Source organism: Hylobates moloch, unplaced genomic scaffold (genome assembly GCF_009828535.3).
Source record: "Hylobates moloch isolate HMO894 unplaced genomic scaffold, HMol_V3 SCAFFOLD_12, whole genome shotgun sequence".
In the NCBI taxonomy this organism is placed as follows: domain Eukaryota; kingdom Metazoa; phylum Chordata; class Mammalia; order Primates; family Hylobatidae; genus Hylobates; species Hylobates moloch.
This window is the reverse complement of record NW_026652287.1, coordinates 42,278,575-42,419,970: the sequence shown is the minus strand read 5'-3', so window position 1 is coordinate 42,419,970 and position 141,396 is coordinate 42,278,575. Positions and strand designations below refer to the sequence as shown.

The 141,396-nt window shown below is 42.2% G+C and overlaps 3 protein-coding genes and 1 pseudogene across 23 annotated transcripts; 2 read left to right on the top strand and 2 right to left on the bottom strand.

The window, feature by feature from the left end:
- Positions 1–9,767: 9,767 nt before the first annotated feature.
- ZNF266 (zinc finger protein 266) lies at positions 9,768–38,957 on the top strand. 3 transcript variants are annotated; one of them, XM_058426073.1, is made up of 9 exons: positions 9,800–9,830; positions 10,139–10,225; positions 10,454–10,517; positions 31,473–31,626; positions 32,372–32,454; positions 33,059–33,185; positions 33,774–33,854; positions 35,830–35,918; positions 36,837–38,957. In XM_058426073.1, exons 4-9 carry the CDS (start codon positions 31,602–31,604, stop codon positions 38,277–38,279), a joined length of 1,848 nt encoding a protein of 615 aa, XP_058282056.1. In that variant the 5' UTR covers positions 9,800–9,830; positions 10,139–10,225; positions 10,454–10,517; positions 31,473–31,601; the 3' UTR covers positions 38,280–38,957. The 3 variants fall into 3 exon arrangements, with proteins under 3 accessions (XP_032025469.1, XP_032025468.1, XP_058282056.1); XM_032169578.2 differs by lacking the exon at positions 10,454–10,517 and having other exon boundaries at positions 9,768–10,225; positions 32,382–32,454; XM_032169577.2 differs by lacking the exon at positions 10,454–10,517 and having other exon boundaries at positions 9,768–10,225.
- A 30,129-nt stretch (positions 38,958–69,086) lies between these two features.
- ZNF177 (zinc finger protein 177) lies at positions 69,087–88,796 on the bottom strand. 4 transcript variants are annotated; one of them, XM_032169574.2, is made up of 6 exons: positions 88,395–88,796; positions 73,437–73,522; positions 72,693–72,819; positions 72,162–72,254; positions 71,628–71,710; positions 69,087–71,121 (listed from the first exon to the last, which is right to left on the bottom strand). In XM_032169574.2, the coding sequence occupies exons 2-6, from the start codon at positions 73,467–73,469 to the stop codon at positions 70,012–70,014; spliced, it is 1,446 nt and encodes a 481-aa protein (XP_032025465.1). In that variant the 5' UTR covers positions 73,470–73,522; positions 88,395–88,796; the 3' UTR covers positions 69,087–70,011. The 4 variants fall into 4 exon arrangements, with proteins under 4 accessions (XP_032025465.1, XP_032025464.1, XP_032025463.1 ...); XM_032169573.2 differs by lacking the exon at positions 88,395–88,796 and adding an exon at positions 79,527–79,879; XM_032169572.2 differs by lacking the exon at positions 88,395–88,796 and adding an exon at positions 80,114–80,141 and having other exon boundaries at positions 69,088–71,121.
- ZNF559 (zinc finger protein 559) lies at positions 80,138–136,957 on the bottom strand. Of its 16 annotated transcripts, XR_009209181.1 has the most exons (12): positions 136,737–136,942; positions 136,579–136,641; positions 136,359–136,447; positions 126,609–126,712; positions 125,531–125,762; positions 124,043–124,141; positions 119,099–119,318; positions 118,530–118,618; positions 117,788–117,914; positions 115,924–116,006; positions 113,342–115,406; positions 98,563–102,669 (listed from the first exon to the last, which is right to left on the bottom strand). XR_009209181.1 is itself a non-coding variant. In XM_058426075.1 (10 exons), the coding sequence occupies exons 6-10, from the start codon at positions 119,124–119,126 to the stop codon at positions 80,181–80,183; spliced, it is 402 nt and encodes a 133-aa protein (XP_058282058.1). In that variant the 5' UTR covers positions 119,127–119,318; positions 124,043–124,141; positions 125,531–125,762; positions 136,359–136,447; positions 136,579–136,641; positions 136,737–136,942; the 3' UTR covers positions 80,138–80,180. The 16 variants fall into 16 exon arrangements, 3 of the variants coding, with proteins under 3 accessions (XP_058282058.1, XP_058282060.1, XP_058282057.1); XR_009209179.1 differs by lacking the exon at positions 126,609–126,712; XR_009209191.1 differs by lacking the exon at positions 126,609–126,712 and having other exon boundaries at positions 113,342–113,537.
- Positions 102,159–102,752, top strand: LOC116478408 (UBX domain-containing protein 2A-like; annotated as a pseudogene).
- Positions 136,958–141,396: the final 4,439 nt, after the last annotated feature.

The following is a 141,396-nucleotide window of genomic DNA, read 5'->3' as shown; positions in this document are numbered from 1 at the left end:
AAGGAGAATCGGTTGAACCGGGAGGCAGAGGTTGCAGTGAGCTGAGATCGCATCACTGCACTCCAGCCTGGCAACAGAGCTAGACTCCATCCAAAAAAAAAAAAAATCTACGTTCTCCATAGGACTTAAAGGCCCAGAGTGTTATAATATTCAAAGTGCCCTGAATATAAACCCAAACTATTCAGCATTACTAGTAGCAGTGCCTCACGGGGCTGTGTAACGTACAAAAGGCTAACATTCATGATATTAGAGTCCTAAAAGAAGAGGAAGATGTGTGATGCAATAAGTTTTTGAAAAGGTAACGATGAAAAACTTCTCAAATTTGATGAAAGACACGAATATTCAGATTCAAGAAATTTAATAAACCCAAAACATAACCCCAAAGAAATATAAGCCAAAACATACAATAATTAAAGTTGTGAAAGCTAAAGATAAGTAGAACATCTTGAAATTAGCCTGGGAAGTAATAACATGTTATTTATAAGAGAACGTTTCGTGGCTCATGCCTGTAAAATCCCAACAATACTTTGGGAGGCTAAGGCAGGCAGATCACTTGAACCCAGGAGTTCGAGACCAGTCTAGGCAACATGGAAAAATCCCATCCCTACAAAAAAATTAGCCGGGTGTGGTTGCGTGTGCCTGTAGTCCCAGCTATTTGGGAGGTTGAGATAAGAGAACTGCTTGAGCACAGGAGGTAGAGGCTGCAGTGAACTGTGAGCCTGCCACTGCACTCCAGCCTGGGTGATAGAGTGAGACCCTGCCTCGAAGTAAATAAATAAAAGAACAGTTCAGTTGACTGTGGATTTCTTTTTCCTTCCCTTCCTTCCTTTCCCTCCCTTCCTTCCCCTCCTTTCCTTTCCTCCTTTCCCTCTCTCTTCTCTTTTTTCCTTCCTTCCTTCCTTTCTCCCTTCTTCTCCTTCCTTCCTTTTTCTTTCTCTTTCCTTTCTTCCCTTCCTCCTTCTCTTTCTTTTTTCTTTCCTCTTTCTTTTCTCTTTCTTTCTCCCCCCCTTCTTTCTTTCTTTTTGAGATGGAGTCTCACACTCCAGGCTGGAGTGCAATGGCATGATCTCGGTTCACTGCAACCTCCACCTCCTGGATTCAAGTGATTCTCCTGCCTCAGCCCCCCGAGTAGCTGGGATTACAAGGCGCCTGCCACCGCACCTGTATAATTTTTTGTATTTTTAGTAGAAACGGTTTCACTATGTTCGCCAGGCTGGTCTCGAACTCCTGGCCTCTTGATCACTCCCCCTTGGCCTGGGATTACAGGCGTGAGCCACCGCACCCGGCCGACTGTGGATTTCTTATCAGAAACTATAAAGGGCTGGGCATGGTTACTCATGCTCTGTAATGCCAGCACTTTGGGAGGCCAAGGTGGATCACTTGAGCCCTGGAGTTCAAGGCCGCAGTGAGCTATGATTACATCACTGTGATCCAGCATGGGTGACAGCAAGACCCTGTCTCAAAACAACAAGCAAAACAAACCACCATAGGCCAGGTGCAGTGGCTCACATCTGTAATCCCAGCACTTCTGGAGGCTGAGGTGGGCAGATCACTTGAGGTCAGGAATTCAAGACCAGCCTGGCCAATACGGCAAAACCCTGTCTCTACTAAAAATACAAAAATTAGCTGGGCGTGGTGGCACACATCTATAATCCTAGCTACTGGGGAGGCTGGGCACGAGAATCACTTGAACCTGGGAGTTGGAGGTTACAGTGAGCCAAGATCGTGCCACTGCACTCCAGCCTGGGTGACAGAGTGAGCCTCTGTCTCAAACAAAAAACAAAAAACAAAACAAAAACAAAAAAGCACACCACCATAAAGGCAAAGAGCAAATTAAATGACATTTTTTAAGGGCTGAGAGAAAAGGAACCACCTTAAAGTTTCTTTGGATGGCTATGTGAAATGCTTTCTTAGACTTCTGCCCTCTTAGCTTGTTTGTTACCTGGGTGCAGCCAGCTGCTCAAGCTCCCAGTTCACACCATCTGCACACACAGGAACTGTGTGTGTGTGTGTGTGTGTGTTTCTGTGTGTGTGCATGGTGATTCAAAATGTGGAATGGCTCCCATGTATTCATGTAGCGGAATTGTGTGTAGGCCTGGATTCACATGCCTTTTTCATATCCTTGTGGTCTCCTTAAGGGACTTTTTTTTTTTTTTTGAGACGGAATCTCGCTCTGTCTCCTAGGCTAGAGTTCAGTGGCGCAATCTCGGCTCACTGCAAGCTCTGCCTCCCGGGTTCACACCATTCTCCTACCTCAGCCTCCCCAGTAGCTGGGACTATAGGCACCCAGCAACACGCCCAGCTAATTTTTTTTGTATTTTTAGTAGAGACGGGGTTTCACCATCTTAGCCAGGATGGTCTCGATCTCCTGAACCTGTGATCCGCCCACCTCAGCCTCCCAAAGTGCTGGGATTACAGGCGTGAGCCACTGCACCTGGCCTCCTTAAGGGACTTATATCTCCTTTTCTTTCTTTTTTTTTTTTTGAGAGACTCTCGCCCTATTGCCCAGGCTGGAGTGCAGTGGCACAATCTCAGCTCACTGCAGCCTCCACCTCCTGGGTTCATGCAATTCTCCTGCCTCAGCTTCCCAAGTAGCTGGGATTACAGGCATGCACCACCACGCCCGGCTAATTTTTTGTATTTTTAGTAGAGACGGGGTTTCACTGTGTTAGCCAAGATGGTCTCGATCTCCTGACCTCGTGATCCACCCGCCTTGGCCTCCCAAAGTGATGGGATTACAGGCATGAGCCACATACGTGGCTGGGACTTTTATCTTAATGAAGAGAAAACAAGAGAAAAGGATAGGGGTTGACGTACTGAAACATTAATTTTAGGTAAGGGGAGTTGGTCCTCCAAATATATACTAATTTCAGCCAGGTGGACATGAAATTAAATATCTCAGGCCAGGTATGGTGGCTCATGTCTATAATCCCAGCACATTGGGAGGCTGAGGCAAGCGGATCACTCTGAGTTCAGGAGTTTGAGACCAGCCTGAGCAACATGGTGAAACACTGTCTCCACTAAAAATACAAAAATTAGCCCTGCTTGGTGATGCACGCCTGTAATTCCAGTTACTTGGGAGGCTGAGGCACAATAATCACTTGAACCCAGGAGGCGGAGGCTGCATTGAGCTGAAATTGCACCACTCCAGCTTTGGTGATGGAGTAGACTCTGTCTCAAAAAAAAAGAAAACAAGAAATATCTCAGAGTATTTCACAGAGGTCAACATATTTGAAAATGTGAGGAAACTTTTAAAGCTGTACTGGTCATAGAGCAAAGTGAAGTATAGAATAGAGTCAGACTGCTAGAGTACATGTCTTGCCTCTGCCTCTTGCTGGCTATGTAATTTTGTAGAAGTTGAATGGCCTCTCTTGCCTCAGTCTGATCTTCTGTAAACTGTGGATGAATTTTGTAATAAGCTGCCTGATTTGGTATTGTAAGAATCAAATAAGTGAATGCATCCACTCAAATATGATAAGATTTAGTGGTACTTAGTAAGATTAAATTAGTCCTAGGTAATGATATTTTAAAGAAAACTCATTTATATGCAAATCTTCTAAATACACTTTCTAGCAAAATTCATCCAGTTATGAGAAAAAATAGCACCCTATGACCGGTTTTACTTTAGGATTGCAAGAATGGCTTATTATCAGGAATGTTTTCAACACAACTAATTACTACATTTGAGAGAGAGGAAAGTATTGTGAGGGAAGATGAAAAATTCCACATCCATTTGGAATTTAAAAAGTAAGTGAACAAGGAAAGGAAAATGAATCCAGAATGGAATGGAGAAGTTTATCCACTGATGTGATTTTTTATGTAGGAAATCCTAAGGAATCCACTAAACTATTAAAACTGATAAACAAGTTCAACAAGGTTACAGGTAACAAGATCAACATAGAAAACTCAGTTGTATTTATGTATACTATCATGGCACAAGCCAAAAATGAAATTAAGAAAACAATTCTGGCTGGGCGTGGTGGCTCATGCCTGTAATCCCAGCACTTTGGGAGGCCAAAGCGGGTGGATTGCCTGAGGTCAGGAGCTCAAGACCAGCCTGGCCAACATAGTGAAACCCCGTCTCTACTAAAAATACAAAAAAAAAATTAGCTGGGCATGGTGGCGCATGCCTGTAGTCCCAGCTACTCAGGAGGCTAAGGCAGAAGAATTGCTTGAACCCAGGAGGCGGAGGTTGCAGTGAGCTGAGATGGCACCATTGCACTCCAGCCTGGGCAATAAGAGCGAAACTTCATCTCCAAAAGAAAAAAAAAAGAAAAGAAAACAATTCCATTTATTATAGTATTAAAATAATAAAATACTTGGGAATAAATTTGATAAAGGATGTGTGAGACTTGCATACTGAATACTACAAAATGTTGATAAAGAAGACTAAAAGTAATGGAAAGTCACTCCATGTTCATGGATTAGAATACTTATTATTATTTTTGAGATGGAGTCTTGCTCTGTTGCCCAAGCTGGAATGCACTGGTGCAATCTCGGCTCATTGCAACCTCTGCCTCTGGGTTCAAGCAATTCTCCTGCCTCAGTCTCCTGAGTAGCTGGGATTACTGGCATGTGCCACCATGCCCAACTAATTTTTGTGTTTTTAGTAGATACGGGGTTTTACCATGTTGGCCAGGCTGGTCTTGAACTCCTGACCTCAAGTGATCTGCCCATCTTGGCCTCTCAAAGTGCTGGGATTATAGGCGTGAGCCACCACACCTGACCAAGAATACTTAATATTATTTTTAAGATGGCAGTACTCTCCAAGTTGGTCTATAGATTAAACATAATCCCTATCGAAATTCCAGATGGTGACAGAGTCTTTGCTTTACTCAACTATAGTCAAGCTCCTTAAACTTTTCTTAGGCCCATGTGTACACTTTTGTAAACTGAGTTTTAGCAAGAACCCTGCTAAGCCAGTACAACAAGAACCTACTACCCTCAGTATCAGATCACCCTTGATAGCTGATCAGGTTCCTGAATCTCTACTATCTACCAATTATAGGCTAAAGTGATCAGACATCATGTTAGGTCAGTTTATCCACCGTCCTCCATACCCCTGATATTCCTCTTAGCAATTTTCCATTCACTGACCTTTACTCTTTAACTTGGCTATAAATTCCCATTTGCTCATGCTATAATATTCAGAGTTAGCCTACTCTGTCACCTCCACTGCAAAATCCTATTGCAGTGGTCCCTATACCTAACGTGATGGTACTGAATAAAGTCTGCCTTACTATGCTTTAGCAAGTTCCATTGATTTTTTTTTTAATTTAGCACTGGCTTCATAGCAGAAATTGACAGGCTTATCATAAACTTTATATAGAAATGGAAAGAACAAATAGCCAAACAGCCCTGAAAAAAAGGAACACAGTTGAAGGAGTAATGCTTTTGGATTTCAAAAAGTGCTACAAAATTGTAGTAATCAAAACAACGTGGCACTGGCTTAAGGATAAACATGTAGATTAATGGAATGGAATTGAGAGTCCAGAAGTAAGCCCTCACATATATGGTCAACAGATCTACAAGGCTGCCAGGGTAATTCAATGAAGAATGAAAAGAATGTTTTCAACAAATAGTTCTGGGAGAAATTGATACCATACTGCAAAAGAATGCATTTGGGCTTTTACTACTATACCACATACAAAAGTTAACGGATACCACATTGAGGATTAAGTTAAAAAATTAAAATATTAAAAAACCCCACAAAAGTTAGCTGACAATGGATCAAAGACCTAAACATGTAAGATCTACAATAATTCCCAGAAGTATAGGGAGAAAGTTTCATGATACTGGATTTAGTACTGTTTTCTTAGGTGCAAAAACATTGCAAACAAAAAATTTCATATCAAAAACATTGCAAACAAAAAATTATCAACATTAAACTCGTACTTCAGAGGACACTTATCAATATTATATACTTTAGTATTCTAAAATATTCCATCAAGAAAGGGAAGGAAAATCCATTGAGATAAAATATTTGTAAATCATATATATGGTAAGGACCTCTCTTCAGAATATATAAAGAACTCTTGCAACCCAATGAAATTTTTTTTTTTTTTTTAAGATAGAGAGTTTCACTCTTGTTGCCCAGGCTGGATTGCAATGGCGCCATCTCAGCTCACCACAACCTCCACCTCCTGGGTTCAAGCGATTCTCCTGCCAAGGCCTCCTGAATAGCTGAAATTACAGGCATGTGCCACCATGCCTGGCTACTTTTTGTATTTTTAGTAGAGACAGGGTTTCTCCATGTTGGTCAGGCTGGTCTTGAACTCCCAACCTCAGGTGATCTGCCTGCCTCGGCCTCCCAAAGTGCTGGGATTACAGGCGTGAGCCACTGCACCCAGACTTTTTTTTTTTTTCTTCCCGAAACAGAGTCTGGCTCTGTCACCCAGGCTGGAGTGCAGTGGCATAATCTTGGCTGACTGCAACCTCTTCCTCCTGGGTTCAAGCGATTCTCCTGCCTCAGCCTCCCAAGTAGCTGGGATTACAGGTGTGTGCCACCACACCTGGCTGATTTTTGTATCTTTTACGATGTTGGCCAGGCTGGTCTTGAACTCCTGGCCTCAAGTGATCTGTCTGCCTCGGCCTCCCAAATTGCTGGGATTACAAGCCACCGCGCCCGGCCAGAAACCAAATTTTAAAAGAGGCAAAGGATTTGAACAGAAATTTCTCCAAAGCAGCATACAAATGGCTAACAAAGCACATTAAAGGATGCTCAACATCACTAGTCTTAGGGAAATACAAGTCAAAATCATGAGATATCACCTCACACCACTAACACGGTTAACATGAAAAAGACTAAAGTGTTAGCAGGGACATAGAGAAGTTGGAGCCCTCATACATTTCTGGTGGGAATGTAAAACAGTACAGCCCCTTTCAAAGACAGTGTGGTAGTTCTTCAAATTCTTAAATAGATAGTTACTGTATGGCTCAGCAATTCCATTCCCAGATATATACTCTAGAGAAATAAAAACCAGCTGGGCGTGGTGGCTTATGCCTTGGTGGAGGCCGAGGCTGGCAGGTTGCTTGAGCTTAGGAGTTTGAGACCAGCCTGGGCAAAACCTTGTCTTTACAAAAAATACAAAAATTAGCTGGGTGTGGTGGCTTATGCCTGTGGTCTCAGGTACTCAGGAGGCTGAGGTGGGAGGATTGCTTGAGCCTAGGAGGTAAAGGCTGCAGTGAGCTGTGATTTCTCAAAACAAAAAATAAAAGCCAATACGCACAAAAAGATATATGTGAATTTTCATAGCAGCATTAATCACAATACCCCCACGTGGAAACAAACCAAATGTCCATCAACTGAAGACAAATCATATATGGTATATACATAGAATGGAATATCATTCAGCAATAAAATAGAATGATCTAGGCTATAATACAGATGAACCTTGAAAAACAGGCTAAGTGAAAAAAGTTATTCACAAAAGATTGTATGATTTTAGACCGGGCATGGTGGCTCACGCCTATAATCCCAGCACTTTTGGAGGCCGAGGCAGGACTGCTTGAGCCCAGGAGTTCGAAGTCAGCCTGTGCAACATAGTGAGACCCTGTCTATACAAAAATAAAAATAAAAAAATTGTATGATTATATCCATATGAAATGTCTACAAAAGAAAAATCTGTAGTGATAAAGTAGGTTTGTGGTTCCCTGGAGCTTAAAGAGGAGGTAAATGGGTTTTCCCATTCAAAGATTTCTTTTAGTGTGATGAAAATGTTCCAAAATTATGTTTGAACAACACTGTGAATGTACTAATATTGAATTATATAGCTTTAAGTGGGTGAACTGTGTTTGTTATATGTGAATTGTATCTCAATAAAGCTGGTCTAAAAACCAAAACGGAAAAATCATGATAATAGCTACATCATTGGGAGCATAAAAATTTAATGTCTATTAAGCATTTAGGGTAGTAAGATATGAAAACAGCTACCGCCAGGTGCAGTGGCTCCCGCCAGCACTTTCGGAGGCCGAGGTGGGCAGATCACCTGAGGTCAGGAGTTTGAGACCAGCCTGGCCAACATGGTGAAACCCCATCTCTACTGAAAGAAAAAAAAAATATATATAAAAATTAGCTGAGCGTGGTGGCACGTGCCTGTAATCCCAGCTACTCGGGAGGCTGAGAAAGGAGAATCCCTAGAACCCAGGAGGCAGAGGTTGCAGTGAGCCGAGATCTTATCACTGTATTCCAGCCTGGGTGACAGAGCAAGACTGTCTCAAAAACAAACAAACAAAAAAGCTACCATTATTATTATTATTTTTTTACCACGGAATATTATTAGTTGATATAAAACCACTGGAATGAAAAGATTATGATCTTGATATTGGCATAAGTAAATGTATTACTGGCATAGAGTCTAGAATCAGATACAGGTATACATAGGAATTTATAGTTTAATAAACATGGAATTTGAAATCAGTAAATCAAGGACAGTTTATCAATATGTGGTACTACAATAACTGGCCATGTTTCTGGAGGAAAAAGATATTGTATCCACTATCCCACACCACATGCTGAAACACATTCCCATGAGCATGAAAGATTTCAATGTTTTTAAAGTAATAATTTGCAGAAGAAAATTAGGAAATCTATATGTAATGTAGAGTTTATGGAGACTTCTTAAAGCAAGAGAGAAAACTTAAAAAAGAAAATCCTTTTTTAGATGAAATATTAACTGCAAAGTAGTTATCAATTCAATAGGTTCATAAAATATTTGATAATGTATGTATATGAACAGTTCTTCATGTTAGTAAAACAGTGTTCAAAACAACTTCATTAACTCCACAAAGGCCACCCACTACAAACCACAGCAAAAACGATTTCTGAAGAAACTAGAATCACTCCTGCAGAAGTGAATGCCTGATTATCAGTGCTATTTTACAACGCAGTACGGGAGGCCCTGGAACTCACGGTAAGATCTCAGAAAATAATGTATTATTCAAAGAAGAAAAATCAACATTTACAAAAAGTATCAGCATATGGAAAACACAAAGGAATCAACTATTAGAATTTAGCATGGCGTCCAGATAAATGAAATAAGGGGAAATATTGGCCTGAAGTTGAACTGGGCCCGGCGCCGTGGTGCACGCCTTTTGGGAGGCCGAGGCGGGATGATTGCTTGAGCCCAGGAGTTTGAGATCAGCCTGGGTAACATACCTCATTTCTGGGGAAAAAAAAAAATTAGCCGGGCGTGGTGCCCTGCGCCTGTAGACCCAGCTACTCGAGAGACTGAGGCGGGATGATCGCGTGAGCCCAGGAGTTTCGCCCCACAGCACGCCAGCCTGGACTACACAGTGAGACCCTGTCTCAAAAAAACAAAAAACAAACTAAAACTAGATTGAATGAATGGAGGAGATAGGCCATATCATGGACTGGCGGGTTTATCAACGGAAGAATCATTTTGAGGGTGCTAGGAACGTGGGAGGAAGTGAGAATAAAAGCTTTTTGTGAGCATTGTGCGCATCCTGTGGGGGAGCCCCCACCTTTAACTTTGACACCACCACCGACCCCACCCTGGGTTAGCCCCGTCCGCAGGCCTGGTTCTGACCTCAACCTTGTGCTCTGGGCCCCTTTTGGCTTGCATCCCTCAAGCTGAGCCGACTCCAAGGCCTCCAAGGCGGTTCCGTAGCCACTGGGGAGTAAACCATAATCTCTCTGCCTGAAGATGTTCAGCTTGGCTGAGGTTGTAGTCCCCGAGCGCTCCTCTCGATTAGAGGCTGGAGGCGGAAGTGACGTCAGTGGAGCGCTGCTGTGTTTTCCGGCGTTTTCTCCGCGCAGCCAAACCCGTTTTTTTCCTGGTGGTGTTAGGGGTTAATACAGCTTTAGCGAGGTCGAATAACGGGCGAGAGCCAGCGGTGGAAGGGGTGGTGAAAGTACCAGTTTGCCCCAGGCCGCCGAGGGGCCTCCTTAGAGAGGCCTTGCCGGCTCCGCTCGCGTCCGCCGGGGCAGCGCGGGTCCTTCTGGCGCCGCCAGTTCCAAAAAGCCACTCGAGCTGTCACTGCAACGGCCCTGGGCCAGGAGCCGTTTCGGGATCTGTGTTAAGGGCGCTTCTTCACGATTTCTGCAAACACGGTGATTGCCGCTTCAAACTCCTCCACAGCGATTCTTTGTGACTTTTTTTTTTTTTTTTTTCCCCAGAAACAACGAGTTTTCGTCGTTCGAGTCAGGTTAACTGTGGTCCTTCGTCCCCTCATCTCCTGGACCTGGCGAGTCCAGCTCGTCCGGGTGAGTACTGGGGTGAAAGTTGGTTTCGGGGGCTTCTTCCTCCTGTTTTATCTGAGAATTTGTTTTTCTCTTTGCGCGTCCTGTATTTACTTTTGACACACTACATTCAGGTAGAAACATAAAGCTGTACTTATTTCTCTATGTGAATATAAACGTTTGTAGACCACGAGTCTTTCTACTGAAGAAAAGCAAGAATATTCAGCTATTCTTTTTATCTGAACTTCCTAGGCCTGTACCTCCCCACAGAGCTTCAAAACGGGGGCTTTTAGGAAGGAGGAATGGAGGCTTTGAAGTAAGTTGAACATTGCAGGCGTGACACTTAAGGTTTAAATGCGGTAATACGTGTCCTATAGATAAAGACATGTCCTTTTAAAACTATAATACTATGAACCAAGAAAATTTAAAATGTTGTTAATATGTACCCCGTGTAAAAAGGTACAATTCTCCACTTTTTTCCAATATATGCTTTTGATTGTTTTGGGATCTAATATGTATCCAAGGTCCATGTCTTTTAGTCTCTTTAAAACTAGCAGACACTGTCCGTTATATTGTCTTTTTGCGGAGTCACTCGTTCTTTCAGAAAGTTAAACATTTTGGTAGTTCTGATTGTATTCTGTGCCGTGTTTAAATGTATCCTTCATTTCTTGGTGTATCCTGTAAATGGATGAGTGTCTGAATGGTTAATTAAGGCATAGTAAAAAAATTCATCATAGGGCTGTTCTTAGGGAGGTTGTAAACTAGTGGAGAAGGCTGCCACGTAACCAAGCAAATAAGTGTATTACAAATTGATGAGGGTCTGTAAGTAAAGTAGAGGACAGAATTATTTTCTCTATTTTTCTTTGGAATAGGCAATGCTAAGAAAAGAGTGATATTCAAGCTGAGACCAAAAATATGGTATGATTTAGCCATGTTGAAGGGGAAGGAAATAAGAGCTGGGCAAAGCATTCTGTGAATTGGCTGACTCCATTTCTATGGTGAGACAGAGGAGTGCATCAAAGTTTACTCCCAGGTTTGACAGAGTCAGTATTCTTTCTTTGATTGGGGAAACAATGTGATAGGATAATTTAATCTTAAATGTATGACAGGAAAAAGTAAGTCATATCTTTTTTTGGAGACAGAGTTTCGCTGTTGCCCAGGCTCCAGTGCAGTGGCAGGATCTCGGCTCACTGTAACACTGTAACCTCCACCTCTTGGGTTTTCAAGCCACCCTTCTGCCTCAGCCACCCTAGTAGCTGGGATTACAAGTGTGCACCACCATGCCTGTCTAATTTTTGTATATATATATATTTTTTGGTAGAGATGGTTTCACCATGTTGGCCAGTCTGGTCTCAGACTCCTGACCTCAAGTGATCCTCCCACCTCGGCCTCCCAAAATGCTGGGATTACAGGTGTAAGCCACTGTGCCTGGCCAAAGTAAGTGATATCTGACAAATGATGTAAGTCAAGGGAAAATAGGAGAAGCATGAATGTGTTTTAATTACATGAATAAGAAATTAATTCAAGGGATTAATGAGAACCAGTGCTTGAGCATTGAAAAATAAGCTCTCCATGAAAATTCACTGATGTTAATTATTAGTCTCAGGAAATATGTATATTCATAAACAGACAAAACCTCTTTCAATGTTGTTTTTTTCAATTCACTTTTGGGTTCCTTCTCCTACCTAAATTAGTCCTTCGTTTCCCTGAAGGAATGTCCAGAGTAAGCATCTGTGTGACTCCTTATAGACACTCATACACCTAGGGGGTTGGCTTGATACACTCCATGTAAGTGAATGACCAGAAAACTCACCTGCCAATGTGGGCTGCCAAAAAGCTGTGAAGGGGCCACATGGCCTGGAAATACAACAGATCTTAGAATAATGTCTGTTAATTATAACATCAATGAGGGAAAAAAAATGGAATTCCTGTAGGGCCACTCTGTAGATTCTGCATGTTCTTCCCATGTCTGCGTGGATTTTCTCTGGGTACTCTGGTTTCTTCCCACATCCCAGAGATGCACATGTTAGCTTAATTGGTATGTCTAAATTATTCCACTATGAATGTGTGTGTGTATGTGCCCTGAGCTGTTAGGATGGGCTCTGGCCATTTTCATCCTGGAACTGAAATAGGTGGATTGGAGAATGAATGAATGAATACAAACTATTGTAAAGTAAAAATTCCTAAAACATTTGATAATGATACAAATGTACAACGGTAAATGGTACCACTTAGCAAGCTGGCCCCATTTGTTATTGTTTTTGAGCTTCTTGGTGGCAGGAGGTGGTCCTTACAGTTTTTGCTTTGGAAACATTTATTTGTTGATTTAACCCACCACTGTTAACTGCCATCAAACACCAATTCATCAAAAATTGGATAAATAGCCTATTTTTATTAGTCTTTCTTAAATGTATATATAGCTCACATTTATTTCAATATTTAATATTAGAAGCGTTTGGGGTCTTTATTTAGAAGTTTAGTGACGTTTTTGTGACCAGAAATATGCTATAGGAGCTTAACTCGCTTATATCAATTAGCATGTGAAAAATTCGCTTTGTTGTATGTCATTTCGCTTAAAGTCTCAGTTTCCAAGAACCCGTTGATGACTTTAAGTGAAGACTTAAATTCTATATATTTTCTCTGTTTGGCACTTAGGGGTTCCAGTGAGCTAGCCGCATGTAGTGAAATCATTGATGAGGGTTCTGATATAAAGTTGCTGAGGATGTGCATATACTGCTTTTTGGAGAGTGTATTGGCAAACCAATTTCAAAAACTGTTGGCAGTATATACTAGTTTTATGCACATACATGCCCTACAGCAACAGTAATGTGTACAATATGTGTATCAAGATAAAAGTAGGCCAGGTGCAGTGGCTCAACGCCTGTAGTCCCAACACTTTGGGAGGCCGAGGTGGGTGGATCACTTCGGGTCAGGAGTTCAAGACCAGCCTGGCCAACATGGTGAAACCCCGACTCTACTAAAAAAATACGAAAATTAGCCGGGCATGGTGGTGGGTGCCTGTAATCCCAGCTACTTGGGAGACTGAGGCCGGAAAATTGCTTGAACCAGGGAGGTGAAGGCTGCAGTGAGCCAAGATTGCGCTACTGCACTCCAACCTGGGCAACCAGAGTGAGACCCTGTCTAAAAACAAAACAAAACAAAACCCAACTGACTTGAGACCTCAATTACATCTGCAGTCTCTTCATTTTTGCTTATTCTTCTGTTAGAAACAGTCAGAGGTCGTGCATACACTCAACAGAAGGGTGTTATCCAGGGTATGAATGCCAGCAGGTGGGATCTCTGGGATCATATTAGAGTATTTGGCCACAGTGTGGCTGTAGCCCACTGGATGGTGAAATTTGCTGGGTTACTCAGGCTGGAGTTGGTCATAGTCCTTAGGCAAGGTTGAAGCAGTGTTTGAAGGCAAAGGCCAGCTGCAATGGGTGGGTCAGCCTGTAGGGGGAGTCAGGACACCACTGTAGCTATGAGGCTTGGACTGCTTCATGTCTGCCCTGGAAGTGCTGTGACAAACACACCTCTGGGGCACACTCACACTGATGGTGATGGGCAGCTATGCAGGGGAAATTTGCATGCCACTTTGTTTGCAAGGCCTGGGACTTCAGTGTTCACGTTTGGAGGCCTTTGGGAACAAACCTCTGGGGCACAGGTCATGCAGCAGCATGCATCCTGGCATGCACATTGTCTGTGTCATGAGGGACACAAGCCATCAAGCCAGTCGGCATATGTGCAGAGGGTGCCTCTGCTAGTGGGAGTCCTTTGAGCATGTGGCGTCCGTGTTAGGAGGGCCACAGGGTGGTAGTGACTGGGCCAGGGTTTTGTGGTATCCTGAGGACTGTGTTCTGGGCACATGGTATGGACAGAGCACCCTCCAATACCCTCACACCCACACTGCTGACCACCATGCCGCAACTGTATCCAGCAGGCGACGCTCCCTTGTGCAGTGTCCATCCCATGTCCCCTTTTAGTATGTTCCTCTAATTAGGTCCTGAGGCCTCTGTCTCTGGAGAGTGGCTGTAAATTCTAGCCCTGTCCCGACCAAGAGGAGAGATGTTCTGGCGTGTTGGGCAGGTTAGATACAGAAAAGGCAACACAACAAAACACATCAAGTAGCAGAAGCATTTTATTCCTCACAGATCTGTGAAAAGAGGGTTGTCCTTGAGGTCCTGACGGGAAGTCAGGAGACAGTCGGGTGCCAACCAGTGGGTGGGGAATGAGACAGAGAGGACCTGTGGGACTGTGCCTTTGTTACGGTCCATGGGCCTTATCCCTCAGGCTTTCCCAGCATGGTTGTGGATTGGGTAGCCTGAACAGTGAAGAGAACTGATTTACGTGACTGGTGTTGGCCAATAGGTTTCATTATGGTCAGCAGCTGTGGGGTGTGTTGGGTTTGGGGTCAGTGAGGTGAGGAACAAGTAGGCTATGTCACAAACAGCACACAGGGAGGGGAAGTTTTAAGTAAGCCAAAGGTGATGGGGTCCGACTGGGTTCCAAATAACTTACGTCAGGCCTAAAAATGGATGTAGGGCAGTTATGTTGGAGGGTATGAGCTGATGATTTAGTAAAGCATATGTAAAGGTTAGTGGTATTGTGTGTGACCAAGGGGCAGGAGTGGTTGTGGTTGGAGAGGCAAGGCTGGAGGTCGAGGTAGAAAGTGGGAAGGGTAGTAGTGTTGCGGGACAATCAAAGATAGGAGAGACCGAACAGAGTGAGTTCAGGAAAGGTCTTTATTAAAAGGTGATCACCTGGCTCAGTAGGACTAGCGTCCAGGAAATTCTGAGCCCTGGACAAAGAAAGCAGCCACCTTTTAAGCAGTCAGTGGCTGGGAGCTACTGGTGCAGGAAGCATACTTACAGAAGCGAGAACAAAGGCAGTTGAGCAGTCTTTTACATTTATCTATACTACATGTTCCGCATCCCTGGGAAACCATGTTTCTCTATTAACCTTGTAACTTTGCAGCTGCACTAGGGAGGTGAAACAGGAACTCACTGAGTCTCAAGGAATGTGAAATTAGCAAGTACAGATAAGGCTGGCTGAGCACAGAAGGAAAAACAGGCAGTTAGTATTCTCTTAGACTACGGGGTGGGGGGGGGTAGGAGGAAGGGCTATGCTAAGCTTAGCTTTTGAAGGAAAAAGTAAAAATTTTTGGTTGTCTTTGATTATACTTGTAAAATTCATGAATTCCTTCTTCAGTAGAAGGCATCAGGGAGTAGGTGGTCCCCTCCCTGGGGTTAAGCAGTTTACTGCCATGAGGCAGGTGCCTCTTGGGGAAAACAGTAATCTCCATTAATTTTAGTAACTGCTACCAGATTTTCCTTCAGGCATGGGTATGTGGGTGTGCACATATGAGCAGAAAGCAAGCACTCTACGAGGATCGTGGGCTAAGCAGACAGTTCAGGAAGAAAAAAGTCTTCTGTGTCCATTTGTGTTTTAGGAGAGGCAGTCCACGGGCATCACTGTGTGGAGGTTTTAGTGTAGTGGTGGAGTCATCTCCACCATCAGTCTTGGGTCAGGGCTGTGTTGCTGGAGGCAATGTTGTTTCCAGCAGTGATATTTTGGGCTAGGATAAAGTTATCTAGGATGTCACTAGGGTATCCTTTTAAAGTGAATACCCACTGAAGTAGATGTGGCCCTCCAGGTTGTAAACCAACAAAGCACCTAGTAAGATGAACCGTTAACAGAATGATATGTAGCTGTACCTGACAACGTGTTTTTGTTTCTGTCTTTTGGTGAAAGTTTAGGTTCAGGTGGGTCCCCTATCAGATGAGCAGCTGCTGGGCCTTTGGGACAATCTAATGTTAGTAAGTCCCAGGAGACTATGCACCCTCTATTCGGCCTTCAGCCCTTGTGGGATGGGGACAAGATTGAAAATAAGTTAAGCCCTAGAGCATGATAGAGAATTTCAGGAGTTTGTTTTTTGGACTGGAATTTGAAAAGTAGTTATCTGAGGGCATTTTTCTGTCTTTCAGTGAAACCAGTTATCTGAGACCTATTAGGGAAATGAAAGTTCTATTGAATATATTTTTCGAGGCGCTAGCATTATGTATTTTAAGAAATGAAACATGGGCTGGGCACAGTGGCTCATCCCTGTAATCCCAGCAGTTTGGGAGGCCGAAGTGGGAGGATTGCTTGAGCCCAGGAGTTTGAGACCAGCCTGGGCAACGTAGCAAGACCCTGCCTCTTAAAAAAAATTAAATTGACAAAAAAGAAGTAAAACATATATCTAGGTTACTAATAATGTCTGTAACTCCGAAGGGAATAAGTAGTGTCCTGGCAAGGCCTCGTATTGTGGCCTTTAGTGTATGGAGAGATGTGGGAGTTTGCTTTATATTTTGGGTATCTGTCAGACAAGAGATTCCCAGGGTTTTTTTTTTTCTCCCACCTTGAAAGGGACAATTTTTAGGTAATGACCCAATAGTTTATCGTAACCATGAAGAAGGTGGGACGGTTTGTTGACCCGGGCATCCGGTGCTAAGACAGCTGCCCGAAGTTTGGCCAGGCATGTTGTTTCTTGGGTCCTGTCCTTTATTAGGGACATCCTGGCTAAGGGATGGAAGGCAGCAGCATTCCGCTGAGCCCCATCACTTACGATGGTCAGCAGTGGCCTTTGCACAGTCTATGAACTCCCATTACTGTTCACTTAGTTAATCCCAGGGGCTTTCCAGGTAGTCAGGGGACCTGGGGGAGGGAGGAGTGACCTCCTTCAGCACCCTGGCATCAGGCAAGGGACTGAGGACAGGGGAAGCCACTGCCGCCTGCGGGTAGATTAGACCCGAGAGCCTGAGATTGGCTTCATCGTGGCCTAAGGAACCCTCAGTGGCCAGGCAGAGCTTGTGGAGGGTTGTTTCCCTGACCCAGAGCACAGTGGGCAGCTGCATAGGAGGATCACAGGCTCAGGTCTGTGAGATCATCTGTTTCCAGGAGAGCCCAGTAGATGGCCAGTCACTTGTTTTACTGGTGAATAACAGGAAGTCAGGAGGGGCAGTGTCTCTCCTAGAGGGCCTGGGGCAGCTAATGACCATCATAAGTGATCCAGAGACTCCAGCAGGCATTTAAAAAGTTGCCAGTCTCTCTAGCATGAAGGAGGTCCTTTTAGAAAGTTGATTTTTTTCCCCCGTTTTCTTTTTTTTTTCCTTCGAGGCATTAATAGGAGTGCTTGTTGATTTTAATTTAAATTATAATTTGTAAATCAGGAATATGTTGCAACCAGAACCCAAAAATTACTAAAAGGTACTGGAATTACTTCCCATTAGTGACCATGTCAAGAGTTTCCTTGGGGAAGGCTATTATTGGTGCAGTGCATACCTATGTTCCTGGAGAAGGTGGATGTTGTAAAGATCTTGTTTGCAAAGATCCTACGTGATGACAGATCTGTTGAGTAGCCTGGAAAAGGTGTGTTGTGTCCCATTGGAGGGAGAGGCAAGCTGCAGCTGAGAGGCTGTTGAAATAGGCACTGAACAGGGCGTGTTGTCCAGGCCGGGTGTGGTGGCTCACGCCTGTAATCCCAGCACTTTGGGAGGCCGAGGCGGGCAGATCACTTGAGATCAGGAGTTCAAGACCAGCCTGGCCAACATGCTGAAACCCTGTCTGTACTTAAAAAAAAAAAAAAAAAAATTAGCCGGGCATGGTGGCGTGCACCTGTAATCCCAGCTACTCGGGAGGCTGAGGCAATAGAATCACTTGAACCCTGGGAGGCAGAGGTTGCAGTGAGCCGAGATTGCGCCACTGCACTCTAGCCTGGGCGACAGAGCAAGACTCAATCTCAGAAAAAAAAAAAAAAAAAACAAAACATGGCCAAATTTATAATTAAAAGCACAATAGTTATTGGTTGTTTATTGAATAGAATCAGGAGTTTTAATAATATTGGGTGTGGGTGCCTTGATGGATGGAACCACAATATGAAGGCTGTAGTAATCCAGCATGAGGTGCCCTTTATTTTCATCTTCAGATTCAAGAGCAGGCACAATTGGGCTGTCAAATGGAGAAGCAGTAGGGATAATCACCCCTTCATTAATTAGGTTTTATAGAAGTTTTAATCCTTGAGGCCCTGTTGTAACTTACATTGGGCCATGTGAAATATTTTAACTGATTATCCATGGGGTCCCATTTTATCAAGCCAATTTGTAAGTGTCAAAGTCTCACTTTAATTTTAATTTGCTATTTATTAGCATATATATTTTTCTTTTTTTATTATACTTTAAGTTCTACGGTACATGTGCACAACGTGCAGGTTTGTTACATGTGTATACATGTGCCATGTTGGTGTGCTGCACCCATTAACTCGTCATATAAATTGGGTATATCTCCTAATGCTATCCCTACCCCCTCCTACCACCCCACAACAGTCTCCGGTGTGTGATGTTCCCCTTCCTGTGTCCAGGTGTTCTCATTGTTCAATTCCCACCTATGAGTGAGAACATGCGGTGTTTGGTTTTTTGTCCTTGCGATAGTGTGCTGAGAATGATGGTTTCCAGCTTCATCCATGTCCCTACAAAGGACACGGACTCATCATTTTTTATGGCTGCATAGTATTCCATGGTGTATATGTGCCATATTTTCTTAATCCAGTCTATCATTGTTGGACATTTGGGTTGGTTCCCAGTGTTTGCTATTGTGAATAGTGCCACAATAAACATACGTGTGCATGTGTCTTTATAGCAGCATGATTTATAATCCTTTGGGTATATACCCAGTAATGGGATGGCTGGGTCAAATGGTATTTCTAGTTCTAGATCCCTGAGGAATCACCACACCGACTTCCACAATGGTTGAACTAGTTTACAGTCCCACAAACAGTGTAAAAGTGTTCCTATTTCTCCACATCCTCTCCAGCACCTGTTGTTTCCTTTTTAATGATTGCCATTCTAACTGGTGTGAGGTGATCTCATTGTGGTTTTGATTTGCATTTCTCTGATGGCCAGTGATGATGAGCATTTTTGCATGTGTTTTTTGGCTGCATAAATGTCTTCTTTTGAGAAGTGTCTGTTCATGTCCTTCACCCACTTTTTGATGGGGTTGTTTTTTTCTTGTAAATTTGTTTGAGTTCTTTGTAGATTCTGGATATTAGCCCTTTGTCAGATAAGTAGGTTGCAAAAATGTTCTCCCATTCTGTAGGTTGCCTGTTCACTCTGATGGTAGTTTCTTTTGCTGTGCAGAAGCTCTTTAGTTTAGTTAGATCCCATTTGTCAATTTCGGCTTTTGTTGCCATTGCTTTTTGTGTTTTAGACATGAAGTCCTTGCCCATGCCTGTGTCCTGAATGGTATTGCCTAGGTTTTCTTCTAGGGTTTTTATGGTTTCAGGTCTAACATGTAAGTCTTTAATCCATCTTGAATTAATTTTTGTATAAGGTGTAAGGAAGAGATCCAGTTTCAGCTTTCTACATATGGCTAGCCAGTTTTCCCAGCACCATTTGTTAAATAGGGAATCCTTTCCCCATTTCTTCTTTTTGTCAGGTTTGTCAAGGATCAGATAGTTGTAGATGTGTGGCATTATTTCTGAGGGCTCTGTTCTGTTCCATTGGTCTATATCTCTGTTTTGGTACCAGTACCATGCTGTTTTGGTTACTGTAGCCTTATAGTATAGTTTGAAGTCAGGTAGCATGATGCCTCCAGCTTTGTTCCTTTGGCTTAGAATTGACATGGCAATGTGGACTCTTTTTTGGTTCCATATGAACTTTAAAGTAGTTTTTTCCAATTCTGTGAAGAAAGTCATTGGTAGCTTGTTGGGGATGGCATTGAGTCTGTAAATTACCTTGGGCAGTATGGCCATTTTCACAATATTGATTCTTCCTATCCATGAGCATGGAATGTTCTTCCATTTGTTTGTATCCTCTTTTATTTCATTGAGCAATGGTTTGTAGTTCTCCTTGAAGAGGTCCTTCACATCCCTTGTAAGTTGGATTCCTAGGTATTTTACTGTCTTTGAAGCAATTGTGAATGGGAGTTCACTCATGATTTGGCTCTCTGTTTGTCTGTTATTGGTGTATAAGAATGCTTGTGATTTTTGCACATTGATTTTGTATCCTGAGACTTTGCTAAAGCTGCTTATCAGCTTAAGGAGATTTGGGGCTGAGATGATGGGGTTTTCTAGATATACAGTCATGTCATCTGCAAACAGGGACAATTTGACTTTCTCTTTTCCTAACTGAATACCCTTTATTTCTTTCTCCTGCCTGATTGCCCTGGCCAGAACTTCCAACACTGTGTTGAATAGGAGTGGTGAGAGAGGGCATCCCTGTCTTGTGCCAGTTTTGAAAGGGAATGCTTCCAGTTTTTGCCCATTCAGTATGATATTGGCTGTGGGTTTGTCATAAATAGCTCTTATGATTTTGAGATATGTCCCATCAATACCTAATTTATTGAGAGTTTTTAGCATGAAGGGCTGTTGAATTTTGTCAAAGGCCTTTTCTGCATCTATTGAGATAATCATGTGGTTTTTGCCATTGGTTCTGTTTATATGCTGGATTACGTTTATTGATTCGTGTATGTTGAACCGGCCTTGCATCCCAGGGATGAAGCCCACTTGATCATGGTGGATAAGCTTTTTGATGTGTTGCTGGATTCGGTTTGCCAGTATTTTGTTGAGGATTTTTGCATTGATGTTCATCAGGGATATTTTTATTGTGTCTCTGCCAGGCTTTGGTATCAGGATGATGCTGGCCTCATAAAATGAGTTAGGGAGGATTCCCTCTTTTTCTGTTTGTTGGAATAGTTTCAGAAGGAATGGTACCAGCTCCTCCTTGTACCTCTGATAGAATTCGGCTGTGAGTCCGTCTGGTCCTGGACTTTTTTTGGTTGGTAAGCTATTAATTATTACCTCAATTTCAGAGCCTGTTATTGGTCTATTCAGAGATTCAACTTCTTCCTCCTTTAGTCTTGGGAGGGTGTATGTATCAAGGAATTTATCCATTTCTTCTAGATTTTCTTGTTTATTTGCATAGTGGTGTTTATAGTATTCTCTGATGGTAGTTTGTATTTCTGTGGGATTGGTGGTGATATCCCCTTTATCAGTTTTTATTGCGTCTATTTGATTCTTCTCTCTTTTCTTCTTTATTAGTCCTGCTAGCAGTCTATCAATTTTGTTGATCTTTTCAAAAAACCAGCTCCTGGATTCATTGATTTTTTGAAGGGTTTTTTGTGTCTCTATCTCCTTCAGTTCTGCTCTGATCTTAGTTATTTCTTGCCTTCTGTTAGCTTTTGAATGTGTTTGCTCTTCTCTAGTTCTTTTAATTGTGATGTTAGGGTGTCAATTTTAGACCTTTCCTCCTTTCTCTTGTGGGCATTTAGTGCTATAAATTTCCCTCTACACACTGCTTTGAATGTGTCCGAGAGATTCTGGTATGTTGTGTCTTTGTTCTCGTTGGTTTCAAAAAACATCTTTATTTCTGCCTTCATTTCGTTATGTACCCAGTAGTCATTCAGGAGCAGGTTGTTCAGTTTCCATGTAGTTGAGCGGTTTTGAGTGAGTTTCTTAATCCTGAGTTCTAGTTTGATTGCACTGTGGTCTGAGAGACAGTTTGTTACAATTTCTGTTCTTTTACATTTGCTGAGGAGTGCTTTACTTCCAACTATGTGGTCAATTTTGGAATACGTGCTGTGTGGTGCCGAGAAGAATGTATATTCTGTTGATTTGGGGTGAAGAGTTCTGTAGATGTCTATTAGGTCCGCTTGGTGCAGAGCTGAGTTCAATTCCTGGATATCCTTGTTAACTTTCTGTCTCATTCATCTGTCTAATGTTGACAGTGGGGTGTTAAAGTCTCCCATTATTATTGTGTGGGAGTCTAATTCTCTTTGTAGGTCTCTAAGGACTTGCTTTATGAATCTGGGTGCTCCTGTATTGGGTGCATATATATTTAGGATAGTTAGCTCTTCTCGTTGAATTGATCCCTTTACCATTATGTAATGGCCTTCTTTGTCTCTTTTGATCTTTGTTGGTTTAAAGTCTGTTTTATCAGAGACTAGGATTGCAACCCCTGCCTTTTTTTGTTTTTCATTTGCTTGGTAGATCTTCCTCCACCCCTTTATTTTGAGCCTATGTGTATCTCTGCATGTGAGGTGGGTTTCCTGAATATAACACACTGATGGGTCTTGACTCTTTATCCAATTTGTCAGTCTGTGTCTTTTAATTGGAGCATTAACCCTTTTACATTTAAGGTTAATATTGTTATGTGTGAATTTGATCCTGTCATTATGATGTTAGCTGGTTATTTTGCTCGTTAGTTGATGCAGTTTCTTCTTAGCCTGGATGGTCTTTACAATTTGGCATATGTTTGCAGTGGCTGGTACCGATTGTTCCTTTCCATGTTTAGTGCTTGCTTCAGGAGCTCTTGTAGAGCAGGCCAGGTGGTGACAAAATCTCTCAGCATTTGCTTGTCTGTAAAGTATTTTATTTCTCCTTCAGTTATGAAGCTTAGTTTGGCTGGATATGAAATTCTGGATTGAAAATTCTTTTCTTTAAGAATGTTGAATATTGGCCCCCACTTTCTTCTGGCTTGTAGAGTTTCTGCCGAGAGATCAGCTGTTAGTCTAATGGGCTTCCCTTTGTGGGTAACCCGACCTTTCTCTCTGGCTGCCCTTAACATTTTTTCCTTCATTTCAACGTTGGTGAATCTGACAATTATGTGTCTTGGAGTTGCTCTTCTCGAGGAGTATCTTTGTGGCATTCTCTGTATTTCCTGAATTTGAATGTTGGCCTGCTTTGCTAGATTGGGGAAGTTCTCCTGGATAATATCCTGTAGAGTGTTTTCCAACTTGGTTCCATTGTCCCCGTCACTTTCAGGTACACCAATCAGACGTAGATTTGGTCTTTGCACATAGTCCCATATTTCTTGGAGGCTTTGTTTCTTTTTATTGTTTTTTCTGTAAACTTCTCTTCTTGCTTCATTTCATTCATTTGATCTTCCATCACTGATACCTTTTCTTCCAGTTGATCGAATCGGTTACTGAAGCTTGTGCATTTGTCACGTAGTTCTCGTGCCATGGTTTTCAGCTCCATCAGGTCCTTTAAGGACTTCTCTGCATTGGTTATTCTAGTAGCCATTTGTCTAATCTTTTTTCAAGGTTTTTAACTTCTTTGCCATGGGTTCAAACTTCCTGCTTTAGTTCGGAGAAGTTTGATCGTCTGAAGCCTTCTTCTCTCAATTCGTCAAAGTCATTCTCCATCCAGCTTTGTTCCATTGCTGGTGAGGAGCTGCGTTCCTTTGGAGGAGGAGAGGCACTCTGATTTTTAGAATTTTCAGTTTTAATGCTCTGTTTTTTCCCCATCTTTGTGGTTTTATCTACCTTTGGTCTTTGATGGTGATGTACAGATGGGGTTTTGGTGTGGATGTCCTTTCTGTTTGTTAGTTTTCCTTCTAACAGTCAGGACCCTCAGCTGCAAGTCAGTTGGAGTTTGCTGGAGGTCCACTCCAGACCCTGTTTGCCTGGGTATCAGCAGCAGAGGCTGCAGAACAGCGAATATTGGTGAACAGCAAATGTCACTGCCTGATCGTTCCTCTGGAAGTTTCGTCTCAGGGTACCCAGTCATGTGAGGTGTCAGTCTGCCCCTACTGGGGGTTGCCTCCCAGTTAGGCTACTCGGGGGTCAGGGACCCACTTGAGGAGGCAGTCTGTCCGTTCTCAGATCTCCAGCTGTGTACTGGGAGAACCACTACTGTCTTCCAAGCTGTCAGAGGTTTCTGCTGCCTTTTGATTGGCTCATGCGCTGCCCCTAGAGGTGGAGTCTACAGAGGCAGGCAGGCCTCCTTGAGCTGTGGTGGGCTCCACCCAGTTCGAGCTTCCTGGCTGCTTTGTTTACCTACTCAAGCCTCAGCAATGGCAGGCGCCCCTCCCCCAGCCTTGCTGCCACCTTGCAGTTTAATCTCAGACTGCTGTGCTAGCAATAAGTGAGGCTCTGTGGGCGTAGGACCCTCTGAGCCAGGCATGGGATATAATCTCCTGGTGTGCCGTTTGCTAAGACCGTCAGAAAAGCGCAGTATTAGGGTGGGAGTGATCCGATTTTCCAGGTGCTGTCTGTCACCCCTTTCCTTGGCTAGGAAAGGGAATTCCCTGACCCCTTGTGCTTCCCGGGTGAGGCGATGCTTCGCCCTGCTTTGGCTCACGCTCGGTGTGCTGCACCCACTGTCCTGCACCCACTGTCCGACAAACCCCAGTGAGATGAACCCGGTACCTCAGTTGGAAATGCAGAAATCATCCATCTTCTGCGTTGTTCACACTGGGAGCTGTAGACTGCAGCTGTTCCTATTCGGCCATCTTGTATGTTAGCATATTTATACCTAATATGGAATATTTTAGGGCGATGGGTACTATGACTATGGGAAATTTAAGCAAGGCTACAGTTAAAGCAAGGCATACCTATTTTTTTCTCCTGTATTTAGTTACCCTTTTAAGATTTTAGGGAGCACAATGTTTAAATTTAGTGGGATCCCCAGGTATAAGTGTAATTTGAGTCCCAGATTGAGTAGGCCTATGCAGTTTTGTTAATTGGTACATTTTACCAAATGTTAAAGTCTAATTACCTTTTATTTTTTCCCCATGTCTCATGGTCTGTGTTTAAATCATTAAGTAATCTAGGGTCAGCGGGATTATGTTTGTTAGACCTGGCATTTGCTTAGTACTTAAAGTTCAAAAAGTTCCTCTTTTTTTTTTTGTTCTTGAACTTGTAACCTCCTAAATCTCAAGGCTTTTTTTCCTTTTTTTTTCTTTTTTTTGGTCTTAGGCTTTTAACTGCCTGAAGGGTTCTGAATTTCTGTCTCTGGTTGATAAGAGGAAAAGAAGGAGGAGTAATGCTAGCCCAGTGCTTCTAGGCAATAGAGGACTGGGAACTCCAGACCTCAAGACAATCAGTCTCTTTCCTTCTCTTTTTTTCTTCTAAGTAAAATCTTCAGAATGGCTTGTATCTCCAGGTGGCTAAAATATTTTTTCCTTTGTTTACCTGACAAGCTCCCGGTGGTCCTGAGTGGCCCCTGGTCCTCTGGCGTCCATTTGTGCTTCCCATCTGACCCCTTTGTAGGCAGCTGCCTTTCTCTCTAGGGTGCCCAGTTGACCTCATCAGGGTGGGGGCGTAGAGCAACAGATGCAAGGGAAGGCAGTGTCCTGGGGATAGCAGACCCCGGCAGCAGCCTTGCCAGCGAGGTGCCGTCATCTCCCCAGTGAAGGGGTTGCTACTGTTGTCAGGGTGGGAAGTCTGGTGGCCTTGTCCGTACTGCTTCTCCATTCAGTGGGCAGTCAGAATGCCGGTCTTCCTCTTGCACTCCGCTAACCCTTTGATTGGCCCAGCACCTGCTTTACCCCTTCTGCCTCTCAGTATCAAGCCCGTCATGCCAGAGTGGGGCCTTGGGAATACAGTTAGCTTCTTTCCAGCCCAGCAGTTCCTATTTGGGGAAGTGACAGCAGCCTTGGATAGTGACTGTTGTGCCCTTCTTGCCCTCTTAAGGCTAGCAGTTGGTGAGTCCTAGGGAGCACTTAGACTATGGAGGACCCACCCAATTTAGGGATGGGAGTATTGGCAGTGCTCCACAGAGACAACAGGCAGCAATGCACAGCAGCAGAGAGGTACCCCAGCAGGCTGTGGAGCCCTCCCATATGGCATCACCCTTGTGAGTGGGCCAGGTAGTAAGCCGGCCAAGAGCAATCTGAAGGCCTGGTCTTGTGTCCCTCGGGTTGTGACCACACACCCTGTTCACCACACTGAATATATTTTCCTCTGTTTTGGTCTAGGGGGTCTCTCTCTCTCTGAAGAGTGGCTGCAAATTCTAGCCCTACCCACACGGGGAAGAGAGTTACATTCCAGTGTGTTGGGTGGGCAAGATGTAGAGGAGGCAGCACAACAAAACACATGAAATGTCAGAAGCATCCTCCTACTCACAGATCCCCGGGATGGGAGGCTGCTCTCAGGGGCTGATGGAAGTCCAGAGACAGCCGGGTGCTCAACCTGCGGGATAGGAATGAGAGAGAGGACCTGTTGGGCCTTGCTTTATTAAGGTGCATGGACGTTATCCCTCAGGACTTCCTTTGGGGGTTGTGGACTGGTTGTGCAAAGGAAAGGTCTTATTTATATGACTCTGGTGTTGGCCACTAAGTTTCACTGTATTCAGCAGCTGTGAGATGTGTTGGATTTGGGGCCAGTGAGGTGAGGAACAAGCAGGCCCTATAAACAAACAGCTACACAGACAGGGGAAGTTTTAACTAAGACAAAGGCGATGGGGGTATTGGAGCTGAGATAAATAAACAGCTAACTGGCATATTTCACTCTTTGGTTCTTTACCATTGATATGCACTCTCCTACACACATAGGAATTTCTTTGGAATAATTAAACAAGTCTGTATTCCTACCTAAGAAGATATGAGGGAAGAAGTTCTCACCCACCCCCAAAGTGAGAAGATGCACAGTTCAAACAGTCCTTTGTATTCCCACAGCACGCCATGTCAATTACTCCTCAAATTTAGTCCCATTCTAACTATTCTGTTTCTTAAAGACAAAATTATAAATGTAACCTCTAATAATGTGTATATAAAATAAAAGTGGGAAAAAGATAGAAGTAAATGGTTCATTTAAATAAATAAACACATGGATATAAACACACATACGTATAACAAGCAGAGAGAAAACGTGCAAAACTACATTTCTTGTTTTTGTCACTGGTCTTGAGGTTGTAGTTGATGTCCACGGTTTACTTCTTCAGTGACTAATTCCATATTTTCCCTGCCCTCCACCTGAACCTCAGCTGCTCCGGGTTTTGTACCAGGGAGGAGCGATCCAAATCTTCGTTCACCCAGAGTCCAAGTCCTCTGTTGTCCTGCTTTCGTTCAGTTGTGGTTTTCTGCTAACCTCTTCTATGGAGTATAGAAGTACTCGGAGGTTCTACACTTCATCACTTCATCCTCCTTGCCTCAATTGTCTAGCAGTGCCACAGTTTTCCTTTGATAATTGGGATTAACCACTCCAGCCAGTAGATTAACTTTTCTTTTTCTTTTTCCTTTTTTTTTTTTTTTTTCCTCTTGGTTTAGCGGTATATGAAGCCCAAAAGGGCCAAGTGGCTATCTCCTGTTCCATTGCATTAGAACCATAACCATGCCCCCTGGGGGAGGCATTTTCCACTAGGGTCTGAGAAGGTCTCCGGACTAGCAGTGCTCTGAGTTGCTGGGAATAAAAGCAAACTTCTGTCAGTGGAGTTAATTCCACCTTCACCCATCAATTCTATTTTTTTGTTTTGTTTTGAGATGGAGTCTTGCTCTGTCGCCCAGCCTGGAGTGCAGTGGCACAATCTCGGCTCACTGCAACCTCCGCCTCCCAGGTTCAAGCCATTCTCTTGCCTCAGCTTTCCAAGTAGCTAGGATTACAGGCATGTGTCACCATGCCCAGATAATTTTTTGTGTTTTTAGTAGAGACGGGGTTTCACCATGTTGGCCAGGCTGGTCACAAACTCCTGACCTCAAACGATCCACCTGCCTCGGCCTCCCAAAGTGCTGGGATTCCAGGCATGAGCCACCGCGCCCGGCCTACTCATCAATTCTTGGACCCATGTATTCAGGCTCTAGGGAGACAGTACCATAGAAGGCTCTATGACTCAAAGCGTACACCTTGACCTATGAGTCAGAATGCCTTTCTAAGGGTTGTCCCCCATTTGGCCCTATAACTGAGTTTTCATTATGCGATTCCACTTTTCATGTAGATCCACTGCTTCTGAGTGATGGGATGTGTGATGGGACCAGTTGATTGCAAGGACATGCTTCCATTGTTGCACTTCCTCTGCAGTGAAATGCTTTGCTTGTTTAGAAACTCTGTTGTGTGGAGGCCATGACTACTGATAAAGCATGTTGTGAGTCCGTGGGTGGTGGTGCTAGCAGAAGCCTAACTAGTCGAAAGGCAGATCCACACCAGAACATGAGTCTGTTCTGGTGAGGATGAGTCTTTGACAATTTCCTGATAGAAGAGGGCCCATTACAGCATGGCTGGCTGGTCTCCTCTAAGGAATGGTGCCGTATTGTATGCTCAGTGTTGATTTCTGCTTTCAGGAGATTAGGCCCAGCAGTAATGTTAGCTGGGTCAGACTTGGTAAGGGGAAGTCTTTATTGCTGAGCCCACGCATAGCCTTTATCCCTGCTGTCATGAACATTTTTTAATGGGCCCACTGAGCAAGCACTGAGGTAGCTAGGAAAAGTAACAGGTATCTTTAGAGCACGTGATTTTTTCTGCTGTATTTCTAGTGGATCATGGTAGGCATTCACGTGGGACACAATCTCTCCTTTCAGAGAGGTCCATCCATATACCTTTTCCCAGGTTTCCTTGTTACCACTCTGGTTCCTCCCACATTTTTGACCATCCAGCCAAGCCATCGGCAACTTTTGATGAATCTGTGTATGTGTATGCATGCATCTTGTCAACTCTTACTGCAGACCCAGAAGCAGGCCAATACACTGCCTGGAGTTCTGCCACTGGGAAGATTTTCCTTTAGTACTGCCCCCTTCAGGGTCAGCCTTTAGCGGGGCTGTAGTGCTTCTGCTTTGCACTTTTAGTGGGTACTAGAGCTAGTCATCGGACTCAGGGAAAGCAGGAAGCAGCCCTCTGGAATGCAGGCAACCCTGGCTATTGTGCTCATGAGCAGAGGAAGTTGCGGTGCCAGTAAGGATACAAGACTGAGAGCACTAAATATCCACATCAGGTGGCCAGGGGAAACCAGTCTTTGGTATGCAGACAGGCCATGGGTGGTGGCTAAGTGCATAGAAGGAGACAGTAGTCCTGTCACCCTTGCATTCTTTGAGTAGTTCAATACATTTCCTCAGAACTCCGATGCGTATTGCGTTATGAATTGTGATGGGGCTGTAGTCTGGGTGTACTTTATTTTTATTTATTAGTATTATTTTTTTTGAGACGGAGTCTTTCTCTTTCGCCCAGGCTGGAGTGCAGTGGCGCAATCTCGGCTCACTGCAAGCTCCGCCTCCCGGGTTCAGGCCATTCTCCTGCCTCAGCCTCTCTGAGTAGCTGGGACTACAGGCGCCCGCCACCACGCCCGGCTAATTTTTTGTATTTTTTTTAGTAGAGACGGGGTTTCACCCTGGTCTCGATCTCCTGACCTTGTGATCCGCCCGCCTCGGCCTCCCAAAGTCTGGGTGTACTTTAACAGTGTTGAGAAGGATCTCAGTTGTCTGTCCAGCCATCACTGGGTGCCTTTAGGCTCCACGCCAGGTCAAGGGGAACATTGGCACCCAAAGATACCTAAGGCTGCCCATGAGATACAGAGACTCCACAAAGAAAAGCAGGTTGTAGTGTCACCCAGCATCATCCAAGAACATTCCTAGAGACACGCAGAGTTCCTTATGATAAAAGGTTTTGTTGTGGCCAGGCGCAGTGGCTCACGCCTGTAATCCCAGCACTTTGGGAGGCCAGGGTGGGTGGATCACAAAGTCAGGAGATCGAGACCATCCTGGCTAACAGGGTGAAACCCCATCTCTACTAAAAATACAAAAAAATTAGCTGGGCATGGTGTCGGGCACCTGTAGTCCCAGCTACTCGGGAGGCTGAGGCAGGAGAATGGCGTGAACCTGGAGGCGGAGCTTGCAGTGAGCCGAGATTGTGCCACTGCACTCCAGCCTGGATGACAGAGCGAGACTCCATCTCAAAAAAAAAAAAAAAAAAGGTTTTGTTGCTCCAAAAATATGAAAGTTCAATGTGTGTATCTATCTACCCAGTAATGTTGTTACAGGATGTATAAAGGAGTATACATTACAGATACACAAGAAGAAATAGACAAGTCCACGGTTGCAGTGGGAGATTTTAGAATTTTTATCTCATGTTATTTAAATAGTAGAGAATAATGAAGATAGGATGTACATTTGCGAGAGATGAGCACACTGCCTAATTTACCTGTCCAGTGTCGTGTCTGCTAAATGAAGGAAATCACAGAGTGCTTATCTGGAGTTGAGAGTGAAAGGATAGACTGGAAGGGGCAAGAAGGTTTTCAGGGGGAGACGAACATGTTTTACATCTTGTTTAGGCTTTTGATTATGCAAGTGTATGCAATTGTCAAAATTCATCCACTGAATACCTAAGATCTGCACTTTTAATTGTACATTAATTATATTTCAAGTTTAAAATAACATAATTGGTTTAGATTTCACCAAATTAAACACATTTGTGGCCCTCTTCAGCCTACGGATCCCCAGTTTGAAACCCATGGTAGTGGGTACAATCTACACCAGGAGTCTAGACATGGGGTTTCTGTAACCCAGTGTGACTTCAGAGTTTTAGCCTCCTCATTCGTAGAATAAAGGCTGTAGCGTCCTTGTGGGGGTGTATCCGGTTCATGGATAATGAACTGTTCAGTTTTCAGTGATTTTCATCATTCAGATTCCATTCTGTCATTCAGCATTTGCACTGTTGTTCTGTGTTTGATTTATTAAAGATTGTGATTAATTTTTATTAAATTTTAATTGTATAAATTTTATTAAATTAAAATACATTTTATTCTTCGGTCATGCTAGGTTTATATGGAGTGGGTGTTCAATAACACATGTGGATAGTGATCGTGGTGTTGTACTGTGCGGGTTTAGACTAACGCTGGTCATGTGGGAAAGTAAGAGCCACAGACTGGGTGTCAGGGACAAAATTGCCTGTGTTCAAGTCCTGGTTCATAACTTCCAAACTGGATGATTCTGGACCAAATCCAAGTGTTGTCTGGATGTAGGTTTTCTTCTTTTTCTTTTTCTTTTCTTTTTCCTTTTGAGACAGAGTCTCACTCTGTTGCCAGGCTGGAGTGCAGTGGTACGATCTCGGCTCACTGCAACCTCTGTCTCTCAAGTTCAAGCGATTCTCCTGCCTCAGCCTCCTCAGTAGCTGGGATTATAGGCGTGCACTACCATGCCCAGCTATTTTTTGTATTTTCAGTAGAGATGGGGTTTCACCACGTTGGCCAGGCTGGTCTTGAACTCCTGACCTCAACTGACACACCCACCTCGGCTTCCCAAAGTGCTGGGATTACAGGCGTGAGCCACCGCGCCCGGCCTGGTTTTTTCTTCATCAAATAGGGGTCATTGATATCTACTGTAAAGGGTGGTTATGATAATTAAGTGAGTATATAAAGCTGCTAGTGTGACTTCTGACACACACTGTTCCTCAGTAGTGGAAATTGGTATTCCTAATATTTGTAGTGTACACCATTTTCAGTGGCTTTCACCTATATGCTCTGCAGAGAGAGTGCTAATGATATCTGATGACTGATAAGTGATGCTTGTTGATTAATGATTTATACAAACAGGACACCATTAACCCTGGATAAAGAGAATGGAGGTTACCTCTGTCCGCGTAGATTCCTAAACTGTCCTGGAGTGATCCTTGGAGTAAAGGAAAGGTGCTTTGAAGCACATTTAGCCGTCAGCCCTGTGGGATGGCAGCCACTGATTTGTCCTATGGTAAGTCCTGTTTCTGTTCATTTTCAGATACCCTGCTTTAGGTGTCCCCCCACACAGTATGGAGTCCAGTGGCCTGTGCCTGATCATTCACACTGCAGCTTCATTTCTGAGGTGCTGATGTGGGCTAGGGAATGCTTTGTTCTTTTTTTTTGAGACAGTCTTGCTCTGTTGCTCAGTCTGGAGTGCAGTGGCATGATCTCAGCTCATTGCAACCTCTGCCTCCCGGGTTCAAGCGATTTTCCTGCCTCAGCCTCCCGAGTAGCTGGGATTACAGGCGTGTGCCACCACACCCGGCTAATTTTTTGTATTTTTAGTAGACGTGGGGTTTCACCATGTTGGCCAGGCTGGTCTCGAACTCCTAACCTCAAGTGATCTGCCCGCCTTGGCCTCCCAAAGTGCTAGGATTACAGGTGTGAGCCATCACGCCCAGCCAGAATGCTTCATCAGCCCCCTGCTGTGTGTGCTTTGGGAAGAGGTGCTGTGTATTTCCACGGTTAAGTTTCCTTATCTGTAAAATAAGACTGTTACCCTTTTCCCAGCGGGCAGCATGGCTGACCATCCTTTTTTTTGCCTTTAGGTGAGGCAGGACTGCCCTGGAATTGATAGCGGTAGTGTGTATGTGTGTGTTTTCTTGAGCGTACAGGAGTATATGGGAATCTCACAGTAGGATGGAATGACTTTGGGGTATGTGAATGGGGGAATTATGGTCAGCCCTGGGTTCTCATGCCTTGTTCTTTTCCATGAGGTCTTTACAGGGACCCAGTCTGCCTTCAAGAAAAGACAGAAGTAGAAATGGTGGTGGCTGACTGTCTGACAAATTGTTATCAGGTATGCAGGAAGTGTATCCTTCTCCAAAATATCATACTTGCGTCACCAGGTAGACACATTTCCTTCTACACAGAATTATCTCCAGAGCTTCTTAAAGCAAATAAAGCCTCCTTCAAGGACCGAGTCCCTAGTTTAATTCCCTGAAGGAGTGGAGCCTGTCATATTGGTGAGGGTTTGCCTTGAATGTCATCCCAGTATTTCAATGTTGATTAGTTAGTGTTTCCTCATGGTCCCAACTGCATAGTTTTTATTTTGTTGAGTGTTCTCATACATGGTAAGAGACATGAAAGTATCCTTTGTTGAGATAATTTATCCATTCATCAGCGTTTATCTAGCATCTGCTCAAGAGTGTGCTGCAGTGGAGGGAAATCAGATGACCTCCCTGTCTGGTTGTGTTAGATACGATCATGTGTAAGAAGTGCCATTCAAGCCATGTCACTGGAGGGGACTGACAGTGAGTGAGTGTGGATAGAGAGGACCTCCTGGGACCAGTGAACTCTGGGGTGGGCAATGTGAGCCCTCAGACTCTGTAGGTATTGCATTTTGCAGTGAACGCTGGTAGACATGTTTTGTGGCTCAAGCCAGCATGTGTGTGATGGTTTAGGATTCAGTGACTTTTGATGATCTGGCTGTGGACTTCACCCCAGAAGAATGGACTTTACTGGACCCAACTCAGAGAAACCTCTACAGAGATGTGATGCTAGAGAACTACAGGAATTTGGCCACAGTAGGTAAGACTACTCATCCCTTGTAGCCTGCTGTGGAACAGATTATGTTACGTACTTACTGTATTGCACATCAGTGATAGCAACTCTGAACACAATGGGAAATAACAGACATAGTCCCTGCCCTAGTAGGGTTTCATCTACTTGGTGGTTCTTAAAATGTGGTGTCAGATCAAGAGCATCACCAGCACTGTTGGAGACGTACGTTCTCAGTCTCCAGCTTTGACATACTCAGTGAGAAACTCTGCAACAGGGGCCCTGTCATCTGTGTTTTAACAAACTCGCATGAATCTGATGTGCTATAATGTTGAAGAATGAGACGTATAGTTGTTTCCCATGAGAATGAAGATCTCTTTGTTTCACTTCCTATTTGGATAAAAGTCTTCGTGCTTTGTAAGTATGTACATCAGCCTGGATTTCGGCGTCAGGGATCAGAGATCACCAATATTTTGGGGGCACAGACAGATATTTGCATTTTTAGCCCTTTTAAAATAATTTCACTGCTTCCATTGGAACTGTAGCTCCTGAGTTTTGGAAAGATTTATCATCTCTTGCATGAGCCTCTTCTGGTAATGTATCTTTCTCTGTGCACAGGATGTCAGCTCTTCAAACCCAGCCTGATCTCTTGGCTGGAACAAGAAGAGTCTAGGACAGTGCAGAGAGGTGATTTCCAAGGTGAGTGTTCACGAAGGACTGCGCTGGTCAATAAGTTCAGTATGTTTATAATGAGGAAACTTTTTTTTTTTTTTTTGAGATGGAGTCTCACTCTGTCACCCAGACTGGAGTGCAGTGGCACGATCTCGGCTCACAGCAACCTCCGCCTCCCAGGTGCAAGTGATTCTCCTGCCTCAGCCTCCTGATCTCCTGCCTCAGCCTCCTGAGTAGCTGGGATTACAGGCTCATGCCACCATGCCTGGCTAATTTTGCGCTCAGCCATAATGAGGAAACTTTTTAAGATGTGCTTCATCTCACAATGTTGAGGCCATATTTTTTTTATTTTTACTTTTTCTGAGACACAGTTTCACTGTCACCCAGGCTGTAGTGCAGTGATGCGATCTTGGCTTACTGCAACTTCAGCCTCCCGGGTTCAAGTGATTCTCCTGCCTCATCCTCCCGAGTAGCCAGGACTACAGGTGTGTGCCACGCCCGGCTAATTTTTTGTACTATTAGTAGAGACAGGGTTTCACCACGTTGGCCAGGCTGGTCCCAAACTCCTGACTTCAAGTGTTCCACCTGCCTTGGCCTCCCAAAGTGCTGGGATTACAGGAATGAGCCACCATGCCCAGGTAGGCCATTTCTTTCTCAGAAGTTAAGAAATCTTCAACTTCTCATACTCTTACGCTTTGTCTACTCATTCTTTTCTGTGATAGGACCCGTTGGTTTCTTCTTTAAAAGTTCCTGTTTTGGGTCAAGTGTGGTGGCTCACACCTGTAATCTCAGCACTTTGGGAGGCTGAGGCAGGCAGATCACATGAGGTCATGAGTTCAAGACCAGCCTGGCCAACATGGTGAAACCCCATCACTACAAAAATACAACTATTAGCTGGGCGTGGTGGCGCAATCCTGTAGTCCCAGCTACTAGGGAGGCTGAAGCAGAAGAATTGCTTGAACCCAGGGGCCGAAGGTTGCAATGAGCCAAGATCATGCCACTGAACTCCAGCCGGGATGAGAGAGCAAGACTCTGTCTCAAAAAAGAAAAAAAAAAAAAAAAAAGGCCTGGCACAGTGGCTCACCGGTGGCTCATGTCTATAATCCCAAAACTTTGGGAGACCAAGGTGGGAGGATCACCTGATGTCAGGAGGTCGAGACCAGCCTGGCCAACATGCTGAAACCCTGTCTCTACTAAAAATGGAAAAATTAGCTGGGCGTGGTGGCAGGTGCCTGTAATCCCAGCTACTTGGGAGGCTGAGGCAGGAGAATTGCTTGAACTCGGGAGGCAGAGGTTGCAGTGAGCCAAGATCATTCTATTGTACTCTAGTCTGAGTGACAAGAGTGAAACTCTCTCTCAAAAAAAAAAAAAAAAAACAAGCTCCTTGTTTTGATGTGTGCTTATTGTCCTATTCCTCGACTTTCCTTCCATGGTAATATTCTTTGTGTTCACCATCAGTTTATAATTTTCATAGAATCAGTCTGTAGTAAACTATGTAAAAATTTGATGCTATATCCTTATTATTGCCAAATTTTCCATATACAATCTTCAAATCTGTCTTTGTGTTTGTTTGTTACCATGTTTAATTTGAAAACAAATACAGGGGCCGGGCGCAGTGGCTCAACACCTGTAATCCCAGCACTTTGAGGGGCTGAGGCGGGTGGAACACAAGGTCAGGAGTTTGAGACCAGCTTGGCCAACGTGGTGAAAACCCCGCCTCTACTAAAAATACAAAAATTAGCTGGGTGTTTTGGCACGTGCCTGTAGTCCCAGCTACTCAGGAGGCTGAGGCAGGAGAATCACTTGCACCTGGGAGGCAGAGGTTGCAGTGAGCTGAGACCATGTAATTGCACTCCAACCTGGGCAACAGAGTGAGACACCGTCTCAAAAAAAAAAAAAAGAAAAGAAAAAAAGAAAACAAATACAAACGACCCCTCTCATTTTCAGCTCCATCTGTCTACCCTGTATGTCTCCAAACCCTTACATTTCTTTTTCTCTTTAGCTTTAGAATGGAAAATGCAACTTAAAACCAAAGAGTCAGCCCTTCAGCAGGATGTTTTGGGGGAGCCAACCTCCAGTGGGATTCAAATGGTAAGATTAACAAGGATACGTCTTAGTTTTCACATTTAGAGATGATTGGGGATTCCATTATAGAAAATCAGAAAAAGCTGGGAATGGTGGCTCACACCTGTAATCCCAGCACTTTGGGAGGCTGAAGTGGGAGGATCACTTGAGGCCAGGAGTTCTAGACCAGCCTGGTCAACATAGCAAGATCTTGGCTCTAAAAACTAAATTAATTTAATTACATTAAAAGAAAAAAAAAATTAGCAGAATGAGAGCTCTTTGAGATAAGTAGCATTCCCAAGAGGGATAATGACTCTGGAGAGAGACTCAGAATACGATGACTTGGGGATGCTTGAAACCTAGCTTGACGCTTACTGTTGTTTTTTTCTTAGACGGAGTCTTGCTCTGTCACCCAGGCTGGAATGCAGTGGCATGATCTTGGCTCACTGCAACCTCCACCTCCTGGGTTCAAGGGATTCTTGTGCTTCACCCTCCTGAGTAGCTGGGAGTACAGGCATGTCCCACCATGCCCGGCTAGTTTTTGTATTTTTAGTAGAGACAAGGTTTCACCATGTTGGCCAGGCTGGTCTTGAACTCTTGACCTGAGGTGATCCGCCCACCTTGGCCTCCCAATGCACTGGGATTACAGGCGTGAGCCACCGTGCCCAGCCAACATTTAAGTGTTTTAGAGTTCCCCTTAGATAGTGAGTTTCTAAAACAATTTCGTAAAACTCTACAGACATTTGAGATTAGAGTAGATGGCACAGCCTGGCAGGAGCTTTTCATCATTCCACTGGAAATCAATCAAAAGGGCAATACTTATATGTGTGTAATGAAAATGGTAAACATGAAAATAATCATCATAGTGTTCCTCTCTTCAGATGAGTGGAATCTGTTAGTGAATCTGAACGATCCTTTAATCATAATTCATTCCTTTATCAACAGATAGGAAGCCACAACGGAGGGGAGGTCAATGATGTTAAGCAATGTGGAGATGTCTCCAGTGAACACTCATGCCTTAAGACACATGTGAGAACTGAAAACAGTGAGAACACATTTGAGTGTCATCTGTATGGAGTAGACTTCTTTACTCTGCACAAGAAAACCCCTACTGGAGAGCAACGTTCTGTGTTTAGTCAGTGTGGAAAAGCCTTCAGCCTGACCCCAGATGTTTACCAGAGAACGTGCACAGGAGAGAAAGCTTTTGATTGCGGTGACTCTGGAAAATCCTTCATTAATCATTCACACCTTCAGGGGCATTTAAGAACTCACAATGGAGAAAGTCTCCATGAATGGAAGGAATGTGGGAGAGGCTTTATTCACTCCACAGACCTTGCTGTGCATATACAAACTCACAGTTCAGAAAAACCCTACAAATGTAAGGAATGTGGAAAAGGCTTTAGATATTCTGCATACCTTAATATTCACATGGGAACCCACACTGGAGACAATCCCTATGAGTGTAAGGAGTGTGGGAAAGCCTTCACTAGGTCTTGTCAACTTACTCAGCACAGAAAAACTCACACTGGAGAGAAACCTTATAAATGTAAGGATTGTGGGAAAGCCTTCACTGTTTCCTCTTGCTTAAGTCAACATATGAAAATTCATGTGGGTGAGAAGCCTTATGAATGCAAGGAATGTGGGATAGCCTTCACTAGATCTTCTCAGCTTACTGAACATTTAAAAACTCACACTGCAAAGGATCCCTTTGAATGTAAGATATGTGGAAAATCCTTTAGAAATTCCTCATGCCTCAGTGATCACTTTCGAATTCACACTGGAATAAAACCCTATAAATGTAAGGATTGTGGGAAAGCCTTCACTCAGAACTCAGACCTTACTAAGCATGCACGAACTCACAGTGGAGAGAGGCCCTATGAATGTAAGGAATGTGGGAAGGCCTTCGCCAGATCCTCTCGCCTTAGTGAACATACAAGAACTCACACTGGAGAGAAGCCTTTTGAATGTGTCAAATGTGGGAAAGCCTTTGCTATTTCTTCAAATCTTAGTGGACATTTGAGAATTCACACTGGAGAGAAGCCCTTTGAGTGCCTGGAATGTGGGAAAGCATTTACACATTCCTCCAGTCTTAATAATCACATGCGGACCCACAGTGCCAAAAAACCATTCACATGTATGGAATGTGGCAAAGCCTTTAAGTTTCCCACGTGTGTTAACCTTCACATGCGGATCCACACTGGAGAAAAACCCTACAAATGTAAACAGTGTGGGAAATCCTTCAGTTACTCCAATTCGTTTCAGTTACATGAACGAACTCACACTGGAGAGAAACCCTATGAATGTAAGGAGTGTGGGAAAGCCTTCAGTTCTTCCAGTTCCTTTCGAAATCATGAAAGAAAGCATGCAGATGAGAGACTGTCAGTGTAAGGAATGTGGGAAAACCTAAAGGTGTCCCTGTTCTGTCTGAAGACATGAAAACTCACTGGGGAGAAACCCTATGAATGTAAAAATGTGGAAGCAACTTTGTATCTCAGGTGTTAATGAACGCACATGAATTCACAGTGGAGAAGACCCTGCGTCAGGGAATGTGGAAATGACTTCACTGAATTCTCAAGCCTTACCAAACACATCAGAAATCTCACTGGAGAGAAACCGTATGAATGTAGAGAATCTGGGAATACATTTCTGAATCCCACAAACCTTAATGTGCATATGTGAACTCACATTGGAGAGAAACCCTGCAATTTAAATGGTATGGTCTGGATGATGCTGCACTCCATATTTGTAAGCTCTAAGTCCTAGTTCCTTACACTATAACTATTTGGACATAAGGTTTTCAAACAGGTGAGTAACTTCAAATGAGGCTGTTAGGTTCGATCCCTAATGTGACATCACTGGTGTCCCTATAAGGGAAAGTGAAGGAAGGATACACATGGAGAAGACTGTGTGGATCCACCAGAAGATGGCCATCTACAAGCCAAGGACAGAGACCTGGAACAGATGCTTTCATTATGGCCTCCAGAGGAAACCAACCCTGTCTCCACCTTGATATTGCACTTCCAGGCTCCAGAACTGTGAGGCAATAAATTTCTCTTGGTTAAATCATTCAGTCTGTTATTTTGTACAGCAACCCTAGGAAACTAATACTGTGAGGTACTTGGGAAAAGCTTTAGATCAAGTTTTTCCAACCCACAGGCCAGGATGGCTTTGATTGCAGACCAATACAAATTTTTAAGCTTTCTTCAAACATAATGAAATTTTTTTGTGATTATTTTTTCCACTCATTAGCTATCATTAGTGTTAGTGTAAACACAAAAGCAATCACAGGAGAGATGTTCTATGAATGTAGGACATGTGAAGAAGTCTGTAAGTGCTCATCAGATCTTAATACTCACTTCCAACTCTTCTGGTGATAGGCCCTGTGAAAATCAAAAACCGTCAGTAAAGTTTCTTTTACTATGAAAGTCATAAATGTGATCTCACCCAACATTTAGTGACTCAGAGTGGACTGAGGCTCCGTTATTAGGAATGTGGAGAGATTTCATTAAATGTTTATACCCTACATGAGGAATAAAAGTTCACAGTGTAGAGAACACTTCTGCTGTAAGGCACGTGGGGAAGCTTTTACTAATTCCATGAGGCTTATTTTACACATCTAAAATTAGACTGCAAGTGAGCCAAGACCCCTACACTCCAGCCTGGGCGACAAAGCAAGACTCCGTCTCAAAAAAATAAATAAAAATAAAATTAGACTGCAAATGTCCTGGGAATGTAGGGGAATGTATGGCAACCTTTAAATATCTCACATGCCATAATGTTAACATGAAATCTCACATTGGAGGAAGAACCTATGTATCCCAGGGATATGGTGTCACCTTATTTCATTGCTCAAGCCTTAATATCTTTGTGAGAATTCACACTGGGGTAAAACCCTGTGATTATAAAAAGGACGCAGGAAGTACTTCATTTGCTTCTCATATCTTACTATATCACAGTTCATAGCCATGTGAATGTAAGGAATATGGGAAAACTGTCAGAATCTCTTCACAACCCAGCATGAAATAACTTGCAATGAGACCACACAGTCTATGAAACATGGAAAGCCCTTTGCTGTTATCTCAGGGATTGCTTAAGTAAGGTTTTGCAGTAGAGGGAAATCCTATTCATGTAAGAGGTGTTGGAGAGTGGTAGTTCAGCTAAATAATGTTCACTTCTCAGACTGGAAAACTCTGACCAATTGAAAATGTTTTGTTAGCTCTTTTAAAAAATCCATGTTCAGCTGGTGCAGTAGCTCACGGCTGTAATCTCAGCACTTTGAGAGGCTGAGGTGAATGGATTGCTTGAACTCAGGAGTTCAAGACTAGCCTGGGTAACATGGTGAAACCCTGCCTCTACAAAAAAGACAAAACTTAGCTGGGCATGATGGCTTACGCCTATAGTCCCAGCTACCCAGGAGGCTGAGGCAGGAGAATCATTTTAGCCCAGGAGAAGGAGGTTGCAGTGAGCTGAGATTGTGCCACTGCACTCTAGCCTGGGTGACAGAATCAGGCACTGTCTCAAAACAAACAAAAAATCTATGTTCCAGAGCAGTTTTAGGTTCACAGCAAAATAGTGTGGAAGGTTCAAAGACATCCTATATTCCTGCTGCCACTACACATGCATAGCTTCCACCATCATCAACATACTCCACCAGAGTAATACATTTGTTAGAACTCATGAACCTACATTGCCACTTCATTATCACCCGAAGTCCACAGATCATCGGTCCTCCCACTATTCCTCCCTCCCTCTCCCCAGCCTGACAACCACTAATCTTTTTACTGTCTCCATAATTTTGCCTTTTTCAGAATGTCATAGAGTTGGAATTGTGCAGTATGTAACTTTTCAGATTGGCCCAAAGTGATAACTTCACATCCTTCTTTTCCAGTTCAAATGTTGCCTTTTTCAAAACCACTCATGGCCTGCCCCTCCCTCATCCTGTGCCCATAAAAACCGCAGGCTCCACTGGCAGAGTAGAAGAGGGTGAGGGCTTTAGTTCTGTCTCTAGAGCAAAGCCCACAGTTATTGGTTAATGAATGCGTTAAGGCACCCACACCTTCCACCAATGTTGAGCTGTGTTCACCCCATAGTGACTTTTGGGGCAGAGGATTGCAGGGTGGGTCTGGAGTGCCATGTGACCACTCTGCAGGACTTGGAGACATTGGTGAAATTTCTGCACAGGTGGCTCCTGGAGCTCCTGGACAAGGCGCACCTTTCCTCAAGAGCCATTGGTGCACAGTGAGATCTGTCTACAGGTCTCCCTGTTTGGCCTGCCCACTAGTGTCTGCCTAGTAACTGGCCATTTTGGTTTCTGATTGGCTGTGGCAGCAGATGCTTTGAGTCCAGTGACTCCTTGGTGCTTGGAATCTGGATGAGGAGAGGATGAGGACAGTTAAAAATGCTGTTTAGTGTTAGGTTTTTAACTCATTGTTTAATTATCTGAAACAGCAGGTGAGGTTGTTTTTTTTTTCTTGAGATGGAATTTTGCTCTCGTTGCGCAGGCTGGAGTGCAGTGGAGAGATCTTGGCTCACTGCAACCTCTGCTTCCCATGTTCAAGTGATTCTCCTGCCTCAGCCTCCTGAGTAGCTGGGTTACAGGCACATGCCATCACGCCTGGCTAATTTTTGTATTTTTAGTAGAGATAGGGTTTTGCCATGTTGGCCAGGCTGGTCTCGAGCTCCTGACCTCAGATGATCTGCCCCTCTTGGCCTCCCAAAGTGCGGGGATTACAAGCACGAGCCACTGCACCCGGCACTGAGCAATTTTTAAAACCAATATATTCTTTGGTGCAGCATCTAATTTAATACTTATTTTAAAACCTAATCCTTTAAAAATCTTTTATTTGCCAGTTGATAGAGAATGTCTTTTAAACACAGGTTTCTAATGTATAAATCTAATGTTAGCAATAAAATTCCAAACCCTTTACTTATCAGTGGGTATTTTATTTAGCAGAGACTGTGTAAAATGCACGCTAGCCAAACTGCTTTTGAATTTCTTTTGCCTCAGATCTCTGTTTTTGGAGGCTTCATTAAATAAAACTAATAATAATCCTCTATTCACTTTTTAAAAATTGTGGTAAAGTATATTACATAAAGTTTACATCTTAACCATTTTAAGTGTCCACTTCGCTGGCATTAAGTATACTCACACTGTTGGGCAGCTGTCACCATCATCCCACTAAAAAATGTTTATCTTCCCAAACTGAACCCAATAAACACTAACTCCTTATTGGTCCCTTCCCAATCTCTGGCAAACACCATTCAGTTCTCTGTGTTGGAAACAAGTGCTCGGCGTAGCCAAAAGAAACCCCCTAGAAAATTCTCAGCAGGGCACCTTTACTTCTGCAGAAGGGTGCTGCTTGTGCCCATTACAATCGCAAGAGCACAACGAACAAAGGAGGGAAGGAGTTTTTAATCTAACGCAGTTCCTGTTTCTGTGTCCTTCCCCAATTGGCTGGGATTGGACTGCACAATCTAAGCTGATCCCAATTGGCTAAGACTTAAACTTTTCCAAATAGGGTAAATGTGCGATTTGTGGAAACAGAAGAGAAGAAGGGGAGTAGGATTGATGTACAACTTTTACAACTTATGATCAGAAAGTTGAGTCTTTGAAGAGGAACTTAGTTGTTCCAACATGTGTCTGTGTTAACCCCACTACTGTAGGTACCTCATAAAAATGAAGTCACAGTATTTGACTTTTTGTGACTAGTTTATTTCATTTAGCATAACATGTTCAAGGTTCATGTTGTAGCACATCTCAGAATTTCCTTTGTTAAGGCTGGATAATATTCTATTGTATGGCTAGACCACATTTTGATTTGCTTTCACCTTTTCAATATTGTGAATAAGGCTGCCTTGAACATGGGTGTACAAATAGCTCTTCCAATACCTGTTTTCAACTTTTTGATTAATACACCCAGAAGTGGAATTGCTGGATCATATGTTGGTATCATTTTTTAGTATTAATGTTTATTTTCCAACTTGGTCTTGAGGTTTCTCTCTTGAGAAAGGCCAAAAGCCAATATAGCCACACTTTTTTTTTTTCAAGAGTCTTGCTCTGTCATCCAGGCTGGAGTGCAGTGGCACAATCTCAGCTCACTGCAACCTCTGCCTCCTAGGTTCAAGTGATTCTCATGCCTCAGCCTCCCGAGCAGCTGGGATTACAGGCATGTCCCACCATGCCCAGCTAATTTTTATATTTTTTGTAGAGACGGGGTTTCACCATGTTGGCCACACTGGTCTTGAACTCCTGACCTCAGGTGATCCGCTCACCTTGGCCTCCCAAAGTGCTGGGATTACAGGCCTGAGCCAACATGTCCAGCCCAAGATAGCCACTCTCTAGGAGGGCTGGTGGAGGATGTTAAGTTCAAGTGTGTCAAGTGAGACACAATGAGAAAGTGAAACCAAAATTAATGAAAGAAAAAAGTTTATTATAGATTCCAGAGAAGTTAGGGGTGCTGAATAATGGCCCACAGGAAGTCCAGAGACAGTATGGTGCTCAACCTGTGGGTAGGTTACTGGAGAGATGAGACAGAGAGAGAGGGCCTGTGGGACTGTGTCTTTTTTTAAGGACCATGGGTTTGTCCTTCACTCTTTCTTCACGTGATTGTCGATTGGCTAGGGAAAAAAATGAAGGGGGGAATTTATTTATATGACTGTGGTGTTGGTCATTAGGTTTTATAGGGGTCAGCAGCTGTGAGATGAGGAACACGTGGGTTATATCAGGAAACAACCACACAGGGAGAGGAAGTTTGTCAGACCTAAAAGCGACACCAATGTAGCAGCTTTATATTAAACAAATTATGACCTATGGCAATTCTACGTTTATCCTCTATCACTTTTTTATTTTTTTAAGAGACAGGGGTCTGCCCAGGCTGGTTTCTAACTCCTGGGCTCAAGCAATCCTCCCATCTAGGTCTCCCAAAGTGCTGGGATTGCAGACGTAAATAAAACACCCGCCCCAAATCACTTTTAAATCCTACCACGTCTTGGCAGGTGTTTTATTCACACGGATATTTAGAAAATGCCAAAAAGGGTGTGTGTGTGTGTGTGTGTGTGTGTTATAAAGTTTCTGGTTTGGTTGTCAAAAATATAGGAAGAACTACAGTATACAGGGCTTTAAATTGCAAAGTTTTTCTTTGCTTGTAGACTGATATTTATCATAGTCCCTGGAGGAGGGTGTAAGGCCTCCAGCGATCCAAGATCCAGTTTCAGAGACTTCTTCAATAGGTTAGTGAATGTGGCCAAGTTACACGGCCCGTCCATGCTTCTGTTTTCCATCCACAAAGCGAGTAACATAAAAACGCTCTTGAGCGAGAAGGGGAACCCCTCCCATGGCTCCAGGAGACCCCTGTGCAGATTTCACCTGGGGTCTGCACGGCCTGAAGGGTGGCTCTCCCACTGGCAACCCCGCCTACGAGGGCATCGCCCCGCCCCCATTGTCTCCGCCTTGGTATCGCCCCGGCCCCTCTGCCTTTCCGGGGGACGCTGGGATCTCTCTACTAGCTTTGGAAGGTCGCGGCTGTAGCGCCCTCGTAACGTCACCACGCGGCTCTCGTGGCTCCTGTTTCTCAGCCCATTCCGGGGCCCCGCCCGTTGCCCTCTTGCCTGGAAACGGAAGTGCGTTCCCGGAAACGGAAGTGAATGCCGTACTTCGCGTGCATCCCCGCCTCCTTCCACATCAACCAATCTAAGGTTGTTCCCACCAGACTAGGAGGACTGGAGTAGGGATGGGGTCAAAGGGTAGCCTCCTGCAGGTCGCCTCCTCCTCTGGCTTTCCCGGACTTCGCGCCTGGGACCTCCTGCCTACACCGCACTTCTTCCCAGACTCCCACCTGCGCCGCTGGGGCCTTGGGTCCAGGTAAAAGGCAGGTAGGGAGTGCGGGCAGGGAGCTTCGGTGGGGCCTTTTCGTCCGCGCGCTCCCCTTTCCCAAGCCTCTTCATCAGCCTTTGCAGACTTTCTGCAGAAGGAAGAAAATCTCTTGCTGGAGTCGTGGTTATTTCGTCCCCAGCAGCTTCACCGACCAGGGGATTCCAGCCAGTTTGGGTGAACACTGGGTGAATTTGTTCTTTTGGGGGATGTTCTTTATATTTGGTAAATTATGTACAGGTGGAGAAATTAGAAACTCGTTAGGGAGTACGGGCATCTGACACAATTAAATGCATGGGTAAATGAATGCATGTAAATGCAAATTTTACTGTCACGGAAAAGCAAAAATCAGCTCGGTATTCAGCTCAGAACCCTGTAAATCTCTGAGCTTCAAAATACAAGCATCTCCAGAAAAAAAAAAGAGAACATGCAGGCTTGTTTTTGTATCACAAATTGGAATTGAGTTGACCATAAACAGCAAGAGCCTTTTCCAAGTGGATTTTCCTTACCTTGTTAATTTGGAAATTTTCAAACTGAAGAAAATGTCAAAGTCTAGTACAACAAACCACCATTACCCTAGATTCACTAAGTATTAATCTCTTGTCATTTCCTTTTTTTTTTTTTTTTTTTTTTTTTGAGACAGTCTCACTCTATTGCCCAGGCTGGAGTGCAACAGTGCGATCTCCGCTCACTGCAACCTCCACCTCCCAGGTTCAAGTGATTCTCTTGCCACAGCCTCCTGAGTAGCTGGGATGACAGGTGCACACCACCACACCCAGCTAATTTTTGTATTTTTAGTAGAGATGGGGTTTCAGCATGTTGGCCAGGCTGAACTCCTGACCTCGTGATCTGCCCGCCTCGGCCTCCCAAAGTGCTGGAATTACAGGCATGAGCCACCGCGCCTGGCACATATGAAGGTTTATAAGCTAAAAGTAAGTTGACGGTGAGGTAGGAGGCGGGACTAGACTCTGGAGTCAGGGCTTGGACACCCCACCAAATTGAAGACTAGCTAAAACAGGTCTGCGCCACACGAATATTTATTTTTGGTGTCTCCACTATTGAGTAGGTTCTCAGGTGGTCAGGGCCTCTGAGGTCTCCCTTTGGGTAATGCTGTTTACCCCCCTTCCTTTCCTCCCTTCCACAGTTACCATTTGTTTAGCTCCTCTCTGCGCAGCCCTCTGGAATTTAGGTTCAACATCCAACTGCCCATTTTTAGCTCCTAATCCACTTTTATAACACCCTATTTATATTTACACCTTTCTGGAAGGTGGGAATTTAAAAGGGAAAATTAACTAGACATTTGCTAAACTTAGGCTGAAACCCCCTGTAGAGATCCTTAGTCGACCTGGGGACAACAGCAAGCATCCCAGAGGACTTGGCACTCGAGTGTCTTTTAGGCTATTGGAGCAAGTTCAAATTCGTCTTAAGAAGAGACTCATTTTCTGTTGCAGCACTCTTTGGGTTCAATACAGATTAGAAAACTAACAGATTTGGCCTACATATGGTTCTATACATTATAATGATATTTTACAATTAGACTTATTTTGTAAAAAGGAAAATGGGAAGAGGTCCCTTATGTACAGGCTTTTATGGCCCTTTACAGGCTCATGTTAATTCCAGGGACCAGAATGCCATGCCTAAGGGATCCCCTCCTAGCTGCTCCCTTTAAAAGGCTTACGTTTTCCCCAGGGTCTCTTCAGTCCCCCAATTCTGAGAGGTTTTCTACCAGTTCTTCAATGAAGGATCCCACCCCAAGGTCATCACTCACGCCTCCCCCTTATGCAAACTAGCCCCAGCCTATCCCTCCCACTCCCCAAGAGAGTAAGCCCAACCAGTATCACCAGGAGTGGGGCCCCATCCCTAAAGTGAAACCTGTGTGCATTGTGGGAGGTAGCTAATGGAAGTAAGGAAACGTGCCATTTTCTGTGTCTAATTTGGCTTCATGCAAGGAAAAAATTGGACAGTTTTTAGAGAATCAAGAGTTTATAGAGAAGTTTGTTAACCATGTTGTTTCATTTAACTTGTTATGACTTACAAATATTGTCATCCGCTTGTTGTGGGAAAAAAAGTGGAGAAAAAAAGGTGTGGCATATACCTATATATATCCTATTGATCCTATTTCTCTGGAAAACTCTCACTAATACAGGGTTGGGTTTTTTTATTGTTTGTTTTGTTTTTTTTAGAGTTGCAGTTTTTCCATGTTGCTCAGGCTGGTCTCAAACTCCTAGACTCAAGTGATCCGCCCACCTTGGCTTCTCAAAGTGCTGGGAGTACAGGCATGAACCACCATGCTTGACCTTGTTGAGACTTTTTGCATCTGTATTTGTGAGCCATGGTGTTGGCCCGTAGTTCTCTGTTCTTTAATGTCTTTTGTTTTGGTATTAGGGTGATACTGGCCTCACAGAATGTTAGAAAGTATTCCCTCTGCTTCTTTTGGAAGAGATTGTAGAAAACTGGCATTCTTTCTTACTTGTTTGGTAAAATTCACTAGTGAACACATCTGGACTTGGTGCTTTTTGTTTTGGAATGTTATTCTTTTTCTTTATAGATACAGACCTATTTAGATTGTTTCTTCTTCTGTGAGTTTTGGCAGTGATATGGTTTGGCTGTGTCCCCACCCAAATCTCATCTTGAATTCCCACATGTTGTGGGAGGCACCTGGTGGGAGGTAACTGAATCATGGGGGCAAGTCTTTCCCATCCTGTTACTGTGACAGTGAATAAGTCTCACAAGTTTTGACTGTCTTAAAAATGGGAGTTTTTCTGCACAAGCTCTCTCTTTGCCTACCACCATCCACATAAGATGTGACTTACTCCTCCTTGCCTTCCACCATGATTGTGAGGCCGCCCAAGCCACGTGGAACTGTGAATCCAATTAAACCTTTTTTTTGTAAATTGCCCACTTTCGGGTATGTCTTTATAAGCAGCATGAAAACGGACTAATACAGGCATATTGTTTCTTTCACATCATTGATGTATTTCATCTAGGTTTTCAAATTTGTGGATGTAGAGTTGTTCATGAGATTGCTTTATTATCTATTTCATATTTGTTATTTTTATTTTTTATTATACTTTAAGTTTTAGGGTACATGTGCACAACATACAGGTTAGTTACCTATGTATACATGTGCCATGTTGGTGTGCTGCACCCATTAACTCATCATTTAACATTAGGTATATCTCCTAATGCTATCCCTCCCACCCCACAACAGGCCCCAGTATGTGATGTGCCGCTTCCTGTGTCCATGTGTTCTCATTGTTCAATTCCCACCTATGAGTGAGAACATGCTGTGTTTGGTTTTTTGTCCTTGTGATAGTTTGCTGAGAATGATGGTTTCCAGCTTCATCCATGTCCCTCCAAAGGACATGAACTCATCACTTTTTATGGCTGCATAGTATTCCATGGTATATATATGTGCCACATTTTGTTAATCCAGTCTATCATTGATAGACATTTGGGTTGGTTCCAAGTCTTTGCTATTGTGAATAGTGCCGCAATAAACATACGTGTGCATGTGTCTTTATAGCAGCATGATTTATAATCCTTTGGGTATATACCCAGTAATGGGATTGCTGGGTTAAATTTCTTGTTCTAGATCCGTGAGGAATCACCACACTGACTTCCACAATGGTTGAACTAGTTTACAGTTCCACCAACAGTGTAAAAGTGTTCCTACTTCTCCACATTCTCTCCAGCACCTGTTTCCTGACTTTTTAATGATCGCCATTCTAACTGGTGTGAGATGGTATCTCATTGTGGTTTTGATTTGCATTTCTCTAATGGCCAGTGATAATGAGCATTTTTTCATGTGTCTTTTGGCTGCATAAATGTCTTCTTTTGAGAAGTGTCTGTTCATGTCCTTCACCCACTTTTTGATGGGGTTGCTTTTTTCTTGTAAATTTGTTTGAGTTCTTTGTAGATTCTGGATATTAGCCCTTTGACAGATGAGTAGATTGCAAAAATGTTCTCCCATTCTGTAGGTTGCCTGTTCACTCTGGTGGTAGTTTCTTTTGCTCTGCAGAAGCTCTTTAGTTTAATTAGATCCCATTTGTCAATTTTGGCTTTTGTTGCCATTGCTTTTGGTGTTTTAGACATGAAGTCTTTTCCCATGCCTGTGTCCTGAATGGTATTGCCTAGGTTTTCTTCTAGGGTTTTTATGCTTTTAGTTCTAACATTTAAGTCTTTAATCCATCTTGAATTAATTTTTGTATAAGGTGTAAGGAAGAGATCCAGTTTCAGCTTTCTACATATGGCTAGCCAGTTTTCCCAGCACTACTCATTAAATAGGGTATCCTTTCCCTATTTCTTGTTTTTGTCAGGTTTGTCAAAGATCAGATGGTTGTAGATACGCAGCATTACTTCTGAGGGCTCTGTCCTGTTCCATTGGTCTATATCTCTGTTTTGGTACCAGTACCATGCTGTTTTGGTTACTGTAGCCCTATAGTATAGTTTGAAGTCAGGTAGCATGATGCCTCCAGCTTTGTTCTTTTGGCTTAGGATTGACTTGGCAATGCGGGCTCTTTTTTGGTTCCATATGAACTTTAGTTTTTTCCAATTCTGTGAAGAAAGTCATTGGTAGCTTGGTGGGGATGGCATTGAGTCTATAAATTTCTTTGGGCAGTATGGCCATTTTCACAATATTGATTCTTCCTATCCATGAGCATGGAATGTTCTTCCATTTGTTTGTATCCTCTTTTATTTCATTGAGCAGTGGTTTGTAGTTCTCCTTGAAGAGGTCCTTCACATCCCTTGTAAGTTGGATTCCTAGGTATTTTACTGTCTTTGAAGCAATTGTGAATGGGGGTTCACTCATGATTTGGCTCTCTGTTTGTCTGTTATTGGTGTATAAGAATGCTTGTGATTTTTGCACATGATTTTGTATCCTGAGACTTTGCTGAAGTTGCCTATCAGCTTAAGGAGATTTTGGGCTGAGACGATGTGGTTTTCTAGATAAACAATCATGTCCTCTGCAAACAGGGACAATTTACTTTCTCTTTTCCTAACTGAATACCCTTTATTTCCTTCTCCTGCCTGATTTCCCTGGCCAGAACTTCCAACACTGTGTTGAATAGGAGTGGTGAGAGAGGGCATCCCTGTTTTGTGCCAGTTTTGAAAGGGAATGCTTCCAGTTTTTGCCCATTCAGTATGATATTGGCTGTGGGTTTGTCATAGATAGCTCTTATTATTTTGAGATAGGTCCCATCAATACCTAATTTATTGAGAGTTTTTAGCATGAAGGGCTGTTGAATTTTGTCAAAGGCCTTTTCTGCATCTATTGAGATAATCATATGGTTTTTGTCATTGGTTCTGTTTATATGCTGGATTACGTTTACTGATTTGCATATGTTGAACCAGCCTTGCATGCCAGGGATGAAGCCCACTTGATCATGGTGGATAAGCTTTTTGATGTGCTGCTGGATTCAGTTTGCCAGTATTTTATTGAGGATTTTTGCATCGATGTTCATCAGGGATATTGGTCTAAAATTCTCTTTTTTTGTTGTGTCTCTGCCAGGCTTTGGTATCAGGATGATGCTGGCCTCATAAAATGAGTTAGGGAGGATTCCCTCTTTTTCTATTTGTTGGAATAGTTTCAGAAGGAATGGTACCAGCTCCTCCTTGTACCTCTGGTAGAATTCGGCTGTGAATCCATCTGGTCCTGGACTTTTTTTGGTTGGTAAGCTATTAGTTATTGCCTCAATTTCAGAGCCTGTTATTGGTCTATTAAGGGATTCAACTTCTTCCTCCTTTAGTCTTGGGAGGGTGTATGTGTCGAGGAATTTATCCATTTCTTCTAGATTTTCTAGTTTATTTGCATAGAGGTGTTTATAGTATTCTCTGATGGTAGTTTGTATTTCTGTGGGATTGGTGGTGATATCCCCTTTATCAGTTTTTGTTGTGTCTATTTGATTCTTCTCTCTTTTCTTCTTTATTAGTCCTGCTAGCGGTCTATCAATTTTGTTGATCTTTTCAAAAAACCAGCTCCTGGATTCATTGATTTTTTGAAGGGTTTTTTGTGTCTCTATCTCCTTCAGTTCTGCCCTGATCTTAGTTATTTCTCGTCTTCTGTTAGCTTTTGAATGTGTTTGCTCTTGCTTCTCTAGTTCTTTTAATTGTGATGTTAGGGTGTCAATTTTAGATCTTTCCTGCTTTCTCTTGTGGGCATTTAGTGCTATAAATTTCCCTCTACATACTGCTTTGAATGTGTCCCAGAGATTCTGGTATGTTGTGTCTTTGTCCTCGTTGGTTTCAAAAAACATCTTTATTTCTGCCTTCATTTCGTTATGTACCCAGTAGTCATTCAGGAGCAGGTTGTTCAGTTTCCATTAGTTGAGCGGTTTTGAGTGAGTTTCTTAATCCTGAGTTCTAGTTTGATTGCACTGTGGTCTGAGAGACAGTTTGTTATAATTTCTGTTCTTTTACATTTGCTGAGGAGTGCTTTACTTCCAACTATGTGGTCAATTTTGGAGTAAGTGTGGTGTGGTGCTTAGAAGAATGCATATTCTGTTGATTTGGGGTGAAGAGTTCTGTAGGTGTCTATGAGGTCCACTTGTTGCAGAGCTGAGTTCAACTCCTGGATATCCTTGTTAATTTTCTGTCTCGTCGATCTGTCTGATGTTGACAGTGGGGTGTTAAAGTCTCTCATTATTATTGTGTGGGAGTCTAAGTCTCTTTCTAGGTCTCTAAGGACTTGCTTTATGAATCTGGGTGCTCTTGTATTGGGTGCACATATATTTAGGATAGTTAGCTCTTGTTGTTGAATTGATCCCTTTACCATTATGTAATGGCCTTCTTTGTCTCTTTTGATCTTTGTTGGTTTAAAGTCTGTTTTATCAGAGACTAGGATTGCAACCCCTGCCTTTTTTGTTTTCCATTTGCTTGGTAGATCTTCCTCCACCCCTTTATTTTGAGCCTATGTGTGTCTCTGCATGTGAGATGGGTTTCCTGAATACAGCACACTGATGGGTCTTGACACTTTATCCAGTTTGCCAGTCTGTGTCTTTTAATTGGAGCATTTAGCCCATTTACATTTAAGGTTAATATTGCTATGTGTGAATTTGATCCTGTCAGTATGATGTTAGCTGGTTAGTTTGCTCATTAATTGATGCAGTTTCTTCCTAGCCTCAATGGTCTTTACAATTTGGCATGTTTTTGCAGTGGCTGGTACTGGTTGTTCCTTTCCATGTTTAGTGCTTCCTTCAGGAGCTCTTGTAGGGCAGGCCAGGTGGTGACAAAATCTGTCAGCATTTGCTTGTCTATAAAGGATTTTATTTTTCCTTCACTTATGAAGCTTAGTTTGGCTGGATATGAAATTCTGGGTTGAAAATTCTTTTCTTTAAGAATGTTGAATATTGGCCCCCACTCTCTTCTGGCTTGTAGAGTTTCTGCTGAGAGATCAGCTGTTAGTCTGATGGGCTTCCCTTTGTGGGTAACCCAACCTTTCTCTCTGGCTGCCTTAACATTTTTTCCTTCATTTCAACGTTGGTGAATCTGACAATTATGTGTCTTGGAGTTGCTCTTCTCGAGGAGTATCTTTGTGGCGTTCTCTGTATTTCCTGAATTTGAATGTTGGCCTGCCTTGCTAGATTGAGGAAGTTCTCCTGGATAATATCCTGCAGAGTGTTTTCCAACTTGGTTCCATTCTCGCCATCACTTTCAGGTACACCAATCAGATGTAGATTTGGTCTTTTCACATAGTCCCATATTTCTTGGAGGCTTTGTTTTTTTCTTTTTATTGTTTCTCTAAACTTCTCTTCTCGCTTTATTTCATTCATTTGATCTTCCATCACTGATACCCTTTCTTCCACTTGATCGATTCGGCTACTGAGGCTTGTGCATTTGTCACGTAGGTCTTGTGCCTTGGTTTTCAGCTCCATCAGGTCCTTTAAGGACTTCTCTGCATTGGCTATTCTAGTTAGCCATTTGTCTAATTTTTTTTCAAGGTTTGTAACTTCTTTGCCATGGGTTCGAACTTCCTTCTTTAGCTTGGAGTAGCTTGATCATCTGAAGCCTTCTTCTCTCAACTCGTCAAAGTCATTCTCCATCCAGCTTTGTTCCATTGCTGATGAGGAGCTGTGTTCCTTTGGAGGAGGAGAGGTACTCTGATTTTTAGAGTTTCCAGTTTTTCTGCTCTGTTTTTTCCCCATCTTTGTAGTTTTATCTACCTTTGGTCTTTGATAATGGTGACGTACAGATGGGGTTTTGGTGTGGATGTCCTTTCTGTTTGTTAGTTTTCCTTCTAACAATCAGGACCCTCAGCGGCAGGTCTGTTGGAGTTTGCTGGAGGTCCACTCCAGACCCTGTTTGCCTGGGTATGAGCAGCGGAGGCTGCAGAACAGCAGATATTGGTGAACAGCAAATGTTGCTGCCTGATCGTTCCTCTGGAAGTTTTGTGTCAGAGGAGTACCCGGCTGTGTGAGGTGTCAGTCTGCCCCTACTGGGGGGTGCCTTCCACTTAATCTACTCGGGGGTCAGGGACTCACTTGAGGAGGCAGTCTGTCCATTCTCAGATCTCCAGCTGCATGCTGGGAGAACCACTGTTCTCTTCAAATGTGTGAGACAGGGACATTTAAGTCTGCAGAGGATTCTGCTGCCTTTTGTTTGTCTGTGCCCTGCTCCCAGAGGTGGAGTGTACAGAGGCAGGCAGGCATCCTTGAGCTGCAGTGGGCTCCACCCAGTTTGAGCTTCCCGGCAGTTTTGTTTACCTACTCAAGCCTTGGCAATGGCGGGCACCCCTCCCGCAGCCTCACTGCCACCTTGCAGTTTGATCTCAGACTGTTGTGCCTGCAATGAGCGAGGCTCCGTGGGCATAGGACCCTCTGAGCCAGGCGCGGGATATAATCTCCTAGTGTGCTGTTGCTAAGACCGTTGGAAAAGTGCAGTATTGTGGTGGTAGTGACCCAATTTTCCAGGTGCGGTCTGTCACCCCTTTCTTTGACTAAGGGTGACAGACGATGTCTGACCTCTTGCGCTTCCCAGGTGAGGTGATGCCTCACCCTGCTTCGGATCATGCTCGGTGCGCTGCACCCACTGTCCTGCACCCACTTTCTGACACTCCCCAGTGAGATGAACCCGGTACCTCAGTTGGAAATGCAGAAATCACCCATCTTCTGCTTCACTCACGCTGGGAGCTGTAGACTGGAGCTATTCCTATTTGGCCATCTTGGCTGCACCCCCCATTTCATATTTATGAGATCTGTAGTGATGTCCCTTCTTAATTTCTGCTATTAGTAATTTGTATCTTCTCTGTTTTTGCTTTGTTAGCCTGATGAGAGGTTTATTTATTCATCCTTTCAAAGAACCAGCTTTTGGTATTGTTGATTTTACTCTATTTTCTGTTTTCAATTTCATTGACTTTTACTTGAGGTTTTTTGTTTGAGACAATGTCTTGCTTTGTTGTCCAGGCAGGAGTGCAGTGGCATGATCATGGCTCCCTGCAGCCTCAAACTCCTGGACTCAAGGGATGCTCCCACCTCAGTCGCCCAAGTAGAGGGGAGTACAGGCATGTGCCACCATGCCTGGCTACTTTTAAAATTTTTGTAGAGATGGAATCTAGCTATGTTGCCCAGGCTGGTCTCAAAACTCCTGGCCTCAAGTGATCCTCCCACATTGGCCTCCCAAAGTGCTGAGATTACAGGCATAAGCCACCATGTCTGGCCTTGAATTTTTATTCTTTCTTTTCTTCTGCTTGCTTTGGATTTAATTTGCTTTTTTTTTTTTTTTTTTAAGTTTCCTAAGGTGGAAGCTTAGATGATTGACACAGATCTTTTTTCTGTTCTAACTAACCATTCCATGCTATAAATTTCCCCCTAAGAACTGCTTTTGTTGCACCCCACAAATCTTGTTAAGTTGTATCTGCTGTCAGTGCAAATTTTTAAAACTTTTTTTGAGATTTCTTGTTTGACCTATTTGTTATTTAGAAGTGTGTGGTTTGATCTTCCAGTATTTTGAGATTTTTTTTTTAGCTGTCTTTGATTAGTTTCCAGTTTAATTCTGTTGTGAGCTGAGAGCATACATTGTATGATTTCAGTTCTTTTGTATTTGTTAAGAGGTGTTTCATGGCCCACAGTGTGGTCTGTCTTGATGAATATTCTATGTGAGCTTGAGAAGAATGTATAATCTGCTGGTTTTGGATGAAGTAATCTATATATGTTAATTATATCTAGTTGATTGATGGTGCTGTTGAGTTTTACTACATTCTTACTGGTTTTCTCCCTGCTGGATCTGTCCATTTCTGATAGAGGGGTATTTATTTTTAATTAATTTATTTTTCCATTCATTTATTTATTTTTTTTTTGAGATGGAGTCTCGCACTGTCACCCAGGCTGGAGTGCCGTGGCATGATCTCAGCTCACTGCACCCTCTGCCTCCTGGGTTCAAGCGATTCTCCTGCCTCGGCCTCCCAAGTAGCTGGGACTATAGGTGTGCACCACCACACCTGGCTAATTTTTATATATTTAGTAGAGACAGGGTTTCACCATATTGACCCAGCTGGTGTCGAACTCCTGACCTCATGATCTAACCGCCTCGGCCTCCCAAAGTGCACCACTGTGCCTGGTGATAAAGGGGTATTTAAATCTCCAGCTATAATAGTGGTTTTATCTATTTCTCCTTGCAGTTCTGTTAGCTTTTACCTCATTTTGATGCTCTGTCACGTGTACACACATTAAGGATTGTTATGACTTCTTGGAATATTGATCTCCTTAAGTTATGCCCCTCTTTATCCCAGATAACTTTCCTTGATATGACATGTGCTCTGGTCCAGGCACAGGGTCTCATATCTGTAATGCAGAACTTTGGGAGGCTGAGGTGGAGGATCGCTTAAGGCTAGGAGTTTGAGACCAGCCTGGGCAATGTAGCAAGACCCCATCTCTGTAATTTAAAAAAGTTGAAGTCTGCTCTGTCTGAAATTAATATAGCTACTCTTGCTTGCTTTTGTCATTAGCATGGTATATCTTTCTTCATTCATCTTTTAATCTATATGTGTCTGTATGAAGTGGGTTTCTTGTAGACAATGAATAGCATACCTCATAGCCCTCCTCACCTATTGACCACTGGCATATTACACACCCACACCCCGTCACCAATCCTCAACCCCCATCACTGACCTTAACTAATGTACCTTCCATCCCTGGTAAATATTCCATGGGTGCCACAGTACTTACCTCTAAATTCCCAATGAGCAATCCCACAGACCTTCCATCAGTGACTCCAGTTCCCCAGCATCACTGACCATCTGAATCTCCACCAAGCCCCCTTGGGATCACATCACTAACCCCCACATAGCCACACCATTGATTTCAGACTGCACATCCCTGACCCCGCTTCATATATATCACCGACCCCACAGAGCTGCAACATAGCACCAGAGATTCCTCCATTGATCTCTGTATAATCCCTATTACCGCTCCTAAGGAATCTCTATCAATAACCCCACAGTGTACATGTTACTGACCCCAGAGACTCCTAATCACTGTCCCTACAGACCTTCCTCACTAACCTCACAAATCCTCACTGTATTGATCTGTTTTCACGCCGCTAATAAAGACATACCTGAGACTGGGTAACATACAAAAGAAAGAGGTTTAATTGACTCACAGTTCCACATGGCTGAGGAGGCCTTACAATCATGGCAGAAGGCGATTGAGGAGCAAAGTCCTGGTGTTAGGCAAGAGATCTTGTAGAGGGGGACTCCCCTTTATAAGTCCATCATATCTTGAGAGACCTATTCACTACCGCAAGAACAGTATGGAGGAAACCGCCGACATGATTCAGTTATCTCCACCTGGCCCCACCCTTGACATGTGGGGATTATTACCATTCAAGGTGAGATTTGGGTGGGGACACAGCCAAACCATATCACTCACTAACCCCACTGACCCCTGTAATCTCACAGTAAAGATGAATAGACCTCATCACTGATCATAAAGACCCCTAACACAAACCACCAAAGACTCCCCATTATTTCTTTCTTTTCTTTTTGTTTTTAGACAGAGTCTTGCTCTGTCACCCAGGCTGGAGGGCAGTGGTGCGTGTTCTCGGCTCACTGCAACCTCTGCTTCCTGGGTTCAAGCGATTCTGTTGCCTCAGCCTCTCAAGTTGCTGGGATTACAGGCACACACCACCACACCCAGCTAGTTTTTGTATTTTTGTAGAGACAGGGTTTCACCATGTTGGCCAGGCTGGTCTTGAACTCCTGACCTCAAGTAATCCGCCCTCCTCGGCCTCCCAAAGTGCTAGGATTACAGGCGTGAGCCACTCCACCTGGCCACTCCCCATTATTTCTAATAGTGGTGTAAGCTGTTATCTCTTGGTTAAGATGGTGTCTGGCAAGTTTCTCCACTGTGCATTAATTTTTTTAATTTTTTGTTTTTCTTTAGACTGAAAAGTTGCAAAACTGCCTTAGTTAAAAGTAGGTTATACTTAAATGCTTTGAGGGGGCAATGTGTTAAGACTATGTAAATATCTTTTTCCTCCTCTTAGAAATTCATCCAGCAGTAATGATTCTTGTCTGGATTAATTATTATTATAATAGTTGCCAAATAGTTTTTTTTTTTTTTTTTTTGAGACAGAGTTTCGCTCTTGTTGCCCAGGCTGGAGTGCAGTGGCGTGATCTCAGCTCACTGCAACCTCCAGCTCCTGGGTTCAAGCAATTTTCCTGCCTCAGCTGGGATTACAGGCATGAGCCATTATGCCTGGCTAATTTTTTATTTTTTAGCAGAGATGAGGTTTCTCCATTTTGGTCAGGCTGGTCTCCAACTCCCGACCTCAGATGACCTGCCCACCTCAGCCTCCTAAATTGTTAGGATTGCAGACGTGAGCCACCACACCCGGCAGGTTTTTTTTTTTTTTCTTTCCAACTGTCTGTGCCTTCTAGATTTCCTGTTTGTCATACTGCTCTAGGTTAGAGATTTTTCTCCTCCCTATTTCTTTCTTCATTTATTTATATCAGTGTGAATTCATGGGTTCCCATGTACTCACTACTTATTTTGCTCTAGTTGTCCCAGCTTTGGCCAGTGGAAGCCCCCTTGGCTGGCTCATGTATCCCCTTGACATGACCCATCATTCCATGAGAACTTTCCAACCTTAAGATGTTCTAGGCTCATCTCGTATTTTTCCTTCTCCAGCGCTGGAGTCAGCCTTTTCTCCAAAGAGCTCTAATTCCTTTAAGAGGATAATGGTATTTAGAAACCAATTCTGGGCACTAAGTGTGATCATTGCTACCTTGGATTCATTGCTTTCAGGGCCTCTCAGCAAACAGGAGTAGAGAATGTTTTTCTACCTACACACATTCATGGATATAAGTATACACATTTGCATCCTGTATTATATCTTAACAGGGCTTTACACTAATATTTCCAATTAATCAGGACAGGCATTATTCTCACCTTCCTCCTTTCCTGTTTGTAACTCTTTTCTCAGTGAGAAGTCTAGCTTCCATTATCCTCAGAGCATTTCCTCATTGGCTTATAAACCCTCACTTGCAACCGTGTTACCCAAAAGCTTGACCAGGAACATGCTGGCCCCTGCAGTCTCCCACACCTCAGGGGTACCTTCCCAAAGGACACTCTGCTGAAAGGGAAGAGAAAGGGGAAAGGAGGAAAGGCCAAAGATTGGTTTTATTGTGAAACCTTTCCACATTCATTGTAGAAACATTGGTAAAATACCTGAGAGCAAAGAGGATATTAAATTGGATACATTTCAATCTCCAGAAAACTTTTCTTCTTAAAAAAAATTTTCTTATATACAAATGGAGTATTACTATGTTACTGAGGCTGGTCTTGAACTCTTGGGCTCAAGCAATCCTCTTGCCTTGGCCTTTTAAAGTGCTGGGACTGCAGGTGTGAGCCAGCATGCCTGGCCTCCAGAAAACTTTTCAGATGAAATAACTGTAAATTTAAAGCAATGAATCTAATTGTTAACATAATGTATAATGGCCAAAAAGTCTGAAATCTCAGGGTAGTAGTGTATTTATTATACTTTTTTTAGATTAATAATTGGACCCACTGATGCTAATTTGGAGGTGCTTCACCTATAAAGATAGGTCATAGTTGAAAAAAAACCACATTGAACATATACTTTGAAAATATATGTGTGTGTGTATGTATATATATTTACTTTTTAGACAGAGTCTCTCTGTTTCCCAGACTGGAGTGCAGTAGTGCAACTTGGCCCACTTCAACCTCTGCCTCCTGGGTTCAAGCGATTCTCATGCCTCAGCCTCCTGAGTAGCTGGGACTACAGGTGCACACCACCATGCCCAGCTAATTTTTGTATTTTTAGTAGAGACGGGATTTCACCATGTTGGCCAGGCTGGCCTCGAACACTTGACCTCAAGTGATCCGCCTGCCTCAGCCTCCCAAAATGTTGGGATTACAGGCGTGAGCCACCACACCCTGCCAGAAAAAGTAATTAACATATATTTATAGAAACTATAGTTCCCTGACTTTTCATACACTTCTTGTTTTTTTTAAGAGACAGAGTCTCACTCTCACCCAGGCTGGAGTGCAATGGCATGATCACGGCTCAGTATAGCCTTGAACTCCTGGGCTCAAGCCATCCTCCCACCTCAGCCTCCCGAATAACTGGGACTACAGGCACACACCACCATGCTGGCCAATGTTTACATTTTTGTAGAGACAGGGTCTCCCTATGTTGCCTAGGACAGTCTTGAGCCCCTGGGCTCCAGTCATCCTCCTGCCTCTACCTCCCAAAGTGCTGGGATTACGGGTGTGAGGCACTGTACCTGGCCAATCTGTTTGTGAATGAGATAGCTCTATGGTTTTGTCATATTATCTGGTGCATAGTATGGTTATGCCAGCCTCATAAGGGTAGTCAGGGGAAGATTTCCTCTTGTATTTCCTAGTATTTTTTGGCAACGGGAGATCAGGTTTAGGTTTATTTTTTCATATGACCTAAATGTGTGGTTCATGAATTAGATAACGAATACTCTTGTAACCACAACCCAGTTCAAGACGTAGAGCTTTGCCTCAAATACCGTGTCCCAGTCACAACTGCCTCTTTCTTCCCTCAAAGTAACCACTCTCATGACTTTTATAGTAATCATTTATTACCTTTCACCCAAATGTGGAACCCCAAACATTATTTAATTTTTGCTCATTTTTGGATGTCATTTTTTAGTTTTTCCCCTTTTCTCTTATTTTTTGAAGCACCTGGGTTAAGATCTAGAGTTATGTGTAGTGTGGATTTTGCTAATTGCATTCTCATAGGGTTGTCAGAGTATTTCCTTTTATATCATAGTTGGATCTAGAGATAAGATTCAGTTTCATTTTTGGGGAGGTGGTGGCACATGTGATCTTTGCTCAGAAGGTACTAATGTCCAATGGTGTCTCTTTTGTGAGTATTAGAAGTTATTGGTGCTCAGTGCCTAGACCCAATTTTTTTTTCTTTCTTTTTGAGGCAGAGTCTTGGTCTGTCGCCCAGGCTGGAGTGCAGCAGCACGATCTTAGCTCACCGTAACCTCCGCCTCCTGGGTTCAAGCGAGTCTCCTGCCTCAGCCTCCTGAGTAGCTGGGGTTACAGGTGTGTGCCACTGTGCCTGGCTAATTTTGTAATTTTTTTTTTTTTTTAGTAGAGATGGTGTTTTGCCATGTTGGCTAGGCTGGTCTTGAACTCCTGGCCTCAGGTGATCCACCCGCCTTGGCTTCCCAAAGTGCTGGGATTACAGGCGTGAGCCACTGCGCCTGGCCGAGGTTTTTTTGTTTTGTTTTGTTTTGTTTTAGAGACATGGTTTCATTCTGTTACCCAGGCTGTAGTGGAGGGGCACCATCATACCTCACTGCAGCCTCGACTTCTGGGTTCAAGCAATACTTTCACCTCAGCCTCCTGAGTAGCTGGGGCCACACCTTTACCACCATGCCCAGCAAATCTTTTCAATTTTTTTATAGAGATAAGGCTTTGCTTTGTTGCCCAGGCTGGTCTCAAACTCCTGGGCTGAAGTGATCCCCTCATCTCAGCCTCCCAATGTGTTGGGATTACAGGTGTGAGCCACCATGCCTGGCCTAGATCCATTAATTTTAAATAAACTGCTGAATTTGTTAGCTGGAATATGTTCCAGTTACCATTGGGTTAACTGGTGGTAGAGTTCATGGAATTCTGGAAAATCGGTACCTAGAAGTAGGGTGTTACTGACAATGAGAAATACCTGAACATGTGGAAGCAGCTTTCAAACTGGGTGTAATGGGGCAGAGGGTGGAATAATTTGGAGGAGCAGACTAGAAAAAGCCTAGATTCTGATGAAGGCTTAGAAAACAAGAAAGCTAGGAAAAGATTTGGAAAGCCTTAGAGATTTGTTAAGTGGCTGTGACTAGAATTTTGATAGAAATATGGACAGTAAAGGCCATTCTGATGTAGTTTCAGGTGGAATTGAGAAAGAAGGCACTGGAAACTGCAGTAAAGGCTGTCCTTGTTATAAACTGGCAAAAAACTTGGCTGAACTCTATCCATGCCTGAGGACTTTGTGCAAGTCCTAATTTGAGAGTGATGAACTAGGGTATGTAGCAGTAGAAATTTCTAAGCAAAACATAGGAGTTGCATGGTTACTTTTGGCTATTTGTGCTGAGATTCAGAAGCAATGGAACAATTAAAAAGAACAATTTAAAAGACAGAATTTATGTTAAAAGGGAAGCACCGTGGAAAGATCTGGAAAACTCTTAGCCTGGCCACATAGAGTGAAAAAGTGTGTTCAGGTGGGGAAACTAAGGTTGTACCCTAGTGATCCTTTGCTAAAGAGATTAGCACAGATAGAAGGGAGCCGGCTGCTTTTACTCAAAACAATGGAATAAAGACCCTGAAGGCATTTTGGAGATTTTCAAGGTTGCCCCTCACATTACAGGCCTAAAGGCCTATGAGGGCACAGTGGCTTCAGGGGACAGACCAGTCACTCTCCATAGTTTGCTGCTGAGTTGCCTTGGAACTCTGCTCCCTGCACCTCAGCACAGTGCTCTGTGGCTGCCCAGCTATGGCTTAAGTGACCCAGGTGCAGCTCATGCCCTTCAGAAGGTACAAGTCACAAACTTCGGTGGCATCCATGTGCAGCTAATTCTGCAGACTTGCAGAATGGAGGTTTGGCAGCTTCCACCCAGATTTCAAAGGATGTCATCAAAAGCCTGGAGGCCCAAGCATAGATGTGTTATAAGGACAGAGCAACTGCAGAGTCCCAACCAGAGCCATGGTCACATGCAGAAATGTGACATTGGGGCTGCTGCAGAATCCCCACCAGGGCAATACCTAGTGGAGCTATGGGAGTAAGAGTGCCATCAGGACCCCAAAACTGTGGAGTAACCCAGCAGCATGCAACACCCACCTAGGAAGTCTTCAGGCATGAGACCTCAAACCGTATAAGCCACCATTTGGGATGCACCCAGCAAAGCCAGAGGGGTTGGGCTGCCTGAGGCCTTGGGGGTCAAACTGTGACCTCAGTGTGTCCAGGAGGCAGCAAGCGGAATCAAGAGATGATTCTCCAGCTTGCAGATTTGTGGTCTGCCCTGATGGGCTTCAGACTTGATTGGGGCCTGTTACTTCTTTTTGCTCATTCTCCCCTTTTGGAATGTGAATGTCTGTCTTCTGCCTGTACCACTATCTCTTGAGGGTAGGTAACTTGTTTTGATTTCACAGGCTCCCAGACGATACTCTGGACTTTGAACTTTTGAGTTGGTGATGGAATGACTTGAGACATTGAGGCTATAGAGAGGGAATGAACGTACTCGTATGTGAGAGGAGCAAGAGTTTTTGAGGGCCAGGGGTGGAATGCTATAGTTTGAATATTTGTCCCCTCCAAAAACTCATGTTGAAATTTAATCTCCCATGTGGTAGTATTCAGAAGTGGGGCCTTTAAGAGACGACTGGTCTTGAGGGCTCTACCCTCTTGAATGGATTAATTCATTAATGGATTGAGGGATTAATGGGTTAACAGATTAATAGGTTATCATGTGAGTGGGACTGGTGGCTTTTTTTGTTGTTGTTGTTTTGTTATAGTCAGGGTCTTGTGCTTGGTCACCCAGGCTGGAGTGCAGTGGCACAGTCATGGCTCACTGTAGCCTCAACCTCCGGGCCTCAAGCAGTCCTCCCACCTCAGCCTCCCAAGTAGCTAGGACTACAAGTGCACACCATGCCCAGCTTATTTTTAAAAACATGTTTTTGTAGAGACAGTCTTGCTTTGTTTCCCAAACTGCTCTCAAACCTTTGAGGCCTCAAGGAGTATTCCTACTTTGGCCTCCCAAAGCACTGGTATTACAGGCATGAGCTCCTGTACCCTGCAGGACTTGTGGCTTTAGAAAAAGAGGAGAGCCAGGTGCAGTGCCTCACACTTAATCTCAGTGCTTTGGAAGCCCAAAACAGGATCACTGGAGCCCTAGGTGAGATCACTTCAGTCCAGGAGTTTGAGACCAGCCTGTGCAACTCAGTGAGACCCCATCTTTACAAAAAATACAAAAATTTGCCAGGTGTGGTGGCATGTGTCTGTAGTCCCAGCTATTTGGCAGGCTGAGGTGGGAGGATTGCTTAAGCCTGGGAGGTTGAGGCTGCAGGGAGCCATGATCATGCCACTGCACTCCAGCCTGAGTGACAGAATGAGACCCTGTCTGGGGGTAAAAAAAAAAAAAAAAAAAAAAAACAAAGCTGAAGGCATCACTCTATCTGACTTCAAACTATACTACAAGGCTGCAGTAAGCCAAACAGCATGGTACTGGTATAAAAGCAGATATATAGACCCTGGAACATATTACTGAGTTCACACTAAGTTATTGTTGCTTTAATCTATCAATAGTCTTTAAATTAAAAAAAAGCATTTTATATTTGTCCACCTGTTTGCCCTTCCATACTCTTTAATTTCATCCCATCAATCTGCATGCACCTCAGCCTGGGATTATTTCTCTTCAGTATGAAACACTTCCCGTAGTATTTCCCATAGCACAAGTTTGACAATTTATTTTGTCAGCTTTTGTCTCAAAATGGAATTTTGTATTTTTGAAGAATTTTTTTTGCAAAGCATATAATTAGGTTTTTCTCTTTCAGCACTTTAAAGATACAATTACATTTTTCTTCTCCCTGTTATGTTGCTGAGAAGTCAGCCACATTTTTTAAAATTCTGAACATACTATTTTTTTCTTGCTTTTTTAAGATTTTTTTTTTTAACAGATTGATGGTGAACTGATTGTGGTTTTCTTTACATTTATCCTGCTTGGGTTTGCTAAGCTTGAATCTGCTGGTTTGATGTTTTTAATCAGTTTTAGAAAACACTCATTGTTTTCCCGTGTCCATAAGTTTGGCACATTTCTGTTAATCTATCTTTGAGTTCACTGATTGCCCTCTCCCCCACCTTTATTTGCTGTGTTTAGTTTGCTTTTAGGCCCACTTACAGAATTTCTTTTAAATTTCAGAAATTGTAATTTTTACCTCTAGATTGTCTGTTTCTACTTTAGAGATTCCACTTAGATACTGCAATTTTATGTATTTTTCTTTTTTTTTTTTTTTTTTTTTTGAGACAGAGTCTTGCTCTGTCACCCAACCCTGGAGTGCAATGGTGCAATCTCGGCTCACTGCAACCTCTGCTTCCCAAGTTGAAGTGATTCTCCTACCTCAGCCTCCCGAGTAGCTGGGATTACAGGCATGTGCCACCACACCTGGCTGATTTTTCTATTTTTAGTAGAGATGGAATTTCACCATGTTGTCCAGGATAGTCTCAAACCCCTGACTTCGTGATCCACCTGCCTTGGCCTCCCAAAGTGCTGGGATTACAGGTGTGAGCCACCATGCCTGGCCTGCAATTCTATATATTTTCATCCATTTGAAATTTTTTGTTTTATTTAACGTATCTGTCATAATTTATAGGGGCAATTCTGAAACTGCCCCTATAAACTTTATAAAATTAATCAGGAAAGAAGGGAGGGGGATAAATGAAAAACTAAGCTTATAGCACATTCAACATTAATCAAGCTTAATCTCTGACCTGATTCTTCATAGTTCACTGGTACCTATTGTCCTACAATCATGTAGACCCTGTGTATTAGTCTGTTCTCATGCTGCTAATAAGGACATACCTGAGACTAGGTAACTAATAAAGGAAAGAGGTATAATGGACTCACAGACCCTCATGGCTGGGGAGGCCTCACAATCATGGCCCAAGACAAAGAGCAAAGGGATATCTTACATGGTGACAAGCAAGACAGCATGTGCAGGGGAACTGCCCTTTTATAAAATCATACGTTCTCATGAGACTTATTCACTACCATGAGAACAGCACGGGAAAAACCCACCCTCATGATTCAATTACCTCCCACTGGGTCCTTCCCATGACAGGTGGGGATTATTATGATTCAAGGTGAGATTTGGGTAGGGACACAGAGGCAAACCATATCACCCTGTTACAAGATTATACTTCCCCTTAACTGCTCTATTGATAACTTGGCCATTATAAAACATTAAGTTTTTCCTTTGAGATATTCTTTCACACTTTTTACATGCTGATAAACCTACCATGTCAGCTGGTCTGAAGGACCCCATTGACTCAGCTGGTCTGAGGGGCACCACGAGCTGACTTACCAAAAAATCTAGTTTCCACATCCTGATGACTTAATCCTGCTTGCTCTGACCATCAACAACCCTAATTCTCCAGTCCTTCACCCTTCCTGATCCCCTTTAAAACTCCAGCCTGGAACTTCCTGGGGATATAGATGTTTCCTCCTATCTCCTTACTTGGTGCCCTGTGGTAATTAAACTCTCTGCTTAATCCCTGTCTGTGTAACTGGTCTGCTACTACACAGCAGACATATGAAACTGTTGGTTCTATAACAATTCTAAAGTCCTTGTCTGCTAATTCCAACTTCTCATATCATCTATGGGTATATCTCTGTTGGACCTTTTTCTCCTGATTGGTAACATTGCCCTGCTGCTCTGCACATCATGTGTTTTAAGTTGTATGTGGATATTATGCTTAAAATAACAGCAGAAATTAAAAAATATTATTTTCACCTGGAAGTCACTCCCTTTCCTCTGTCAAGCAGTTTAGGTAAGAATCTCCTCAATTTTGATCCAATCAGAGGTTGGGATGTAAAAATTAGTTTTGGTTAACTTCTGGTTTCAAACATCTTGAGTAAGATCTTTCCTATGACTATTTATTTCAGACCACTCACTCTAGCAGGACTGTGGAATCTAAGCACTACAAGATAATACGGATATCCATTTTTTCCTGGTTAGTGCCCAGCACCAGCTGTTGCTACACACTCGGCAAATCATCATAGGGATACACAGCACTGGTAAAGAGAGTCCATTTTATGTTATAGTGTCACACTAGCCTTGTGACCATTAATGCCCCCCGGTCTCTCCATATTCCAGTTTAAAGTTCCTCTGCTTGTGGCAGGCCTAGCTCTCCACCAATCTGCTCCTAGACCAGGAAAATGCCTTCAGGGAAGAAACCAGGCACTGATTTCTGCTCTTGTAAGAGGAGCTCATCCTCTGGCATTTAATTCTTTCATTCCTTTTTTTGTTCACAGATTTCCAGGGTCTTTGAAGATGTCAGTTCACTGTTTATTCATGTGGGTTCCTGTTAATGTCTACAGCCAATCTGGAAGTGGAGCTGTATTTGGAACTTTTTGAATCTAAATCAGTTTGGGAGAATTGAGTCTTTCCAGAATTTGACTTTTCAATGAATGTCTCAAATTTGTTTACGTCATCTTTAATGTTTTCAATACTGTCTTCAAAACAATTTTGGTAAGTTTAAAATTTATTATTCCATATGTTATACCATTGTTGCTCTTATAAATGGTATCGACTTTTAAATTTTATTATTTCTATTCCTGAGCATAAGTTGCAAGTTTATCTTTATTAAGATACTAAACATTTTCATTAATTCTAATAATTTATATATCCTTGAAATTTTCCATTTAGGTAATCATATTATAAATAATGAGATTTACTTCTACTTTTCTCGTCCTTAGGTTTTTAAATATCTTTTCCTAGCCTGCCTCACTTAAGAGTCCAGTAAAATACTAAGTAGTGGATACCATTGTCATCTTCCTGATTTTAAACTCATACTCTATTTTCCACCATTCATTTATTGTTTACTTTTGCATTTTTTATACAATGTTTATCATATTTTGAAATATTTTTCTCAGTAATACCTCTTTATGGCTTTTTCTATATCTACTGAGATTATACTATTTTTTCAATAATGCATTAAATGCTTTGAACACTGCCTCATTCATTCTAGGTGCCTAGTAATTATTAGTATGAGTGAATGAGTAATAAGCCTATTTTAAAAGTGAATTGTATTTATTGATTTTTCTAATGTAAAACTAACTTTGCATTTCTGGATAAATTTATATGTAACATGATGGTTTCTTTTAAAAAAATACCCAGTTTCGGCCAGGCATGGTGGCTCACAGCTGTAATCCCAGCACTTTGGGAGGCTGAGGTGGGCAGATCACGAGGTCAAGAGATCGAGACCATCCTGGCCAACATGTGAAACCCCATCTCTAACTAGCTGGGTGTGGTGGCACATGCCTGTATTCCCAGCTACTCCGGAGGCTGAGGCAGAAGAATCACTTGAACCCAGGAGAGGCGGAGGTTGCAATGAGCTGAGATCATGCCACTGCACTCCAGCCTGGCAACAGAGCAAGACTCCATCTCAAAAAAAAACAAAAGAAGAAACCAGTTTCCTTCTATTTTGTAAATTATTTTTCAAGGTTTTCAGGCTTCATTGTGTCCTTGTTTGAGTTGGTTATCCTGCCCTCATATATTGCCAGAATGTGTGTTTTTTTTTTTTTGAAATGGAGTTTCACTCTTGTTGCCCAGGCAAGGGTGCAAGGGTGCGATCTCAGCTCACTGCAACCTCTGCCTCCCAGGTTCAAGCAATTCTCCTGCCTCAGCCTCCCAAGTAGCTGGGGTTACAGGCATGCGCCACCACGCCCAGCTAATTTTGTATTTTTGGTAGAGATGGGATTTCTCTGTGTTAGCCAGGCTGGTCTCGAACTCCCAACCTCAGGTGATCCACCCACCTTGGCCTCCCAAAGTGCTGGGATTACAGGCGTGAGCCACCGCACCCGGCCAAGAATGTGTTACTTTTCTAAATTCTCAAAGTGTTATCATATTGCTTCTTTTCTGTAGGATAAAAACTTCACTAATATAGTCATCTGCAGATGGGTCATATGTGTCAATATAGTGCCTCCAGAAACCAAAAAAGCCGACCAAGCATTGTGCTGTTTGTGGTTAGTAGTACAAATTGCAGCAATTTTCCTTTCACCTTAGAGGGAATATCTTGGCAAGCTCCAGACAATTGAACCCCTAGAAACTTCAGGTGGTTAGCCTGAATGTTTGAGTCTATTCCCCAACAAACATCTTATTCACCTATGTCTTATGAAAGAACTCATAAAGGCATCAATAGAGAGGACAAGTTGTGGGATGTAAAGATGACCATACCTGGTGGATGTTATTGCAAGCAACAGTATAACTGATGTAATGCTGAGAAAAAGTAAGTTGCTCCTGGTTGTCCTTACAGGTTGAGAAAATGATATTTCTAGGTCAGTAGCTCATATTTATATCAAGTAAATTAATGAACATTGGTTATTAGGGGAAAAGTATGGGCACTAGTAGGACAACTTGCCAGAAATATAAAATGAGTAAACTTATATATACCCAATTATAGTGCCCCCAAAAAAATGAGTTTTTTTTTTTTTTTTTTTCCTGAGACATGGTCTCCCTGTGGCCCAGGCAGGAATGCAGTGGCATGACCTCGGCTCACTGCTACCTCTGTCTGCCTCCTGGGCTCAGGTGATCCTCTCACCTCAGCCTACTGAGTAGCTGGGACTACAGGTGCACAATACCATACCTGGCTAATTTTTTTTTTGTTGTTGTATTTTTTGTAGAGATGGAGTTTCGGCTCATTGGTTGGGCTTGGTCTTGAACTGGTAAGCTCAAGTGATCTGCCCACCTTGGGCTCCCAAAATGCTGGGATTCCAGACATGCATCACTGCACCTGGCCTAGAGAGATAGATTTTTAGAGAAAACAATTTGGCTGGGGGCAGTGACTCACACTTGTAATCCTAGCACTCTGGGAGGCCAAGGCAGGCAGATCACTTGAGATCAGGAGTTCGAAACCAGCCTGGCCAACATGGTGAAACCCCACCTCTACTAAAAATACAAAAAAGTAGCCAGGCGTGGTGGCATGTGCCTGTAATCCCAGCTACTTGGGAGGATGAGATGCAAAAATCACTTGAACTCGGAAGGCAGAGGTTGCAGTGAGCTGAGATCACACCACTGCACTCCAGCCTGGGCAACACAGTGAGACCTAATTATTCTTTTTTTGGTAGAGATGGGGTCTCACTGTGTTGCCTCGACTGATTTCAAGCTCCTAGGCTTAAGTGATCCTTCTGCCTCAGAAAACATAATTTTTCAACCATACTTGAACGATTCCTAAAACTTGACCATATATTAGATGTTAACAGTTGGGACTGAAATCAGCTGAAAGAGGAACTTCCCACAAGAGTAGTTTAAACCACGTGGCAGTTCATTTTTCTCATGTAACATGAAATCCAGAGATAAGCAGCACAGGATTAGTGCAACCAGATAATATTGTATCTCCCCTGTTGTTTCATTTAGTATCCTTTCTCTGTCCTCCTCTTGGTGTATATATTTTCTAGGAAATAAGGGATAAGACAAAGGGCAAATAGTTAAGAAAAACACACCAGATGAGATATTCCCATTTCCATCAGCTTCCTTAGAAGCTGTATCCAGTGACTTCTGCCTGCTTTGCATGGGCTAGGGATGTGAACACATTTGGCCACTCACAGCTGTGAGGTAAGCTGGGTGAAAACTGTCCACATTGCCAGCTTGAACTAAATGGTAAATTTTATTACTTTAAGAAAGAAGGGAGGAATGGATATTGAGACAGCAACTAGTTCTGTCTGCCACAGTACATCAGTCAGTGCCCAGCAATTATGTTCAAATCTATGTCACACAGAATCTATATATTGAAGACCATGTATTCTGTTCACAATGCAATTAAACTGAAAAGATAACTAAAATATTCATAGGATCCAGTTCTGACACACAGAATGAAATACTCACTGATAAAAACAATCAGAGCTATAACATTTATAAGGTTTGTCCCAGTATTACAGACATCCAGAGCTGGGCCAGAAGGCTGTTTCCACGTGACCATAACAGGGTTTCTCTCCAGTGTATGTTCTAAGCTGAGAAAGGAGGCATGAGGGGCAACAAACACTTTCCTATAGTCATTTCATTCATGGAGTTTCTGGCCATTGTGGATTCGCTTGTGCATTATAAGGTTAGTGCTTGTGCTAAAGGCTTTTTCACACTGAATACATTTATAAGGCTTCTCTCCAGTGTGAGTTCTCACATGTACCCTCAGGCAAGAGGAATTCCTAAAGGCCTTCCCACATTCTTTACACTCATAGGTTTTCTCACCAGTGTGAGTTCTCTTGTGCACAATAAGGTAAGAGCCTGTGCTGAAGGATTTTCCACACTGGTTACACTCATAAGGCTTCTCTCCAGTGTGAGAGCGTGTGTGTTTCTTAAGGGATGACTGATCAATGAAGGCTTTTCCACAGTCACTGCATTCATAGGGTTTCTCTCCAGTGTGGGTTCTCACATGTTTCTGAAGGGATGAAGGAACAGTGAAAGCCTTCCCACATTCCTTACAGTCATAGGGTTTCTCTCCAGTGTGAGTTCTTTTGTGCACATTCAGATGAGAGCTCTGGCTAAAGGATTTTCCACAGTGATCACACTCATAAGGCTTCTCTCCAGTATGAGATCTCATGTGTTTCTTAAGGGAAGACTGAAAAATGAAGGCTTTCCCACAGTCACTGCATTCATAGGGCATCTCTCCAGAGTGAGTTCTGACACAGTTCTGAAGGGACAAAGGGTCAGTGAAAGTTTTCTCATGTTCATTACATTCCAAACCCTCCTCCATACTACCAGTTTTTGTGTGGACACTAAGGGGAGATATTTTGCCATAGTCACTGCATTCATCACCTTTCTCTCCAGTAGGTATTTGCTCACGTACTGAGCAGGAAGAGTGTAGGTTGAAGGACATATCACATTGATCATACACCTGAAACTTCTGTCCTGTGGGCGTTCTTAAGTGTTTCCTGAGGGATGACTCTTGATTGAAAGCTTTTCCACAATCAGTAAATTCAAGAGTTTTCTCTCCAATTTGAATGCTCACATGACTCCTAAGAGTTGAGGGATGGTTGAAGACTTTGCTATACTCTGTATATTTATAGCATTTCTCTCCCTTGCAATATCTTGTACAAATAAAGCAAGTGTTCTTTCTGAATTTCCCACAATGGTTACACTCCAGGGAGTGCTCACCAGGTTGATTTTCTGCCTGTTGAAAAGGGAGTAAGTGGTGACTAAAGGCTTTTTCACTTTCACCTTATTCACAGGAATTCTCTTCCATGAGGATTCTGCTATATATAGGAGGCACATGATCATGACTGACATGTACCATTTTCAGTATGACTTTTGCCCTATTAGCTTTTTCAAGTTGAATGAACTCACTCCTCTGTCCTAGGCTCTATTCCTTCCCAGCAAAGGGCTTCTTTAATACAGTTTTTCTAATACTGAGTGAAGAATGAATGATGTACTAGATACTTAACTCTAAAATCATATTTACGTAAATGTTTACTTGTGGTTATTCTCTGTGAGCCAGCAAGTGTTAACCGAGGTTTAGAGATTTCTCCAATTGCATGAAAATCAAACTCTCTTGAGACAGCTTTCTGGTGAAAGCTTGGTGCCTGAACTCTTACCCTTGCTTTGGATGCTGATGTTTTAACTCATTCAGATTCCCTGACTTGACTACAAAGACCAGGAATAATTCCTAGTAAGTCTTACCATGTTTATGCCATTGGATGTTTTTTCCCCAGGAATGTTCTGCATAGCAATTATATCTTTTGATTTAAATTGAGTTTCCCAGTCTGAAATAGCACAGGAAAATTTTTATAATTATTGGGAGAAAAGGTTGGGATGAAAGAAAAAGGGAGGGAGACCCTATGGATTTGTTTTCAAATAGTATCTTCTAAGCAGAGAAATGTAAAAGAGAAGACACAGCCAGTGATTCATCAGTGATAGGAACAAGCAGTAGAAATGGGAGGTATTTTAGTTAGAAAGGATTGTGGAGGTTGGGAAGACAGTATTATCTGGAAAATAGGGAGAACTAAACAAAGCATTCATGGAAACATTACATTTAAAGAGGAATTAAAACTTCTTTCTTGGAGACCAAATGAACCTATGAATGACTGGACAGATGGTGAAACAGGAAGGAAGCTCATGTAATGGCCTCAGATTTCTTTTCCTTCATTGAGTGACATTCCCAAATGTACCAACCCTCACTGGCCAAGGCTGCTGTCTGTTCTGCCCAAGGCTCACCTGCACAGTCACCTTGTAGAATTCCTCTTTCATCTGTCTTCAGCTGTTCTTGATCCACCTTGGAGATCAGACTGTGTCTGCAGAGCTGATACCCTGCTCACGCAGAAAGAGAGGATGTGGGAGAAATGTGTGAGAATTAAATATTCCACAAAACTGATTGCCATACTATGGCTTTAACTAAAGGATTATTAAAATAGTCAAGTGCAGCTTTAGGAACAATGAAACTATCAGAGCCGAGCTCTTTCTTTCACAAGAACCAAAAAGCATAGTCCATGCCCTATATGGAAGTGATCCTTGAAACCTATACACAAGATCAGACACAGATTGCAAATTACCTAAAGCTATTAGTGATAGAGAAAAGGAAATCAGTGCATTTTCATGGGAAGCCACTGGACTGCCCCCTCAAGGGCAGGGACCATTCATTTTGCGGTTAACCACTGTATTGCCATTCTTTTCACAGATTCTGGAACATAGTATGTGCTTAAGAATTATTTGCTACATAAACAAATAAAGGAATGAGGCCAGCCTTACCCACTGAGGCCAGGTTCCTAAAGTTCTCCAGCATCACATCTTTGTATAGATTTTTTTGAGCAGGGTCCAGCAATGCCCACTCCTCCTGGGAAAAGTCCACTGCCACTTCCTGGAAGGTCACTGAGTTCTGAAACATCACATACATATTCTGGCTCGGCCGATGACCATCTTTGACAATGTACCAGGAGAATGGTGGGTGAGGCTGAAAGGACTGGAGAGGAGACTCAGGGCACTGGAAGCTCAGACATGCATCAGAGGCCTTCTATTAATTTGCCTTAAAGCTGAGTTCTCAGAACTCTCTTTAAATCCTACTCCCTGGGCCATCTCATTCAGGGTCATGGTCAAAACATCTTTCTTAAAATATGGTTGGCTTGATCTTTGCACAATTAGGTTGTGAGGACTCTTTTAGTCTTATTCAGATCCACTATAGGTAGGGCATACTGTAGGAATGTGAGAAATACTTGACAAATCATAAACAATTTTCCTAGTAAAAGTCTTTCTTTACAGCACTCACTAAAGTATGGAATTCATACTCAAAAATATGGAAGAATATCTGGAGAAAGTTAACAAATGTGGGAACAGAAGCCTTTCCCAGGGATTCCCTCTTCCACATGAAGCAGCCTGGTAACTGCTGAAGATGAAGCCAGCTCAGATTGGGGTGTGAAGCTTCAGGTCAGGGGCAAGAGAGGTGTTCTTTTCAGGAATGGCAGTGTGCTTTTGGAAATACAGAAATTTCTTGTGTACCTGTGACCAGGTTGTCAGCCACCCTGCAGCCATTCTTCCTCCTGTAGGTTTCCTTCCTGGCTGGGCAGAGTCCTAAGCAGGCAGAGCTAGAGGAGAAGACAGAAGCCATTAGAGTCTAGGCCTGCTAGATATTCAACACTAGCAGGCTGGGAAGCTTCTTCATACTAAAGGGTACCAACACACACATAGAGTACAGTTACAATTTGTCTCCTTATCCAAGAACACAGTATATCCTCAAATTAGAAATATAGTATGCATTTTTCATTTTTTCTTGTTGGACTTTTTTCTAGCCTGAACCACTAAAAAGGCTTATGACTGCTAACAGCTCAGGAGGAATGAGCCTCTAAAGTGCAAAACTGTCTCTGAATATCATTTACCCCTGACAGAAACCAGGACTCACTGGGGAAATAGCTGACTCTAGCATAGATTAAGACATCTTCAAGATGAGTTTGAAATGTATCACACCCTCACGTTCCTCATTGTTAGAATTGGACCGACTTCATAGGGTTGGGCTGACTGAGTTAATATCCCTAAATTACTTAGAACAATAAGGAGTAACTCATAAGGACCATAAAGGTGAGCATATTTGCATTTCATAATAAAAGGATGACATTCCAGAACAACATTTAGTACACTTAGCTGTATATGTGAAGTCATCAAAATCTAGTGCTGCAAATCTTACAGCAGAGCTAGGACTCTGTCTTCTTAACTCAGTAGCCTACCTTCAAGGCCCTGTTTGCCTGCCCCTGATTTTACTTTTTAAACTTTTTTGTTGTAAACGAAGACACATACGCATTAATCTAGGCCTACATAGGGTTAGGATCTTGAGTATCACTGTTTCACACCTTCTATTGTGTGCCACTTAGGTATTCACGGGCAATAACATGCATGGAGCTGACATCTGTGGTGACAATGCCTTTTAGAATCTCTTCTGAAGCATCTGCTTGAGGCTGTTTTTGAGTTAACTTTTCTTTTTTAGTAAGTAGAAGGAATACACTCTAAAATAACAATAAATAGTATAAAAATATATAAACCAGTAATGTGGTCACTTATTACTATTCATTATTATGTACTGTATATAATCTACTGTACATAATCATATTTACTACTGTTAGATGACTGGCAGTGCAGCAGGTTTAAACCACAGACATATGAGTAATGTGCTTTACAATGTTACATTGGCTATGTCACTAGGTGATTGGAATTTTTTAGCACCATTATAATGTTATGAGACCACTGTCACATATGTGGTCCATCACTGACCAAAATGTCTTTACGCAGTGCATGACTGTACTGCAAACCAAGAATGTTTTACTTGCCAAAAATGGCCTTCAGAAATGAAGGAGAGATAAAAACTTCCTTGGACAAACAAAAGATGAGGGGCTTCATCAGTAATGGAGCTGATTTATAGGAAATAGTAAATTCTTCAGCTTAAAAGAAAGGACACTTAGTAACATGAAAACATAAGAAATTATAAAACCCACTGGGGTAAAGGTAATTATATACTCAATCCAGATTACCCTAATACTGTAACAGTGGTATCTAAATAACTTAAACTCTAATTTAAAAGAAAAATATTAAAAGTAGTTATAATAATTTGTTAATACACAATATAGAAAGATGTAAATTGTGACATCAAAAACATAAAATGTGGGAAATGGAAGTAAGAGTATAAATTGTTTGTATGCAATCAAAGCTAAGCTGTTAACAGCCTAAAACAGACTATTAAAACTACAGGATGTTTTAAGCTTCATAGTAGCCACAAAGCAAGAACCTATATTATGGAGAAAAGAGAAAGGAATCAAAGCATATCACTACAGAAAGTCATCAAATCACACAGGAAGGGAAGAAGAAAGGAACAAAACGTCTGTACAACAGCCACAAAGGAATGAACAAAATGGCAACAGTAAGTACTTACCTATCAATAATTACTTTAAATATAAATGTACTCAGGAGGCTAAGGTGGGAGAATCACTTGCGAGCAGGAGTTTGAGACCAGCCTAGGCAACATAGCAAGACCGCATCTCTATAGAAAATAATTTTAAAAATTTATCTGGGTACGGTGGCATCTGCCTGTAGTCCCAGCTACTTGGTGGGCTAGGGTGGGAGGATTGCTTGAACCTGGGAGTAGTGGGAGTATGATCATGCCACTGCACTCCAGCCTGGGTGACAGAGACCCTATCTCCTTAATAAAAGAGTAAATGGATTAAGTTCCCTAGTCAAAACACATAGTGGCTGAGTGGATTAAAAAAGAAAGACCTAAGGTATATGCTGCCTACAAGAAGCTCACTATACCTTTAAGAATGCATGTAGCCTGAAAGTAAAAAGGTGGGAAAAGACATTCCACGTGAATGGAAACCAAAGAGCAAGGGTGAGTAGGAAAGATCTTATATCAGCTTAATGTTACACCTCAAGTTACTAGAAAAAGCAGCAGCTAGGCCCAAAGTCAGTAGAAGGAAAAAGAAACTAAGCCCAAAGTCAGTAGAAGGAAGGAATAATAAAGATTGTAGCAGAAATAAATGAGAGACTAGGCCGGGCACGGTGGCTCAAACCTGTAATCCTAGCACTTTGGGAGGCCGAGGTGGGTGGATCACGAGGTCAGGAGATCTAGACCATCCTGGCTAACATGGCGAAACCCCATCTCTACTAAAAATACAAAAAATTAGCCAGGCGAGGTGGCGGGTGCCTGTAGTCCCAGCTATGCGGGAGGCTGAGGCAGGAGAATGGCATGAACCCCGGGGGGTGGAGCCTGCAGTGAGCTGATATCACACCACTGCACTCCAGCCTGGGTGAAAGAGCGAGACTCCTCAAAAAAAACCAATATCCCTACTGAAAATAGATGCAAAACTCAATAAAATGCTAGCAAACCAAATTCAACAGTACATTAAAAGGACCATACACCACGATCAAGTGGGATTTATCCCAGAAATTCAAGGATAGTTCAAGATACGCAAAATCAATGTGATACACCACATTGACAGAATGAAGGATAAAAACTATATGATCATTAGAATAGATGCAAAAAAAGCACTTGGTAAAATTCAGCATTCTTCTGTGATAAAAACCCTCAATGAATTAGTTATAGAAGGAAAGTACTTCAACACCAGTAAAGGCCATAGGTGACAAAGCCACAGCTGATAGTCAATTATAAAAAATTGAAAGCTTTTCCTCTAAGACTGGCAACAAGACAAAGATGCCCATCCTCATCACTTCTATTCAACATATGGCTGAAGTTCTAGCCAGAACAATTATGCAAGAAAACAAAAGGCGTCTATGTTGGAAAAGAAGTAAAATTATCTGTTTGTAGATGAGATGATATTGTATCTAGAAAACCCTAAAGACACCATGAAAAAATGTTAAAACTAACAAGTAAATTCAGTAATGCAGGGTAAAAAAAATCAACATACAAAAATTAAATGTATTTCTAACAAACTATCTGAAAAAAACTATGAAAATAATTTCACTCATAATAGTATCAAAAAGAGTAAAATACTGAGAATAAGTTTAACCAAGGAGATGATCTGAACACTGAAAATTCTAAAACACTGGTGAAAGAAGTAGAAGACACAAACAAATGGGAAGACACCCAGTGTTCATGGATTGGAAGAATCAATATTGTCAAATGTCATACTATGTAAGGTCATCTACAAATTGATGCAATTCCTATGAAATTCCAACGCTATTTTTTACAGAAATAGAAAAAACAATCCTAAAATTCATATGGAAACACAAAAACCCCAAATAGCTAAAGCAATCTTGAACAATACTGGAGGCACCACACTTCCTGATTTCAAATGTATTACAAAGGTACCGTAATGAAAACAGTATGGTACTAGCATAAAAACAGAGACAAACGTAACAGAATAGGAAGCCCAGAAATAAATCCAGGCATGTATCGTCAACTAATCTTGGACAAAGATGCCAAGAATAAGCAATGGGGAGAGGACAGTCTCTTCAGTAAATGGTGTAAGGAAAACTAGATATCCACATGTGAAAAAGTGAAATTGGATCCTTAAACTACAAACAAGCCGGGCGCGGTGGCTCACGCTTGTAATCCCAGCACTTTGGGAGGCCGAGGCGGGCAGATCACGAGGTCAGGAGATCGAGACCACGGTGAAACCCCGTCTCTACCAAAAATACAAAAAATTAGCCGGGCGTGGTGGCGGGCGCCTGTAGTCCCAGCTACTCGGAGAGGCTGAGGCAGGAGAATGGCGTGAACCCGGGAGGCGGAGGTTGCAGTGAGCCGAGATCACGCCACTGCACTCCAGCCTGGGCGACAGAGCAAGACTCCATCTCAAAAAAAATAAAAATAAAAATAAAAAAAATAAACTACAAACAAAAATCAACTCAAAACGGATTAAAGACTTAAATGTAAGACCTGAGATCATAAAACTTCTAGAACAGGGGAAAAGCTCTTCGATATTAATTTTGACAATTTTTTTTTAAAGAGTTGACACCAAAAGCACAGGCAAGAAAGGCAAAAATAATCAAGTGAAACTACATCAAACTAAAAAGTTTCTGCACAGCAAAGGAAATAATGAACAAAATGAAAAAGCAACCTTATGGAATGGGAGAAAGTATCTGAACAAGTTAATATTTAAAATATGTAAGAAATTCATACAGTTTGATAGAAAAAAAAGAATAAAAAATGGGTAAAGGATCTAAACATTTTTCCAAAGAAGAAGTAAAAATGGCCAGTAGGTATATTAAAAAGTGCCCAACATCACATTATTAGGGAAGTACCAATCAAAACCATAGTTGGCTGCTACCTCACACTTGTTATAATAGATATTATCAAAAAGTCAAAGGATAACAAGTGTTGGATGTGGAGAAAGGGAACCCTTATACATCATTGGTAGGAGTGAAAATTGGTACAGCCATTATGGAAAGCAGTAGTGGAGGCACCTCAAAATATTAAAAATAGAACTACCATATGATCCAGCAATCTTGCTACTGGGTATATAACCAAAGGAAGTGAAATCACTATCTTAAAGAGGTATCTGTGACCTCATATTCATTGCAGCATTATTTATAATAGCTCCTATATGGAAACAACATGTTTGTCGATCACTGAATGTGTAAAGAAAATGTCATACATATACACACAGTGGGTTATTATTCAGTCTTAAAAAAGAAGGAAACCTGGAGGACATCATGCTAAGTAAAATAAGGCAGACATAGACAAATACTGCATGACCTCACATACATGGAATCTAAAGAAGTCAAACTCCTAGAAGCATTAGAAAGGTGATTACCAGGGGCCAAGGGGTGAGGGAAATGGAGAGATGTTGGTCAATGGGTATGTATTTGCTGTTATAAGATGGCTGAGTTCTGGAGACCTGATGTATGGCTTGGTGACTATAGTTAATGATGTACTGTATATTTGAAATTTTCCAAGAGAGTGCATCTTACACACAAAAGTAAGTGAGGGTATGGATATGTAAATTAGCTTGACTTGATAATCATTTCACAATGAACAGGCAGATCAAACATTATGTTGTACACCTTAAACATACAAAATTTTTATTATTTGTCAATTACACCTCAGTAAAGCTGAGAAAACATGCTTTAGAAAAAGAAAACTGGCCGGGTGTGGTGGCTCACACCTGTAATCTCAGCACTTTGGGAGGCCAAGGCAGGTGGACTGCTTGAGGTCAGGAGTTCAAGACCAGCCTGAACCACATGCTGAAACCCTTTCTCTACTAAAAATACAAAAATTAGCCAGGTGTGGTGGTGGGTGCCTGTAATCCTAGCTACTCGGGAGGGTGAGGCAGGAGAATCACTTGAACCTGGGAGGCAGAAGCTGCAGTGAGCTGAGATCATGCCACTGCACCCCAGCCTGGGAGACAGAGCGAGACTCTATCTCAGGGAAAAAAAAAAAAAGGAAAACTGAATTATGAAAGGAAGCAAGGGAGAGAATGGATGTAATAAGAATGGCAAAATGGTGACAATCATTGAAGCTGGGTGGTAGGTACACAGTAGCTTCATCATAGCACTCTATTCCTGGGTATGACTGAAAATCCATAGTGAAAAGGTTTTTTAAAAAGAAAGTAAAATTTCCATATGAAAGTGTGAAGCAAGGAACTGTACCTGTCAGGTATAACAGAAAGCAAATCTCTCTTGAGGATTTGTGTACACAAGTGCTCTCTTTTAGGTTTCAGTCCAAATTCATTTCTGTAGTTCAAACAACTTCAAGTGAATAATTTCACTTAAAGAGGGTCCCCAAAGTGGCACTGTCCTCAAGCAACTAATGCAAGCAAATCGACCTATCTGTGGAAAATCAACTTTAAGTCAGGTCCTGAGAAAAAATCTTATATACAAAGTTCTAAGTAAATTGAGGAACGCACAGTTTAAGAAACTGTGAAACACAAATACACAATGTACCATGTGTAAGACACAGCTAACACACAGGTATCAGGTGGTAGAAAGCATAACACTTCAGATATTACCCTTTTAGATATATTTTAAAATATATAAAAGCTTAAAGAAATTAACAAAAATTTGGATATGGAATAAGATACTATAAAATGGTTAGTTTAAAAAACAATTTTTAGAAATGAAAAATAAACTCACTGAAATGAGAAATTCAGTGCCAGTATTAACTACCAGATCAGAACTTTGATAGCACTATTAGATGAAAACCTAGCAATTTTCTTGAATTAGTGGAAGACACTAACCTTTGGGTACTGGAAGTATTGTAAGCCCCAAGCTGAATACATAAAAAGAAATCCACATCTAATTTCATTATAGATTTTTCTTCCTTGGTATTTGATTTTTTCCCATAATTTCCAAAGCAGCCAAGGGAAAAACACAGGTCACCTATAAAAGGAAAAACAGACTGATAGCTGACATCTCAACAGCAACAATGGACGTCAGAAGAAAGGACAATGTCTTCAGTGTGCTGAGAAAAAAATAATTTATCAACCTAAAATGCTAGACAGATAAACTATCCAGCTACTCTTTATAGGAAATACAAAGAAAATCAATTTAAGCAATGAAAACAAGCCAGTCAGCAAAATCCATATATGATGTGGGACATTTTAAGAATAACTTTATTTCTTCAATAAATCAGTGGATTAAAAAAATGAAAAGGGAGGAGGAAGAGAACAGACACAACAGAAACTTAAGGGGTATAAAATAAAATAAAAATGTGGGGACCCTGTTAAGATTCTCATGTGAACAAACCAAATGTAAAAAGATATTCTGTAGCCAATCAGGGAACGTCAGACTTTGTTAGGTGGGATAATGGAGTAGTGGTGATGAACCAACTAGAGATGCACAGTTAGTAATATACTGATGAAATGACAGGATGTCTGGTCTGGAATTTGCTTTAAAAACAAATCTGGGGGGAAAAAACCAGCATTATTCAATAGTATTTATTTGCAGTATCTAATACAGTAACCACTAATCATGTATGGATAGCTACTGAATACTTGAGCATTTAAACTTCAATAGCCACACGAGGCTAGTGGCTATTGTATTGGACAGCTCAGGGCTTGATGATGCAAGATGAGCAAAGCTGGGTGTTAAGGACATGAGAATTCATTATACAGTCAGCCTTCTGTATCTGTGAGCTACTCGACCACAGATCAAAAATATGTGGAAAAAAAGATGAATGCCTGTGTCTGTACTGAACATGTAGACTTTCCCTCTTGTCATTATTCCTTAAACAATACAGCATAACTATTTATGGCCCAGCACAGTGGCTCACACCAGTAATCCCAGCACTTTGGAAAGCTGAGGCAGGAGGATGCCTTGAAGCCAGGAGTCAGCTACTTGGGAGGCTGAGGTGGGAGGATTACTTGAGTTCAGGAGTTTCAGGCTGCAGTGAACTATGATCACACCACTGCACTCCAGCCTGAGCAACAGAATGAGATCCCATCTCTTAAAAAAAAACCAAAAAACCAACCAACCACTTACTTAACACTTATTGTACTAGGTACTGTAAGTAATCCAGGGATGACTTAAAGTAAATGGAAGGGAAAAAATAGCATCTATGGGAGGATGTGTGTAGGTTATATGCAAATACAATGCTATTTTATATATGGAATGTGTGACTGTGGAGTTTGGAAGCCATGTGGGGGTCCTGGAACCAGTCCCCCATGGATACGAGAGACAACTGTACTATTCTACTTTTGTGGAGAATTAAAAATTTTCATGATTAAAAACTTAAAAAAATACATGGAGAGTTAAATAAAGGCATTTTAAAATAAAGACCTGAGACAACTTACCCATCAAAAAAGACCATCACAGAAGTAAATTAAAAGTACTTTAGGAGATAGGAATTGGAAGACCCAAAATGTTAAGCAGAATGAACAAAGGTAACATGGATAAAATTAAGCAAACCTTTATTATATAAAATGGTAATAATACCAAATTTGTGAGATGGAAAAATAAGGTCAATCCTAATACTAAATAATATATAAACTGGGAAGAAGGTGATTTGAGTTGTATGTTCCTTGTATTCTTCCACTGGGGACTCACAGTATTGATTAGCTTTAGACTGTAAGTATGCATGATAAAATAGCTAGGGTAACAATTCAAAGGATGGACATTGTGAGTTTAACTCACAGTCTAGAAGAGAAAATAGAATTAGTTTAAAAAAAAAACACCTCAGTTCCAAAGGTAAGAAAAATAAGGGAAATGAAACAAAAAAAAACAGGTCAAATGAAAAGCACAATGTAAAATGTAAGATGGTAGAAAATGGCTGACTGTATCAGTAACAGTAAGTGTACAAATGAGCTAAATTCTGCAGTTTAAAAACAGACTGTCCTCGTAGATTAAGATAAACTCCAGCTCTATGTTATTTCATTAGATGCACTAAAATCCACAACACATAAAAATTGAGTCTCAAAAATAAGAAAGATACACTAGGTGAATATTAATCAAAATAAAGTTTGTTTGCTAAATTAATTTCATACATTTTAAGACAAAAGGCACTATTAGAGGTAATGACATGAGAATGTAAAGTACCAATTAGGAAGATATAAAACTCTAGTCTCATAAAACTTATAAAGCAGAAGCTACCACAATTAAAGGATAAATAATACAAATCATCACTATAAGACTTTCAAACACTGCTCAGCAATAGATAGATCATATGAAAAAAAGGATATGAAGATGTGAACAATACAATGAGTATGCTTAATCTAGCACACTGAGGGACACTACTGAATATATGGAGTATACATACATTCTTTTGAAGCACACATGAAGTGTTTATAAAAACTGACCATACTGTATGGTGAATAGACTGTAAAGCTAGTCTTAAACCTTTCAAAATTTGGTATATAAAACATCTCATGTGCCCTTTAAATATATACACCTATTATGTGCCCATAAAAATTAAAAATTAAAAAAATTAGAAAAAGATTTGGTATACAGATGTTCTCTGACATGTCTTAATTACAATGTAATTAAGTTGTAAGTTAATAACAAGAGATTACGTTGAACTATATGAAATGGGTGTTTTGGTAGTTTTAAAATATGGTTGAATATTAGTGGTTTCATATTTTTCAAGCAAATAGAAAAAAGTAACACATTTGGAATTCAGAAAACATCACACTTCCAAATAACTTAGAAAATACATAATACTATGGTTATTGATTAGTTCTAAGTACCACAACTTGTAAAATGTAGCTAAACTGGTCCTTAGGAAAAAAATAAGCTTTATATGTTTATATTAGAAAAGAAGTAAAGTTAAAAATTAAGCAGTTGGAATGGGAACAGCAGAAAATACGATGATGAACTAGAAAACAACAGTATCACTCAAGCTACAAACTGGTTCTTTGAAAACTACTAGGAAAAAAATCAGGCAAAATTCTTCAAAGAAAAAAGGAGAAAAACAACTACAGATGTTGCAGAGATTAAACAAGACATGAATAACTTTAATCAAATTCAAAACTTTCAGGAAATAAATTGATTCCTACAGAAATACAACTTACCAAAACTGACTATGTAGAAATTACAATAAAAAGAACTAGCTGGTGATGGTTGAGTAACATTGTGAATGCAATGAATGTCACTGACTTGTACATTTAAAAATGATTAAAATGGCAAATTTGGCTCTAGGTATTTTACCACAATTTAAAAAATGTAAAAGAGGAATCTAGATTGATCCCATCAGCAAGGTGCTAGGTCTTCCCAGCTTAACTCACTGCCCAGATATTCTTTTAAAACAGAAAACAAAACTAGATTATTTAGGTTTTCACCAAAAACACCATGCTCAAAGGCTTTATCAGTCAGTTATGCCACTCAAAGAAGAAAGAATTCCAGTCTGGATTAAAATCTTTCAGAGATTAGGCATATTTATGAAGACTCTGGTTACTTAAACTACACTTCAATGTAATTCGTCACTAATGTTTGCATTATATCAGGTATAGATAACTTATCCGCTTTATAGGCAAGAGTTGGGTATTTGGAAGGTTTTATTTAATATAGCCTTTTTGCAAACCCCAGAATTGTGTATGGTTCAAAATGTCATGTTTGCCTTTGATTATTCTATTAACAGCAGTTTACAATATTACAAGGGAAAAAAACATGGTCACTTTTAAACTAATTTCACAAAACAGTTTAACTTATCAAAGGGATTACAGTGATTAAGAGTATAAAAGGAAGAATATTCTTTGAGATTAGCATACTGATATCAAACATGACAAGGCCACTTTAAGAAAACAAAATTATTGGCAAATTTCAACATAGATTCAGATATTCTACAGAAAATAAGTCCAAACAAAAAATGTCAATAAATAGGAAATATAGTACAACAGAATTAAGTTAGGTTTACCAGAGGAATGCAAGAGATGCTTGCGGAATGAAGGCCAGGCATAGTGGCTCATGCCTGTAATCTTCAGCACTTAGGGAGGCTGTAGTGGGTGGATCACATGAACCCAGGAGTTCAGACTAGCCTGGTAACACAGTGAGACCCCATCTCTACCAAAAGTTTAAAAAAATAGCTGGGCTTGGTGGCCGACACCTGTGGTCCTACCTACTCAGGAGGCTGAGGTGGAAGGCCCAGCTAGGGAGGTCGAGGGCACCACGGCACTCCAGCCTGGGTGACAGAGCAAGACCTTGTCTCATAAAAAAAAGGAATGAGGCTAGGCACGGTGGCTCATGCCTGTGGTCCCAGCACTTTGGTAGGCCAACGTGGGCACATCACAAGGTCAGGAGATCCAGACCACTCTGGCCAACATGGTGAAACCACGTCTCTACTAAAAATACAAAAATTAGCCAGGCGTGGTGGAGCATGCCTGTAATCCCAGCTACTTGGGAGGCTGAGGTAGGAGAATCACTTGAACCCGGGAGGCAGAGGTTGCAGTGAGCCGAGATTGCGCCACTGCACTCTAGCCTGGCGACAGAGCTAGATTTCGTGCCATGACTCAAATCAGGGCACCTCCCTTGGGAGATCAATCCCCTGTCCTCCTGCTCTTTGCTCTGTGAGAAAGATCCACCTACGACCTCAGGTCCTCAGACCAGCCAGCCAAGGAACATCACACCAATTTTAAATCAGGTAAGCGGCCTCTTTTTACTCTCTTCTCCAACCTCTCTTACTATCCCTCAACCTCTTTCTCCTTTCAATCTTGGTGCCACACTTCAATCTCTCCCTTCTCTTAATTTCACTTCCTTTCCTTTTCTCGTAGAGACAGGAGACGCGTTTTATCCGTGGACACAAAACTGCAGCGCCGATCACAGACTCAGGAAGACAGTCTTCCCTTGGTGTTTAATCATGCGGGGACACCTGCCTGATTACTCACCCACATTTCAGAGGTGTCTGACCACATGGGGACGCCTGCCTTGGTCCTTCACCCTTAGTGGCAAGTACCGCTTTTCTGGGGGGCAAGAATCCCCTGACCCCTTCTCTCCATGTCTCTACCCCTTCTCTGCTTTTCTGGGGGGCAAGAACCCCTGACCCCTTCTCTGCTTTTCTAGGGGGCAAGAACTCCCCAGCCCCTTCTCTCCGTGTCTCTACCCCTTCTCCACTTTTCTGTGGGGCAAGAATCCCCCAACCCCTTCTCTCCGTGTCTCTACCCCTTCTCTGATTTTCTGGGGGACAAGAACCCCCCACACCTTCTGTGTCTCTACTCTCTTTTCTCTGGGCTTGCCTCCTTCACTATGGGCAAGCTTCCGCCCTCCACTCCCCCTTCTTCTCCCTTAGCCTGTGTTCTTAATCAACTGTATTAATTTCTATTATTTTCTCCTTATATCAACTCTATTCTATTATTCTCCTTATATCAACTCTATTATTTTCTCCTTATATCAGCTCTACTCCCCCCATATTTAGACCTCTCACAATACAAACTACTATTCCTGTGGCCGCTCCTTTATGTATCTCTTGGCAAAGACCCGCTGGAATTCCCCTAGGTAACCTTTCACCTTCTCGATGTTCCTTTACTCTTCATCTCCAAAGCCCAGCTACACACATCACTGAAACAATTGGAGCCTTCCAGCTCCGTATTACAGACAAGCCATCTATCAATACTGGCAAACTTAAAAAACATTAGCAGTAATTATTGCTTAGGAAGACACTTACCCTGTATTTCACTCCATCCTTGGCTACCTTCCCCTTGCTTGTCAGACTCTCCTCCCAGGCCCTCTTCTTGTTTACTTATACCCAGCCCTGCAAATAACAGTGAAAGAGTGCTCGTAGATACTCGACGTTTTCTCATACACCATGAAAATCGAACCTGCCCCTCTACACAGTTACCTCATGAGTCCCCATTACAACATCTGACAGCTGCAGCCCTAGCTGGATCCCTAGGAGTCTGGGTACAAGACACCCCTTTCAGCACTCCTTCTCATCTTTTTACTTTGCATCTCCAGTTTTGCCTCGCACAAGGTCTCTTTTTCCTCTGTGGATCCTCTACCTACATGCGTCTACCTGCTAATTGGACAGGCACATGCACACTAGTTTTCCTTACTCCCAAAACTCAATTTGCAAATAGGACCGAAGAGCTCCCTGTTCCCCTCATGACACCGACACAACAAAAAAGAGTTATTCCACTAATTCCCTTGCTTGTCAGTTTAAGACTTTCTGCCTCCACTATTGCTCTTGGTACTGGAATAGCAGGCATTTCAACCTCTGTCATGACCTTCCGTAGCCTCTGTAATGACTTCTCTGCTAGCATCACAGACATATCACAAACTTTATCAGTCCTCCAGGCTCATGTTGACTCTTTAGCTGCAGTTGTCTTCCAAAACCGCCGAGGCCTTGACTTACTGCTGAAAAAGGAGGACTCTGTATAGTCTTAAATGAAGAGTGTTGTTTTTACCTAAATCAATCTGGCCTGGTGTATGACAACATAAAAAAACTCAAGGCTAGAGCCCAAAAACTTGCCAACCAAGCAAGTAATTACGCTGAACCCCCTTAGGCACTCTCTAATTAGATGTCCTAGGTCCTCCCAATTGTTAGTCCTCTAATACCTGTTTTTCTCCTTCTCTTACTCCGTTTAGTTTTTAATTCATACAAAACCATATCCAGGCCATCACCAATAATTCTGCATGACAAATGTTTCTTCTAACAACCCCACAGTATCACCCCTTACCACAAAATCTTCCTTCAGCTTAATCTCTCCCACTCTAGGTTCCCACACTGCCCCTAATCCCACTCGAAGCAGCCCTGAGAAACATCGTCCATTATCTCTCCATACCACCCCCAAAAATTTTCACCACTCCAACACTTCACCACTATTTTGTTTTATTTTTCTTATTAATATAAGAAGACAGGAATGAAGTAGTGATGCATGCTACAAAATAACCTTGAAATCATTATGCTAACTGAAAGCAGCTAGTTGCAAAGGACTACATAGTTCATGATTTCCATTTCATGATTCCATTTATATGAAATGTATAGAATAGGCAGATTCACAGAGACACCAAGTCTCTTAGTGGTTGCCAGTGGAATGCGGAATAACTGCTGATGAGTATGGGATTCTCTTTTGAGGCAATGAAAATGTTCTAGAGTTAGATTGTAGTCATGGTTGCACAACTCTTAATATACTAAAAACCACTGATTTATACACTTTAAATGAGATGAAATATTTTATGTCAATAAAGCTGTTACAGAAGGGAATGTCCTTAATCTATCAAAAACATATAGCAAACACGTAAGTAGTGACAAGCTGAAAGCTTTCATTCTGAGACCTGGAAGGCAGCAAGGATTGCTCCTTCTAATGTTTCTGAGGTCGTAGGCAGGGCAGTAAATTTTTCGGGGCAGGAGTGGGTCATAATAGGATTATAAAGGGAGAATAAAATTCTTATTCATAAACGATATGTCAATATGTAAACATCCAAAAGAAGCTACAGGTAAACTGAAAACTAAGTCTGCTGCTTGCTGCATACAAAACATACACCCTGAGGGCTCAAAAAGGCACAAGTCCCATAGAGGGGGATCTGGTCATACCTAGGAATTACACATTCATTTATCCTTTGACCCAACAACTTGACTTCCAAAAATAAACCATGAAGATCTAAGTCCACAAACGAATAAACATGCACAAGCCCACTCAGATGGGAACTCAAATGCCTATCAGGCACTAGGGTGCATCCACATAACAGAGGGGAAAAAAAAGGGACGATCTCCGCAAACCAATAACGCACACCCCAAGATATGCCTTCTAACAGCGGAAAGTGAGGCACAAGAGGGCATTTTCTCGAGAAAAAATAGTCTCATACTGGGAAGGACGTTTAAAGAGAAGGGTACAGAAGGTGGAGAAAAGGCCCCGCCGACGCGCTCTGACCACATGAACCCACTCGCCTCCTCCTGGGGATCAATGCCCGGAATGGCAGCCCCAAGCCTAGCAGTGCCGGGAGGAACCGCAGCCGGGGGCTCTGAGAAGAAACGCAGCGATAGTTGGAGCCTGGGCTGGGAAGCGGCAGGCAAGGTCTGGAGCAGCCGGGGCTGTGCACTGTGCCCTTGACCCCTTCCCTCCCCACTCCGCCGGCCTGACTAGCGGGGCGCACCTGGGCCTGGCCCGCTGGGACAGCAACCGATGCGAAAACCTTAGCTGCAGACGGCAGCTATGGGAGATGGCGAGGCGACGGACGCGCACTTCCGCTTCCGGCCAGCGGTTGTGTGGGGCGGGCTGCCCAGCTCGCGAATTTGGCGGATTCGCCCTGAGGACTTGGGAACCGGGCGTGGCAGGCGGTCCTGCTCCCTTAGGGAGAAGGCTGGGACTCTTTTTATTCATTGCATTAGAGAAAATAAGAGGCACAAGCCAAGTAACTTGCTTGGGTCTCAAAGCTAAGTAAAAGGGTCCGCAGAACTAGAATCCGTACCGTCTTCCCCAAGGGAAAAAGCAAATGTCCCCAGAGGAAAATGGGACTCTGCAGCCCGCAGGGGGAAAGGGGTCCAATTGCCCTCTCCCCTCTTCCTGACCAAAGGAAGACCCCCGAGGTCAGAGATGTTTTTGTCCCGACTCCAGTTTAAACAATTAAGTCTAGGTATTTAAAAAAACTGAGGGTCTCTGTGAGCACTTGAAATTATCTGCCAACAAAGGAGATCCTGTTAGAACCAACAGGATTTGATTCACATCTGCATGATTGGAACTTTGAAATTAAAACTGAAAATCTCAGTCTGGTGGTAGAAAAAAAGATGGATTTTAAGTGGCTTTGGAGTTATTACTGTATTCAGACATCCCAAATCCAGGCTTTAAAATAATCTCAATAGCCTCTCTTTGTCCCTCTTCCAGAGACTCCCATGAATAAAATTCCTACCTAGACAGAGGATTTATGGTTAAGAGAATCATTATTTTAAAAATTATTTTTTGAGACTGAGCTTTGCTCGTCATCCAGGATGTAGTGCAGTGGCGCACTGTGGACTCAGTGCAACCTCCGCCTCCCAGGTTCAAGCAATTCTCCTGCCTCAGCCTACCAAGTAGCTGGGATTACAGGCGCCTGCCACCACGCCCGGCTAATTTTTGTATTTTTAGTAGAGACGGGGTTTCACCATGTTGGCCAGGCTGGTCTCAAACTCCTGACCTCAAGTGAGCCACCCGTTTCGGCCTCCCAAAGTGCTGGGATTACCCGCGTGAGCGCCTGGCCAGAGAATCATTGTTAATGTTATTCACTACAGCCACTCAGAACTAAGAATCCTGGTTAAAGGAAATCTCAACCCCTCCTGGCAGTTTGTGCCTCTCACAGAGACCAGCTCCATAAAATAACTGCCTATAAACAGAAGATCCTTAAAGCACTAGGGATTAATTACTAACATTAGATTTAGACATTAGGGCCATTGTATTTAAAACAAAAATTTCAATCTACATCCAAAAAAGGGAAAGATTTTAAGAAGTTAGGTTCTCTTCTTTACCACATGATTACAGCCTAAAAAGGAACTACTAGGGGAAGTGTGAGGATATTTACACACTTTCATTGACCAAGGACTCTGGGCTTTGTTCTGGGGACAAAGTGTGATGGACTGAGGCAGAAGTAAAATGCCCGTTAGCCCTCCTGAGCTCCATGGCAAACACACAGCCTTTGTTAACGCCGGTCTTGGCCTCCACCTGTATTCACACACGAGGTAGAACCTCTTTTTTTTTTCTAGAGAAAACGCCAAGGTTGCATGCATGCGGATGCAAGGGCAGGCTGCTTGTTCACTGGAATACAGCTACTTCACTGATTACACTGATTCCATTTTTAAATTATTATTATTTTTTTCTGGAGAGGGAGGGCGGATAGAGAAGAAGGAAGTTCCAGGGAGTCAAAGGCCCAGAAACTCAGTGACCCCAAATTGAAAACAGGCTGTCCAATTTCAATGGGTAGTATTTCTTCCATACGAAAAGTTTACATTTGTGAGTCCTGTATTATTATTGGCCAGATTTTCAGTTATTTTTTTAAAAGACTACTTTAGGATTTTCATTAAAAGAAAATAAAGGATACTGTCACCATTTATATATCAAAAACTGGCAAAATTGTGCCACCTATGGATCCAGAGCAGAGACATGTTTGAATACAAATTCCCAGTGAGACTAAACCTGGGGGTTTTCAGGGCTCAAAATCAAAACCTATAGCCTTGTTAAATGCTTATACTTTTTTTTTTTTTTTTTCTGAGATGGCGTCACCCTCTGTTGCCCAGGCTGGAGTGCAATGGCGCAATCTCAGCTCACTGCAACCTCCGCCTCCCGGGTTCAAGCTATTCTCATGTCTCAGCCTCCCCAGTAGCTGAGATTATAGGCGCCTCCCCAGTAGCTGGGATTGTAGGCGCCTGCCACCATGCCTAATTTTTGTATTTTTAGTAGAGATGGGGTTTTGCCACATTGGTCAGGTTGGCCTCGAACTCCTGACCTCAGGTGATCCACCCGCCTTGGATCCACTCCCAAAGTGTTGGGATTACAGGTGTGAGCCACCGTGCCCAGCCTCACATATGCTTTCAACTTTTAATTTGTCAACTGCAAGAATCGTAGTATTTGACAAGTTGGGTTTTTCTTGTCAAATATTACCATTCTTGCATTGACAAAAGAATGAAAGGTTTTTTTTTAGTAGCTTGGCAAAACAATCCTCACTTCTCATGACAACAATACTCTCATTTTCTTCTAATTCCTGAAAATCAACATATAACATACTTCATTTTATTGTGCTTTGCAGATAATGTGTGGGGTTTTATTTTTATTACAAATTGAAGGTTTGTGGCAATCCTCCACTGATGAAGTCTACTAGCACCATTTTTCCAATAACACATACTCACTTTCTCTGTCAGCATTTTTAAGCAAAGTATTTTACAATTCAGGTGCGTCCTTTGTTTTTTAGACATAATGCTACTGCACGCTTAATAGACTATAAACTTTTTTTTTAAGATGGAGTCTTGCTCTGTTGCCGAGGCTGGAGTGCAGTGGCACAATCTCGACTCACTGCAGCCTCCACCTCCTGGGTTCAAGTGATTCTCCTGCCTCAGCCTCCCGAGTAGCTGGGATTGTAGGTGTGCTCCACCACACCTGGCTAATTTTTGTATTTTTAGTAGAGAATGGGGTTTCACCATGTTGGACAGGCTGGTCTTGAACTCCTGACCTCAGGTGATCCACCACCTGCCTCGGCCTCCCAAAGTGCTGGGATTATAGGCATGAACCACCACGCTCAGCATTTTTGCTTTTTTTTTTTTTGAGTCGCCCAGGCTGGAATGCAGTCGCACAATCATAGCTTACTGCAGCCTTGAACTCCTGGGTTCAAGCAATCTACCTGCCTTGGCCTCCTGAATAGCTAGCAGCTACTCCACACCTGACTGATTTAAAACATTTTTTATTTTGTAGAGATGGGGTCTTGCTATAGTTGCCCAGGCTGGTCTCAAACTCCTAGACTCAAGTGATCCTCCTACCTCAGCTTCTCAAAAGCACTGGGATTACAGGTGAGACCCACTCATCCAGCCAACACAACTTTTATATGCACTAGGAAACCAAAAAATTTGTATGACTCGCTTTACTATGATGGTCTGTGGAAGCGAACCCACAAATCTCCAAGGTATGACTGTATATAACTGTGAAAACCTGAAATTAAATAAACTGTATTGTCTACAGATGCCAAAACAGTGGCAAAAAAAAAAAAAATAGCCCTTACTTATATTTTACCCTGAGTGTGGTTCTGAATTTGAAGAATGGTTACTCAGAGGCAGAGATTAGGAAAAAAAAAGATCAGTCTAAATCTTGGTATTATTTCACCTAGACTTAATAGGTCTCCAGGGTCAGCAATAAGGGAGATTTTGGGTTCATCACGGGATCTCTAAAGTAAGTGGCTTAATGACAATATTGCGAGCTTTATTACTATCATGCTTATACTCTGAAATACTTGATTCTAACAGGACATGACATACATATCCAATTAGACAGATGCAGCTTGCTGAGTAACTTCCAAAACAAGAGAGAGAAAAGAAATAGGAAATTGAAAAGTATATATATATTTGGGCATGGTGATTTGTGCCTGTAGTCCCAGCTCCTGGGAGGCTGAGGTGGGAGGATCACTTGAACCCAGGAGGTGGAGGCTGCAGTAAGCTATGATCATACTACTGCACTCCAGCCTGGGTGACAGAGCAAGACCCTGTACCAAAGGAAAAAAAAAAGGTATTTTGAACTGTGAGTTCTCTGCCCAGAGGCACACAATAATTCTGAATATCTGGCCAACAACATATAACCCAGAAGAATGCAAATTGGCTGCTGTTAATTTTGGATGAGGCCAAAGTCTGGAATCAGTAACTAGGGCTCCTCTGTTAACTCTGAAGACTGGACAGACTCAAGTGAAACAAGGTGCGCTGGAATACATCAGTGATGGTGGTGGGTATTTCATGGTACACAGATCACATAAGACAGTAACAATGGTACTCCCTCAGGGAGTTGTAATGAAGCGAGTTGACCCAGGGAAAGCTTTTCGGGCATTTTATGGCATCTGTTAAGGGCAAAATAACTGTGAGGTCATCAGACCTTGTGACAGTTATGACTATTAGAAAGTTTCGGCCAGGCACAGTGGCTCACGCCTGTAATCCCAGCACTTTGGGAGGCCGAGGCGGGCGGATCATGACGTCAGGAGATTGAGACCATCCTGGCTAACACAGTGAAACCCCGTCTCTACTAAAAATACAAAAAATTAGCCGAGCTAGGTGGCGGGCGCCTGTAGCCCCAGCCACTCAGGAGGCTGAGGCAGGAGAATGGCGTGAACCCCGGGGGGCGGAGCCTGCAGTGAGCCAACATCGCGCCACTGCGCTCCAGCCTGGGCGACAGTGAGACTCCATCTCAAAAAACAAAACAAAACAAAAAAAACTATGGTTATAATAGCACAAATACATTCTTGACCTCTTCACCATATCCACATTTATACTGATGACACAATGTAACAGTGGGCAAAAGTGCTGGTGCCTCAGCAGAAATTAAGGCAGTGGGCTGGGCACGGTGGCTCATGCCTGTAATCCCAGCACTTTGGGAGGCCGAGGCGGGCGGATCACGAGGTCAGAAGATGAGACCATCCTGGCTAACATGGTGAAACCCCGTCTCTACTAAAAATACAAAAAATTAGCTGGGCGTGGTGGCGGGTGCCTGTAGTCCCAGCTACTCAGGAGGCTGAGGCAGGAGAATGGTGTGAACCCAGGAGGCGGAGCTTGCAGTGAGCCGAGATCGTGCCACTGCACTCCAGCCTGGGCGACAGAGCGAGACTCTGTCTCAAAAAAAAAAAAAAGAAAAAAAACTATGGTTATAATAGCACAAATACATTCTTGACCTCTTCACCATATCCACATTTATACTGATGACACAATAACAGTGGGCAAAAGTGCTGGTGCCTCAGCAGAAATTAAGGCAGTGGGCTGGGCATGGTGGCTCATGCCTGTAATCCCAGCACTTTGGAAGGCCAAGGTGGGTGGATCACCTGAGGTAAGGAGTTACAGACCAGCCTGGTAAACATGGTGAAACCCTGTCTCTACTAAAAATACAAAATTAGCCGGGCGTTGTGGCGTGCACCTGTAATCTCAGCTACTCAGGAGGCTGAGGCAGGAGAATCGCTTGAACCCGGGAGGCAGAGGTTGCAGTGAGCCGAGATCGCACCATTGCACTCCAGCCTGTGGCTAAAAAGAGGCAAACACCGTCTCAAAAAAAAAAAAAGAAGAAATTAAGGCAGTGGCACTGAACTGCGCGGTCACTGAATGCCTCACTGCCCCACACTCAGGATAAATAAAAATGTCCTTGAGGGAACAGCAAAAGTTGGAGAGCTTAGATCTGTCACCTTGGAAACGTCTCAATGCATAAAAACTTATGGTCATGTTCATGAAGGTTTATTTCAGACACTGTACTTTAAAATGGGTCAACATTTGGAAGATCCGCATAATGAAGTAAATGACTATTTCCTTTCATTTTAGAAATGAGGGTCTCACCATGTTGCCCAGGCTTTCGAACTCTTGGACTCAAGGATTCTCCTACTTTGGCCTCCCGAAGTGCTGAGATTACAGGCATGAGCCACTGTGCCGGCCCTATTTTCTAGGTCACGTAGTAAGGTATAAAATCATGCATTGATAAAATAGCCAATCAAAGTGGAAGATATGGGCTGGACGCAGTGGCTCATGCCTGTAATCCCAGCATTTTGGGAAGCCAAGGCAGGTAGATTGACTGAGGTCAAGAATTCGAGAGCAGCCTGGCCAACGTGGTGAAACCGTTTCTACTAAAAATACAAAAATTTGCCAGGTGTGGTGGTGGGTGCCTGTAATCCCAGCTACTTGGGAGGCTGAGGCTGGAGAATCGCTTGAACCCAGAAGGCGGAGGTTGCAGTGAGTGGAGATCGCACCATTGCACCCCAGCCTGGGCAACAAGAGCAAAATTCCACCTAAAAAAAAAAAACGGCCGGGCGTGGTGGCTCATGCCTGTAATCCCAGCACTTTAGGAGGCTGAGGCCAGTGGATCACAAAGTCAGGAGATCGAGACCATCTTGGCTAACACGGTGAAACCCCATCTCTACTAAAAATAGAAAATATAAGCCGGGCGCAGTGGTGGGCACCTGTAGTCCTAGCTATGTGGGAGGCTGAGGCAGGTGAATGGTGTGAACCCAGGAGGCGGAGCTTGCAGTGAGCCGAGGTCGCGCCACTGCACTCCAGCCTGGGCGACTGAGACTGTCTCAAAAAAAAAAAGAAAAGAAAAAAACAGTGCAAGACAAAGAAATGGATTTTAATGTAACAGAAAAGAAACAATTCCTTGACAGGATTTCATATTCCATATTGCAACTAATCTTTCAGAAACTACCATTTATTGGGTTTTGGTGTAATATCAAAGAAAATCCAAAATTACCTGAAAATGCTTCTCTCTTTTCCAACTATGTATCTCAGCAAAGCCAAACTTTCTAATCAAAGCAACTAATGGCAAAAAATGTAGAAACAAGTATGAGAATTCAGCTGTCATCTACTAAGCTCTTAAGACATTGAAGAGATTTGCAAAAGCATGCAATATGCCACTCTTTCCACATTATTTTGTTGCTATTGTGGAAAAATTATTTTTAAAAAGCATGTTATGTATATTACTAAAATATTTTTTAAATTTGCCTCAATTCCCTTTTTTTTTTTTTTTTTTTGAGATGGAGTCCCGCACTGTCACCCAGGCTAGAGGCTGGAGCACAGTGGCATGATCTCGGCTCACTTCAACCTCTGCCCCCTGGGTTCAATCAGTTCTCTTGCCTCAGACTCCTGAGTAGCTAGGATTACAGGCACACACCACCATGCTGGCTAGTTTTTTTGTATTTTTAGTAGAGATGGGGTTTCGCCACATTGGCCAGGCTGGTCTCGAACTCCTGACTTCAGTTGAGCCGCCGGCCTCAGCCTCCCAAAGTGCTGGGATTACAGGCAAGAGCCACCATGCCCAGCCTGCCTTAATTTCTAAAATGTTAAATATTCACAGATAGAATGCCCATTGGCAAAAGCTTTCTGGGGTGCTCAATTTTTGGAGTATAAGAGAGTCTCAAGATAAACAAGGTTGAGAACTGCTGGTACAGAACCACTACCACTCTATTAACAGATCATGGGGCAGGAATTTGGACAGGATACAGTAGGAATGAATGGCTTACCTCTCCCTCACAATGTCCAGGGCCTCAGCTGGGAAGTCTTACACAGCTGATGCTGAATCCAAAGGCTGGGGGGCTGGAATCATCTGGATTCTATCATCACTCTTGTATCTAATGTTTTCCTTGAAATGGCTAAAAGACAGACAGCAGCTGGTGGCTGTTGATGGCAGCATCTACATGTAACCCCTCCCTGTTACAGCACAGCTGCTAGTTCCCAAGTGGAAGCACTCTGAGAGGAGCAAGTATCTCAAGACGGAATGTTCCAGGATAAGGGAACCACATGGCCCTTCGTGGCCTCGCTTTGGAAATCTCATGGAATCACTTATGTTGTATTCCTTTGGGAAACGCAGTCAAAGGTCGGTGCAGATACAAGGGGGAGGTAAAAGTATCAAAGAATTTTAGGGCTGTGTTTTAAAACCATCGAAGTCTGCATTTGGCTACAAATTATTAATATTTATACTTCCCACATACAAGAAACTCTCACCACTTCCTAAGGCCACACCAAAGTCTCATGCCCTTAGTAGTAGACTCTGGTTTTATGTCCAGGATCTGGTCATCCAAATAAGGTGCAATCCAGAAAAGATGGCCGAGCAGTGGCTCACATTTATAATCCCAGCACTCTGGGAGGCTGAGGTGGGAGGATTCCCTTGAGTCCAGGAGTTCAAGACCAGCCTGGGCAACATAGAGAGACCCTGTCTCTACAAAAAATACAAAAATTAGTCAGGCATGGTGGCACATGTCTCTGGTCCCAGCTACTCAAGAGGCTGAGGCAGGAGGATCACCTGGGCCCAGGAGGTCAAGGCTGCAGTGAGCTATGATTGTGTCACTGCACTCCAACCTTGGCAAGAACAGCAAAAAAGACACCCCCTCCACCCCCCACAAACACATGCCGGGTGTGGTGGCATGTGCTTGTAGTCTCAGCTACTCAGTAGGCTGAGGCAGGAGGTTCACTTGAGCCCAGGAATTCAAGGATGCAGTGAGCTATGATTGCATCACTGAACTTTAGCCTGGGTGATGGAATGAGACCCTGTCTCAAAAAATGTTCTGAAAAGTGGCTGGGCACAGTGTCTCATGCCTGTAATCCCAGCACTTTGGGAGGCCAACGCAGGAGGACAGCTTGAGCCCAGGAGTTTGAGACCAGCCTGGGAAAAATGGTGAAACCCTGTCTCTACCAAAAACAAACAAATAGCTGGGCATGGTGGCATGTGCCTATAGTCCCAGCTACTCAGAAGGCTGAGGTAGAGGAATCACTTGAGCCTGGGAGGCAGAGATTGCAGTGAGCCAAGATCATTGTGCCACTGCACTCTAGCCTGGGTGCCAGAATGAGACTCTGTCTCAAAAAATAAATAAAAATAAAAATTTTAAAATAATAATAAAAACATAAATAAAAATCATAAAAAAGTCCTTGGGTTTGGTTTCTTGAATATACTCCTGCTCCTCTAAATTTGAACATTTGTAAGCTAAAGAGACAAGTTATCTGTTCCCCACAAAACAAATACAGAGTTTGGGACAGGAATGGGATAGTTAAAATAGACATTCCTATTAAAAAGGCATGGGTGAGGAGAAATGGGATTCCACAGCAGCCCCTGACCCACAGCAATTCTTAAATTCAGGCAGGAACATGTTATCTGTTTCTCAAGCACCAGTGCAGCTCCACAGGAGTGAGTCTTCTGAAGTTCTGTACTCTGAATCATACTTGCTTTCCCATAAAAACTAAACATTTTCAACTGAGTAGCTTTATAGGCCTATTTCATCTGTTTTCTATCTGCAGTTTGGGGGTTCAAAGGTCTCTTTACATTTTGTACTACTACTTTCCATTTTGTTTGGACAAAGTTGGCCTTGCTTTTGCTAACTTTTTTTTTTTTTTCTCAGTAAAAACCTTTTCCCATTTATCTCCATTAATTTTACTGGATTTGTGTCATTAGACAAAAGCCATGGCTAAAATCTCTTAGGTCCTTCTCTATCTTGGACCACTGTCTGTGAGAATGCAGGGCAGCAATGCCCAGAAGGGATGCTGAGATGCTCTTTTGGTTAATGAAGAGGCATCTTATTTAAACTTCTACATATTATATCTATTCATAAGACTCTATCAAACATCAAACTAAAGGTCTCTGAGATCTTAAGAAATGGTTCTACGATAAAAGGTTTTCATAATAAAATCTCTCAGTGAACTACTGTAGTCCCAGCTACTTGGGAGGCTGAGGTGGGAAGATCACTTGAGCCCAAAGTTAGAAGCTGCAGTGAGTTATGATTGCATCACTGGACTCCAGCCTGGGCAACAGAGTGAGACCCTGTTTCAAAAAAAAAAAAAAAAAGAAAAGAAAAAATTAAAATGCATAAATAAATGCTAAAAAAAAAAACCATAAAATAAAATCTCTCAGTGAACAGGCAGTGGAACGGAACTTCGTCAACCTAATAAAGCTGTCTTCAAAGGAACCCAGAGCTAACATCATATTTAATGGTAGAAGACTGAACGCTTTCTGCCTAAGGTTGGGAATAAGACAAGGATGTGTGTTCTCACCACTCTCATTCAACACTACTGGAGGCCCCAGCCAGTATATTAAGAAAATATAAAGAAATAAAAGGGACAGATATCAGAGAGAAAGCAAAACTGCCTTAATACAGAGCATAAGGTTTGTTTATGTAGAATATTCCAAAAAGTTACAGGAATAGATAACTATACAAAGTTTGCAGGATTCAAGGTCAAATATAAATTATATACAAATATAAATAATTTTATACACTAGCACTGAAAAATTGAAAATTTAAAACTAGCATTTATAATAGCATCAATGAAATGGTGCAATACAGGAAACCACAAAACACTGTTGAAAGAGATAAGACCTAAATTAACGGGGAGATTGTCTTAGTCCGTTTGGGCTGGTAGAACAAAATACCATAGACTAGATGGCTTATAAACAACAGAAATTTATTGCTCACAGTTCTGGAGAATGGGAAGTCCAAGATTGAAGTGTTGGCAGATTTGGTGTCTGATAAGGTCCCACTTCTTGGTTCACAGATGGTGACTTCTTGCTGTGTCCTCCCAAGGCAGAAGAGATGAGCAAGCTCTCTGGAATCTCTTTTATAAAGGCACCAATCTAATTCATTAGTACTCTGCCCTCATGAGCCTAATCATCTCCCAAAGGCCTCACCTGCCAATATCATTGGACTGGAGATTAGGATTTCAACCGTATAAATTTTGGGGGTATGCAAACATTCAGACCATGGCAGAGATATATCGTGTCTATGGTTCAGAACAGCCAGTATTAAGATGCCAATTCTCTAATTCATCTTTAGATTAAACTGAATCTCAGTTAAAAAAAAAAAAAAATCCCAGCAGGCTTTTTATGGAAACCAGTAAGTTCACTCTAAAATGTATGTGAAAAGGCTGGGTGTGGTGGCTCACGCCTGTAATCCAGCACTCTGGGAGGCTGAGGCAGGCGGATCATGAGGTCAGGAGATCGAGACCATCCTGGCTAACATGGTGAAACCCCATCTCCATTAAAAATACAAAAAAAAAAATACAAAAAATTAGCCGGGCTTGGTGGCAAGCGCCTATAGTCCCAGCTACTCAGGAGGCTGAGGCAGGAGAATGGCGTGAACCCAGGAGGCGGAGCTTGCAGTGAGCCAAGATTGCGCCACTGCATTCCAGCCTGGGTGACAGAGTGAGATTCCATCTCAAAAAAAAAAAAAAAAAATATGTGAAAAAACAAAGAATATGGACCATCCCAAATGATTCTGAAAATTAACGTCAATGTTGGAACTCTCGCACCACTTGCTTTCAAGATGTACCAGAGAGCTACCATAATCAAAAAAGTGTATTATTAGCAGGCCAGATGTGGTGGCTTGTGCCTGTAATCCCAGCACTTTTGGAGGCTGAGGTGGGTGGATCACTCGAGGCCAAGAGTTTGAAACCAACCTGGCCAACATGGTGAAACCCTGTCTCTACTACAAACACAAAAGTTAGCCAGGTGTGGTGGCACACGCCTATAGTCTCAGCTACTTGGGAGGCTCAGGCACAATAGTCCCAGCTACTCGGGAGGCTGAGGCACAAGAATTGCTTGAACCTGGGAGGTAGAAGCTGCAGTGAGCTGAGATGGTACCACTGCACTCCAGTCTGGGTGACAGAGTGAGACGGTCTCAAAAAAAAAAGTGTAGTATTAGCAAAAGGACAGACATAAAGATTAGTTGAACTGAATAGATCCCAGAAATAGACTTAAACATATGTCATCAATATGATTTTCAAAAAAGGTGCAAATAATCCAATAGAGAAAAGACTGTTTTCAACCAATTGTCCTGAAAAAAAAAAATTAAAATATTCACATCCCTTCTACTCCCTCCAAAAGTAACCTTAACCCATGCATTGCAAAAAGGATCATAGAAGGGCTCATGCTTCCCAATTTCAAAACTTACTCTAAAGCTACAGTAATCAGGACAGTGTGGTTACAAACAGGTTAGACATGTACAATGGAGGTGAACTGAGAGTCTAGAAATAAATCTTAATGCTGGGCACAGTGGCTCACATCTGTAATCCCAGCACTTTGGGAGGCAGAGGCAGGAGGATTGCTTGAGCCCAGGAGTTCAAGACCAGTCTGTGCAACAAGATGAAACCCTGTCTCTACAAGAAATACAAAAATTAGCCAGGTGTGGTGCTGTATACCTGTAGTCCCAGCTACTTGGGAAGCTCAACGAGGAGGATCACTTGAGCCTGGGAGGTCAAGGCTGCAGTGAGCCAAGATCACACCACTGCACTCCAGCCTGGGTAACAGAGCAGGACCCAGTCTCAAAACAAATAAATAAATAAGCCTTTACATTTATGGTCAACTGATTTTTGACAAGAGTACCAAGACAATTCAATGGGAGAAATAGTCTTTTCAACAAATATGCTAGGGTAACTGGGTGTTACATGCAAAAGAATGAAGCTGGATACACTGTTCACAGCATACACAAATATTAGTTCAAAATGGATCACAGAACTAACTGTAAGAGCTGAAACTATAAAAATCCTAGAAAAAATATAAAAGACTTCATGACCTTGGGTTAGGCAATGGTTTCTTAGATTTGACACCAAAAGCATTAAGAAAAAAATAAATTTAAAACTTTTACACTCGAAAGGATGCCATCAAGAAAGTGAAAGGACAACACAAAGAATGAAAAAATACTTGTAAGCCATTTATTTGATATGGTATTTGTACCTAAAATTTATAGGGCTCTTGAAACTCAATAATAAAAAGAACTCAATTTAAAAATGGCAAAGGATCTAAATAGACATTCTCCCAAAGAAGACAGACACATAGTCAACAAACTGATGAAAAGATGATCAACATCTTTAGTTTTCAGGTGAGCTAAGCCCAGAAAAAAAATAATAGAAATCTTTAGCCACCAGGGAAATAAAAATAAAAAACAACGAATACTATTTCCCACCCAATAGGTGTTACCAAAAAAAGATTAAAAAGATAGTTACTAAATGGTAAAAGATTCAATGATTTACTCCCAAGACCAGAAAAAAGACAAGAATGTCTGGTCTCTCAACTTCTATTTAACAGTACACTGCAGGTTCTAGTTAATGTAACAAGAAAAGAAAAATACAAAACGCATAGAGATTGGAAAGGAAGAAGTAAAAACTTTTATGTGCAGACAACAGAATTGTCCTAGTAAAAAATCTGATAGAATCTACTAAAAAGCTGCCAGAGGCTGGGCGCGGTGGCTCACGTCTATAATCCCACCACTTTGGGAGGCCGAGGTGGGTGGATCGCTTGAGCCCAGGAGTTCTAGACCAGCCTGGGCAACATAGCGAGACCCTGGCTCTACTAAAAATACAAAACAATTTAGCTGGGCATGGTGGCGCATGCGTGTAGTCCCAGTTACTCCAGAGGCTGAGGCACAAGAATTGCTTGACCCCGAGAGGTGGAGGTTGCAGTGAGCTAAGCTCATGCCACTGCAATCTAGCCTGGGATACAGAGTGAAACTCGTCTAATAAAAAAAAAAAAAGCCCATGCGCTCTCCTCAGGTCTGCAGGCAGCAGGCGTGGGTGAATGCTTGGCGCCTGGTGGAGACAGAGAGGCCGGCGGGATATCAGCAGCACAGCCGGGGTACCGGAGGTGGTCTCGGGCGAGGCACTCCAGGTCTGAAGGGCTCCAGCCAAACATTGCTGGTGGCCCCTGAGTTGAGTGAGGCCTAGGCTTGGAGGCTGTGCTCGGAGTAAGGCAAAAGAGGATGAAAGACGTAGATAATCTCCAAAGTATAAAAGACTGGGTTTGTGAAACAGGACCTGACAATCAATATCTTGGGAATAGTTTGTTGATAGCCTTTTTGAGGAAACTCAGAAGGTTGGTTCCAAATGCTTGTCTCCCACTGAACAGAAGAAACAGGTAGACGTAAACATAAAATTACGGAAAAATGGATTCACTGTCAACAATGATTTCAGAAGTTATTCAAATGGTGCAAGTCAGCAGTTTTTGAACTCCATCAAAAAGGGGGAATTACCTTCAGAATTACAGGGAACTTTTGATAAAGAAGAGGTGGTGTTAAAGTTGAAGACAAGAAAATGAAATATGTACGTCTACGAAGCTTGTCTTCCAGCCCTTTTCAGGACAGGGTCACCAAGTAGGAAGGGTAAGCCATATCAAAGACTTCACTGAAAAATACCAAGGATCTCAAAAGAAGTCTTCCCCTTTCCCTGGCAACAGCTCTTCCTGTCCTCAGATTGTTAGATGAGACACTCACACTGGAAGAAGCAGATTTACAGAATGCTGTCATCAGAGACTCCAAAAAACTGCTGCACGTTTTTGAGAACTTTCAGAGCATTGATTTTTGATAGACTTAAGTGGAAAATCTGCAGAGAAATGATGGTTGTAAGCAGACATGCAAACCAAATTGGGGACTGGAGAAGTCAGATTCACTGGACTTTTGGTTCGGGTACTATTGAACTCTCTCCTGATGAGATGTTTAGATAAGTGCAAGTTAGAAAAGTAGCATACGACTGGAAACTATATTCTGTGCACTTTTTCCAAAAGGCTACTCAGAGAAATATACTTATTTCAAATACTAATTATCAAGATATATTAAATAGCTGTATTATTTAGAATCTTAATATAGTATAAACTGGCAAATATGTTCACAATATTATTCGTTCAAATATCATTCCCAAACAGGGAGGGATTTATTTAAATGTTAGCTGTCTCAGAGTTATTAAATGGCTAATACACTGAAAAATTATACATGGCAGGTTTAAAAGCATCAATGTAATTATTTTATGACTTAGATGCAAAGTTGGAGAGAGCTATTTTTACCACAGCTATGCCTAAACCTCAAAGTGTCCTTAGTTATCACTCTGTAATGGCTACATATATTTGAATATTAATTTGGTAGGTGGGCGTGATGGCTCATGCCTGTAATCCCAGCACTTTGGGAGGCTGAGGTGGGTGGATCACCTGAGGTCAGGAATTCAAGACCAGCCTGGCCAACATGGTGAAACCCTGTCTCCACTAAAAATACAAAAATTAGCTGGGTGTGGAGGCGGGTGCCTGTAATCCCAGCTACTCGGGAGGCTGAGGCAGGAGAATCACTTGAACCTGGGAGGTGGAAGTTGCAGTGAGCCAAGATCAAACCACTGCACTCCAGCCTGGGCAACAAGAGCAAAACTGTATCTCAAGAAAACAAACAAAAAACAAATATGAATCTAGTGATGATATCAAAGATCTATTTTCATTTAAGAATAAAATTGTGGCCGGGTGCAGTGGCTCACGCCTGTACTCCCAACACTTTGGGAGGCCAAGATGGGAGGATTGCTTGAGGACAGGAGTTCAAGACTGGTCAACATAGCGAGACCCTAATCTCTATTTTTTTAAATTTAAAAAATAAAAAAGAATAAAGTTATGTAGCTTAGTAAAATGTTAATATAAATATAAAAAATCTTCCAGAACAAACAGGTTTAACAAGGTTGCAGCATACAAGATGAATATATTTAAAAAAACTATATTCCCCTATAGCAGTAGTGAACTAGCAGAGAAACTGAAATTTTTAAAATACCATTTGCAATAGTGTCAGAGAAAAGATGCCTAGGAAGACCCAAACACCGAAAAACACAAACACTGCTGAGAAAAAAATTATAAATCCTAAATAAATGGAGAGATGTATTATGTTCATGGGTTGAAATGCTCAATATTGTGAAGACATCAATTAATCTACAGATTCAACACAATGATAATCAAAATCTTAGTGAATTACTTTAAGGGTGTGGGGTGGTGGTGGTAGAAATTGACAACCTGATTCTAAACTTTATATGGAAATACAAAAGTCCTAGAACAGAAGTAAGTCAACAAAGTACAGCCACATCAAGACCAAATGTGGCTCATAGCCTATAACTGTACAGGTTGAATGGAATGTGAGAACTATTTTTATATTTTAAAAGGTCTACAATAGAAAAAATAATATGCAACAGAAACTATATATAGCATGTAAAGCTTAAAATCTCTACAATCTGGTCTTTTACAAAAAACTCTGCCAACCTCTGACCTAAAATAGTCAAGACAACTCTGAAAAGAAAAAGCTGGAGGACTAACTCTATCGGACTTCAAAAGTTATCAAGTTGTCAAGGGAGGGTAGTCTTGGAATAAAAGATAAGTAGCTATATGGAACAGAACAGTTGAGAAGCAGACACATGTATAAAGACAACCGATTTTCAAGAAAGAAGCAAAGGCAATTAAGTGGAGAAAGGATAGTCCTTTCAACAAATGATGCTGGAACAATTAGATACAAAGAAAAAAAACCCAAAATTTTGATCCAATCTTTGTGCCATGTAAAGATTTTAACTCAGAGTCCAGCCGCCGCCTGCCCTCAGCCGCCCGCTGGCAGGGAGCGGAGCCGCCATAGGGATTGCCTTGAATTTGAAGATCGCTTTAGGTAATATTGGCATCTTAACAATATTGAGGAGGGTGGAGCCAAGATGGCCGAATAGGAACAGCTCCGGTCTCCAGCTCCCAGCCCCAGCGACACAGAAGACGGATGATTTCTGCTTGAGGTACCGGTTTCATCTCACTAGGGAGTGCCTAACAGTGGGTGCAGGACAGTCGGTGAAGCGCACTGTGCACGAGCCGAAGCAGGGCGAGGCATTGCCTCACTCGGGAAGCGCAAGGGGTCAGGGAGTTCCCTTTCCTAGTCAAAGAAAGGGGAAACAGACGGCACCTGGAATATCGGGTCAGTCCCACCCCAATACTGCGCTTTTCCAATGGGCCTGGAAAACGGCTCACTAGGAGATTGTGTCCCGCACCTGGCTCGGAGGGTCCTGTGCCCACGGAGTCTCGCTGATTGCTAGCACAGCAGTCTGAGATCAAGCTGCAAGGCGGCAGCGAGGCTGGGGGAGGGGCGCCCGCCATTGCCCAGGCTTGCTTAGGTAAACAAAGCAGCCAGGAAGCTCGAACTGGGTGGAGCCCACCACAGCTCAAGGAGGCCTGCCTGCCTCTATAGGCTCCACCTCTGGGGGCAGGGCACAGACAAACAAAAACTCAGCAAGAACCTCCACAGACTTAAAGGTCCCTGTCTGACTGACAGCTTTGAACAGAGTAGTGGTTCTCCCAGCACGCAGCTGGAGATCTGAGAACGGACAGACTGCCTCCTAAAGTGGGTCCCTCACCCCTGAGCAGCCTAACTGGGAGGCACCCCCCCAGTAGGGACAGACTGACACCTCATTCAACCGGGTACTCCTCTGAGACAAAACTTTCAGACGAACTATCAGACAGCTGAATTTGTGGTCTCACGAAAATCCGCTGTTCTGCAGCCACCGCTGCTGACACCCAGCCAAACAGGGTCTGGAGTGGACCTCTAGTAAACTCCAACAGACCTGCAGCTGAGGGTCCTGTCTGGTAGAAGGAAAACTAACAAACAGAAAGGACATCCACACCAAAAACCCATCTGTACATCTCCATCATCAAAGACCAAAAGTAGATAAAACCACAAAGATGGGGAAAAAACAGAACAAAAAAACTGGAAACTCTAAAAAACAGAGCACCTCTCCTCCTCCAAAGGAACGCAGTTCCTCACCAGCAACGGAACAAAGCTGGATGGAGGATGACTTTGATGAGCTGAGAGAAGAAGGCTTCAGACGATCAAACTACTCTGAGCTACGAGAGGAAATTCAAAACAATAGCAAAGAAGTTAAAAACTTTGAAAAAATATTAGAAGAATGGATAACTAGAATAACCAATGGAGAGAAGGGCTTAAAGGAGCTGATGGAGCTGAAAGCCAAGTTTCGAGAACTACGCGAAGATTGCAGAAGCCTCAGTAGCAGATGCGATCAACTGGAAGAAAGGGTATCGCTGATGGAAGATGAAATGAATGAAATGAAGAGAGAAGGGAAGTTTAGAGAAAAAAGAATAAAAAGAAATGAACAAAGCCTCTGAGAAATTTGGGACTATATGAAAAGACCAAACCTACATCTGATTGGTGTATCTGAAAATGATGGGGAGAATGGAACCAAGTTGGAAAACACTCTGCAAGATATTATCCAGGAGAACTTCCCCAATCTAGCAAGGCAGGCCAGCATTCAGATTCAGGAAATACAGAGAACGCCACAAAGATACTCCTCGAGAAGGGCAACTCCAAGACACATAATTGTCAGATTCACCAAAGTTGAAATGAAGGAAAAAATGTTAAGGGCAGCCAGAGAGAAAGGTCGGGTAACCCACAAAGGGAAGCCCATCAGACTAACAGCTGATCTCTCAGCAGAAACTCTACAAGCCAGAAGAGAGTGGGGGCCGATATTCAACATTCTTAAAGAAAAGAATTTTCAACCCAGAATTTGCTATCCCGCCAAACTAAGCTTCATAAGTGAAGGAGAAATAAAATACTTTACAGACAAGCAAACGCTGAGTGATTTTGTCACCACCAGGCCTGCCCTAAAAGAGCTCCTGAAGGAAGCACTAAACATGGAAAGGAACAACCGGTACCAGCCACTGCAAAAACATGCCAAATTGTAAAGACCATCGAGGCTAGGAAGAAACAATAGCAACTAACGAGCAAAATAACCAACTAACATCATAATGACAGGATCAGATTCACACATAATATTAACGTTAAATGTAAATAGGCTAAATGCTCCAATCAAAAGACACAGACTGGCAAATTGGATAAGGAGTCAGGACCCATCAGTGTGCTGTATTCAGGAAACCCATCTCACGTGCAGAGACACACATAGACTCAAAATAAAGGGATGGAGGAAGATCTATCAAGCAACTGGAAAACAAAAAAAGGCAGGGGTTGCAATCCTAGTCTCTGATAAAATAGACTTTAAACCAACAAAGATCAAAAGAGACAAAGAAGGCCATTACATAATGGTAAAGGGATCAATTCAACAAGAAGAGCTAACTATCCTAAATATATATGCACCCAACACAAGAGCACCCAGATTCATAAAGCAAGTCCTCAGTGACCTACAAAGGGACTTAAACTCCCACACAATAATAATGGGAGATTTTAACACCCCACTGTCAACATTAGACAGATCAACGAGACAGAAAGTTAACAAGGATATCCAGGAATTGAACTCAGCTCTACATAAAGTGGACCTAATAGACATCTACAGAACTCTCCACCCCAAGTCAACAGAATATACATTTTTTTCAGCACACCACACCTATTCCAAAATTGACCACATAGTTGGAAGTAAAGCTCTCCTCAGCAAATGTAAAAGAACAGAAATTATAACAAACTGTCTCTCAGACCACAGTGCAATCAAACTAGAACTCAGGATTAAGAAATTCACTCAAAACCGCTCAACTACATGGAAACTGAACAACCTGCTCCTGAATGACTATTGGGTACATAATGAAATGAAGGCAGAAATAAAAATGTTCTTTGAAACCAACGAGAACAAAGATACAACATACCAGAATCTCTGGGACACATTCAAAGCAGTGTGTAGAGGGAAATTTATAGCACTAAATGCCCACAAGAGAAAGCAGGAAAGATCCAAAATTGACACCCTAACATCACAATTAAAAGAACTAGAAAAGCAAGAGCAAACACATTCAAAAGCTAGCAGAAGGCTAGAAATAACTAAAATCAGAGCAGAACTGAAGGAAATAGAGACACAAAAAAACCTTCAAAAAATTAATGAATCCAGGAGCTGGTTTTTTGAAAAGATCAACAAAATTGATGGACCGCTAGCAAGACTAATAAAGAAGAAAAGAGAGAAGAATCAAATAGATGCAATAAAAAACGAAAAAGGGGATATCACCACCGATCCCACAGAAATACAATCTACCATCAGAGAATACTACAAACACCTCTATGCAAATAAACTAGAAAATCTAGAAGAAATGGATAAATTCCTTGACAAATACACCCTCCCAAGATTAAACCAGGAAGAAGTTGAATCTCTGAATAGACCAATAACAGGTTCTGAAATTGTGGCAATAATCAATAGCTTACCAACCAAAAAGAGTCCAGGACCTGACGGATTCACAGCTGAATTCTACCAGAGGTACAAGGAGGAACTGGTACCATTCCTTCTGAAACTATTCCAATCGATAGAAAAAGAGGGAATCCTCCCTAACACATTTTATGAAGCCAGCATCGTCCTGATACCAAAACCTGGCAGAGACATAACCAAAAAAGAGAATTTCAGACCAATATCCTTGATGAACATTGATGCAAAAATCCTCAATAAAATACTGGCAAACCGAATCCAACAGCACATCAAAAAGCTTATCCACCATGATCAAGTGGGCTTCATCCCTGGGATGCAAGGCTGGTTCAACATACGCAAATCAATAAATGTAATCCAGCATATAAACACAACCAAAGACAAAAACCACATGATTATCTCAATAGATGCAGAAAAGGCCTTTGACAAAATTCAACAACCCTTCATGCTAAAAACTCTCAATAAATTAGGTATTGATGGGACGTATCTCAAGATAATAAGAGCTATCTATGACAAACCCACAGCCAATATCATACTGAATGGGCAAAAACTGGAAGCATTCCCTCTGAAAACTGGCACAAGACAGGGATGCCCTCTCTCACCGCTCCTATTCAACATAGTCCTGGAAGTTCTGGCCAGAGCAATCAGGCAGGAGAAGGAAATAAAGGGTATTCAACTAGGAAAAGAGGAAGTCAAATTGTCACTGTTTGCAGATGACATGATTGTATATCTAGAAAACCCCATTGTCTCAGCCCAAAATCTCCTTAAGCTGATTAGCAACTTCAGCAAAGTCTCAGGATACAAAATTAATGTACAAAAATCACAAGCATTCTTGTACACCAATAACAGACAAACAGAGAGCCAAATCATGAGTGAACTCCCATTCACAATTGCTTCAAAGAGAATAAAATACCTAGGAATCCAACTTACAAGGGATGTGAAGGACCTCTTCAAGGAGAACTACAAACCACTGCTCAATGAAATAAAAGAGGATACAAACAAATGGAAGAACATTCCATGCTCATGGGTTGGAAGAATCAATATCGTGAAAATGGCCATACTGCCCAAGGTCATTTATAGATTCAATGCCATCCCCATCAAGCTACCAATGACTTTCTTCACAGAATTGGAAAAAACTACTTTAAAGTTCATATGGAACCAAAAAAGAGCCCGCATCGCCAAGTCAATCCTAAGCCAAAAGAACAAAGCTGGAGGCATCACGCTACCTGACTTTAAACTATACTACAAGGCTACAGTAACCAAAACAGCATGGTACTGGTACCACAACAGAGACATAGATCAATGGAACAGAACAGAGCCCTCAGAAATGACGCCGCATATCTACAACTATCTGATCTTTGACAAACCTGACAAAAACAAGTAATGGGGAAAGGATTCCCTATTTAATAAATGGTGCTGGGAAAACTGGCTAGCCATATGTAGAAAGCTGAAACTGGATCCCTTCCTTACACCTTATACAAAAATTAATTCAAGATGGATTAAAGACTTATATGTTAGACCTAAAACCATTAAAATCCTACAAGAAAACCTAGGCAATACCATTCAGGACATAGGCGTGGGCAAGGACTTCATGTCTAAAACACCAAAAGCAATGGCAACAAAAGCAAAAATTGACAAATGGGATCTCATTAAACTAAAGAGCTTCTGCACAGCAAAAGAAACTATCATCAGAGTGAACAGGCAACCTACAGAATGGGAGAAAATTTTTGCAACCTACTCATCTGACAAAGGGCTAATATCCAGAATCTACAATGAACTCAAACAAATTTACAAGAAAAAAACAAACAACCCCATCAAAAAGTGGGCAGAGGACATGAACAGACACTTCTCAAAAGAAGACATTTATGCAGCCAAAAAACACATGAAGAAATGCTCATCATCACTGGCCATCAGAGAAATGCAAATCAAAACCACAGTGAGATACCATCTCACACCAGTTAGACTGGCCATTATTAAAAAATCAGGAAACAATAGGTGCTGGAGAGGATGTGGAGAAATAGGAACACTTTTACACTGTTGGTGGGACTGTAAACTAGTTCAACCATTGTGGAAGTCAGTGTGGCGATTCCTCAGGGATCTCGAACTAGAAATACCATTTGACCCAGCCATCCCATTACTGGGTATATACCCAAAGGACTATAAATCATGCTGCTATAAAGACACATGCACACGTATGTTTATTGCAGCACTATTCACAATAGCAAAGAGTTGGAACCAACCCAAATGTCCAACAACGATAGACTGGATTAAGAAAATGTGGCACATATACACCATGGAATACTATGCAGCCATAAAAAATGATGAGTTCGTGTCCTTTTAGGGACATGGATGAAACTGGAAAACATCATTCTCAGTAAACTATCGCAAGGACAAAAAACCAAACACCGCATGTTCTCACTCATAGGTGGGAATTGAACAATGAGAACTCATGGACACAGGAAGGGGAACATCACACTCCGGGGACTGTTGTGGGGTGGCGGGAGGGGGGAGGGACAGCATTAGGAGATACACCTAATGCTAAATGACGAGTTAATGGGTGCAGGAAATCAACATGGTACATGGATACATATGTAACAAACCTGCACATTGTGCACATGTACCCTAAAACCTTAAAGTATAATAAAAAGATTTTAACTCAAAGTGCATCATGTACTTGTACCACAAGTACAACATATTATATTAAATATATTGTAATACAATATATTTGTATTACATGCCCTCAAATTATGACAGGGCTATGTCCTGATAAACCTATTGTAAGTTGAAACTATCATAAGTTGACAATTTGTAATCGCATCATAAATTGAGAAACGTATTGAATGCATAATGTGTTTGCACCATTGTAAATTAAAAACAATACTAAGTCAAACTCTCATAATTGGGAACTGTATTTATGTTACCTCTGTTAAAATGAAATGTTTTATTATATATTTAAATGTACAGTATATTAAAATATTAATATATCAAATACACTAATAGGTTTAATATTAAATATATTACAAATTTTAAACTCTCAAAATTCAATAAAAATTGCAAAATCACATGATCGTGCCAGTGCACTTCAGCCTGGGAGACAGAGCAAAACCCTGTCTCTATTTAAGAAAAACAAAAAACAAAAAACAAAGCCAATATAAACAGGCAAAAGATTTGAACAGACTCTTCCTCAAAGGCTTAAAGGCCAGTAAGCATGTGAAACCATGTAAAACATCATTAGTCACTGGGGAAATGCAAATTAAAACCATGAGATACACTGCACACCTATTAAAATGGTCAAAATAAAAAAGACTGACCATACCAATAACTGGCAAGGATGCAGAGGAATTGCAACTCTTATACACTACTCATGGAAATGTCAAATGGCACTACTTGAGAAAGGTTTAGTAGTCTCTTAAAAACTTAAACATACACTAACATATGATCTGATCATTCCACTCTTAATTATTTAAAGAAACAGAGCATATGTTAAAAGAATAATCGGCATATGGGTGTTCAAGGCAGTTTTAATTGCAATAGCCAAAAGGCAGAAATAAGACATGGATAAATAGCTTGTGGTATGCCTTGCAATGGAATACTATTCAGCAATGAAATGGACTCTACAACATAAATGGATCTAGAAATTATCCTGAACGATGCCAGACTACATGATTCCATTTATATAAAAACTGTACATAATATAAAGTCGTCTATTCTAAGAGAAAGCAAATCAGTGGATCAGGAGAGTGACAGGCAGGGAAGGGTGAGGAGAAGAAGAAATTATAGAAGGGCATGAGGAAACCATCTAGTTTGATAGGTATGTTCATTATCCTGATGGTGTGTATGTGTCCAAACTTAAAGTGTATGCTAAAAACATGTGCAGCTTATTACATGGCAATTATACCTCAAACTTACTGAAAGAACCTGCCTCAATAATTCAAACCACAGATTCTCAGCAACAGTGAAAAAAGATCATTAAATGTACACTTCACCAAAGACTCATAAGCATATGAAAGTGATGTTCAACATCATTAGTCTTTAAAGACACATAGAAAGGCAAACTTAATTTATTTGGTTTTCTTTGCTGGCGTCAATTTTCTTTTCTTTTTTTTGAGACAGGGTCTCATCCTGTTGCCCAGGCTGGAGTGTAGCGGCACGATCAGGGCTCACTGCAACCTCTGCCTCCCTGACCAGGCTCAAGCAATCCTCTCGCCCCAGCCTCCTAAATAGCTGGGACTATAGGCACAAACCACTACACCCAGTTAATCTTATTCTGTCAAGATGAGGTTTCACTATATTGCCCAGGCTGATCTTGAACTCCTGGGCTCAAGTGATCCTTCTGCCTTGGCCTCCCAAATTGCTGGAATTAAGGTGTGAGCCAGCATGCCTGGCCAGTACCAAATTTCTTGTATGCAGTAAGTAAAAACTTGTACCCTCAAATGTTCCTCAATTCCTTATTCTTATAACTAAGTTTTTCATTAAAAAACCCTGAGGATATTTTAATTTTTTTTTTCTTTTTTTGAGACAGTCTCACCACATCACCCAGGCTGGAGTGCAATGGCATGATCTGAGCTCACTGCAACTTCCGCCTCCCGGGTTCAAGCAATTCTCCTGCCTCAACCTCTCGAGTAGCTGGGATTACAGGCACGTACCACCATGCCTGGCTAATTTTTGTATTTGTAGTAGAGATGGGGTTTCACCATGTTGGCCAGGTTGGGCTCGAACTCCTGACCTCAAATGATCCACTCGCTTCGGCCTTTCAAAGTGCTGGGATTATAGGCATGAGCCACTGCACCCAGCCCAAAATTGTTTTAAAGACTAGTGAAGTGTAGTAGTGACAAATGGGGGAAAGAATGGAACTCCTAAATAATTAAGAGTTCCATCTGTAACTGTGAACAATCGAGATAACTCAGGATCTTCAAACCAGCTAGATATTTATTTTTATTAATAATATATACCTCTTTAAAACATGTATATTTACCAAAAGCATTCTGATATGGCATTCCTCTAGTGTGACTTTTTGCGTGTAAATTAATACAGCCTTTTTGACTTTCCATACAGTCAGCGTTCCTCTTCAGTGTGGATGTTTCCTAATGACCAAGTTCAAGGGCTTTCCAACATCTCTTTCACTCATGGGACTTCTCAATGTGTGCTTTGACACGTTCCCCAAGTGGAAGCTAAAAACAAAGAAGAATCTCCACACATCTTACATTCATAAGATTTTTCACACTTGTGAGATCATAGTTGAATATTAAGGTATAAGGCAGAGCAAAAGGTTTCAACACATTCCTTACATCCAGAGGACGTTCATTTACATCCAATGTGCTCACAAGCTCAGTAAGGCCCGAGGAAAATAATGAAAGCTTTTCCACCTTCCTCACATTCATAGCATTTCTCTCCAGCATAAGTTCAAACAGACTCAGTAAGACATAAGCATTGACTGATGGTTTCCTACGTTCAGTTTGTTTCCTAGGATGCACAGACACATGACTAGTAAGTAAGGCCTATGGAAGGAGCCAAGACTTTCCTACATTCCTTACATTCGTATGTCTTCTCTTCTACTGGAATTGTTGAAATCTGAGACACCAAGGAAGGCTTCCCACATTCCTTATGACTGTGTACATTGCCACTATGAATGAGTACATGTTCAATAAGTGTGAGGAAGTAGTGGCTTTACCACATTCTTTCCAAGTATCAGCCCCAATTTACACACATTCAGTAAGGCATGAGGAATTACTAAAGGTTTGCCCACATTCCTTATATGGTTTCTCCACACTGTGACTTCTTAGATGTCGAATAAGATATGTGGACCGAGTAAAGGCTTTCCCGCATTCCTGACATTCAAAGGGCCGTTCACCAGTGTGAGTTCTCATGTGTACTGTAAGGCCTGATGAGATAGTGAAGGCTCGCCCACACTTTTGACATTTATATGGCCTCTCCCCTGTATGTGTTCTTTTATGTTGACTAAGGTGCGAGGAGTATCTAAAGGCTTTCCCACATTCCTCACATTCAAAAGGCCTTTCTGCACTGTGACTTCTTAAATGTCGAATAAGAAATGAGGATCGAATAAAGGCTTTCCCACATTGTTGACAGTCATAGGGTTTTACACCAGGATGAGTCTGCATGTGACTTTTAAAGCAAGAGGAATTAATAAAGGCTTTTCCACATTCCTTACATTGATAAGGCTTCTCACCAGTGTGAGTTCTCATATGTACAGTAAGATGTGAAGAGTTAGCAAAAGCTTTCCCACATTCCTTACATTCATAAGGCTTTTCTCCAGTGTGAATTCGCCTGTGTTTTATAAGACCTGATGAATCAGTGAAGGCTTTCCCACATTTGCTGCACTCATATGGTTTTTCTCCAGTGTGAACCCTTATGTGAATGCTGAGTTTTGAGAAACAAGTAAACTCTTTGCCACATTCATTACAAACATAGTGTTTCCCTCTAGTTCTAAGTCTTATATGTTTAGCAAGATCTGGGGAATAAGCAAAGGCTTTGCCAAATTTCTTATGTTCTATAGGTAACACTCTACTGCGAGTTCTTAAATGTTGAGTAACATATGAAGACTGAGTGAAGGGTTTCCCACATGCTTTACATTCACAGAATTTTTCTCCATCTTGAGTTTGCATGTGTACAAAAAGGCCTGTAGAATGAGAAAAGGTTTTGACATACTCTTTATGAGTATATGGTCTCTCTCCACCATAAATTCTTACACATTCTCTGAGGTGTGAGGAGGAAGGTAAGCCTTTTTCACAGTCACTGCATTTATATGGTTTCTCTTGAGTGTGAGTTTTCTTGCAAACAAGATGTAGATGTTGGCTGAAGGCTGTTTCACATTGATTACAGTTAGGAAGTTCCTCTCCAGTATCAGTTTTCTTGTGTAAAGTAAAGGTAGAGGGTTTTGTGAAGGCTTTTTCACAGTGATTACGCTCACAGGTTTTCTTTCTAAAGTAAGTTCTCCTGTGAGTCTTAAGGCATGAGTGTTCACTCAAGGCTTTTTCACATTGGTTAAAGTCAAACAGTTCCTCTCCAAAATGGTTTCTCTCCTGTTGGTGAAAATTAATGATGATTCATACAAGTTTTCCAAATGTATTTCATTCAGATTCTCCCTTTTACTCTGAATTCTGTTATGCATGGAAAATAAGTTAATATAATTGAAATTGTTTGTTCCTGCCATTTTCATTGCAATGCATGGTTCAGACCTGAGTGTTTTCAAGTGGAACAAAGTGACTGCAGGAAGTTCTGTTATATTCTTTACTTTCACAAGACTTCTCAATAGAGCTTAGCTGATAATGGCCCAAGAGTGAATTATTTATCAAAAACATCTGAGGTATCTATATGGGAATGTTTAGTTGAAAGAAATATGTAAACAAATATATTCTGAGGGATGTTTAGAGTGTTTGTCAAACTCATGATCCATAGTCTCTCCAAGAGACAAATTATTTTTGGGTGAAAAACACTAGTCTCAAATGTCTCAAGGTTATTGTGCTGCTTTTCCATTTTATGGAATTTCCAATCTTCCTCTAACATGGAAGGCAATAAATTATACCTTCTGAATCTTACCATTTCCACCACACTGGATGTTTTCCTCTGCAAAAAATTCTGCTGAGGTGCTGACCATTTGGTATTAATACGACTCTCCCAATCTGAAATAAGATGAAAAAAATTTTAAGTTCTTAGAGAAATAATGATTTTTAAAAGGGTGTTAAAAATGCAAGACTAGTGTGTAATGTAGTTTCAAACACTGGCTTGAAATATAGTTTGTATTTTTAAAGAAAGGGAAACAGAAATTGAGAAATTTGGATGTAATAAGAGTCTAGCAACAGTAACGTACTGAGGTCAAGTTGGTAGGTGATTCACTAAGAAATGGTTCTCTAGGCTGGGTGTGGTGGCTCACGCCTGTAATCCCAGCACTTTGGGAGGCCAAGACAGGTGGATCACAAGGTCAGGAGTTTGAGACCATCCTGGCCAACATGGTGAAACCCGTCTTTACTAAAATACAAAAAAAAAAAAAAATCAGCCGGGCGTGGTGGCATGCACCTGTAGTCCCAGCTACTCGGGAGGCTAAGGCAGGGGAATCGCTTGAACCCGGGAGGCAGAGGTTGCAGTGAGCCGAGATTGCACCACTGCACTCCAGCCTGGCGACAGAGCAAGACTCTGTCTCTAAAAAAAAAAGAAAGGAAAAGACAAAAGAAATGGTTCTCTAAACATTGAGACTTTATAGTGAACAAAAAAGAGGTACAGCCAGGGAAACAAAGTTGAAAGGAAATGGATACAGAGCTAAACGCAAATCATAAATTTAAAGGAGAAATGAGATAGATCTTAATGTCAGGGCAAAAGAAAGTTTCCAAGATGGATAAAGTGAAAGAGAAAGAGCAGTTAAGGTACCCAAGTAACCTCAGAAACCAATTGGCCTTGATATTCTCCCCAAAAAAGTACACTTTCAAAACCTTCCTATTTAACATTTATAAACAGACTGCACCTCTCATAGATCAGCGCTGTTTCTCACAAATAATCACATCTGTCTTTTCTCTCATCTTGGAGAATTTTCTGCACTGTCTTTAACTCTTCTTGTTTCACCTGAAAAGTCAAACTATGTTTGCATAGCTAGTACCCTGCTCTCAGCGAAAGATGAATGATGTCAGAATGTGCAAGCGACGGCCGGGCACGGTCGCTCACACCTGTAATCCCAGCACTTTGGGAGGCCGAGGTGGGTGGATCACGAGGTGGGTGGATCACAAGGTCAGGAGATCGAGACCATCCTGGCTAACACCGTGAAACCCCATTCCTACTAAAAATACAAAAAAAAAAAAAAAAATCAGCCGGGTGTGGTGGTGGCTGCCTGTAGTCCCAGCTACTCGGGAGGCTGAGGCAGAAGAATGGCATGAACCCAGGAGGCAGAGCTTGCAATGAGCCGAGATCACACCACTGCACTCCAGCCTGGGCGACAGAGCGAGACTCTGTCTCAAAAAAAAAGAAAAAAAAAGAACATGCAAGGGATAACAAATGCGTCCCATGAATTAAGGCTAAGATTTTGCTGTTTGGGCATTCTGAACCCTCTCAGGTATAACTCAAACAACACAATGTTCGTGACAAAAACTTTCAAGTGAACCTAAACTGCAAATACTCTTTTCTCATTCACTGTGCACCAAAAGTACTAGCAATCCTTCCACGAAACCCAGGCTCAAGCTCATATACATATTCAAGAAGCTCTAAGTCTTTTATTCATGGAGAAAACAAAGCCAGAACAATGAACAGATCTTCAATTTCATCAGAAAAATCACTAGGCAGTAAGGTCTATGAGATGGAAACAATGTTTCGCCTGTTTATCAATGCAGCCCATTAACAAGCAGAGTCTAGAATACAGTTACTTAAGACATATTTGTTCCAGAAAAAAACTAAATGAAAAGAACGGTACCAGCCTTACCTACTGCAACTAGATTCTTATAGTTCTCCAGCATCACATCTCTGTATAAGTTTCTCTGAGTTTGATCCAGCAAAGTCCACTCCTCCTGGGTGAAGTCCACAGCCACATCCTCAAAGGTCACTGAGTCCTAAACCATCACACACATGCTGGCGTCAGGCAAGTACATTCTCCACTACGTTGACTGGAGAATGAGGGACCTTGTCTTGGCATGCCTTGACAACTCTTTGGTCTCCTATCACTTGATGGTCCTCACTTTCTTCTCCTCTGTCTGTACATATTCACTGGTGATCTCATCTAGTCATATGGCTTGAAGGGCACCTCTTTCACCTAACTGAATATATTTCAGCACAACTAGATTGTGACTTCTTCTTATTGTTCTCTATTGACAGGTTTTAGCACAATCCTGAATACATTATAGACACTCAAATAAATGCTCCAGTGACAGCACAAATTCTGAGAAGCACATGTGCATTCTCTCCCTGTCTATCAAAGCAAAATGAAAACATACAGTCACCATGGATGACAGTCAGACTGAATTAGTAAACACTGGGATAGCAGGATCATTTCCCTGTGAAATCTGTTAACCACGTGAGAGGCCCTGTGGTCCGAAGAAGTTTGATGAGAGATGTGGTCCCTAAGCAGACCCTCTTTGCTTGCAGGGGCTCTGTTCCACTAGGAGAAAACACATCTACATGGTAGGAAGAAGCACATGCTTCTACAGAAAAAGCGATTTCCAACTTACCTGAGAGTAATTTGTCAACCACCCAGCCACCATCCTTTCCTCTTCAAATTTTGCCTCATGAAGACAGAAAACGTCTTGAGAAAGATGATCTTGAGAAGAAGAAATAAAACCTGAGAATCCAGGCTGCTGATAGCTTCCATACTCACAAGGCAAGAAGCCACCTCATACTAATGCTAAGTGGACACACACACATTGTTATAATAAAATGCCTAAGCAGCCTGTCTCACCTGAAGCCAGAAAATATGCTTCAGGCTTTGATGACCAGGAAAGACAGTTGAACAATCCCATTTTATAAGGAATAAAAAGTCCAGAGAAGTTAACATTTTCCTTCTTATTTGCCAAAAATGAAACTCATCATGTGATTAAGCAGAACCTCTTCCACAAAAGCCTGCATACTTACTCCTCCTTCCCAAATCCCAGGATTTAGACCACAGAATATTCACGTCTACTTTAGCCTCTTCTAGGTATCTCAAAAGCAGGGCCACTTAGACCCTAAACCCTAATCACAAGACAAGCTGTTCACAGACTGGTTAAAGCAGGGTCTTGAAGGACCATCAACACGGACTTACCACAGAGGGAAAGATCAATGGCCAGCATCCTGTGAGTCTAACAGTGAAATGTGCCTGAATATCTTGTTCCCAAAGTCTCTTCAAGACACTGTCTGAACTTATGGGCAGGTCAATCTCCATTCCTCTTGATTAAGTAGTAGTGGGAGTCTTGCCTCATACTGTCAATCTTTAAGCAACAGGCATTACTCATCTGTCATCAAGCACCATTCATTAGCCATCTCTGCAGAAGATGAAGTTGTTCACGTGAATGCCACTACAGTATTATGCCACGTGGACTTAAATAACAACAAATGCTGTTTACCTAGTACCCATGTGCCAGAAACAGTGGTAGGGTAAGTTCATATAATTATCAAAGCAGTTTTTGTTACTATCATATTAGTTGAGGAAACCTAGGCTCAGACACTAATTGACCCAACGTCACCAATTAGAAAGTGTGAGCCAGGATATGAATACAGGTTACTCTGACTCACAAACCTAAACTCCTGAGGTTCTTCTTATTCTCCAATGTGACCATGAGATCGTCATGAAATGATGTGTGGAAAGGTTAATTCAACAGGCCTGGGTTGCCCAAACCCTGCACTCTCCTGAGAAACATCTGTCTTCAGGACTGACACTTGGCTCAGTTTGTGAGAGATAATCTTTTAGCTTATGGAACAGCTTGCCTGGTAAGTGTATATTTTTCTATGGTTGAGCTATTGAGCCAAACTATAGTAGTGTGACCAGACTGTGTATGCTAACAATATGACTTATGCTGATGGCCTGTTTTTGTATGCCTGAGGCTTCTGGCAATAATGCATGAGTTTGAACTGTTGAGGGGCTGGCATAAGTGTATGAAGTAAGTCATTCAGGTGCTGTATGCCTACGGGACTAACCCTCAGTAAAATTCCTGGACACCAAAGCTCAGGTGAGCGTCCCTAGATGGCAACAGTTTGCACGAATACTACACACTTTTACTAAGAGAATTAAGCACTGTCCATGTGACTACATGGGAGAGAACTACATGGGAGAGAAGCCCAGTTTCTTCCAGACTTCATTCATCGTTTCCCTTTGCAGATTCTAATCTGTACCCTTTTATTGTAATAAACCATAACTGTAGGTTTAATAGCTTCTGAGTCCTGTGAGTGCTTCTATCATTGAGCATGAGGGTGGTGGTCCTGAGGACCCCCAACACAAATGGTTTATTGAATTTAGACATCTTTAGCTCCTCCAGCTGGCAAAGTCATGTAGGCCAGGTGGCTTCCCTTCAAGTCCTTATCTCTGGCTTATGCTTTCATTCACTCTGCAAACATTTATGAAGGACCTTATCTTTGTGAGGTAATATACTAGACACTTAGGATAGAGCAGTCAACTATACAAAAAATGTCCTAGACCTTAGGTATCTTACATTCTAAAGGGCTAAGCAGATAGTAAACACATAAATAAGATTTTGTGTTTTTTTTTGAGATGGAGTTTCGCTGTTGTTGCCTAGGCTGGAGTTCAGTGGCGCAATCTCAGCTCACTGCAACCTCTGCCCTCCCGAGTTCAAGCAATTCTCCTGCCTCAGCCTCCCGAGTAGCTGGGATTACAGGCATGTGCCACCACGCCTGGCTAATTTTGTATTTTTAGTAGAGACAGCATTTCCCCATGTTGGTCAGGCTGGTCTCGAACTCCTGACCTCAGGTGATCCGCCTGCCTCGGCCTCCCAAAGTGCTAGGATTATAAGCGTGAGCCACTGTGCCTGGCCATAAATATGTATTTTGTCAATTGGTGACAAGTGCTATGGAAAAAAAGTAGATGAATAGATAAGTAATATCCTCCACCTCTCCTACCACACACACATATAAATGTATATTTACAGACTCAGAACTGGTTCTGGCAAGAAAATAGAAGAAAATAACCATAAGACACTTGAAAACTGACATCTGGCTTGCCTAAAAAAGTGACACTCAACTTTTTATCCAAAGCAATAGAGTAATACTAATGGTTCACTAAAGAAACTCAGAATATGGCTAAGGCTAATGCCTAGCTGTAGCCAATTAAGTAATTTATTTACTTTGCTTCCACATTCAGTCTACAAAAGCCAGCTGTGCCTGCTGCTACAGCAGAGCCCCCTGAACCTCTTCTGGTTTTGAGTGCTGCCTGATCCACGAATCCTTTAATGCTTAACTATTACATTTATCTAAAGTTTTTCTTTTAATATCCATAGGTCCTAGCAGAGGGTAGAAAATGTTTGGGGTGTGGCTCATGCCTGTAATCCTAGCACTCTGGGAGGCCAAAGCAGGCAGATCACTTGAGCTCACAAGTTTGAGACCAGCCTAGGCAACAGGGTAAAACCCCATCTCTACAAAAAGCACAAAAATTATGGTGATGCATGTCTGTAGTACCAGCTACTTGGGAAGCCGAGGTGGGAAGGTGGCTTGAGCCTGGGAGGCAAACGTTGCAGTGAGCCAAGATCACGCCACTGCATGCCAGTCTGGGAGATAGAGCCAGACCTTGTCTCAACAAAAAAGAAGAAAAAGAAAAAAGAAAACGTATGGGATGGATGAAATGCTGAAATCACACATTGTGCAAAAGTTTGTCTATTTTATACTTTTCTGGGAGTATGGGGGAGACAGGGCTGCACTCTGTCCCCAAGGCTATAGTGCAATAGTAGGATCAAGCTCACAGCAGCCTTGAACTCCTGGGCTCAAGCAATCTTCCTGCCTCAACTTTCTGAGTAGCTAGGACTTCAGGCAAAAGCCACCACCACACCTGGCCAATTAAAAAAAATTTTTTTGGTAGAGATTGGTGGTGGGGCTGGAATGGAGAAGGGGTTCCTCACAATGTTGGAAAGGCTGATCTTGAACTCCTGGGCTCAAGCGATCCTCCTGCCTTGACCTCCCAACGTGCTGGATTACAGGTGTGAGCCACCATGACCAGCCAATTTTTTTTTTTTTTTAGACAGAGTCTCGCTCCATCGCCCAGGCTGGAGTGCAGTGGCGTGATCTCGGCTCACTGCAAGCTCTGCCTCCCGGGTTCACACCATTCTCCTGCCTCAGCCTCCTGAGTAGCTGGGACTACAGGCGCCTGCCACCACACCTGGCTAATTTGTTTTGGATTTTTAGTAAAGAAGGGGTTTCACCGTGTTAGCCAGGATGGTCTTGATCTCCTGACCTCGTCATCCGCCCACCTCAGCCTCCCAAAGTGCTGGGATTACAGGCATGAGCCACCGTGCCCAGCCATGACCAGTCAATTTTATACTTCTAAAAAACCTATCTCTTAGGCTTACTGATCACTTTTACTTTTTTTCCCATTAAATGTTGCTTTTAGTGTTATTATGTTTTCTTTATATTCATTTTGCTAATCTCTTTCAAACACTTGGAAATGACATCTGAATTTTTTAAACATTTAATTGAAATATATTCACAAAAGTGTAGAATTACAAAGGTATAATGCATCATTAATTTCTACGCCTTGATGCACACATGACACATCTAAGTCATTGCCCCTCTTCCCAAATGGAAACTATTCTCACTTCTAACGGTACAGATTAATTTTGTCTGTTTTTAAACTTTATAAATGAAATAATCTATTTGTTTATGTCTAGCTTTTTTGATTCAACATTACGTTTATGAGTCATCCATACACTGTTGCACATAGCTATAGTTATTTTCCTTTTACCTAAAAGCACTCCATAATACAGGTTGAGTATCTCTAATCTGAAAATCTGAATTCCAAAATGCTCCAAAAAAACCTTTTTGAGCACAGATATGATACTCAAAGGAAATGCTCACTGGAACATTTTAAATTTCTGAAGTATAATGCAAATATTCCAAAATCTGAAGAAATCTGAAATCCAAATGACTTCTGGTCCCAAATATTTCTGATACTTAACCAGTACAGCATGGTTTATTCATGTATTCTTGTAGACAGACATTCGAGTTGCTTAATTCTGGGCTATTTCAAATTATGATGTTATATGGTTGCATTTAAAGGTATATCCTTACGTTCAAATTTGGAACGCAATGCCAAACTGTTTTTCAAAACATATTTCTACTTTATACACTAAAAGTATACACAAACTCTAGTTTCTCTAAATTCTCTTCAACATTTGGTATTGTAACTCTTTTTGGATTTAGCCATTCTGATACATGTGTAGTGGCAGATTTAATTTCCATTTGCCTGATCACTGATGAGGATAAAAACTTCAATTTTTCATGTTTCTTATTCATAGTACAGTCAGTTTTGTGAAGAGCCTGCTCAAGCCTCTAATTTTTCTATTGGATTGTTTGAATTTTTGGAATTAATGTGTAAGAGAGTTCTTAATATATTTTGGATATTAGCCTTTTTTTGTCAGTTACATACGTAGGAATTATCTCCTCTTATTCTCAGGCTTGTTTTTGGGTGGGGGTGGAGGACAGGGCCCTGTTCTGTTGCCCAGGCTGAAGTGCAGTGGCACAATCTTGGCTCACTGCAGCCCTGACCTCCTGGGCTCAAGCAATCCTCCTGCCTCAGCATCCCAAGTAGCAAGGACAAGAAGCATGTGCCACCATGTCCAGCTAATTCTTTAGTTTTCTGTAGAGATGGGGTCTTGCTATGTTGCTCAGGTGGGACGCAAGTGATTCTCCTGCCTTGGCCTCCTCAAGTGCTGAGATTACAGGTGTGAGCCACTACGCCTAACTTCCTTTGGATTTATTTTTAATTTCATTAAAAAAAAAAACTAGGGAATTTGGCAGCATATAGTTAAATTATACAAGCATTTACCCTTTGACTTAGCAGTCCCATTTCTAAAAATCCTCCTGGATGTATAACTCTACAAATATCTATTTTTAAAATTTTATGGCTGGGCATGGTGGCTCATGCCTGTAATCCTAGCACTTTGGGATGCTGAGGTAGGTAGATTGCTTGAGTATAGCCTAGGCAACACATGGTGAAACCCTGTCTCTACAAAAAATACAAATATTCGCCAGGTATGGTAGCACTCACCTACAGTCCAAGCTATTCAGGAGACTGAGGTGGGAGGAACACCTGAGCCTCGGGAGGTCAATGCTGCAGTGAACCGTGATCTCGCCACTGTACTCCTGCCTGGACAACAGAGTGAGACCTTGTCTCAAAAACGCAACAAAACAAAAACCAAAATACATTTTCTCATACATTCATATTAGAATGTAGAACTTCCAAGGGTTGATCCTTCTCTCTTAAAACACAAGCCACATAGCTACAAAATCATACCTTTTAAAAACACATCAGAGAGCCAAGAATGCAGATAAACCTAAATAATAAGCTTTGCTAAGAAGATACCCATGATTTTTCTCAATCTTGGATGAGTGATGAGAGAAGGAATCTGCCACACATGAAGGTATAAAGAAATCATCATTAAATCTTACCAAAATTTGACAGCAGAGTGTGGGCTGATTGACCACATTAGAATTCTGAGACATCTCAGTTACAGAATTCACAGTGATGAATCCACCACAGACTTTCACAAGTCTTCACCTAATATTAGACCATAAGTATATCAAATGCTGGGATAAGGCAGGATCACTGAGGTGCATGTAGCCTCCCTGATGACCAAGGCAGCCATCCCCAAAGGCAAGTGGCAGGGCAAAGGGGTGAAGATAAATCCATTTAAGGCACTCTGGGCCCTCAGCTATCACATGCTGGTTGCAGAGCAGACTTAATACAAACCCTTAGTAAAATTTTAGCAAAATGAATACAGTGATATATATATATGTGTATACATGTATGTGTGTATATATATATATATACATATATACATACATATGTATACCTCTATTTATGAAGAGATAATACATCAAGTTAGAACATATCCCAGAAATGCCAAATTGATATTCAAATGTAAATTAATTTAATGCAACATATTAGCAGGCCAGAAAATCAGATGATCTCATGAGATGCAGAAAAGGAGTTTGACAAAATTCATTAACCATGATTGTTTTTAATGAAGTTCAATAAGCCCAAGAAAAATTTTCAGCCTAATAAAGGCCATCTACAAAAATGCCAAAGCTAACATTATACTTTAAGGTGACAAAAACGATTGCTTTTTAACTGTATTACAAATGAATAACAAAACCATATTGAAAGATAAAAATAACTCATCTAAATGAATTTGGAATACAGTATTTTGAACATATAATCTAAGCCTAAATATAAATGACACGAAAATAACTCAGTTAATAAATTTGTTTTCCACAGGGGTCTGAATTAGCAATTCAGAACTACTTTATTTGTATTTTAAGATTCGATAAGTAATATATCATAGAGAACGTCAGTAAAATGGCAGAGTAGGAAGCCCTACTTCTCTGTTCACTCATGGAAACACATAATAACAACACTGGAACCAAAATACCTTGAAAAGAAATCCATAATCAAGCTAATAATTACAAGCAAGCCCAGAGGAGCACAAACTGGGAGCAGTTGCATTTATATGGGTAAGAACAATTTTCAACTTACCCTCATCAGCCCTTCTCCAAAACCAGCTCAGCTCAGTTGCCTTGACTGATCATTTCTTCATAGGAAGAAGTGAGATTGGCTACTTGACCTCCTGACCTCTCAGAGGGTTCTCCAAGGGGCTAGTAGCCATCTTGCCTCATACTGAGGCGCTGATCATCTAAGAAAGAAATGAGGCAGACATCCTCTTACATCTGCTCTGTATGACTGAGAAAAATCACAAACGGAGGCTTTTCTGTGGAGAGAGAGAGAAGAGAAGGTGTACTTGTCATCAACCTTATGGTATACTCCTGTAGGGGTCAGTCCTGATCTTGTCTCATACGGAGCACTGCTAATGGATGAAGGTCTTTCCCAGTCAAGACTAAGCAATAAAGACTGAGAGAAATACCTACACTTCAATGCACAGACAGCAAAGCAAACCTACAAATAGCATGAAGAATCAAGAAGAAACTATGACACAAAGGAAGAAAACAAATATTCAGTAGCCAACCCAAAAGAAATGGAGACCTGTGAATAACCTGAGAAGGAAGTCATAATAATCATCTTAAAGATCAGTGAGTTAAATTACAGCAGAGATACATAACTATATGAGGTCAGGAAAATAATACATGAATGAAGTGAGAAATTCAACCCAGAGACTGAAATGAAAAACAACAAAAGAGAAATAGTGGAGCTCAAGAGTACAATAACTGAACTGAAATATTAACTAGAGGGGTCCAAGAGCAGATATCATCAAACAGAACAACAAAATAAAAAATAGATTATAGTCAGTCAGAGGAATAAAAAGAAAAAACAATGAAAAAGAGTGAAGAAAGCCTAAAGAACCTGTGGAACTCTGCCAAGTGAACAGAAACATTAAAGAAGTTACAGAGGGAGCAGAGAGAGAAATGAGCAGAAAGCCTATTTAAAGAATAGCTATATATTTTCCAAATCTAGGGAGACAGAGGCACCCATATTCATGAATCTCAAGGCCCCCAAAAAGGTTCAACTGAAAGAGATCTAAACTGAGACACATTATAGTGAACTTGTCAAAAGTCAAAGACAAAGAGATTTTGAAAGCAGCGAGAGAAAAATGACTTACTACATACAAAGGAATCTCCATAATACTACCCATTGATTTCTCAGCAGAAACCTTGCAAACCAGGAGAATGGCATATTCAAAAAGTCATCAATCACAAAGGAAGACTGCAAGAGAAGACAGGAATAAAAGAACTACAAAACAGCCAGAAAACAATGAACTAAATGGTAATAACAAGTCATCATCTATCAACAATTACTTTAAATGGATTAAATTCCCCAATGAAAAGACACAGAATGGCTGAATATGGTTAAAACAAACAAACAGGTGGGGTGCAGTGGCTCACACCTGTAATCCCAGCACTTTGGGAGGCTGAGGCAGGGAGATGATGAGGTCAGGAGTTAGAGACCAGCCTTGCCAATATGGTGAAACCCTGTTTCTACTAAAAATACAAAAATTAGCCAGGCGTGGTGGCAGGCGCCTGTAGTCCCAGCTACTCAGGAGGCTGAGACAGAATTGCTTGAACCCGGGAGGCGGAGATTGCAGTAGGCTGAGATCATGGCACTGCACTCTAGCCTGGGCGACAGAGAGAGACTCCATCTCAAAAAAACTAAACAAGATCCAACTATCTCCTGGCTACAAGAGACTCATTTTAATTTTAAGGGGCACAGACTAAATGTCAAGGGCTAGAAAAAGATATTCCATGCAAATGATAACCAAAGGACAGCAAGAGCCCCTATTCTTACACCACACAAACTAGACTTTAAGACAAAAATTGTGACAAGAGACAAAGGTCATTATATAATAATAAAGGGACCAATTTATCAAAAGGATATAAAAGTTTTAAGTACATATACACCAACATATTTAGGGAGCTCATAATACATAAAGCTAATATTAATGGATCTGAAAGAAGAAAAAGCAATATGATAATAGTAGGGGACTTCGATACTCCACTTTCAACAATGACCAGATCATCCAGACAAAATATTAATAAGAAAATTGTGACCTTGAAAAGCAATATAGATGAAATGGATGTAGAAACAGAACATGCCATTCAACAGCAGTACAAAATACATTCTTCTCCAGCACACAGGAGAATATTATCCTGGAATATTCTCCAGGATAATAAAATGTTGGGCGACAAAACAAGTTAACAAATTTAAGAAAACTGCAATCACAAAAACCATCTTTTTTGAAAATAATGGTATGAAGCTAGAAATCAGTAACAGGCTAAAAACTGGAAAATTCACAAATAGGTGGAAATTAACCAGTATTTGAACAACCAAGGGTCAAGGAATAAATTAAAATAGAAAACTAATAATTATCTTGAGACAAACAAAAATAAAACTTACATATCAAAACTTACCGGATGCAGTTAAAAGAAGTTCTAAGAGAAACCTTTATAGCAATACATACTTATATTAGACAAAAAAAGGTATCAAATCATCTAATTTATGCCTCAAGGAATTAGAAAAAGAACGAAGCCCAAAGTTAGAAGAAAGGAAGGAAATAATAAAGATTAGAGCAAAAATAAATCAATGAAATAGATACTAGAAAACAAAAGAACAAAACTGAGAGCTGGTTTTTTTAAAACAAGTTAAACAAATGGAGAAATCTTTACCTACGGTAATTAAGAAAAAGAGAAGGAAAACTCAAATAGGATTATAATGAAAGAAAGGGACATTAAAATGGATGCCTCAGAAAAACAGAGAACCAGAGGAGACTACCATGAACGCTTACATGCCAACGAATTGGAAAACCTAGAAGAAACGGACAAATTCCTAGAAACACACAACCTATCAAGACTGAATCATGAGGAAATAAAAAATCTGGACAACCAAAAACAAGTAAGGAAATTAAATCAGTAAACAACCACCCTGCACCAACAGGACCAAATGGCTTTACTGGTGAATTCTACCAAACATTTAAAGAATTAATGGGCCACGGCTGGGCGTGGTGGCTCACGCTTGTAATCCCAGCACTCTGGGAGGCCGAGGCGGGTGGATCACGAGGTCAGGAGATCGAGACCACGGTGAAACCCCGTCTCTACTAAAAATAGAAAAAAATTAGCCCGGCGTGGTGGCGGGCGCCTGTAGTCCCAGCTACTCAGAGAGGCTGAGGCGGGAGAATGGCGTGAACCCGGGAGGCGGAGCTTGCAGTGAGCCGAGACTGCACCACTGCACTCCAGCCTGGGCGACAGAGCGAGACTCCATCTCAAAAAAAAAAAAAAAAAAAAAAAAAAGAATTAATGGGCCAGATGCGGTGGCTCACGCCTGTAATCCCAGCACTTTGGGAGGTTAAGGCGGGTGGATCACTGGAGGTCAGCGGTTAGAGACCAGTCTGGTCAACATGGTGAAACCCTGTCTCTACTAAAAATACAAAAATTAGCCAGGTGGGGTGGCGGGTGACTGTAATCCCAGCTACTGAGGAAGCTGAGGCAAGAGAATCGCTTGAAGTCAGGAGGCGGAGGTTGCAGTGAGCCGAGATCATGCCACTGCACTCCAGTCTAGGCGACAAGAGGAAAACTCTGTCTCAAAAGAAAGAAAGAAGAATGAATGCCAATACTTCTTAAATTCTTCCAAAACGCTGAAGAAGGAAGACTTGCAGACTCATTTTATAAGGCCACCATTACCCTGATACCAAAGCCAGACAGGAAGCCTTCAAGAAAACTACAGGCCAATATCCTTGTTGAATGTAGATGCAAAAATCCTCAACAAGGCCAGGTGTAATGGATCATGCCTGTAGTTCCAGCATTTTGGGAGGCTGAGGTGGGAAGATTGTTTGAGCCCAGGAGTTCGAGACCAGCATGAGGAACATAGTGACACCCCATCTCTACAAAAAGTTAGCCAGGTGTGGTGGCACACGCCTGTGGTCCCAGCTACTTGGGAGGCTGAGGTAGGAGGACTGCTTGACCCCAGGAGGACAAGGCTGCAGTGAACCACGACTGTGCCTCTGCATTCCAGCTTGGGAGACAGAGTGAGACCCGGTCTCAAAAACAAAACAAACAGAAAATCTCAACAAAATAGAAGCAAACTGAATTCAACAGCATATTAACATCATGTAGGATTTATCCCTGGGGTTCAAGGATGGTTCAAAATACACAAATTAAGCAATGTGACACACCACATTAATGGAATGTAGGACACGGTTCTTATAATCATCTCAATAAATGCAGACAAAGCCTTGACAAAATAAAACATCTTTTCATGATAAAGACCTTCAACAGGCCAGGCATGGTGGTTCACGCCTGTAAACCCAGCACTTAGGGAGGCCAAGGCGGGTAGATCATTTGAGGTCAGGAGTTTGAGACCAGCCTGGCCAACATGGTGAAATCCCGTCTCTACTAAAAATACAAAAATTAGCTGGCCATGGTGGTGTGCATCTGTAATCCCAGCTACTTGGAGGCTGAGGCACAAGCATCATGTGAACCTGGGAGGAGGGGCTGTAGTGAGCAGAGATTGTGCTACTGTACTCCAGCCCAGGAGACAGAGCGAGACTCCCATTTCAAAAAAAAAAGACTCTCAAATTTGTGTACAGAAGGAATGTACCTCAATATAATAAAGGCCATATGACAAGCCCACAGCTAACATCATATTCAATAGTGGGAAGCTAAAACCTTTCCTTTAAGATCAGGAACAAGACAAGGGTGTCCAATCTAATGACTTATGTTCAACACAGTACCAGAAAACCTGGACGGAACAATTAAGCAAAACAGAGAGAGAGAAATAAAAGGCATCCAAATTGGAAGGGAAGAAGTAAAATCAATTATTTACAGATGACATGATCTCATATACAGAAAACCCAAAAAACTCCACCAAAAACTGTTAGAACAAGCAAGCAAATTTACTTTTTGTTGCAGGATACAAAATCAACATACAGGCTGGGCATGATGGCTCACGCCTGTAATCCCAGCACTTTGGGAGGCCGAGGCAGGTGGATCACAAGGTCAGGAGTTCGAGACCATCTTGGCCAACATAGTGAAACCCCATCTCTACTAACAATACGAAAATTAGCTGGGCGTGGTGGCATGTGCCTGTAATCCCAGCTACTAGGGAGGCTGAGGCAGGAGAATCGCTTGAACCCAGGACGTGGAGGTTGTGGTGAGCCGAGATTGCACCACTGTACTCTAGCCTGGCCACAGAGCAAGACTCTGTCACAAAAAAAAAAAAAAAAAGCAAACAAAAACCAATATACAAAAATCAGTTCTGTTTCTATACATAGATAATAAACTACCCAAAAAGAAATTAAGAAAAGAATTCCATTAAAATACCATTAAAAATATGTAGGAGTAAATTTACCTAAGGAGGTAAAAGATCTGAAAACTATAAACACTGATGAAAAAAACTGAAAAAGATAAACAAAAAGATACCCAGTGTTCATGTATAGGAAAAAGATTAAAGTGTCCATAGCACCCAAAGTGATCGACAGATTCCATGCAATTCCTATCAATAGTCCAATGACATATTCTTCAGAAATAGAATAAAAGCTGAGATTTGGATATGATATCGTGGTTTTTTTTTCTGTAAACTTTTTTATTGTGGTAAAATACACAGAGTATTTAATATCTTAACCATTTTCAAGTGTATAATTCAGTAGCATTAAGTATATATGCTTGTACAATCACCACCATCACCCTCCAGAGCCCTTTTCATCTTGCAAAACTAAAACCCTAACACCTATTAAATACGTCATGGTTTTAGGAGTATATACCAATACATATAGGCAGATATAAATGTTTTGGTGTGTGTACAGACACACACATTTCCCAGATGTGTCCACTCTGAGGGTCCAGAAGAAATAAGCACACCTAATGCCCAGATCTTGGTTTATGAATTTCATTCTCCAATAAAAGGAACCAGAGTTCCCCAGAGATCAATTCCAGGTCTAGGGCAAGGAAAGAACAGGATGAGCCTGAACACTGCCAGAAAGTAAAGAAATTCTCCAAAAAGGATGGGAACATGTCAAAAAAAAAAAAAATGCAGAAATCAACTTAAGGGAGTTCCCAATAACCAAGTCTGGGACATTCTGAGCAAGAAAATAAAAAATAGTGGTAACAGCCACCGGCCTATACTGATGTGAAGTAATTTAATAAAGGGAAGAGAAAGAAAAGTTGTTTTTTGCAGAATTCCAATAAATACAGAAGATATGACTGGAACAGAAATTCATAATTTGGAAAAATAGCACAATAATAAGTATTACAGGTCATAATTACCAATGGATACTAAAATAAGTGGGCATATAGTAGGATGAAAACACAGTATTTGCCTAGTCTTGAAGTATCTCCCTATTACAAACTTTTTAATTACACAGAGTAAGATATTAACTTTACAGTGGGGAAAAAGTGGAAGATAACATATTAAATGTGAAAAACAAAGATTCTCAAACTAAATACAAAAATCAAAAACTATAAAAAAATTAAAAACTATGGCACCGTATATGCTCAAGGCCATTCCATTTATGAAACAGGAATAATAAACTATGATTTTTAAAAAGCTGTATTGGGTAAGCACAGGAATAAAAAAGAAAAGTTTAAAACTTAAAGCCTCAAACCCCAAAAACAAAAAAAAACGCCACTGTACAGTTACCACAAAAGGAACAAAGCAGTTCTAATGACTTTTTTGAGTTACTGTTGCTTTTTTACTCACTGTGAAACTTTGTTCTCTAAAATCAGTTATTAGAAATTTGCTGTTTGAAATTGTATCAGTAAGAAATATCAGAAAGACTGAAATATCCCACTTTCGCCTGGAGGGTTTATGTAATTTTTTGACACCAAGAAGTAGTATCAATTTACAACCCAGGTGCTGAATTTCAAATAAAAGATTTCTGACACAATATTCCACATCTACTCAAATTTACTGTTTCCAAGGAAATGTGACCCTGTGTTGTTTGCATCCAGATACGATGCTGACTCCTTTATACAGCCCTACTTTGCACTGAGACTATCAAAATGCTGCTGCATTTAGGCCGGGCGCGGTGGCTCAAGCCTGTAATCCCAGCACTTTGGGAGGCCAAGGCAGATGGATCACCTGAGGTCAGGAGTTGAGACCAGCCTAGCCAACATGGTGAAAGCTCATCGTTACTAAAATACAAAAACTAGCCAGGCGTGGTGGCGGGAGCCTGTAATCCCAGCTACTCAGGAGGCTGAAGCAGGAGAATCACTTGAACCCGGGAGGTGGAGGTTGCAGTGAGCCGAGATTGTGCCACTGCACTCCAGCCTGGGCAACAAGAGCAAAAACTCCGTCTCAAAAAAAAAAAAAAAAAAAAGGTTAATTCAAAAAAGCAAATCTTAAAGTGTAAAGACAAACAAGCCTAATAGTATGTCAAATTGATAACATAACCACACAGAGAAAAAAACTGAGTTCAAACAAACGTTTTAACTTTATATCCTTAGTAAGGACAAAAAGAAATACAAAGAAACTCAATACTAAAAGTAACAGTTGGTAGTAATACTAGTCATCTGGCAATGTTGCTAAAACAAATAATATATGAGTGTCATTAGGAGTCAAGGTCTTTATTAGTAAGAGGTGAGAGATACAAACATAAGGAAAAACAAAAAATCTCTTAAGTTTGTAATGGGGATATGAGCATAAATGTATGATGTAAGAAAACACATATTCTAGATGTCCACTGTAAGGCCACAGACGTCCACTGTGGGTCTATCACACAGACCTTAGTGTCTAAAAGGAACATGACTTTTTGGAGCAATCATTGATTCGAAGTCTGTAAGAGGAAAATACAAAGTGAACTGGGGTCTGATTTTGCACTCAGATTAGTAGAGCTGTGTCACAAGACACAGAGCCAAATTTAAAAGATTACCTTTGGTCAAACTTGGGACAGTTTGAGCATCAATACGAATGACAGTAATTGATTATAATACAGTGAATGAAAAGAAAAAAAACTAGAATAAGTTATGACATTCCAAAAAAGAAAAAAGTATAGAGGGCAGTGAAAGTGGTGAAAGAAAGCTCCTCTTCACCTAAGACTGTCAGATAAAGAATGGAGGAAGAACGACAAAACTAGGAAAAAAAATTGTTAACTTCTCAATGTAAAAACAGGTTCAGGAGAAGATAAATGAGTGATGTTAAAGCCACTGGGTGATGCCAGGTGCGGTGGCTCATGCCTGTAATCTCAGCACTTTGGGAGGCTGAGGCGGGAGGATCACCTGAGGTCAAGAGTTCGAAATCAGCTTGACCAACATGGTGAAACCCCGTCTCTACTAAAATTACAAAAATTAGCCAGGTGTGGTGACGCACATCTGTAATCCCAGCTACTCGGAAGGCTGAGACAGGAGAGTCACTTGAACCGGGGAGGCAGAGGTTGCAGTGAGCCAAGATCACGCCACTGTACTCCAGCCTGGGCGGCAGAGCAAGACTCTGTCAAAACAACAACAACAACGACAAAACAAAAACAAACAAAAAACCACTGGGTGAAAGGCTGTTGGGGAACAGATTATTCCCCTGTGGCCAAAGTATCACTTATAGATTACTGTAAGAAAAAAGTGACTATACAGAGATGAGTACCTTGACCAAATGCTTAGCATCACTAACAAACTTGTAGTATGTGACCACTGATAGGATATAATATGAAGCCCAGTACATTGCCTAGAAAATGGAAGCCTTGGATCTGGCCAGTCTAACTCAATAGCCACTAGCCCCATGTGGCTAGTGCAACTGAGGCAATGAATTCTTAATTTTATTTACTTTTAATTCAACTTTAAAAATAAAATTGTTATTGAAAAACTTTTAAGTATGTTTGGAACAACCTGGGTTTGTTAATCTACTTTTTCAACAGTAAATTTTATAAACTCTAAATACAGATCAAGAATTTCTAATCAAAATTAGCTGTAAGTGTAAAATACGTGCAGGATTCCAAAGACTTAGTACAAAAAAAGCGTGAAATGTCTCAGTTTTATATTGACTACACTAGTCATTCATTTCACAAATTTGTATTGATAACTGGATATGCTGCATTTTTAATATATTAAAAATGATTTCACATATACATTTAACATTTTCTAATTTGGCTACTAAAATTTTAAAAAATTACATCTGTGCCTTGCATTATATTTGTATTAGACAGTACCACTCTAACCCCAACATCCACAAGAAATACAGGACACAGGTAAATCAAATAAAATCACAGGAAAGCATCATTGCACGAGAACGCCAGCATTTTACATGATAATGCTCCTGAAATCTTCAAAGGCCAAAATTTTATTTTTAAAAATTCAGGTGAATGGCGGGGCATGGTGGTTCACGCAGTACTTTGGGAGGCCCAGACTGGCAGCTCACGAGGTCAGGAGTTGGAGACCAGCCTGCCTCTACTAAAAATACAATTAGGCGTGGTGGCACACGCCTGTAATCCCAGCTACTTGGGAGGCTGAGGCAGGAGAATCGCTTGAAAGCGGGAGGCAGAGGTTGCACTGAGCTGAGATCACACCACTGCACTATAGCCTGGGACAGACCGAGACTGCGTCTCAAAAAAAAAAAAAAAAAAAAAAAAAATCAGGTGAATATTCTAGTTAAAAACAGATTTAACAGATCTAAAAACATGCAAACAACCTGGCAACTATAATGGTGACTTTTGGACAGCTGGGGAAATTTGACTTGATTTGGGGGTGGGCATGGACAATGAAGTCTTGTTTTAAGCTTGTCTTCACTTTTAGGAGGTATATGAGATACAGGTTTAAGATTAAAGGGGAAGGTTCATTCACTTCCAATTTAAATGGCTCATCATAAAGTATATATAGAAAAAATAAACAAATCTTAACAAATAGTGAATATAGGTTAAGGGTTAAAGACATTTGGGTTTTTGTTTTGTTTTGTGACAGAGTCTCGCACTGTCGCCCAGGCTGGAGTGCAATGGCGCGATCTCGGCTTACTACAACCTCTGCCTCCCGGGTTCAAACGATTCTCGTACCTCAGGCCCCTGAGTAGCTGGGATTACAGGAGCCCACGCCCGGCTTATTTTTTGTATTTTGAGTAGAGACGGAGTTTCACTATGTTGGCCAGGCTGGTCTCAAACTCCTGACCTCGTGATCCACCAGCCTCAGCCTCCCAACGTGCTCAGATTACAGGCATGAGCCACCACGCCCGGACTAAAGACATTTGTTTTACTCGAGCTACAGACGTTCTCTAGATCAGCATTTTTTCTTTTTGAAACAGGGTCTCACTCTGTCGCCTAAGCTGGAATGCAGTGACGCAATAACAGCTCACAGCAGCCTCGACCTCCCATGCTCAAGTGATCCTCGCATCTCAGCCTCCAAAGTGGCTGGGACCACAGACACCACCATGCCCGGCTAATTTTTTTATTTTTAGTAGACAGAGGCTTGCCCTATTTTTTCCAGGTTGGCATCAAATTCCTGGGCTCAAGGGATCCTCCAGCCTCAGCCTCCCAAAACGCTGGGATTACAGGTGTGAGCCACCTTGCCCTGCCCTCGGTAAGACTCTCAAATGAGTAACTGGGAGAAAACCCACCTGTCAAAAGTTATCTTCGCATTCATTATCAATTCAATCCCTCCTGCTAGTAAATCAGTCTGCACCGTGTTCCTAGGGACGCCCTCCTGTTTTGAGGCTCTGGGGGAATCTACATGGCGCTAGGGTGAGATCGAGGTGATGGCCTGGAACCACAGTTGAGCAGTACTGCGTTTTTCCTCGGTGGTAAATTTTACATTTATGTGCATTCATCCACTCATGCATTCAATGGTATCAGATCCATGTGCTCCCGAACAACCTGAAAAGGTTTCTTTCCACCTCGATACAACTTAAAGGCCCGACACCCACAGCCAGAACAAGTGTATGAAGTCCTCACCGAGACACGACAGAATTGTCAGGTTGGTGAGGCCAGGAGGACGCCAAGCAAAAGTCACCGTGAACAGGAAGGCAGAGATGATGTTCCTTCTGGAAAAAAGGCACAACGCTGGATGTGGAGACTTTTCTTTTCCATTAGAGATGGTGGGGGGGGCGGGGGCGGGGTCTCCCTCTGTTACCCTGCCTGGTCTTGAACTCCTGGCCTCAAGTAATCCTCCTACCTCAGCCTCCCAAAGCGCTGGGGATGACATGCGTGAGCCGCCGCGCCCGGACCTATGAGGCTTCTGCAGAGGGGAGCAGAGAGAATGGAAAAGCCGTGCCCCCCGCCTCCTCCCGGGCGGAGGCCCCAATGCAGCCGCCTCGACCCCAGAGGACAGACCTGACTGTGGCTCTCAGAGGAGAGGCCGCGACTTGGGGGCGCCCACAGGATGCTCGAACTGCCCGACAGTGCACGGGACAGGCTCCATTTCACTGGCGCCTCCCCTTTCGACCCTCCTACTCCCGCGTGGCCTCACCGGGGAAGGACCGGACGCCGCCCAGAAACGAAAACTTAGCTCAGACGCCGGCGGGAACGCGAGGTTAAGATGGCGGCCGTTACGCGCATGCGCACATGCAGACAGTCCGCGCACGCGCAGACGCTAGGACCACATAGGGGGCGGGACCTCGGGTTCCACATCAGCGGCTGCGGTTTTTTCCAACCCAGAGCAGAGAGGAAATGCTGTTTACCTCCCCGAAGAGGGCAAGTGTTACCGGTAGAGGGTCTTGACTGCAAGCTGTCCAGGTTATTGGCGTTTTGAACAAAGAATTAGACAAAACGCCCAGCAAAGCAAAGAAGGAAGCAAAAGAACAAGAGCTGGGATTTGTTGAAAACGAAAGCATACTCCACAGTGTGGGAACTGGCCAAGCAGCAGCTCAAGGGATCTGATACAGAATCTTCATGAGTCCAAATACCTCGTAGAAGTTTCCCATTGGCCACTTCATGCTCACCTCCTGTAAATGAAGCGGTAGCCCGCGTTCAGTCTGATTGGTTGCACAAAGCAGCCAACCAGAGGCTGAAGTGAAGTTACAAAGGTCACACCCCTGTGCAAACATCTGATTGGTTGCAAAAAGCAACCAATCAAAGGCTAGGGTGAAGTTACACAGTTACACTTCAATGCAAATGAAGACTCAACAGGCCATCAGTCTGATTTGTTGCAGACAGCCAATTTCCTATCTGCCCGCAGAAAAGGTCAAAGGGAGTAGCCTCTGGTCCTTTCGTTACTTAGGCGAGGAAAGTGAGGGTTTACCTTTCAATTTAGTTCTAGGAAGTCGGCATGAAACAGCCTTAGGTTCCCTGCCTCTGGACTCTATTCAGCCTCACAAGCACTTGATTTTTGGTCATCTCACGCCCAGAGACTAGAATGCTCCTATTGGAATTTGTTCAAAAATTAGCACATAGAGGCTGGGCCTGATGGCTCACGCCAGTGATGCCAGCACTTTGGGAGGCTGAGGCAGGCAGACCACTTGAGCTCAGGAGTTCAAGACGAGCCTGGGCAACATGGCAAAACCCTAGTCCTATAAAAAAGACAAAAAACACAAAAATTAGGACGTAGATAAGAGCATTGATAAGATTCATGTGGACTTCCTAAAAGTGAAAACACCAAGATCTGGGGTTGGGGAATCTAAGGCCAATTCCTGATAATTTCCTAAAGTTAAATCAAAGGAAAAACACCTGGGGCTGGGAGCAGGGAACCTAAAGGTCAATTAACACGAACGTTCTGAAGCTAAACCAAAAGGAAAAACCCCATCTCCCCAAGATCAGACTACTCTCTCTACTGTAAAAAGTAGAGGTTCCTCTTCAAAGACTTTCCTGCCCATCTAATTAGGAATAAATAGTAACTTCTCTCAGAAGCAAAATTTATTCAAAGACCTGTGCTAACATTCTTAAATATCTGCTAGCTGTAATAAAGAAATCAATGTACTTTATGTTCTTAGCTTCCACAATTTAGCCTAAATATTGCCCTGGCATGCTTATACTGGTCCAAGCAAGCATTAGGTCATAGCCTGTTCCTCTTCCTTATCTGAAGGTGTTTTTACCTTTGTCAGCATCCCACAAGTTACTTCCTCCATCCTTTGTTCTCCTCTGCCTTTGCCCCTTTTAAAAAGTCCTAAGTTGCTAGCCAATCAGGACAAATACAGAATGTGAGGTCCTGTTCCAGCCAATGGAAACTGATAAGCCTCTTCTAATCTCCCCCACCCAGAAGGAAACAAGCAATCTCCAAGCGACCACAACCCCCACACCCCCGCCGGCTATTGGTTATGTCCCCTTCAAGCTGTAGGGAGAGGGGAATTTGGCCCAACCCAGGTACATGTTCCCTTCTCCTTCTCTGATTTAAATCAGATCAAGGTAGACCTGGAGAAGTTTTCAGATGATCCTTATAGGTATATAGATGTCCTACAGGGTCTAGGGCAAACCTTCAACCTCACTTGGAGAGATGTCATGCTATTGTTAGATCAAACACTGGCCTTTAATGAAAAGAATGCGGCTTTAGCTGCAGCCTGAGAGTTTGGAGATACCTGGTATCTCAGTCAAGTAAATGATAGAATGACAGCTGAAGGGACAAATTCCCTACGGGTCAGCAAGCCATCCCCAATACGGATACCCACTGGGAACTCGATTCAGATCATGGGGACTGGAGTTGCAAATATCTGTTGACCTGTGTTCTAGAAGGACTATGGAGAATTAGAAAAAAGCCCGTGAATTATTCAATGAAGTCCACCATAACTCAGGGAAAGGAAGAAAATCCTACCACCTTCCTTGAGCGACTATGGGAGACCTTAAGAAAATATACTCTCCTGTCACCTGACTCTCTCGAGGGTCAATTGATCCTCAAAGATAAGTTCATTACCAAATCAGCCACAGATATCAGGAGAAAGCTCCAAAAGCTAGCCCTGGGCCCTGAACAAAATTTGGAGGCATTATTAAACCTGGCAACCTTGGTGTTCTATAATAGAGACCAAGAGGAACAGGCCGAAAAGGAAAAGCGAGATAAGAGAAAGGTCGCAGCCTTCGTCATGACCCTCAGACAAACAAACTTTGGTGGTTCAGAGAGGACAGAAAATGCCAGTCACCCAGTAGGGCTTGTTATCAGTGTGGTTTGCAAGGACACTTTTTTTTTATTATTATACTTTAAGTTTTAGGGTACATGTGCACAACGTGCAAGTTTGTTACATATGTATACATGTGCAATGTTGGTGTGCTGTGCCCATTAACTCATCATTTAACATTAGGTATATCTCCTAATGCTGTCCCTCCTCCCTCCCCCCACCCCACAACAGGCCCCAGTGTGTGATGTTCCTCTTCCTGTGTCCATGTGTTCTCATTGTTCAATTCCCACCTATGAGTGAGAACATGCGGTGTTTGGTTTTTTGTCTGCACAGACACTTTAAAAAAGATTGTCCAACGAGAAACAAGCCGCCCCCTCTCCCATGTCCACTATGCCAAGGCAATCACTGGAAGGCACACTGCCCCAGAGGACAAAGGTTCTCTAGGCCAGAAGCCCTCAACCAGATGATCCAACAACAGGACTGAGGGTGCCCAGGGCAAGTGCCAGCTCATGTCATCACCCTCACTGAGCCCCGGGTAAGTTTAACCACTGAGGACCAGCAAATTGACTTCCTCCTGGACACTGGCACAGCTTTCTCAGTGTTAAGCTCTTGCCCTGGATGGCTGTCCTCAAGGTATGTTACCATCCAAGGAATGTTGGGACAGCCTGTAACCAGGCATTTCTCCCACCTCCTCATTTGTAATTGGGAGACTGCTCTTTTCACATGCCTTTCTTGTTATGGCTGAAAGTCCCACACCCTTATTAGAGAGAGATACACTAGCCAAAGCTGGAGCTATTATTTACATGAATATGGAGAACAAGTTACCCATTTGTTGTCCCCTACTTGAAGAGGGAATCAACCCTGGAGTCTGGGCATTGGAAGGACAATTTGGAAGGGCAAAAAATGCCTGCTCAGTCCAAATCAGGCTAAAAGACCCCACTACTTTTCCTCATCAAAGACAATATCCCTTAAGGCCTGAAGCTCATAAAGGATTACAGGATATTGTTAGACATTTAAAAGTTCAAGGCTTAGTAAGAAAATGCAGCAGTCCCTGCAACATCTCAATTCTGGGAGTACAAAATTCAAATGATCAGTGGAGACTAGTGCAAGGTCTTAGACTCATCAATGAGGCAGTAATTCCTCTACATCCAGCTGTACCCAAACCATATACCCTGCCGTCTCAAATACCAGAGGAAGCAGAATTGTTCACTGTTCTGGACCTCAAGGATGCCACCTTCTGCATTCTCCTGCACTCTGACTCCCAGTTTCTCTTTGCCTTTGAGGATCCCACAGACCACACTTCCCAACTCATGTGGATGGTCTTGCCTCAAGGGTTTAGGGATAGTCCTCATCTCTTTGGTCAGGCACTGGCCCAAGATCTAGGCCACTTCTCAAATCCAGGCACTCTGGTCCTTCAGTATGTGGATGATTTACTTTTGGCTACCAGTTCAGAAGCCTCATGCCAGCAGGCTACTCTAGATCTCTTGAACTTTCTAGCTAATCAAGGGTACAAGGCATCTAAATCAAAGGCCCAGCTCTGCCTACAGCATGTCAAATATCTAGGCCTAATCTTAGCCAGAGGAACCAGGGCCCTCAGCAAAGAACAAATACAGCCTATACTGGCTTTTCCTCGCCCAAAGACATTAAAACAGTTGTGGACGTTCCTTGGGATCATCGGCTTTTGCCGACTATGGATCCCCAGATATAGCGAGTTGGCTAGGCCACTCTATACTCTAATCAAGGACACCCAAAGGGCAAATACTCATCTAATAGAATGGGAACCAGAGGCAGAAACAGCCTTCAACACCTTAAAGCAGGCCCTAGTACAAGCTCCAGTCTTAAGCCTTCTCACAGGACAAAAGTTCTCTTTATACATCACAAAACTTCTCTTTACACGTTGGGAATAGCTCTTGGAGTCCTTACTCAGACTCATGCGATAACCCCACAACCAG

Excerpts from the sequence above, each read along its gene's own strand:
- ZNF559 (XM_058426074.1), bottom strand. The coding sequence starts at position 119,126 with ATGCTGGCCATTGATCTTTCCCTCTGTG. Across the intron at positions 118,619-119,098 it reads CATTGATCTTTCCCTCTGTG|ATCATCTTTCTCAAGACGTT; the intron begins GTAAGTCCGTGT and ends CTTCTTCTCAAG. Across the intron at positions 117,915-118,529 it reads GGTTGACAAATTACTCTCAG|GACTCAGTGACCTTTGAGGA; the intron begins GTAAGTTGGAAA and ends GTGATGGTTTAG.
- ZNF177 (XM_032169574.2), bottom strand. The coding sequence starts at position 73,469 with ATGGCTGCAGGGTGGCTGACAACCTGGTCACAG. Across the intron at positions 72,820-73,436 it reads GGCTGACAACCTGGTCACAG|AACTCAGTGACCTTCCAGGA; the intron begins GTACACAAGAAA and ends GTGATGTTTCAG. Across the intron at positions 71,122-71,627 it reads CATCCAATGGCATAAACATG|GCAGAAAATCAACCTGGTGA; the intron begins GTAAGACTTACT and ends CCTTTTCAACAG.
- ZNF266 (XM_032169577.2), top strand. The coding sequence starts at position 31,602 with ATGGCAGCCACTGATTTGTCCTATG. Across the intron at positions 33,186-33,773 it reads CAGGAATTTGGCCACAGTAG|GATGTCAGCTCTTCAAACCC; the intron begins GTAAGACTACTC and ends CTCTGTGCACAG. Across the intron at positions 33,855-35,829 it reads GCAGAGAGGTGATTTCCAAG|CTTTAGAATGGAAAATGCAA; the intron begins GTGAGTGTTCAC and ends TTTTCTCTTTAG.